The sequence below is a fragment of the Suillus fuscotomentosus genome (assembly GCF_016647785.1).
Source record: "Suillus fuscotomentosus strain FC203 chromosome Unknown F5891scaffold_81, whole genome shotgun sequence".
NCBI lineage: Eukaryota > Fungi > Basidiomycota > Agaricomycetes > Boletales > Suillaceae > Suillus > Suillus fuscotomentosus.
In genome coordinates this window covers 79679-210203 of record NW_024539593.1, presented here as the reverse complement: position 1 = coordinate 210203, position 130525 = coordinate 79679, and the positions used below count along the sequence as shown (strand labels likewise).

Genomic DNA, 130525 nt, shown 5'->3' with positions numbered 1-130525 from the left:
GGTTGAGCCACCGGGAGGGTCCAGATTCATTTTCTTGTATCTTCCCTCCGTGGTCCACGAGGAGGAGGTCCTCAGGCTGTATGAGCTTGAAGTGAATGCCCTGTTGCAATTTGGTGAATGATGATTTTTATATCGGGCACGATAATCAATCACCCAGGGGTTGACCCAGTAACAATCGGGTCTGATCGGGTCCTTTCGACAAAGCAATTAGAAATGTCATGCACAGCATCATGTCAGCGTCACTCTTACCCGGACAGTAATATGTCCAGCAACCCCTTCATCAAAACGGTACTTTCCTGCATTGATATGATAACGATGGGTGTTCCTGTGACGATGAAAACAAATGGAGCTCACCAAAGATACGATATGCTTGAGCCAGGCGAAATTTCAGGAACGCTCGGTGTTCGAGCGGGTCAGAAAACGTGGGAGGAGCCGGTATGGTGCTCATCCAGATATCAAGCTTGCTGGCGTCTTTCAATGGTGCGGCCATGGTAGTAGATGTGGGGTTTCAAACGGAGCTCTGCTACTGCTACTTATATCTGACCCTGCCAACAAGCGCTGGCAAGCTTCTTCATCGTTATCATCACGAGTTGCCCCAGATGAAGGCTCGTGACTAGCCTAGGCATTGATCGCAAGCCAGCTGATCGTGCTCACACACATACAATGTGATCTCCTCGGGCCGACCACGTAAAGTCAAGATACATAATCGACCCCTCTCTTTGAATGACACTCCCATCTGAGATTAATCCAAGTCTATGGTCGGGTGCTTGATAAATACATCCGAAGTAGCATAACCCTTGACGTCCGGAAGATTCTCTACCGACACTTGATGTGTCTGGGTTGTCTGCAAAAATTTGTTTGACGCGTGTTCAGAGATCGACTCGGAGACGCACCAAAACTTGACATTCATATGTACTATCGTCCTGTGGAGCCCATCTAATCTTGGAATTTGGTCCGAATCGTACCCAGTCCCAAAACTTTTGATCGACCGAATTTCGGATAGTACAAGTGTTAGTACCAAATTCTGTAGCGTTGTAGCAACAAGAAAGCTTGACCCCTGTATTCACCAGGGTATTTCCGTCTTAGGTGCAAGAGGACCGCCACCATAGAACTGCATTGGTATCAACGCGAGTCATTCCTTGTCACATCATCGATAACAAACTTACAACATATTCGAGGGTCTTAGAACACTTAGCGAAAACGCCCATTGTTCCAGAAAGACAAGCACAACTACCAAAGTGTTCGGTTTCGTCTTGAGCACAGAGTCCATGATGTTGTGCGAGTTGGGTACTACGAGGATCGCCAAGGGATCGAGGAAGGATGTAGGCGGGTAAACAGACACTGCTCAAGGCGGCGATAGGGGCGAGCGGCTGAAAATATATACCAAAGGTATGAAATGATGGCAAAGACGCAGCGCCGATGCGGATAGGAGTGGGCAGGATAACGAGGTCGAGGATAGATGCTAACGGTACTCTATCTTAGCATTGTTGCTGTGCGGATTATTTTACCGACTCACGCGTTAGGCACCAGTGGATGGCAGTCAAGTTACTTATTAGAATGGGTTTTGGGAAGCCAGTGCTGCCAGAGGAGTGCAGGTAGAATAATACATCGTTATCAGACGACGGCGGACCTAGGGAAGGGTACGGGACAATGGCCACGTTGGGAGTACCACTAACAAGTGAGTGGTACAGATGTTTCAGCGCCGGAATCTCGTCGATCTGCAGTTGGCTTGTTTGAGTGGCAGACATAAGACATGCTTCGACTCCGTCGATTAGGGAAGCGAGAGAGTGCCGAGTCGTGATCAAAAAAACGACGGCATTTTGTTTTCTGCATCATGCTCGTGCCTGCCGCCGCCGAATTACGAGGGGACATAAGGAATGGCTTGAAATGGCAGTAATCAGAAACCCATATCAAGTGCATGAATAAGTAGTCATTTTCAAGCGGCATCCCGAAGAAAATTCGGCAACAATGACTTAGATTGAACTTACTGGAAAAACGAACGCAAACGGCTACGGGTCTACATGAGTCGGTGTACGTAGTATGATGTCGGATGGCGACCGAGAGAGCTGTTTTAATGTATGAGATAGTCTACTGTATTAGGATGTGGAGATAATACCTTGTACATATAGATAAATGTCTGCCAAAATGCCTCGTGGATCACCCGGAGTGATAAATAATGGAAGGACAGACTCGATGTGACGCCGGTAGACGAAGAATTCATGCAGTGAGCCTGTGGCCCTGTGCAATGAAGCCGGAGCTACACTCCAGTTGGAAGCCTTGTGCTCGATATTTGACTACATTGGGATATCACCTAAGAAAACCGAAAGTGAAAAAGCAAGCAAGCGCGTGCTACATAGTAGTAGCAGATTTCGGCATCGTCTCTGCACTGAGACTCAGAGTCTGAGACGCCCAAAGTTTTGGATTCCCTCCTCCCCCACTTCGCGGGAAGTCGGGGAGTACACAAACACCAAGTCATCAGTAAACCGGTGAGACTCAGATATAGTCGATATTGTAAGCCCTTAATGCCTCTTTCCTCTACATAAACACTAGGCGGAACTTGAGCTTTTCGATATCGATGTGGCCTGCTGCGCTGTTCCTAGTAGAGGGTTGACGGTCCCGACGTTATCTGGACGGAGGGGCGGTATCACGGTGCTTAGCATGGAAGGTCCAGACACAGAAGGTGCCAGCGACGGTGAAGGTGTATGAGTTGCTTGAAAGAACATATTCCCGCTCGTAGACTTCGCACCCGCACTGGCATTCATTGGTGTCGGAAGAGAGTCGCCTGGAACTACAATCCCAAAGTCCGCGTTGTAGATAATCATATCATATCATACAAACGCTAAACGGTCACCTAGGGTGCAGGAACATACTCGAATCTCTTTCCTTCTTCGTGCTCCAAGAGCTGAAACTCGGGAATCCCATTAAACCAGCCCCCTATCTCAGATCCAATGGATTCCCGTGTGCTGGCCGCATCTACTGGATCAATAAGACGCGGTTTCAGTCCACGAGCGGCAGCGGCCTGGTCCACTACCATTTGGACCTTGCAGCACCTTTCCAAAGAGATGAAAAAGAAAACGGCAGACTCAATCGACTTGGTAGCAACGAGGATCCCGTGATTCTGCACGAAAAAGTCATGATAAGCAGGTGAGAACGTTCGATCGAGCTCTCGAAGATACCTGGAGGATCACAGCCTAGAATCTCGTAAGTATCGACACATGTAAATCAACACATCTGCAAACCTTTTTCGAACCCAGAGCATTCGCTATAGCCAGACCTTCCTCGCGATCATCGACGATGCCACGAAATTGGCTATACAGAGTATGATCCTATGAATTCATTTTCATTGAATGGGATATCTCTTTAAGAACGAATGAACACGAGATTACCTCATAAAACGCACAGCTGTCCTGAGTAAGGGGATCAAGGGGTATCCCAAGAGCGCTAAACGCCTTAGCATACGTAGTATGCGAATGCGCAGCGCAGATAGCATCTGGGCGAGCTTCATGAACCGCTGAATGGATCATGTACGCGGCCCGGTTGAGGAACCGGGAAGGTCCAGATTCATTTTCCTGTATCTTCCCTCCGTGGTCCACGAGAAGGAGGTCCTCAGGCTGTATGAGCTTGAAGTGAATGCCCTGTCACAGTTTGGTGAATGATGATTTTTATATCGGGCACGATAATCAATCACCCAGGGGTTGACCCAGTAACAATCTGGTCTGATCGGGTCCTTTCGATAAAAGCAATTAGGACTGGCACGCACACCGTTATAAGCGTCACTCTTACCCGAACAGTGATATGTCCAGCGACGCCTTCATCATAACCGTACTTTCCTGAATTGACATGATAAGGATGGGTACTTCTTGTTCCGATCAAAATAAGTGGAGCTCACCAAAAATACGATATGCTTGAGCCAAGCGGAATTTCAGGAACGCCCGATGTTCGAGCGGGTCAGAAAACGTGGGAGGAGCTGGTATGATAAAGTTCTTCCCAGCATCAAGCTTGCTGGCGTCTTTGAATGGTGCTGCCATAGTAGATGTGGGATTTCAAACGGAGTTCTTGTACTTATATTCGACCCTGCCAACGAGCACTGGCAAGCTTCTTCTTCTTCTTCGTCGTCGTCGTCATCATCAGAAAAGATCCGACTTCCCCCAGATGAAACAAACAGTACGGTACTAGCCCATAACTAGCCTAGTTGATCACAAGCCAGCTGGTCGTGCTTACACACATACAATGTGATCTCCTCGGGCCGGCCACGATACATAATCAACCCCTCCTTCGCAGTGAATCGCACTTCTATCTGGCATTAACCAAGTACATGAAAACACAAAATCGAAATAATAAAAAGACAAAAAAAAAAGTAAACACAAATACAAACACCAAGACTAAAGAGCCATCGTAACACCCAACAACGCAGGCCACAGAATAAACACCACTCGGAACTTGAGTTTCTCGATATCGATGCGGCCCGCCGCGCTGTTCCTAGAGGGTTGATCGATGGTCCCGACGTCGCCTGGACGGAGGGGCGGTATCACGCTGCCTGGCGTTGATGTTGAAGTTCCAGAGTCAGAAGGTGCCAGCGACGGTGACGGTGTGTGAGTCGCCTGAAAGAACAGATTCTGGCTCGTAGACCTCGAACTCGCACTAGCATTCGTCGGTGTCGGCAGAGAGTCGCCCTGAACCACGATCCCAAAGTCCGCGCTATAGATGACCATATCGTACGGTGTACTCGTGAGGTAATGCAGAGTGCTAAGTGCGGGAGCAGAGATCAGCATCCTCTCGTCATCGCACCTAGTCAATCATACATACAAATTCGAGCCATCCATGCAGCTGCACAAGACTCCTAGGTATATCGAACCGATAAGACTTGGCTCCAGGGCTCACGTTCGTAGCGAGCGTTGCGAGGTACGTCTGCACAAAACGTCAAGTCACCTCTCGCAGTATCTCCAAGAAAACTGGAACGCACGTCAGAATCGCAGTATAGCTGTATAGTGATGCCCCCCATGTTGTTCAGCGGCGGATACGTCCCATCATCTATCCAGTCCGTCAGAGCGGTCTGTCCAGCGTAGTAGACGGTGTTTTGGATAGGTTGGGTGGGGTACAATGACGCGGAGACTGGCGTGAGGAGGGCGAGTAGCAGTATCACAAAAAACATCGACACGCCGTTGAACATCCTGAAGTTTTCAAGTTGATGATGGAATCTGAACCCGGTACGGACAATAATTAAGTATATGACAGACCCGCTGATCAGTGCACTGGCGGCGAAAGAATGAGGGTTCCCGAGGGCGAATATGACAATATGGACAAGTGAACGTTCAACGCAGCTTAAGAACACAAAAGTCAACTTGGCGAAAAACGCGTCACATCACGTGTTTTTATTTTACAACGATGATAAGGTATACGATTTCGATCTATCGATCGCTAGTTGGAAAAACGTAGAAGTTGAAACATAACTATGCTCGTAGATGATGTATCTCTTGGTCTTGATCTATGAAAAAAAACACGCCACAGTATCCAGAAAGTGTACGAGGGAGGGGGATGAGGAAAAATGGTTCGCAATGTTAAGAGGTTCCGACCAGGTGCCCGACGAGACGAGAGAAAAAAGAAGGAAAGAAAACATAAATGAGAACGAGAACATTGTGAAAACGTTCAGAAAAGTACCGGCACAGCCATTATTAAAAAATGCATAAGAGGAAGAGAATGATAATGAGAACGAGAAATCAAGAATCACATCACATCACACGTTCCTTCTCGCGAACTGCACGAATCCAGATCTCTCCAGGACGACTATGAAGGCAAATGAGTTCACAAAAACCCACCAAAAAAAAAGAAAAGAAACTTACCTCTTCTCCCTTAAAATCCTATAAACGCACCTACTCCCCTTCTCCTTCTCAATCCTCATCTTTGACGTAAGGTTATCCGCACGAGGGGGGAACACACCAGGTCCGCAGCGCGCTTGAAAATCTGCAAGACCTTCGTTCGTGCCTTCAGCTTCGACGATCACAGTCCCGTACCAGCCAGGATCGATGAAAAAGCCTGCCACGTTCGGAATCGGGAGGCGCAAGTTTTGGCTGTGCGAGTAGGCGTGCGGGTGGTGCGCAGAGACCGGAGGTCGAATCGTGAATGAAGAACGGTGCAACCAGTGGACGACGCTGTGCAGCGTTCCGTGAGGGCTATTTGAAACGATGTTAACATGTGATAGACTGGTGAAGAGAGAGGACTCACGTCGCTGTCGTAGCCCTATCCTGTATCAACTGCAAGTTAGCAGCGAGCTCTTGGCCCCAAGGACTAACATCCAAATTAACGATAGGATTGCCGCCCGGATTCAAAATAGGATTAACGCCAGTCCGAATGACGCGGTGGAAATACGACGGAGAAAACGCCAGACTGTGGAAATAAGGAGACAGCTCTCCCATCGGCGAGTACTTGTAATCAAGGTCCTAGAACACGCCGTAAGCCAAACCCAATACGCATGCGATAAAAAGAGGACTCACCACAAGATAACTCCCATCCCAAACCATCCTCCCCAAATTCCCCTCGTCGCCTACAGCAACATCCCACACCACATCCCCAACCCTCAACATCTTCAACACACCAGCTCTCTTCAGCTCAGCTTCACACTCCACTACGCTCGAATCGGATAACCATTCTCCTTCAGGGGAAGGAACGAACACCCGCAAGAGCGGCGCACGGTGGAGTCGGACCAAAGGAGATTGGAACGTCCCCTTGGTCGAACCAGAAATCGAGGACGACTTGCCATGGGAATATAACGATGTCGGGGATGCCGTACGACTCGAAGAGCGCCGCGCTACATGCCCATCACGTGTAGCAGGCCTTGATGACACAGGACTGACATGTGACCTCGCAAACGCTCTCGCTGCACTCTCGGCCTGCGCCCTCAACCGTAACACAACCCTCGTATACGCACGAGTGGTCATAGCGAGCGACAGAATATCCGGGACCGTGAATTTGTGACGATCTCCTGGGGCCGCTGGGTTGGGGATACGGGGCTGGAGATACGCGTCTGCTAGTTGAGCATATTGGTGAGTGGGCATTGAGACGCCTCGCATGTAATCATTTAGGTCCTTTGATTTGCGTTAGTACATCACATCATATTGTGTGCGGAAGGGGGACTGACCTTCAAGGACAGCGCAAGCGGCTCTGCCCACTCGAAGCTCCACCTCTTATACCCAACAGTTCCCAAAAACTGCTCGAGCACATACTCTCTCAACACCCGACTTTCAAACACAGCCCTCACCTCCTTATTCGCCGCATACAGCGCACACCAATCACTAAACGTCAAATACTCGAGGAGATGCAGGAGAAGCGACGCGTCGGCGAGATGCGAAACGATAGGGTAGAACGAAGGAGGCTTCCTAGCGAGCTCTTCTTCCAATCGTTGCTTCTCTTCAGCTTCTTCCTTCAGTCGCTTTTCTTCTGCTTCCTTCTCCATTCGTTCCTCTTCTTTTCTTTGGCGCGCCTCTTCTTCCTTTCGTCGGGCCTCCTCCGCTTTTCGCAGCCGGACAGCTTCCTCTTCTTGAAGAAGTTCGGCTTCCTTGTTCATCACTTCTTGCTGAACGATCACGTCAGCGACGAGAGGAGGACGTGTCTTCTCGAGCCATTGTCCACGGCGCTGGGTCCGTGCGGATACATAGTCTTCAGGGGACTCGGGGGTTAAAGGCGATTTGGGCCTCGCCAGAAGAGGCGACTTGGGCCGTGAAGGCGTCACCGGCCTCGCCGTCCCCTCATCACTTCCGCAGGATTTAACAACCTGCACCCCCTCGGCCTTCTTGAATGGGTCTTCATCTAAGAACAACGCGTCCTCCGAGAACCCCTCCATCGATACTTTATTAGATAGTAATTTGGTCGGCACCGAAGGTCCAGGAGTAGAAGAGGAAGGAGTAGGAGGACGTGACTTCGTCAACACGCGAGGCTTGAGGCTTTCTTTACTCGTCATTCGGTTGAGTTTGCGCAATGATGGGGGAACAGTGTCTGATAAGACTCTGATACGGCTTTGAAGAGGTCCTGCATCTGATGATCGGTCTATTATGGCGTCTGATGAACGCCCAGATCCTACGTCCAATGAAATACGCCTCCCAGCTCCAGCCGCAGCCGGGCCCGAAGCTACAAAGCGTCCCTGTCCCTGCCCCTGTCCCTGTGCAGAAGTCGAAGCCGTAGTGATACGCTCCGATCCCCCGCGCACCAATCCCACACGCTCTGATGTCAAAGGCACCCCCGTAGGTGCATAGGTCAGAGGCACGGGTGCGCGCTCCATGGAAGGCACGGACACACCCAAAGGCACATTAACACCTCTCCCAAGTTCTAGAGTCCTATACTCCGCGGGAGGAGACGGGTAACCAAGCGTATCATGATCTGCACCACGCCGCGCTGATGATGCGGAGATGTGCGTGGCGTTCACAGAGTTGTTATGTTGGCTGATAGGTGCTTGCGGGTGTTGGCGTTGGTTGATAATCATAGGTGCTTGTGGGCGTTGGCTTCCAGCAAGAGGTACATTTTGTTGTAGAATGATGGATGAGCGCTTATTAGTCATTGCTGGGTTTTGATTGGGCGAGATATTTTCTCGTTGTCCGATGGGCGCCTGATCGTTGGCCATAGCAGCGAAAATCAACGGCCCTTTCCGGATTGGAGCGGCGCTGAGCTCTATCGAAGTTGACCGGTTCGAGTTGAGCTGAAGGGGTTGGGTGCCTTGGCGAGGGGGTATCGCGTAGTTGCTGGGAGGCGGGCGGGTGGTGGAAGGTGCGCGATGGGGAGTAGTATTGGGGGGACGAACGGTAGGATGGGGACGGGCAGTAGCGGTAGAAGATGACACTACTGACGACCGAGCAGTGGTAGAAGGCGGCGGGACCGCTGTCGCTTTGGAACGAGTAGTATTAGATGATCGAGTGGCAGTCTGTGTCATAACAGTCGTAGTCGTAGTTGGCATTAAGTTTCGTTGCAAATTTTTGTCTGGCAGCACGGGGGAACGTGCGGACGGAGGGACAGCAGACAACGGACGAGTGTGAGTCAAAGTCTTACTAGTAGTTCGGACGGTACTAATAGCAGCGGGTACGTTCGCGTCGGCAAGCTAACAAAATAGGTTAGTCGCTGGTGCCAATAAAAAAATTGAAAATGAAAGGAAATTATATTAGTACTCACGGAGGTGCCAAGGGATCTAGAAGGGGGGCTAACCGGCTTAATAAGGTTTGCCGCCAATCTTTGTGGTTGAACCGAAGTAGATTGTGATCGACCTTGAGGGCGCGTGACGTCAAGGTGCTAAAGAAGACCAACGTGTCAACGGCATTCGAAGAACGGAGATGAAGTGGATTTGGCGCAAGGCGGGAGTAATAGACTCGTGTGTCGACACTGAGGCAGAACGTGTGGGATTAAAAAAGACAGCTTACCTTGATAGCCGGAGCGATTGAGCTGGTGGACGTAAACGCGCTTGAAGAGGAGTTGGTGAAGCGAGTTGCATCCGTATGATTACTGCTACTGCTTGAGCTGGAGCCAGGTTTCGAAGGAGGAGGAGATATTTGAGTTTGAGTGAAGTGAGGTTGAGAAGCCGCCGGGGGATATGAAGAGACCTGATTTGCTTGTTGCGGGGGGTGGGTTGCGAATTTTGAGGGGTGCCTGGGTGCCATAGGGGAGAGGTGATCGTTGCGATCTTGTCGTGTGGAAACAGCACGGATTAGGTGTGCGTCGGGGTCTGTGAGACGGATGAATACACGATAATATGATTAAAGAAAGGACACACCGGCGAGTTTTACTTGAGGTAATAAACCGGGACCTGTGTACTTGCGGCGACCGACAGGTAATAGTAAGGGGGGCGGCTTTGGAGGTTCTGGTATCTTGTCGGGCAAAGGTTGATGGGGAGGTTCTGGTGAAGGTTCTGGTGGAGGTTCTGCCAGCACCTTCCAAGGATCCCATTCATCCTGTGGTGGCATTGTACAAGAATCCATTAGAGAAGAGGAGGTCGCGAATCTAGCAAAGAGAGGTGGTAGTGAAGGAGGAGGAGAATCGAGTGGAACGGGTTTTGACGGTGCCGGATGTTCTACATCAGCGTGCTTCCTAAACTTGCGCAACAAACCGGCCATTGCGAGGTGATGGAAGTACCAGTACAAGAAAAACAACGAGCGTGGTTTTAGTTAATAATAATATTAAAAGGAAAAGGTTTTTGAACGTGCCGAGTTAGAGAAACGACACAAGGAATAGCACTCATCTTAGTCACGTGATTATCCGTTTTAAATCCACAAGATCGTCAATCCAATTACCTCACTCTATTCCGCATCTTCTCTTCCCGGTCAAGCCGGTCATTCAAGAATTAACCAGGCAAATCGGTCAAGGACGTCCGACTCCAAGTTAACTGTCAAATGAATGTACAAACATTCTCCCGACATGGAATATAATATAAAATATTCAAATTCAAAAATGAAGGAGTCTTACGAACTCATCTCGAACTCGATCACATCATCTTCTATTCGAAAATCCCATTTTAGACCGACCCTTGGACTTTTCTCGTACTGGCAGGAATTCATTACCCTCACTCTCTCGATATCCGGACGAAATCTAATACTCCTTCAGTAACCAACTTGTCCGTGTTCCTAATAAACGCTGTGCATCCCCGTAATACATCATGGTAACAAATTTAGAAATCATTTCAAGCGGCACTTTGATCATCATACCACCGCATCCCTCGCATCATCATGTTTCCGGGAACAGCCCACAGCGTCCCTCAATCATACCATCATGATCCAACTTTATCATCAGTGAACACGAGATAGGAAACAGAAATGCCCACCGAGGAGGGGAAGCGAGCGAGCCCGAATCCGAGTCTATCACGTCGCAATGACGAGCTCTTTCTGCTATTACTAATATTACCATCCGTATGGCGTACGGACAGCGCCAAGAATCCAATATAAGAGTTTGGATTCTCTTCGCGATACATTGCGGATGCGATATCGACCCGTGAGTGAATCGACTGGTTGTACGACTGCTAATAGTCAAAGCGTTGCGTACCGGTCTTCCTACGATATCATATAGCCGGAACCCCCTAACGTGTTGATGGACTTGGGTGATGTTCCATGCAAGGACCCGAGTAAGGACTGCAATGCAGAACCTTGCGCCCAGGTATATATATCCAGCATCAAAGTTCAAACAGGCGTTCATCGATGCATCATTTACCAAGAGATACGCTCTTCCTCACCCCCACCATGACGCAAGACTATCAAGAAACAGAACCACTTGCTCGAGCTTAATTAAATTAATGTTGGTATCCCCGAATGGTACCACAATGAGTCAACAAACGTCCCGGACCCAAATTCGGAGTCAACATCGAACAAAAAGCTATGCTGATGCCGATACCAGTTGCGCCTTCCATTCTCTCTGCCTTCTCTAATAATAGTGATTCGCAGTGCCATGGTACCGGCGCGTTCTTGTTCGCGTTCTAGATTAATGCTATCGGATGACCTCGTTGGCGGATGGGGATGAGGATCGGTACCAGTACTACTAGTCTTCACGGGCATTCATGCCCGGAACTATAGTAGTATACACTAGCGTAGCCACTGGCAGTTCGCCGTGCTCGTATTCGCGAGCCCCAGTGCATGCAATGGAGCTCTACATATTGGATGTGGTGGTTTCGTATCAGTCCATACCGGCACCGGCATCAATCACGCCTTTTGCCAGAATGTGCCCTTGGATGCAGGGCAAAAATAGCGTAGGATACAGGGCAACAGGACTCTGGGATAGGCGAATCGTGTAAACGTCACGGATGACGAGCTTGGGAGACCAATAGACGAGCTCGGCAATGTCATTCAAGTTTGTTGTATTCGAGTTCTCAAAAGTTGATGCGCGCTAGTAAGAAGACGAAATCTTTGGTAATCGCTTCATGTCAGTAACCGCGGACTGAGAGTTTGGAAGAACGGTGGTGACGGTACAATAAGGTAGCGCCAGTGGATCACCACGTCCGACAGTTGCAACCATCCGTTTGAGTCGACTCGTGTGTCAAAGGTAAAGTCATCCTGCGACAGAAAGGGTATCAATCAGCCTCCCTTTCGCTATGGCATATCCTGTCGCGATATAAGAATAGACATTCTATCCGAAAATTTACCTACAACAAACGCACGTCCTGAACCAGATAAGTTCTCAGAGAACTTGGACCCTGGGCTCAACTGCCAGTGAAGTTTGGCCCTGATTGGCATAAGCCTCTCATCCTAACAGATACAAACAACGCCTTCGAAAATCTATTTGCAGGTGCCGCCATCTAGTCCTCGGGAGTCGGCTTGGAAGACAGGATAAGATCAGATGACGGAGCTTCCTTGTCGCACTGATCAATTTCACACATCAAGCGACAACAACACAAAAGAAATACAAACGCACTTTCCCAGGTCCGCCGACATGCGTCCGTATCGTGACTCGAACTGCGGCTAGCACGATACAAACATCTTACGTCCACCGACTTACAAATAACATTCCCTGACACCCGTGCGCTCCGTCTTTTGCAAGGAACGTTCGCCGCTGCGAAAAGGCACGCCTCGAGGACTCACGGCTGCTGATTCTCTTCCGACTTAAACCCACTTGTATAGGTTCCAATCTACTTAAGTATGTATTGTGATCGTCCATGTGATGCGCGTAAGGGGTATCCCTTACCTCATTCCGCACCGCGCCTCATCCTCCCGGACGCTCCACCACTCCGCGTTTGGCATCACACTTGCATCATGGCGACGTCACGGCCACCCAACTATCTCCCAACAAATCGGTCAACTCAATGCGGAGAAGCCCAGAGTCTGATTGAAGAAGTCTCGATGATGGCGGATACATACCATCTTCGCTCGAGAAGTTTTATCCATCCATCAGACCCGCCGACATATGTATATATATATGTTATTTGTCAAATCGGAGGTTTGCGAAAATGATAGATATGGGTATTCTCGTCAGCGTACATAATCATTCTACCAATTCGACAATTTGAACAAGTTCGGAATAATGTAATTTAGCTATCGATGATGATTAACTGGCCCCTTCCAAGCTGTGTTTGATCATCACTCCGGAACAACTCCAATTCCTCCGTTCCTGTCCCTCCAAGCCCCACCCAAAAGGCAGTTGCCGCCGCCATCATCACCATGAAGTAATTGTCTGATAGGAACATTCGATAATGTATCCAAGGGCATCGATAAACCATACTCTCAAATGAAACGTCTCGCAATATGGGCTTACGACGCGATGGCGGGGCATTCGTTCATTATCGCGTTAATGGTTGACTTACAATTACGCTATACTGAGTAGACGATCAACGATCTTCGCGACGCAACAAGGGCACCTACGTACGCATCGTCAAGACGTCTTACACATCGAAGCTTCATCTCGAGCTCGATCATATGATTCCTTCCCGGGATCGATGCGCGTTTGTATCATCATCGAGCGTCTTCTGCCCGAAGAAACCCTCTTTTGGATGCTTTGGGCTCGAGTTGAGCTTGGACGGTATGGCCACTTGGTGGTCTGGAACACCGGAACATCCTTCTCCGCCTTCATTGAAATGGGCCTCTTCTCTGGTACCTAAGTTTATGGGGAAGATCAAGGGATTGTACCTGGTCGAGTTTGGGTACTTGATGTCTATGCCTTAACGTTTATCCTGATAACCTTTCAGATCTAATGCGGACGCCGTCCTTTGTACAGTATCAGGTGCGATATTCCGCCTTCGCACAAGCATCTGGTGAGCACGCAATCTAATCAAGTTAGACAATATTGAACAGGGGATCGTCCGGACGAATAGGAATGCTCGAATTACTGGTTTATTGTTTCCGTTTTATTGATTGGGCTTCGATACCAACATGGGAAGTCTTTGGAGCCTGGGCTGTCGGACCTTGTTTTGATGACCTCCTTGTTCTACGGGCTCACGAGAGACATGCATGTGCATCGTTATCATGTGCTCGCAAAACGCACGGTACCTAACCACATAGTCACCTGAACATACAGCTGCCCACCTTGGAAGACAAGGACATTCTTCTCCATCCTCGTTGATCGCAATTGAGGTTTCTTCAGTCGATGCTTCTGCTTCTGCTTCGGATGAAAGTCTTATGTAGTACCTGGTCAGGTTTGGACGCAGCATGTCCAAGTATTAGATCTAACTGATAGCCTTTCAGATCAACTGCGGATGCCGTCCTAAATGCAAGGTCGGGATAACATAAAGAATGGAATTAATTAGCTTCGCCAGTACTTACTTGTCGATATCCCGCCTTCGCGCACGAAATCTAATCGAACTCGAGGCCTCGAGGGATCATCCCGATGAATGATAACATTCCATTTAATTGCTCGTTTCTTTGATCGCTGTACACCACACTTCGATACTAATTCGCAGCCCATGCTATCGGGTCGTTTCACATGTTCGGCATGCCCGAGAAACGTCTACGTCCATGTGCATCGTCACAATCATAAGCACCGACACATACGGAACAAATGCAGAGTCACCTACCAAGGGTACATATCATTGCATGGCTTCGATAATTCCTGGGCATCCATCGCCGTAAGTTTCTTCCAAGTTTCGGTCTCAGTCCCCCATGGCCAGGTTTGGATGCACGATATCCAAGCGCAAGCAATGGACTACTTATCCTAATAGCCTTTCAGATCTATTGCGGATGCTGTCATGTATACTTGGCTGGGTTCACCTAAGGGATGTAATTAATTAGCTTTAGTGTCGATATCCCGCCTTCGCGCACGAAATCTGACTGAGCTTGATAATAGCAGAGTAATCATCATGATGAGTGACCTATTATTGATTGCTCACCTATGTACTTCGATAATAACACAAGAAGTTCTCCCCAGCTATCATTCCAAGAAATTTACGCCCACGTGCATATGCATTGTCACAATCACGCGCACACACCGAAACACGCGTAACAAGCGCATAGTCAGCTCGCTTAGAAAGGTAGGTGAACCGCTACTCACAAAGAGACCCCGTTTCTGAAACGTTCTGTATGTACCATCATTTCCGGGCGCGCTGATCAGCTTACCAATGATGAAACGGTCATCTGCATGATCATAACCCTGTGAAACAAGATAGGAAACGCGACATCGCTATGTAACTGCAAGAAGAGGGACTACCCGAGCTTACCGCATCTTTGTCCAATCACCATTACGATCGGTTTTATCCTCGCATGCGCATATGGCTGATCACGCCTTCTTCCGATAATATAATAGGATTTTAAATCAAAGTTCTCTTCGCGATGCGGATAGACGTTGCGTCTTGGATCGACTCGCCGTTTATGCGGAAGAGATACCTCGATGGGCGTCGGGGAATCGGCCTCGTATGCATAATGGGCGTATTGATTTGATCTGCGAGTAACGTTGCAGTTCACCGCGATCGTGATTCTAGAATTGATGATGATGGGCTGCTTGAAGCTGGGCGATGGTTTCATATCAAGATCGGTATCAGCTGAGACTTGAGCTTTGCACGTGGTGAGAATGTGGGCGGATCGTTGTTTGCTTGTGTGCCACGGATGCAGAGCATCTTTAGATGAGCGCGATGGGTGTACTTGATGGTAGTAAGGAAGATTCAACAGTATCGGCGTATCAGATCGCAGTAGGATGACGGGAAGCAGTCGCATGCACACTGATCGAGTGATTCCATGAACCGAGGATTTGGAAGAACGGTGACAATCTGAGAGTCCGAGTTGAATGATAGAAGGTGAGGTGACGACTCACTGGGAAACACCAATCAGCCTCTTCCATCTTCCTTTTGTGATGTATCTGTTATGATTTGTGGAAGTTTTAAGTTGCAGGTTACTTAACACCTCGGCCAATCACAAAAGATGCATATGCATGCCACCAGCCAGTTTTAGTAGTAACGATGTCGGAAAAATTATGATTGACTTGGGTTGACCTAACATGAGTTTGGCCCTGATTGGCAAAGGCCTCTCATCCTAACACATACAAACAACGCCTTCAAAATTTGAAAGTAAGGATCTGCCACGCCAGGCGCTCCAAATCTAGATGGCAACATCACTCGGGAAACGCAGGCAAAGAGAAGAAGACGCACAAGCCCCATCACAATCACACGGGTAAGTCAATACGTTCACATCAAACACCAAAACAACGTAACATCGCGCTTCATCAGGTCCACACTATTCGTATCCAACCTCCCCTATGATGCAACATCCACCGACCTACAAACAACATTCTCAGATTTAGCACCCGTGCGATATGCTTTTGTCGTAACCAATAATGGAACTGGGGAGTCCAAGGGTTTTGGTTATGTATCTTTTTCTATCAAGGAGGATGCGCAGACTGCTTTTGATACCGTGTCGACTGAGGGGATCAAGATCAATGGGAGGAAGTTGAGGGTCAAGTGGGCGGATAAGAAGATGGTGGGTTTTGTTGTCGTTTATTCGTGGACGGGTTTCTTATGGGTGGTATAGGACAAGGGCAAATTCGAAAGCTCGAAGGAGCGCGTTGGAAAGGAGAAGAAGCGAGAAGTGCCAAAGCAGGTAGTGATAAAACAAGAGGCGAAAAAACACCAGCAAGAAGTGAAAAAGCAGGTGGTGGTAAAACAGGAGGCGAAAAAACACCAACAAGAAGTACAAAAGCAGGAGGACAAGGCGAAGCCTGAAGATGCCGATGAGAGTGACGCCGAATCAGATGATGTCGATGAGGATGATGTCAAGATGGTCGACGTTGAAGATAGTGAAGCTGAGCTGAGTGATGCTGAAGACGAAGAGGAGCAGTTAGGTCTTCATGAGGACGAGCACAGCGACAAGGACGAAGACGAAGACATCGAAGACGACGACGATAAAGAAGCCATAAGTGCCGAAAATCAACGACGTCCCGTGAAACCTCAGCTACCTCAAACGGACACAGGTACCACACTCTTCATCCGCAATATCCCTTTTATTGCTACAGAAGATGAACTACGGGTACTGTACGTGTACCTTCTCCCACCACCCCGTGTGTGCTCACTCTTCATGATGTAGATTCCGCACATTTGGGCCTCTACGGTATGCTCGAATTACCGTCGAACCAGGCACCGAACGTTCACGAGGCACTGGTTTCGTTTGCTTCTGGAATAAAGAGGTCGCCGACAAGGTGATCGAGCAAAGCGAAATCTTGCGCGCCGAAACCATGGGCCCGCAACAAGTACGTCTCACTCTCCAAAGTACGATGTGTCTCTGACACCTCTCAGCCAACAAAAAACCCATTTACCCTGCCATCAATATTAACGCCTGACCCATCTGCGGGTGTAGCCAAAAGTCTTGTACTTCATGGTCGCACTTTGGATGTTGTGAGAGCTGTCACGCGGGATCAAGCAGGTAAGCTGAAGGATGAAGGCGAGAAAAGACGAGAAAAGGCAGACAAGAGAAATCTTTACTTGTTGCGTGAGGGAGGTAAGGTTGATTTTGTTATCATCCCTGTTATCTTTGTAAATCAGAATTCTCCAGTCATCTTGCCTAATACGCCAGCGGCCAGCACCATACCACCTGTTGAACTGGAGAAGCGGACTAATTCATTCACTGCTCGCCGTACCATGTTGCGGACAAATCCTTCCTTATACGTATCGAAGACCCGACTCAGCGTTCGCCAGATACCCCTATTCGTTACTGAGCGGACTCTTAAACGCCTCGCTCTCCACGCCCTTCGTACATTCCAAGATGAAGTCAAAAAAGGAGAACGCCACGGTTTGACGCCCGAGGAGCTAGAAGAGGTCACCAAGGAATCCGATGAACCAGGCGACTCCAGCACGAGGCCGAAGGTTGGGAAACGATTGCAGGGAAGCAGAGTCAAGCAAGCCAAAATCGTGCGGCAACATGAACGGGTAGATCCTGTCACAGGAAAAGGCCGCAGCAAAGGTTATGGATTCATCGAGATGCCGCGGCATGCGGATGCGCTACGCGTTCTTCGGTGGGCCAACAACAATCCTGCTGTGGCACCACTTCTGAGCACCTGGTGGAAAGAAGAGCTTGGAGATCTCATCAAGCTGGAGAAGGGGAAGAAGGATCCTGATGAAGCTAGACTGAAGCGGATAAAGGATGAGCTAGAAGGCCAAGTGAAAATGCCCAAGGGTACGCTTGTAGTGGAATTCTCCATAGAAAACGTGCAGGTCGTCCAGCGAAGAGCGAATCAGAACAAGGAAAAACCGACAGTAAATGTATGTATGATTTCCGTCTATGATCACTATTTCTGACTCAGATTTAGACGCGAGTCACAAAAGACCACGGTGAGATATCTCAAGAACCACCTATGAAGAAACGACGCGTTGCGGCTGATGAAACACCAGCAAAGCCTGTGAAAGAAGAACATGCTAATGGTGGTCAGGGCATTGGCGCAGTTATTGGCAGAAAGAGGAAGGAGCGTAAAGCTGCCAAGAAGAGCGCAAAGTAGCCCTGAGTCAAGTGCTGTCTTGTTTTGTTCTTTACCTTTGGTCGTATCATATACCGCTCAAATGGACCACAGTTTCAAAGATATCGACTTTCATTGGCTGACTGACTAGAGACAGAATTTCTATATTTATATTCTGCAACATTTAAACAACGGAGACAGCTGTTACAGCTGATTCGCAAAAACAAGTTAAACTCGCGTCATCAAAGCATCCGAAGCAGAACCCCATAAGCATTAGGCTTGCGCTGACGCTCGTTGGTATACACTGACCTCAGCCTGCCGCCACACCAGCCATGCACACTCACTCTCCCTTCTAGATTTCGTATACCTGTTTTCACCAATGCGGACGCTTCGTTGCAATTTCCTCGGTGTTAAGACGACACTTGTATAGTACAGCTGACTCGGACTGCCAGCATTGCATCTCAAAATACAAACGATGGGCATCGCGGCAAGCATCGCAACTTCAGTATCGATGACATCACCTTTCTCACTGCTATCCTCCGCCGAAATCCCACCATGTACTGGATGAGCTACAACGCGGTGCGTATTTGTACATACACTTCTTTGCACCCTGCATACTAGCAGGCTACATCACAGCCAGAAGGGTATCTCCGCTCGGGCTCTGGAATGACTCGGAGATGAAGAACGACAGTGCCATCTTCATGAACCATATTGCCGAGATGGCTTCGAACCCTGGAATGCCGATGTTCGGTGACGAAGCTGCGAAAGATCAAAGGATCAATGCGTGGAACAAGGTTTGCTTCATTTACTGCCTAGTACCAGTCGAAGTGTACCGTTTCTTCTCAGTGACCTTATAGAGTGATTTATCGTGCTAGTCGTGGGGAAGTCAAGGTATTTGGGCTCGGAGACATGCATCGACATTTACAACAGAGACGGTCTCCTACTGAGGTATTTCTGTGTTGAGGGATTCAGAAGGTGAGGCCATTATTGAAAGCAAGTCCATCTAAAGACTATGTAGTTCAAGTCGCTCACGTGCTTACGGGGTCCTACTTCGGTCACATCCGAGACGCAAAAGTCTCCGCATAATTTTGCAATCAATGATGCTCTAGTACGAGCTGTTCTGGACTCCTGGGGAATAGTACTAGTGTACGAGAATAGGCCTAGGTACGGGTGCGGATAGCCGATAAGGTCTGTTTGAAGTGTTAATGTTTTCTAGCTGATTGGATATGAAACAACCCTTTCTACACGCCGTCATCGTCATCCTCCTCCACTCGTCACTCATCGATCATCACCAACTAGAGACTAAACATCAGTATGAGACTCGCTGCGTTTTTATCATTAGGAGATAGTTGTTGCTAGACGTATCTGTGACAGCGGGTTTCCAGCGTCTGAACTTGCGCAACCTGAATTTCTCACAGGTGACAGTAAGCAATACCATTTGACAGGAGCAGCATAATCCCAAAAGCTTGCATGATCCGTTATCGATATTTATTAATCAAACCACATGGGCCAAGTTATCAAAAGCTACATATTGAGAACCAAGGCCGTAGGAGAATAAGGTCTTACCACCGAACATCTATTCGCTGCACACCGCAACTCACTGTACTTATGTCTGACTCTAACGTATGGTTGATCACAGGTGAATATCCTCATTTCCTATGGTGCGCATCAAGCAGTAGCTTACGTCGATCATTATAGGTACATCATCAGGCTTTGGTCGCCGTTTAGTATCAATCGTTCTAGAACGCGGTGATCGCGTAGTCGCGACGGCCCGATCTCTCCAGAAAATTCAAGATTTTCCCCAATCTCCAAACCTACACCTCCTAGAGCTCGATGTGACTGCTGGAACGACTGCCATCAAGGAACGCGTAGATGAGGCGGCTAAGGTATGGGGCAGGATTGATGTGTTGGTGAACAATGCGGGTATTGGATTGCCAGGAATCCTCGAGGAATGCGGGTAGGACACAGACGTGTTTATTTCCCGTGCCTAATGCATGTCATCGGTTTCAGGGTGGATAGGCTGCAAAGACAATTCCGCCCTAATGTCTTCGGTGTGCTGGATGTCACGAATGCAGCATTGCCATACATGCGTGAAAGTAAGTTTCTGGAGATATGCATGTAACACACGCTTTGAGCTCTGCAGGGAAAAGTGGTACAGTAGTTATCATCGGGAGCCGTAGCGCCTGGAGGCCTGAAATTAGGGTGAGTGGCGTTGTCTATCGTTGATAGTGGCTGAACAATGTCTATTTCAGGGAATTGGTGAGTAATGCCTTTTAAGCTTTTCCCTGGGTGACCAACACTACGGCTGGCAGGCTCTTATGCCTCATCAAAGGCAGCTGTGCATGGTAAGTCGCGTTGGACCCATACACGTTACATCGTCCATGAACTGAAAAATACTTGCAGTAATGGGCGAAACACTTGCCGTGGAACTCGCATCGTTCAACATACGCGTCCTGATCGTCGCGCCTGGCGCCTTCCGCACAGAAAACATATACAGCAATAAATTTGACACGACGCATCCTATTCCTGATTATGATGAAACACGAGCTAAAGCACTGCTGAGGTATGAGACTGTCCCTGGCAAGCAGCCAGGAGACCCCGCGAAGGCGATGAAAATCGTCGTAGACGTCGTAAGAGGAGAAGGCGTTGCAGTTGGGAGGGAGTGGCCATTGTATCTTGTCTTGGGGGAGGATGCAGAGCAAGATGTCAGAAATAAATGTATGAAGGTGTTGAAGCACCTTGATGAATGGCAAGACGTAATCCGGGACGTGAATCTATAAACTGACAACTATGTAGCATTAGAGATATATGATGTAAATTTATTGCTCTTTTCGGGTCTTGAGCTTGAGGAGGCTTTATAAAAGGCGCATCATCATAAACCTGGTTCCACGCTTCATTTCCTCCTCGTGTATTAGGAACTCATGAACGACTGCAGTCTTCCTTCTCTATGACCTGGCTAGGTATTAGGAACTAGATTTTACGGACTACGCCAGACTATACTCGGATATGTCGGGGAAAACGTCAGCGATTCACTCTGTCATGCAGCTCGCGAGCACGCTCCCTATACGCATCATGACTACTTTAATTGATGAAATAAGTGTGAGCCATCTACTGATCGACCGCGATGCGAATATTCGGTTGCGTATATGCTGTAAAAAATGCATGACATACAATCGTGGTGTTTGATGTATTATCAATATGGTCATGTCAGGAGCTGGCCAGCGACGTTTTTTGCCTGGTGTGATCTCTGCACCACAACGAGATATCAGGATTGCAGCCGCCCATGACGTATGACAAATAAAACGCCTCCTATATTCATATTGCCCCCAATTTTGCAGTCCATGGTTGTTCAAATTAATCTGACATTAGGTGATGTCGTACCATTCGCTGCATCACGGGTCGGCAAGAACCCTCAGCTCTGTCTCAAAGGACAGACTCGGAGACCCCTATGGGCCATTGGCCCAAAGCAGGTCTCCAACGGGATCGTCTGGTGATTAGCCAAGCAAAGGGAACTTATGAAATCCTCTGCCTCTTCGAAAATCTCCCAACCTCTATGTCGCCCACCGTACGATCCAAGTGGTCGAATACAGACCCTAAAGCGTGAGCTAGGTCAGGATGACAGGGGCCGGATGCTATGCTCATCATGGCGTCAAATTTTCGTCTCAGTCCAGCAAGCTGGTCTGGCGAGAAATAAACCTCAGGCTATAACAGAAGTGAATCATTAGAGAATGAACACCAAACGCTATCTTGACGTACGATGCCTGGAGGTGGTCCTCCGTTCCCCTGTGGCTGCTCTAACATGGGTCCCACGCCATCTTCTTCTGGGCCCACGTCATCCCTTGGCATTATTTGAGGCATCTCAGTAATTCCGACTGGTACTGTCATCGGCGCTGTTGTGAACAAAGGCTGTTTCGGAATTGGCTTTGGTGTGGTCTCCATCTTGAATTCTCCCGACTGCGACTTGCGAAACGACGCAGGGAAACTTGGGTGCGCTTCAGCATGTGTCATACGAATACGAAGAAGAAGCTCGTTATCGTCCATCGTTGTTATACGTAGCCAGCCACCACAATGATAACGAGTGATGCGAGAACGTGACTTGGCGCGATCGGCATCTTGGTTTCGCGACTTTGATTGCTCTCCTTCAAGCTGGGCACAGAAGTATGTGACGACCGTCGACTTTCCACCGCGCTTTGTTTTCTTTTGACTGTATGAAAGACGTCTTGTAAGAACTGCTCCAGTGCATGCATGACGTAGACAACGCACTTCCAGTGATATTCCGATGCTTCTGCCAGGAAATCTCTAATCTTGTTCGTCCTATTATACAAATGTTCCCCAGCTGCAAACATCCCCGGCGGTAGATTCACCATAGTGTCAAAGTCGAATGGGCGGCCTTTGTTCAATGTGACGAGTTTCAAGAAGTCATCCAAGCTCATCGCCGCGGTGGCAATCTGCCCACATCCAGATGAATCAACAGTGGCAGCGGACTTCCGTGCTACTTGTTTGTCCATACAGCCGATGCATACTTTGAGGTGGCCTGTACCAGTACGTCGGGGTGGGTATGAGTCGACGGGACCCATATAGGCACAGCGAGTGCATTTCTGAAGTATGGTTGAAGAGGCGGATGAGGAAGGACCCGGAGCCATCTCTGTTGGGATCTCGAATGTAGTAGGAGCCATTGAAGAGGGTGTCGGTGTGGATGACAAGCCCAGCACAGGAGCGGGAGAACCTGCGAAGTCGCCCTATAAATTGGGAATAAAATTGCTCAAATGCATCTGCCCATACCTTTTGCTTCCATCTTATACTATCTCGGAAGATCTTAACGCAGTCCGTGATATTCTTGAATTACGGTGGTAAGGTTTCTGTCAGGTTTCTGTGGGTGCACTTCGCGACAATCCCACAGATCACGTGCACATCTCAATATGGGAAAATATGACGGACTCTTTGTATTTCATCATATGATCACACACCATGTAACCTTAGGATCTCATGAAATCAACAACTTTGAGAGCTGGGACGAAGTAACGGAGCCCAGGGATTAAGACCTGAAGGATCAACTTATCGAGACCTGGTTTAAACTGCGCCACGTTCGCGAGCCCCCCGGGCGATGTAATCTTTCCCTCGTGACAATCACATCACTGTCACTCTGCACCAACGCGCGCTCTCATGCATGCCGACTGTCCTTCTTTTGTACAACATCGTCTCTCTGTCAGCCCGCAGATGCAGCTGGTTGCTGCCCACCAAAAGAATCTGTGAAATTGAAATTGTTCACTTTGATCACGACAATTGTTTTCTCTCGCATTCCTGCTAGGCAACATGATCATGGCAGTCTGATGAGCACAATACTCAAATCAGAAATTGTTTACGCACTTTGGGGTCCCCCTTGTTTGATGTTGCACTCACGGGGCCTATTAGCTCAAACGTTTCGGAGGACATTGATACGCTTTGCTTCAAGAGAGCATCAATGCCTTCCAAACATATTTATGGCTGAGAACACTTCATGTTGGGAGTCCTTGTACTCTTAAATCATAGCTGAGACGAACCTTCGGCCGCCCTCAGTTGTGGACATACGTAAAATATAACCGATAACACCTAATAGGGGAGCGCCTGTGTGCACTTTACCACCCACTAGAAATGCTGATTTGAAGATGACATAGAAGGCTGGTTGAGAACGGCAGGGCCTGAGCTCGGGCGATCACCCTGGAAATGCACATATGCAAGAAAGCACTCGTCACTTTGTCAATGGGTTAGACAGGTGTCTTGATCGTACAGCGCGCTTGCCTTTGAGTATTCATGGTGCCCGAGTTCCGATATTCTGCAAAACGCCTGAAATAACGCTGGCACCACAAATGGAACCCTGCACTCCCTCTCTACTTCACTGAGCATACGCTCAGCACGGAGACGTTGTGTCCTTTCCTGCTGCAACTCGATTTCAAGCAGTATCAGTCGCGCCTCCATATCTACAAGAAATCAAATGAGTCAGCTACGTGCATACCGAACTGCTGGTGTACGAGACCATGGGGTGAAGGCGTTGTTTCTTCACTCTTTGGTTGGGGAACACCAAGACGCATAAGATCTTCCGATATCCCTTTCTCAGAATGTTTTAAGGTGGTTAGCTGACCGCGGACCTTCGAAAGCTCAAGCGATAGCCTATTGATAGCCTCTCTATCTCTTGGTGGGCGGGGACCGCTAGGGGTGGAGCTGTTGCTTATGCCGGGTGATCCTGGAAGGGGTCTGATGTGATATGGAGGGATGCGTAATGGCTGTTGAGGGGTGATTGTGAGCCCCGCGCGGGATGTCGGGTATCTGGACCGATGAGTTTTGTCGCCCACTTGAGTGGGTTGGTATTCCTCAGTTGAAAGGCCGTTTAGAGTATGATTCCCCTCCGCTGTACTGTTCTGAATGGGGAGGTGCTGCTCGGTTCGAATTCTCTTCAATAAAGGATTCGAGGAGGGCTCATTATTACCATCTGACCCAAAAGGTGGTGATGAAACACCTTGCTCATTGACGAACTTGGAAATGTTTAGTGTATAGGAATGGCAGATATATCACAGTACTCACATCGAATCGAGATCTCTTCCTTTGAACTACTTCCGTGGTGAATTGTGAATCAGAACGGTCTGATGTAGAAGATAACGGTGGACTCATTCCTTCTGTCCACGGCAGCTCTATTGTATGTTTCGGTCCCAACGGTGACAAATTTGTTCCGCGTGTTCCCGTAAAATCAATGGACGGTAGTCTATGATGGACCTTCAATACATGTCGTTTGTATGAGGACACTCTCACATTTCAACAGCCACCGATTCGCTTTACAGATGAGATCGCGTCTGAGTTTTATTCATGTACATGTGCTTCTGTAAAAGTGCTTACATAGAGAGCTCCTCTTTGACCGCGTTCAGCTCTGGATTCCCCTTGGAAATGGTCACCCATCTTGGGTACAAAGTGCCCTAAGAGCGGATCGACCGTAGTTCACGGTACAAGACAATACTTGAGACATACCTCAACCACAGGGACTGACGCATGAGTGGGGTGAGGCCATGCCAATAAAAACGCAGCACCTTCCTGATGGATGTTTTCGCCTTTTGGACGATGTGCTCTAAGAACATTGAGATCTGCTAGAAGGACATGAAGGGCCTCCGTTTTATTCGTCATCCCAGATATCAGTCGCGCGCCCTTAGCTCCGCCGTACTTGAGCGTAACTTGAATGGTCTCGTAGTTCTTGAAGGAATTCATGAAGGAGATGATAAATGACAATTATCACGGGAGTTCAGACGCTTCAAGTTTGCTGGTTGCTGCCGCACGTGAGCAGGCGGATGTTATATAAGCAAATTAAAATACACCAAGTAAGATAGGCGTCACTCTTTTCCAACACGTCTTACATAATCGTAACGCCGCGTACGCGCCAATTCCCGACGACTGCCAACCAATCCTATTCGTTGATCGCATGTGAACTCATTTCCTCCTCGCAATGATTACCCCTACTGTGCGGTGTAAGCCAGACGACCGGTACTAAATGCCTTTCGTCTCTCACTATGAATTGTTTAGCGCATAGCAGTAGTCCAGACCATCTCGCATACTGTAATTGAGAAGCCGAGACGTAATATACATGATAAGTCTGAAGCACACCAGTTGGCCAGACGAAAAACACAGTCAAAATCTCTGTATCCCAATTGAAAGGTAAAGAAACAATCAAGACAAAAGAGGACTTGAACACATACTTTAAAGGTCGGAGACACCAAGCCGAAACAGACATAACGTACAAGCGAAAACTCATCATTTGAACCAGGGAAAAGAATCAGACCATACCCTGGGTCTTTAAAATCGAGCACTCCTTTGCTTCTTCATTCAGGGAAGGCACCATGTCAGTCATCGGCCAACTGCATGTCCTGCACGCCGAACTCGCCACCTGTCATATCCCATATATTCACGCTTCTCTTCCGGACTTCGGACCCTGAGATCCGGTCCGGTCCGATGTATAGATCCGCTTCCGATCCGATTTACGATAAGCTTTCTAATTCATTTCCTGTTTCATATAACGTTAAACACAGCCTATTCGGTATTTCCTCTTCCCGGTGTTTCGGTTATGCTTATTACCGGTATGATTACTGATCCGTTAACCTATGTCTCATTTCCGACTCGCGTTTGATAACCTTTGCACATGCTTCGTACATAGCCTCGGACCCTTGCTTACTGATACTTCCGTTATCCTCATAGTATATAAACTCGTGTATATGTCCTGTAGTACCTCAGTTCGAATATCATCTTAGTTTGTCCTCTTTCTGTCCTCCGGACTTGAGTTCTCCTTACTCTTGTCACTCTCCGAGACTTCGGATAGATTCCGATAGTCTATATCCTCGGCTCTACCTTCGGGTAGTCTTTACTCTGTTAGTTTCTAGTTCGGATACGTCCGGATTAGCCTTATACGCGTTTCCGATATCCGGAAGACTTCCGGATATACTACGAGACCCGTCCGGACCTTCGGACGCGTTATCGTTAGTACTTTGAAATAAGGGACAGTACTTGGGAAAGGGGCACAGCGTACGAGCTGAGGCCGAAGTCCTTCGGATCCGATCTTACGAGAGTACGACCTTAACAGTATATTCGAACTCACACCTTTCCAAGTACACTTACTCATATCATGGCTCCTACTAAAGTAAACCAAGCCGCTTTGCACGCTGTCGGACTTTCGTCCACCCGACGCGATCCGACATCCGTAGTTAACGCCTTCACCAGTTTCTCTCAGCGCCGTGTATCACGCGGTCCTGCTCAAAGTATTTCGCAACTCATGAATCGTCCGCATCCGGAAACCCCTATGCGCACTCCTGCCGGAGGTGATCCGGATGACGAAGGACCTCCGGACGATGAAGATACTCCTGGTGGAAACCCTCCGGATGACTTCGGAGGTGATCCGGATGATGAACCGGATGACAACGATGATGAATTTGACGGGTTAAACCCACAAGACCGTGTCATGCTTCGGCTTTCTCAAGCCATCGACAATCTCGCACGCAACAATCGTCGTCCGACCTCGTCCGAAGATTCTAAAGTCAAGATCCGTGAGCCCGATACTTTCGATGGCACTGAGCCTCGGAAGCTTCGTGCATTCTTCGTCCAATGCGAGCTCCACTTCCAAAGCAAACCCAAAGCCTTCCGTTCCGGACGGGCAAAAGTCAACTTCGCCCAATCCTACCTTAAGGGTATGGCACTCGAGTGGTTCGAACTGGATCTCCTAGCCGACGAGGACGATGATCGTCCGGATTGGATGGATGATTACTCCGCGTTCATGCTTGAACTCCAAACCAATTTCGGACCGCACGATCCGTCCGGAGATGCGGAAATGCAATTGGAGCAACTTCATATGCGTGACGGACAACGCATTAATAAATATGTTGTTGAATTTCAGCGTCTTGCTTCACAAGTCCGTGGCTGGGGTGACGGTGCCCTAAGACGCCAATTCTATAACGGACTTCCGGCTCGTATCAAAGACGAAATCAGTCGCATGGGTAAACCTTCCACCCTTTCCGAATACAAGATCCTTGCCCAGACTATCGACGCTCGATACTGGGAACGGAAGGGAGAAGTCGCCCGCGAAACTAAACCCACCACCTCCATTCCTCCTAAGCAAACCACGTCCAATCGGACGAATTCCAACTCGTCCGGACCTTCGAGGTACAAATCCGACAAACCCGCTACTTCCGCATCATCCTCCGTTTCTAAACCTCCGGACCTTACCTCCAAGTTAGGAAAGGACGGGAAGCTCACGTCCGAAGAACGTAAGAGACGGATGGATAACAAACTCTGTCTATTCTGCGGTGGACCCGGCCATTCGGCTCAGGAATGCACCAAGTCTACTTCGCGCGCTGCCAAAGGCCGCGCTGCAGTAGTAACTCCGGAAGACAAACCGGAGGCTTCGGATGAAGCAAAAAAATAGTCCGCAACCCTCCCGACTCCGCACGGGATGAGGGTTGCGTTGACTCTACCCGTGCAACGGAGCTACGTCTCAATGCTGTTTCTCTTTCCGATCCGAACTCTCTTTGTCCATACGTTTCTATTCCTACTTTTCCTGATATTTCTGATTTTCCTTCACTAATTGATTGTGGTTCCTCTCACTGTTTTATAGACTCTGATTTCATCCGAAAAAATAAAATTCCTACATATCCGATATCTCCGCTTTCTCTCCGTTTGTTTGATGGTACTTGTAATAATATGATTTCCGAAGCTATAGATTTGCCTATCTGTTTTCCGTCCGGTGTAGTTACCTCCGATACGTTTTACGTTACTCCGTTGGATTCTTCTTGTTTTATCGTTCTTGGATATAGCTGGCTCACCCTACACAATCCGTTGATTGACTGGGTTTCGGGCAGCATCGATTTCCGAACGACTTCTCATGGAATGCCTTCGACACCTCCGACGTCGCTTCCGTCTCCGGATCCGCATCCTCCGATGGAAGATTTACCTCCTCCGACTACATCCGGAACCTCCGCTGATAAAACCATCCCCAACATTTCCTTGATCAATGCGGTTGCCTTTTGCCGGGCCTGCAAATTGGAAGGATCGGAACAGTTCAGCATCTACCTTCGTCCGACCGGTGTAGACCTCCGGTCCGCTTCCCTTTCATCCGATTCTCCGGACCTGTCCGGAATTCCTCCGGAATATCACGAATTCTCGGATGTGTTCGATAAGGGCAAAGCTAGCCAACTTCCTCCTCATCGTCCCTATGATCTCAAAATCGAGTTAGAGGAAGGAACTAGTCCGCCCCTCGGAACCATTTATTCTCTATCTGCAGTTGAGCTTGCAGCCCTCCGGAAGTTTCTTGATGAAAATATTTCCTCCGGACTCCTCCGTTCCTCATCCTCTTCTCACGGAGCTCCTGTCCTGTTTGTCAAGAAAAAGGATGGCTCCCTTCGCCTCTGTGTAGATTTCCGTGGACTTAACCAGATTACCAAGAAAGACCGATATCCGTTACCTCTCATTACCGACCTCCTAGACTCTCCGAGCCGCGCTAAAGTCTATACCAAAATCGACCTCCGATCCGCTTATCATCTCGTCCGGATAGCGGACGGAGACGAATGGAAGACCGCGTTCCGAACGCGTTATGGCTCATATGAATGGTTGGTAATGCCGGAAGGTCTCACTAACGCTCCGGCTGCATTCCAACGCTTTGTCAATAGCGTGTTTGCTGATATGCTGGATGTATGCGTTATCGTATATCTGGACGACATCCTCATCTATTCCCAAGACCTTGCATCCCATAAGGAACATGTCCGAGAAGTCCTTCTCCGTCTCCGAAAACATCGACTCTATGCTAAACCCGAAAAATGCGCGTTCCATACCACATCCGTTGAATACCTTGGTTACATCCTATCTCCGGACGGCTTGACCATGTCGTCCGAGAAGATCCAGTCCATCGTTGACTGGCCGGAACCTCGGAAAGTTAAGGATATTCAATCCTTCCTCGGATTCGCAAATTTCTATCGTCGATTCATTTTCAATTACTCGGACATCGTAGTTCCGCTCACCCGTCTTACCCGCAAGGGGGTTACTTGGGATTTTTCCGATGATTGTCGGAAGTCTTTTGAAACACTCAAGAAAGCTTTCACGTCCGCTCCGGTGCTTACGCACTGGATTCCGAATGTTCCGATAGTCGTAGAAACCGACGCCTCTGACTACGCTATAGCCGGAATACTTTCCATAGTATGTCCGGACTCAGAGCTTCGTCCGGTGGCATTTTATTCTCGGACGCTTACCGCTCCGGAACTCAACTACGACACTCACGATAAGGAACTTCTAGCCATCCATGAAGCTTTTCGGACGTGGCGACATTACCTTGAAGGCTCTGCCGAGCCGATAGACGTTGTCACGGACCATAAGAACCTTGAGTATTTCTCTACCACAAAACTCCTCTCTCGCCGTCAGGCCCGCTGGTCGGAATTCCTCCATCAGTTTAACCTAGTCATCCGTTTCCGTCCCGGAAAACTCGGAGCTAAACCGGATTCCCTTACTAGACGCTGGGACGTCTATCCCAAAGAGGGGGATAAGGACTACGCTTGAGTTAACCCTCACAATTTCCGTCCGGTATTCACTTCGGAACAGTTAGCTTCGTCCCTCCGAGCCTCAACTCTAGTAACTCCGGTTCTTAGGGCAGCCGTTCTGATTGATATCGACCAGCTCCGGAAAGACATCCTGACCGCACTTCCTAATGACCCTATCGCATCCGAACATCTTCCGGAACCTTCGGATCCGAGATGGACGGTGGACGATAGTGGTTTCCTCCGCTGCGACAACCGTATATATGTTCCGGAATCTAATAATCTCCGTCTTCGCGTCCTCCAGAATACTCATGATCATCCGTTGTCCGGACACTTCGGACAGAACCGGACGCTAGATATCATCCGACGCGAGTACACTTGGCCAGGAATCCGTACCTATGTCAAAGACTACGTCAAGTCTTGTACTTCCTGCGGCCGAGCTAAGGTTCCGAGACACAAACCTTACGGATTGCTCAAGCAGTTACCCATACCGGAAAAGCCTTGGAATTCTATATCCATGGATTTCATCGAGCACCTTCCGGACTCATCCGGCTTTACAGCCATCCTCGTCGTAATCGACCGTCTATCCAAACAAGCTATATTCATCCCTACCCACGACACCATTACCTCTCCGGATCTCGCTCGTCTATTCGTCCTCCACGTGTTTTCCAAGCACGGAGTTCCATCCCATGTCACTTCGGACCGAGGAACAGAATTCGTATCGCATTTCTTCCGGTCCTTAGGAAAAGCATTAGATATGGTCCTTCACTTCACGTCCGGATATCATCCGGAAGGAGACGGACAAACCGAACGAGCGAACCAAACCCTTGAACAATACCTCCGGATATACTGCAACTATCAGCAGGATAACTGGTCGGAACTACTTCCCTTGGCAGAATTCGCTTATAACAACGCTCCGAGTGCTACTACCGGAGTATCACCCTTCTTCGCCAATAAGGGATATCATCCGAACCTATCCGTTCATCCGGAACGTGACCTCTCATCCGCCCGCGCACGAGACTATGCAGTAGACCTTGACGAACTCCATCAGTTCCTCCGAGAAGAAATGGCCCACGCACAAGAAAGATATCAAGGACCTGCGGACGCCAAACGGAAACCTGCTCCGGATATGAAAATCGGAGATCCGGTCTTCGTCAAAGCAAAATACTTCCGATCCACCCGTCCGTCCAAGAAACTCTCGGAAAAGAACTTAGGTCCGTTCGAAATCATAGCTCGTCCGGGTACGCATTCTTTCACCATCCGACTTCCGGATTCCATGCGCTCCGTACACCCAGTTTTCCATGTCTCGCAATTAGAACCAGCCACACTCAATACCATTCCTAATCGTATCCAATCGCCTCCACCTCCGGTCGAAGTCGACGGAGAACCCGAATATGAGATATCCGAAGTTTTGGACTCAAAATTAGACCGTCGGAGAAGACAATGTCAACTCCTATACCTCGTCCGATGGTCCGGATATGAAGGAACGGACGAGGAGACTTCATGGTTACTTGCTACGGAGCTCGGTAACGCATCCGAACTAGTTTCGGACTTCCACGCTGCATATCCGAACAAACCCGGTCCTATTCAACTTTGAAGTACATAGTGTGCATACGAAATACAAGTACATTTAGAGAAGAAGCATAAACGGACCAGAAATTCCTACATCTCCATAGACCCATCCGCCTCTCCGGATCCGCCTGCATCACTTCCGGACGCCCTTTCCATCACCTCATCTTCCTCCTCCGGACCCGGAGACGTCCGAAATCCCTTCCGAATATGTCCGAACAACATGGCTTGAAATTCCCTCTGTTGCTGAAGGAACAGCTCAATTCCGGAGCTCATCCGGTCCGCTGCAGCCCTGCTGCCTTCCGCCGCCTGAATACTTCTCTCCAAAAGGGTGTTAGTCCTAGCCAGCTCCGCCACTATACTGTTGGCTGCGGCCACCCAAGCCTGATCATCGTATTCCGTCTCCATCTCCTCCGGATCTTCAGGAGTCGGACTCTTCTGACGTTTCTTACCTTTACCTTTCGGAGATGGAGATCCGGCAGCATGCTTCCTCTTCTTGCCCTTGGGCACCTTGACAGTTCCGGGTCGTCCGGGGCACGTAGCCTTGTCCTTCCGGCAGATATCGCAAGACTTGACCTATCCGGACGTCAAAACACTCGGATCCGAAAAAAAAAACACGGATTAACTCACCAGAGCATTGCTCTCCGCATCCGTCCAAAGGCAAGTCCGGCCTCTGTCGCTGCAACGCTTGCAGGATCCGTCCTTGTCAGCGGAAATGGCACGAGACTTTTCATCCGTCAGGCAAAGCCATCATAACCATCCGAAACTCACCATTTCCTCTACTATCTCCCTGCGCCGTTTGTTTTCTGCCTCCACCCGAATTTCGGACTCTCGAATCCTCTTAAGATCCTCCTGAATCTTCCGTTCCTCTTCACGCTTCCGCTCCGCCTCCTGACGCTTCTGAATCTCCTCCTCCTCCTTCCGAGCCGCAGCTTCAGCGTCCGCTAGTTGCTGTTGAAGCTCCAGCAGTTTCTGCTTAGCAGTCTTCTGAGATCCGGAGGTGTTGCCAGACATTTTCGATAGAGCGTTATAGAGAGTAAAAAGTGGGAAAGGAAGAATCATCCTGGGACGTCCGCCCTTGAGTATACCTGTCCGATTCCGAACTCAGACGCTTCTCCATCATCTCGCGATAATCTCGTCCGGTCCGGACCGATGGTTCTTGTGCCTCTAGGGATCGGCCCTAAGGGGGGGATACTGTCATATCCCATATATTCACGCTTCTCTTCCGGACTTCGGACCCTGAGATCCGGTCCGGTCCGATGTATAGATCCGCTTCCGATCCGATTTACGATAAGCTTTCTAATTCATTTCCTGTTTCATATAACGTTAAACACAGCCTATTCGGTATTTCCTCTTCCCGGTGTTTCGGTTATGCTTATTACCGGTATGATTACTGATCCGTTAACCTATGTCTCATTTCCGACTCGCGTTTGATAACCTTTGCACATGCTTCATACATAGCCTCGGACCCTTGCTTACTGATACTTCCGTTATCCTCATAGTATATAAACTCGTGTATATGTCCTGTAGTACCTCAGTTCGAATATCATCTTAGTTTGTCCTCTTTCTGTCCTCCGGACTTGAGTTCTCCTTACTCTTGTCACTCTCCGAGACTTCGGATAGATTCCGATAGTCTATATCCTCGGCTCTACCTTCGGGTAGTCTTTACTCTGTTAGTTTCTAGTTCGGATACGTCCGGATTAGCCTTATACGCGTTTCCGATATCCGGAAGACTTCCGGATATACTACGAGACCCGTCCGGACCTTCGGACGCGTTATCGTTAGTACTTTGAAATAAGGGACAGTACTTGGGAAAGGGGCACAGCGTACGAGCTGAGGCCGAAGTCCTTCGGATCCGATCTTACGAGAGTACGACCTTAACACCACCGTATTCACCGTCTGTGTCGTCATCGACGGATTCGCATCCGGCAGTTACCTTTTTGTGTTGCAGGGTGTCCTCACAGTCGTCAGTGGCCTTGCGTTTGCCCTTCTTGTCTGACGCGGACTTCTGGAAGGCGCTTGCGGTAATAGACGCATCCGGGAGCACTTTCATCGACTTCAGCATGACTTGGTATCTCCTGGAGCCAACTTTGTCCTCTGGCAATGCATTGTCGCGCTTGCTGGGACCAATCGTCCACCTAGCCAATGCGTCGTCAACGTAGATCACATGCAAATCAATGTTAAGGCTTACAACTTAAGTTGACACTCGACCATCACCACATCACCTGTGGCGAGCTTGGTGCGATACTCATGTGGCTTGATCAGCAACCCCTGGCCGTTTCGCACCGCAGGTGAGACAACCACAGTGTTCCTCAAGTTGTTCTGCGCCATCAAGCCTGCATAGCGGCCGAGGGGGTCTGGCAGACGCGCCAAACTGTCTTCACCTGCGGCTGTGCTGATTCAGTCACAATGTCGACATCCACAAACCTAGACGTACCATCGTTTGTGGACGAGGAACCATCTCCTCCTCCACCTGGAGATCCTCCAGCCATGGCGGCTGCCCTAGCCTTGGCTGACACGTTCACACATCAGCATGGTCTAAAGCTTATGTGACAATTTGTGACCACTTACAGGGACTTTGCATCATGTCTCCATCTGAATATGATTGACCATTAGTGCTTGTGCCACGACACATCAAACAAGCCACTCACTGCCTATGTCGGAATGATTCAGGCGAGGCACGGAAGATCGAGAAGGATCCGGTATATTCTGGATCAAGGGGTCCGTGGTAAGCACCACAGAGAACCTTTCGTTCTCACCTTCCCCGAAACTTCGCCAGAAAGGCGAGTCTCTCGGATGCAAGGCATTGGCGGTGTAGAGACTTGTGCGTCTCATGGTCTGATATGGCGCTTTACACTAGGAAGTACATAGCACGAACTTGTAGCGTCACTCTGTGCACTACCCACAGCTATCTCTATATGACGCGCAGCTTTCCTGCGCAATGCGCGCACCATTCCCGCGCTTCGCGATGTATACGCGCGCGCGCATTCCCGCGCTTGCGCGCCCTTTAGCGCCAGCCATCCAGATGCATCCATCCACTGTCCACCATGTTCTCTAGTGCGTATATTTCTATTTCTCTCATTGCATATTATTCCATCTTTATTTTTATCATGGACTCTCACATATATATATTTTTACATACCTACTCGGTAGCGCTTCGGCTCCGCATGACTGCGCTTAGGCGCGCTATATAAGCGCCAGCAGTACAAACTGACTTTTACCTCCCAATTACTAGTTATCACCTACTTACTACTTAGCAGAATATAGTAGAAGTCTATTTGTCTATACTTCGCATCTCCCTTCTCTTTTCTTGCATTATATTATCACTTGAGTCTAGTCTTTATCATTTTCCGCATACACGCGCGCGCTTTCCCGCGCTTCGCGCTAATACGCGCGCGTGTTCCTGCGCCTTGCGCGCACCTGTGCTTTCTCGCGCTTTGCTGAAGCGCGTACCTCTAGATCTTGGCTGCACTCGCTTCCCCTTTAGGGTCGAACGCACTTGTCTCCTCAAGTAACGCAGGCTAGGCAACGCACGACCTTCAACTATTATAGATACAGCTAGGAGCATTATTTGTTCCTCTCTGTATTGTTGTTTCTACAGCGGGCAGGACTGTTGAAGCGAGTGAGCGAGGAAGTGATAAGCAATGGATCGAAAATACACCTACGGGCATTTCTGGCGTCATCCGCTTCCCCATGCAACACGTTTAACATGTCAAGGGTCGCAGAGCTGCATTTTATGGCCTCCTCTGGATACGTATCCATGGCCTTGACGTCGAGCGGACGAACCTCGAACTGTGCGTGCATCTTTTTCAGCACGTTCAGGTCCAGCTGAGGGATGTTCGACGTTACATCAGGCACATTTGGAAAGTACTCACACCTGTATGCGGCAAGTTGAAGTATGGCCTGGTATGATCGAACTGACCATCAAAGTCGAGGGTCGCGGGAAATTTGAAAGTGAATAACTCCCCTGAGTGGTTGACCCAATACTCGGTGTTGTCGCCCATGCCTCTCAAGGGCCGTGGGTTGTTTGCGTTCGGCACGCAGGTCACTGTACTCTTGTTCACGGCCGCAGGGGAGGTCGCTAAGACATATAAAGACCTCCACAAGGGGCTCACAGCATGATTGTCGAAGTCGTCTTGAGACGCAAAGGATTCTTCGAGGGATGGCAATGCAAGGTGGTCGGGGTTACTGGCAGAAGAAGACATGTCGAGTTGTATAGCAAATGTGCGCAAGATCAGGACGAAGTAGAACACAGTATGTTCAGTGAACCGACTCACCATTTGTATCTCTCCCAAACACCGAGCATGTGATTGAAAAACTGGTCGGACACCATGATCACTTTCTCGTCGGAACATGGACGCCCTCGCGTCTACGATCGAAGGCACCTGCCAACAAAATCTGAGACCTGGTAACAACCCGAGTCCAGACTATCCGACAGCTGAGCGCATGAGTTCTGTTATCAGTTAACTGGCTAGTCTCACCTCGATCTGCTTTCACATTCAATACCATGGAGACCACAATCGGCAGCCTAATGTTGTCTGAGAACTGATGAGTCGCCACAAGCATGATGGTAGACTTCCAGTGAATGTCAATCTTTGTCGAGCTCATTCATTCTCTATCCTTACATAATCAGCTTAAGTCAGCCAGAGTTTCGACATCATTGCATTGTGTCTGGACTCTGGACGCTGTCTTGCTCTTGCGCCATGCGATCTCGCACCAATCTCACTGAATCGCTGTATGCCCGTATCTGCCAATCAAGATCTGAAACGTTTGTGTCACAATCGGTGCCTTCCGACCAACCTGTCTCATGTTTAATTTGAATTCGATATGCAATTCTCTTTGCTGATCTCGATACCGGGCCAAGATGTGTAATTGAACGCGATTCATGCACCCGTCGTGTCCGCACAAGACATCAAGCCCATCAATACCAAACTGACGAGTTCGATCACACCTGACACGACCAGGTATTGTTCCATTTATCGACGCAGTAAGACTGACTTAGAGATATGTATCGTGTCTACACACTATGTCCCTATTGTACATCTGCAGGCCAATGTCATCGTCATACACTCGGCATCCGACGGTCGAGTACATCCTTAAGTCCAAAACTCGGCATCTCCAATTGCCCTGTAGCATGCTCAGCCAGGATCATATCGCATATCGATGCACGAACTGACCTTCTCATAAGTGCATTGATGGCACTGATGTCTCGTTTATTGCAGTCCAAAATCTTATGCTTATTTCCATGCACGTGTTTGACCACTAACACGTTTCCAGTCACGTCTGCATCGTTGTTGGCGATATTGGCGATGTGTCAGATAAGAGCGTTGGGGGCAGCATACACCAACGGATCTTCACGGAAGAAAGTGAAGGCATGGGCCAGAGGGGCAGAGTCAGGCTCGGGAATGACATTGTAAGTCTTGCAATTGCGGCCTGCACCTATCACATGCTTGTTGTGACCAAGGAAATCGACCCAGTGCAGGATCTGGAGATGCGAAATATGGGCGAGAGAGGCAAGCCCGTCACGCAGGGGGATGGGCACGATTTGCGGGGAGTGAGCCGCAGTGGCATAGAGGACACCCAGGTATGTCTCCTTGTAATTCTACCGATGAACAGTCAGTACTTATGTCGATGCCAAAAGTGCAAGCGACAAACGGGCGTGTGTTGCTCGATAATCTCCTTCTGTCTCTCAATACTGACGAGGTCGTGCGGGATCGGTGTAGGAGGCAAATCGGACGTGTTCCCATTAGCGATGCTGTTGTAAGGACATTCTGGGTTCGTGCAACGTTCTGACAGGCGCCACATCACATTTGAACGATAGGCCAAGCATTTCATCGGAAATCTGTGATCCCATTCAAACATCAGTGCATTGCGTCCTGCATCCGCCACATTACGCCACAGAGCAGGGCATAAGAGACCACATGGACCCTCCATGAAGGAAGTGCAGCTCTTGACCTCCCAGCCTTCTTGCGAGATACAACCAATGGTTGGTCCTGGCACAGGGCACAATATCGCACTGTTGGTCACAGCGATATCCTTTGAGGTCCACAATGGATAGAATACGGTCATGCCTCCTGCAGTCATCAATGTCATGTCTGCAGTGGTATGCGAGGCCATGATGACTTTGAAGACACCCTCCCCCATGGCCTCCGACACGGTGATCTTTAACCCACCACGCTGGAATTCGCAATGGTCGCGGACGACCTTGGTGTAGGCATGGTTTATGTGTGTGTTGGCCACTCTGTCGTAGTGTAGGGTGTCTATGATGAAAGCCGCAAGCAAGAGGCCAAAGTCAGAGGGAACTACGATGTTAAGGTTCGTTGCACGGCGACCGTCATCCTGCCACATTCGCATGGTGCAGGAGCCATTGATCACTGCTGATGTGGTGTGCAGCATAAAACGAAACTTGGCTATGTGTTCCTCCACGAATGGCCGCAAAATTCTGTCGAACTGGCTGATGATACAATCTATTCCGACATGTTTGACCTCACGATTTGTCCCTTGCAGGGCCAGCACATCAGTTATGAGCGGGAGGCATTGGTATACCATTTGCACGAGTGGGGCTTGATGGATGACTGTAAGTCTCTCGCATTAGTCACTTAGTTCATATATCGTGCGGCCCACGTACATTGTTTCACTGGATCGTTCATGGCTGGTGCAAAACTCATGTTGGTCGTGGCTCGAGACTGGGTTGTGTGACAAATAGATTTGGTCAGCGAATTCAGAGCCTTGTCGTGTCTCAGCACCGAATCCACCCTCACTGAAGAATCACACATGATTTTCTTCAAGCAAAGATTTCCAATTTGAAACATGGAGAACATCAGATGGTCATTACAATGCGACAGAAAACTGAGTATTAGGCTCCTACAGTCCTCTAGCAATGTCCAGGCAATCCTGTTGAACACTAAGCCTCCAGGTATTTACAGCTTCCGCCGCAACTCTCTTGGCTAGCTCGATGTCTCCGGCATATATGGCATGTATCACCCAGTCATGTGCAACTGAGTGCGCTATAGCTGTTTGTAAATGATTATCAACTTGTTGACATGTGGGCGGCAGGATGTACGTACCCTTGAAGATCGCAGGTGTATTAGTCAATTCTGTGGTGAGCAAAACAAGGCTGGGCAAATGCGTGTAAGCATCAGCTTCTAAGTCCATCTGCAGATCTGAGGCAGGGCGGATGTGAAAGACAGGCGGTGATCTACTTTGTCGTTCGACTGCAAAATGTCAGTCCATGTCACGAACAGACCATGCAGAGGTCGTACTGAATATCCAAGCGCCGTTGCCTTCGAAAATGGCAGACAGCATCCGTAAATCCATTTCTCTTGATCCTTCAATGAGTTATACAACAAGAGGGATGACGGAGAGCAACAACCAACAGGCTTGAGTGGTGAACGTTTGAACCTTCATAGCAAGATTGCGAGGCTCAGTTTGCGTCTCTTCGATCACACATGTCAAATGAATGGCAGGTGGAACCACGGGGCGGCAGCTTACATACTCAGAATCAGGAAAATGAAATGCCAAGTTTGACTAGGTAACCAATACGGGACAGACAAGGCCAGCGAACTCTGATAGGCTGGGCGTAAATCCATTTATCTGGATGCTCGAACAATTGGTACGACAGGATGGTCGATCACGGTGAGCATCATGATTGCAGGCTCAACACCGTCATACTCATTCCTGTCACACTCGGTGTCGAAGTTTGACTGACAAGCCGGCATGAGACAGTCAATGACTCCGAGTTCCGTTCGAATGACCTATATATGCAGATACATTGAAGATGGCCAACGTCGAACTTCCAAACCGTCGCGGTGGCAGTAGTAAGTGTCTCACTCAAGTGCTGTGATCGTCCAGTTAATTTGGCTTCAAGGGTCCAGACCGTATCTCCATGAAAATCTATGCAGAATGACCTGTCAGTCGGTTAGATATATCCAGAATGCATCAATCGGACAATGCTGATCGATCTCGTGGATTTTTCAATCTGAGCAGACGATCGGATCTAACTTGGACACTCTACTTTGTCTAAGACTACCTCCCGTGTTCCAGGTTTGCGTGTCGTCCATTGGCCCAATCCCAAGGCATGAACCAAGCTGACGAGACCTGCGTCCAGAGTTGATTACAGTAGAAGAAGCATTGATACACAATGGAGATGAATGGCGTGAAGTTGGGATGACTCTATGAGTCTAAGCTGCGCGAATGCCTTGAGCGAGCATGCCAGAATAGGTAAACAGAGATGATGAGATAAAAAGATTGCGCAAAGGACGATGAAAAAGATGACACCAAGGCCAACGAGCAAAGAGAACCCATGCGACACTGCAGGGACGGGCCTACCTGGTGCCTCGCCAGCACATGCTACTATGTCTGGTAGTGATTCCAAGCAACAGTAGACCTCAAGGAGAAGCATCAGATCCGATGACCGTAAGCCTTTCACTCAATTGCTTCTAGATCTATCAACCATGGCCAAAGCAGGCGATATTGATCGATCACGTGTCTTCGTTTGAGGCCTTCAATCATATCCAGCTCGATTCTGCTCCGCTCAGACCATCTTCGATGCATAGCACTAGCCATGAAATAGATTCTCTCGTCAGCACTGTATCCAATTCTATGTCGCACGTAGGCTGTGATCTTCCAGGGCTGTATCTTGTCCTCCATGAGTTCCCCAAACCTGTAGGACCTTTCAATTAACAGAGAAGACAGAACCAAGTGACACACCAGCAATGCGTTTCTCGACCTATCGGAACTGCACCTGTGTCATGACAACCACTACAGAATTTCCTATCGTCGAACTGTCAGACATCGCCCGCAACATGCAGAATCACACAAGGTTGAAAGGTTAGTGTGTCAACCATGCTGCACAGCTGCAAGTCGATCTGATCACACCGTTGCCAATACACACAGAGTTCATCGCTTTCCTTGTCCGAGAGGGCATCATCTATTTCTTTTTCGACAGTGCAGAAGAAGGCTATGCTATGGCAGATCTATTTAACAATGAGTAGATCCTTGCATATCAATATTTTTTCGTGTTGTGTCATGCTCGTTCTGGGTCTCACTCTTTCAATTCATGTATACATTTCGTATGTTGAATTCATGTACACATTTCGTACGTACATAGTAATGCAGAGCTCAGCGCGCCATCATACAAGTGTTAGCTGTGGACATCCTCTCCGCATTCAACGCAGCATATCATTCCTGCCTCGTGTGCCAACAACTCGGCGAGCTCCTCGCTTTCTGTGCAAACTGTGACCACGCCTGGGTCATGTGCTATAGACCATATGACAGCTGTGAATATGAGTACAGGTGACGTGCCGAATGATGATGGACGTACCTGCAAACATGGTGGGATGCATGCATACATGCTCGCTGACCACTAAGACCCTGATAGCCGGCTCATGAGCCCCAGGGCGCGAGGGCGAGTCTTTGATATTGACACATGGCACGATGTGAAACTGCGGTGGACCATGATAATATCTCTCTACTGCTCCAACATCACATGTGATGCACTGACTGAGGTGTGTATATGGTACATACCGAATATGATTGCCCCCGCGCCGTTGAAAAGATTGATGACTTCCAGTAGTGCTGTAGACATTGTGATCGTGTTGATGTGAGCGCTATGTGATTGGTGAGGTGGGGCGTGGCCTGGACAAGGAAACTTTAAATAGGGACAAGAGTGTTGGTTCAAAAATGCGCCGGTGTCGCATGTAACTCATCTTGGACTGAGGCACGCCCGCGATCAAAAATATGACAGAGTGATGCAGAGTTCTCAAACATGCCCGCGTTTCAATTGACTAACCACAATTCATTCAAGACATGAGTACTACAACCGATCGCGACTGGTGCATACACACATGAACGAGCATAGGCAAACACATGCGAGCGACGGACATCGATCAAACGCAGGGTGGAGTATGATGCGGCATGACGGATTCTGTGATCTCGAATACCTCTATTGCATGCTATGCGAACATAATCAGAGAGATCCATTCAATCGTGAGTCTGACGTACCCTCCATGTAGCCATGTCAAATTCAAAGACTATCTGATGGCGGTTGGGGGTCACTTGAGGTTCTTGTCCTGTTGATAACACATGAGCTGCTGGCAATATATTAGATACGATCTATGTCTGATGGAAATGGATGCACAGATGATGGGCTCCCCATTGGCATTCAGGTGGTACGCACATACACCCTCGTAAAAGAGGCAAGACAAGTGAAAGAGATTCTCGACCGATTGCCCAAAATCGTCAGGGTTGATAATGAGACGGAAGAGATTGATGGACCCATTGGCTTCAATGATTCTCAGCATTTCATTCTGCGACCCATGGTCAGTGAAGGTGTTAAGTCTCAACCAAATCTCACCTTTTCAGCCGCATCTGTCGAGCCACCCCCTTTGATGTTCGCATCATTTTGGCGAGGTTCAGTAAGGACAGAGGCGCCTGCACCATGCACCGTCGAACTTAACGGCCCATACCTGTCCTCCTGTCAATGGTAACATGATATATATGATGGCTACTTACATGAAGCTCGGGATCGTCACCCGCCTACTTCTCGCCAGTGCTCGTTGTCCGATGTCTTCCCAACCCAAAGAAGGGCTCCAGGTTCTGCCATCTCTCGCAGGGTTCACATGAGGCACTAATTTTGCCATGAAGTCCTCAACAGTGAATTCTAGAACGTCCCTTTCATCCATAGTGTGAGCGGACCAGTTAGCGGTGTCTGGTAGAAAATGCACGTACCGACATAGATCATGGCCATCCACATATGTGACATACGATCACCCCTGAAAAAAAAAAAGTTGTCTGCGGGTTGCATCCGAGCCCCTGTGAACAAAACGGCATGCACCTGGATCAAGAACCAATCAGACGCCCAGAATATACATGTCGATCACTCTGAGACACATACCCTTGGCACATACTGCACATGCTTCAACCTATCGCTGCCAGACATATAGGCAAATGGCAGGTCGGTCTGGACAACATCAGGCTGCAGTCGATACGGTGACAATCGTGTACACTCACACGCTTATTGTCGCAAACTGTATACATATATGCTTTCTGCTTCGTGACGTGACTGAGGGGGTGTCAGGTGACAAATAGGAGTCCCGTTCCCATTCTGACCATTGTACGTCCACTGTGTGTGAGACGGCTGTTTATCAAGTAGGCGAGCAGTAAAGTGGAACCCTTCCAAACTAATGACACCTCGCAGATTATAAGTTGCATCATTGTGACTGGTAGGTAACTTGATGACTTCCGAGGGCAGTAGATGCGGAATTACGCCAGGCATGTCCTCGAATACCAAGACCGGCGGAGGTGAATGAATACATACAATGGGGGCGAGTGAATGAGCACGACAATTCGGGCAAGTCATAGTATTCCACAGCCACTTGTTGCTGTGAATGATCGATTGCAAAAAGGTCACAACCCACGTTTGGACCAGAATTGCTGGAGGGTCCAGAGGGAGATTGACAGTGCCTGCGAGTGTTGTCCAGATGCGCGAGGTGCATGTAGACGGTAAGACATCCGCAGAATGAATCATTGTTGATTCCCAAACATTGCATCCACTCAAGCACATCATGGTGACATATGGTCTGCATACCGCATCTGAGGTTATGTGCTCGAGGATGGCACTGGCCGAAGTCCCTACTTGACCATATCGAGGGAAGGTCAGGTGTAGTCGGGTCAACGCGTCGCGGAAAGCATCGCGATGCATATTAAATGCCTCATGGGTACAATCGTGATGATGTGAAGCCATCAACGACGTGTAAGCTTTCCAAAGTACGGCAGTTAGTGATGTCAATTTGCTCCAAGATGCCTGCCAGTCGACATCCTCCGATGCATAGATCCCATATAAGATCATAAAGACACAGTCATACGCACAAGACCAATTAGTCGCATCCCACGAGCATCCTGCACGGAAGCGGTCGTGTGGGTCCAGACTATGGTGTGTTGCACCTTCTCTCATACGGTCTTCCATCAACTCGCCTCCACTGACTCCTCTCTGTATTTTACAACAGTGTTCATCGTCATATTCTCCAGGCATGGGCTCATCTGGTGCGTTGGCTCTTCTACGTTTTCTGGAAGTGCGAGATGGCTGCTGAGTCGAAGGTGCATAAACAGGTATGGGCTGCATCGACTTTTCAGCTTTGGCATCGGGCACCACGATGTATCCCCCTGGTCGGAGACCATATCGTACGTACGTGTTGTGTTCAATGGCTTCAAAGTGTCGAACCTCGCAAATAAGGTCGGCAGGGAGAGGTTTGTTGAGTTGTTCCAAGGTTACAGGTCGCAACACACATAACCCTTCACATGTCCGAGCCCACGAGGCTGCGACATAGGCGCTGAAACCTCCCTCATGTAAGTTGACGAGGACACTCGGAAGTGTCTTTCCCTGGGCAGAGTGCCCTGTGACAGCGAAGGCTGGCTGTATAGGCAGCTGGTGGCGAGTGATCCGTAGCTTGTGTTCATTACCCTGATCGTCCTGCAGCAATGTGGTAAATGTCCATGTCATGGGAACAACCGGAAAAAAATGGGGTGGCAAACCGCTGAGCTGAACCTTTGATGCAGGGAATTCTACAATTGCACACTTCATGTACGTCAGTTCGGAATCACAGGCTGCTGTGACAAGGTGACGGACAATGCCCTGTGAACCATTGGTAATGCCCAAATACGTGGAAATGTTTCTCACACGAAGTATCACGGGCATGCCGACATATAATGGAATGACTCCAGGTAATGCATTTGAAGACTTGACATTGTTGAAATTCAGATGCATGAGTTTCTGCCGGTCTCCGAGAGTTAGTTCGTGGTGAGCACAACGATCTATCGCATAACTAGACACCATTCCATGTGGTCCGCAGGACACCTCAGCCTTGTGCGCGTTCAGCGTCTCTTGAAGGTTGTTTGTGGCCACAATCGCGGCTGCAGAAATGTTCTGCGGAGTACCCATGTCTACGCCCAACAAGTTGTCACACGACCTTATGACCCGACTGTTGAATAACTCCATGTCATTGTACGTGCATTCTCTCACTCTGAGGCGGCTGACAGCCTGACCATATGCAGGATCTGTCTTCATGCGTTGCTGCTCTGTGAGGGTGACTACAGTGTTGATCGTCTTCCATGCAAGACGCCCCAAGCGTTTTTGTACCTCGTCATCTGTCTGGCCTGCATAACGAGATATGGGTGTGTATAGAGCACTTCCACCAACTGGCGGATACTGAAAGAAATCTCCAGACAAGATCAGCACGATGCCACCAAACCACAAATCAGGATGTTCCTTGGTGAATCGGAGGGCATGGTCCAGTTGTGCTAATAACTGTAATCCCAGAAGTGATGTCTCGTCGACCAACAAATAAGCTACGTTTTTCCACTCCTCGCGTAGTTGAGTCTTTTGTTGATTGCTCACAATGACAGAATAATCTTGCATGCAGTCTCCAAATGCGCGGTTCCCCTTGCCCTTGTTGGTCGCTTTGATTTGGATACCAAGCCCTTTATGAATGGTCATCCCGTCAATGAGTGCTGCAGCCGATCCTGTAGGAGCCAGAAATCATATAATGTGTCCATAACCATAATACTCCATAACCGCTCGCACCGCCTTGACCACATGTGTCTTTCCCGTACCACCAGGCCCGGTCATCAACATAGTGAGTGGCTCTGTCGTGTCCGTCCGTTTGTCTATGAACTTGTGTACGAAGTGTTCTGCAATGATACGAAAAGTGTGCCATTGTTTCTCGTTGAGCTGAAATTCCTCTCCAATCTCTTGGACAATGCTATCCGGGGTCAACTGCTCACAGGGCTGACATGCATTTTCGGTCGGTGGAGGTGGGTTTGAGTGATGAACTGCAGGATCGAAGTTGGAAGTCTCCCTCACGGTTGCATGTTCCACTTGATGCTCGGGATTGAGTGCATTGTGACGCGTCTCTGCGATGACAGTCTCTTGCTTGCGAATCTCGTTCAACCACTTCCGCAGTTGCTGTGGAGTGCAATCAGGACATGCTTGGTCGTTTCTGCAAGTCAACGCGGCGTGCGAATTGTGACAATCAGTTAGTTCTTCGTCCCCAGGAGGAGATGGTCTGACATCAGCAAGCCATCGAGATTGTTTGAGAAGAAGGATCAGCTGGTTTATCTTGAACTCTTCTTGGGCACTCCGGCACACCTTAAATGGGTCTACCGGCACAATGTCCACATTGTCGTCTATTTGAGCGGATAATGGGGCGGTACCCTTCTTCGGTGTCACACTGGTGAGTTGTGCTTGTTTATGCAAGCGGTCCGTGTCTTGCTCGTCCTCACATTCATGGACAGCATCCCAGTGCTTCATGATCTCTGAACTGCGCTCTGAAAATGTATAACTCTCAAAAAGCTGTGTCACAGATGCCCCCGGCGGAACAAGAGGTGCTGTGCTGCTGAACGGTTCAAAGTGAGCCAGGGCAAATAGAGCCCACTTTTTAGGATCTGTGCTGCGAGGTATACTCATGCCAACCACTCTAGGAACATATTCATGTATGCCCTCGCCCTGTGCCTTGTTAGTATGCTCTAAGAGTTCATGCGTCTGGGAGAGTGGGTGTTCAGCTTGGAGTGCATGCCGACATAAGACTCCCATACGACTTTCAGGCGTGTTCTTGACATCCTTACTTTTGGTCTTGGTTTGCAACCGGACACAGCGACAGAAATCGTAAAAACACATCTCAGCCAGGGAAGATGCACGAAACAGGTAATGATGTATTTGGTTGCATTCTACGATTTGTCCATCTTCATTGGTAGCAACCTGAACGCGGACATCTTCGGAATCCTCCTGAGCTCCCAGATCTTCAATTGTCTCATCCGGTTCTTCAAAAGGCTCGTCGCCGTCGTCGGAGACATCCTCGGTGTCTGTCCCTACTGGATGTGGAGAAACGTTGGCAGCTTGCATACATTCTTTAACATAGGAAATCAACAGCGACGAGAGCATTGGGACAGTGATATGGGATGGGATCCCATCGCCGAGCCCACGTATATATTGAGCCGCTTGTTGTGCATGGATTTGCTGCTGCCGAGTGAACTGGGACAAGCATTTATGAAGCAACATTTTGGCAGCTGCGATGGGAGATTCCTCTACATGATTGTTTGGAATCCGGGCGACAGCACGAGACAGAAGGGACAGCATCTCATAGGTTTTAGTGTCCATCTTCGTGATATAGTCCGAAATATAAAACATGGCAGCTTTCGCACTTTTGCCAGACAGGATGCACCTCAGGTCATGATTGTGGCGACAGAATACAAGAATGCTGGGATTGAAATAGTTGACAGTCCCATCTATACACTTGAAAACGACCGAATTTGTGGCAGCCTCAAAAACTGACTCGTCTACTATCTCATGAGGGAACAAGAATCGACATCTATCGTACTTGTGACAAACCGATTGACATGTATGCCATTGCAAGGCTTCACCACATTGTTTTGTTTGAGTGACGAACATAGACCGCCATTCTTTCTCGACGTCGACAACAGCGTCATCATTCAGGATCTCAACAGGTGGCTGGGGAGGTCGCTCCACATGAGGGTCAAACTTAGGATCGATTTCAACCTCAATGTCTGGCAAATGATGGTGAATGATATCTTCAAAGAATTCAAAAAAGCGTCGTTGAAAGGATTCATCGCAAAGCTTCAGATGAAGGTCTGAAGGATTGGTTCCTCCTTCAAGCCATATGAGATAATGTCCGTGAAGAGAGCCTCTTTCAGTGTATTCAGATGATCTGTAAAAAGCTCGCATGCGGCCGAAGACCCCACCTTTGAGAGACGATCGTTGCTTGTCAAAGTGCCACCCCAGAAGATGCTCAAAACAGGTACGCCACATGAATTCATAGAAGTCGGCTGCAGCCACAGGGTCTTGAGCCAAGCGCAAAGCACGTTCACGCCCACACACCAGGGTTGGGAACTGTTGGGAGAGATTGACGGTGTTGTCGCCGTACATGACCTGAAACACAGGATTGTGCGCAGCACTAGGATTAAAGGTAAAAAACAGGTGAGGCAAACCAAAATAACTAAAATAGCTTCGTATCTCATTTCGAACGTAAATCTTCGATGCATGCGAACCTGGAATGTGGGCCGATATTGTGTTCACCTGCTGCAACAAATCCATGGGACGTTTCTCCTGAACAGACATATCCGACACCTTGTGTTTGCGCTCCAATTTTGTGGCTAAGCTCTCCAGAACAGCAGGAGATACTTCGGTTAATTTACGTCCGATCGAGTTGAAACTTGATTTGCGAACTGTGAAGAAGGTATGTAAATGGGCAGCACATCATTGAAGGATATTCAATACAACAAATAAGTACGAATGATGATACCTGAACGCATGATCTGGAAGATTCAGATAGTACTGAGCCTGGTGTTCGAAAGAAAGTGGGGTGTCCCTTTCCTTGTCCTCGAAACCTCCTATCCCGCAAGGAAAAAGAGTGGGAAACATTCCTGGCAAAAGGTCTGGATTTTTATACTTGGGGATCGCATTGAGGCCTCGATGAACAACTAGATCAGGATGTTGACCGGCCCTTGAGTGTAAGTTTTGAAGTGCGGCTGCGGTGCAAGCTCTCCCACTGATTTTGTCGCACTCAGGACCAGACACACCCATCTTTTCAAGCATGACGACGGGTGATAGAGACGCGCCCCGCAATTCTTTTCCTTCGACAGATGAGAGAGTCTCTCCTAGCATATCGGCTGGATGATCAAAAAAACCTGCAGTTTCTTCCTCAAACACTTTATGCACATTCAGTTCGTGGTCCTCGATTACGCCATCCAACAGCCCTGGCAGCAGATCGTCCTCAGGGTACATCAGTGCAATGGTGGAGTCCAAACGTATCGTAGAGTATAACCGATTGTGGTGCTTCAACCATACCAAGAAGCCCCAGATTTTGCTGCGACGGACACGGAAAACGGTTCCAAGAACGTTAGGATTGAATTTCCCGGGACCTACAAAGACAACACTCAGAAGGCCATTGATGTCCGCGGGAGTGCGAGGCAAGACTGACGCAGTAGAAACAACATTCATTTCGTGAGCGCACATGTTGCCGTGATAAGCCTTTGGCTGTGCAGGATCCGATGATTGGAACAATCGAGTGACGTGGGCAGTGAGGCAGTATACAGCACAGACTTTCTCCTCAATCCAGGTGAGGTCTCAAAACTGATCTGGAAGGTCCCCACGGTATAAGTTGTTTCAAAGGGCAAGACGGGGTACCTTATCGTGTTTCCGCAGTGCTGCCTGACATGAGCTACAGATGTTCAAGCTGACGGTGTCATGTTCTACGGATATGACACCCGCGTGGTCTAACATCAGGCCGTCAATGAGTGGGCTGCCGAACGTGAAACGAGGGGACAAAGTTTGCACAATACATTTCTGAATGATGAACTTATCAGTCAGACGAAGAGTATCGAGATGGAGTTCACAAGCACGAGATTCGTCAATGACAATGCGCCTGCAATCGCTTTGATACTGGGCACAGACAGCGCAAACTGGGGGGACAGTCCACCGAGAAGCTCTCATATATGCATCCTGGCACTGAGCCACAGTACAGTGACTCAAAAAAGTGTCCCAATGTTTGTAGCTTTTCATGTAATTGCTATATCATGTGTCGAGACGTGGGAATATGACTAAGCTTTAGGGAGATGTCGGAAAGGTCTGCATCTCAGCTTCATTTCAGTTCCATATACCGTGGGAAACTAATGACATTATGTGAAGATATGAGTATTTTAATTTGATGACTCATTGGGACACTTTTTTGACTTTGAGTTTTACTAATGTAATCTCTATAATTCTAGTACTGTGTGTGACCTCCTTCTGCTCCAATCACTTCTGCCACTCTTCTAAACATATTCTCTATCAATTTTGGGTATTTCTCTTTGGTGATTCCATCATACTCTGCTATAACACTGTCTCATAGTTGGAATAGCCCCTATAGTGAATCTTGATATGCTACAAGTCATTTCTTGAGTGATTCTCAGGGGTATTCAATATGGTTGATGTCTTGGGTCTATGTTGAACATGATAGAATAGTAATATTATGGTCTTTAAGTTATTTGGTAGCCAATCTAGAAGGTTGCTCTATAAGACTTAAGATCTCTTAATCACTATATTCTAATTGGAAAGACTGCTGATGCTAATAAAGTGATTAAATTGATTATTTCCATCATTCCTATGACTATCTCTACTCAAATAGTCAGACAGACTCTCAAGACAGCCCATCTTAAAGCTATAATCAAGAAAAACAGATTCCTCTATCTCCAACCTATAAAAATAAAAGACAAGATGCTACTTTCAAGTACAAATATCAGACTGCTAATAGCTGAAAGAGGTTTATCTAGTTAGATAAGGTTAAAATCAATAGGATGAAATCATATGGCAAGGAATTTATATTAAAATAGATAAGACAATCATTAAGATAAAGAAAAGTTAAATAAACACCTTAAGTTTCAAGACAAAACTTGATGGTATAGGACTATATGAGATAAAATGGAGTGGGAATCTTCTATGAAGCAAAGGGGAGGATGAATACAGAGTAGTAAATACTCATTTGACAGGAGTGTCTGCTAAGAAGCATGCAGAAGTTATGAGTTAATGAAGAAGATACTGTTTTGTGATAAGACAATGACCCTAAGTATACCTCTAAATAAGCCACCAATAGCTTGCAAACCATGATATTACTATTCTATCATGTTCAACATAGACCCAAGACATCAACCATATTGAATACCCCTGAGAATCACTCAAGAAATTACTTGTAGCATATCAAGATTCACTGTAGGGGCTATTCCAACTATGAGACAGTGTTACAGCAGAGTATGATGGAATCACCAAAGAGAAATATCCAAAATTGATAGAGAATATGTTTAGAAGAGTGGCAGAAGTGATTGGAGCAGAAGGAGGTCACACACAGTACTAGAATTATAGAGATTACATTAGTAAAACTCAAAGTCAAAAAAGTGTCCCAATGAGTCATCAAATTAAAATACTCATATCTTCACATAATGTCATTAGTTTCCCACGGTATATGGAACCGAAATGAAGCTGAGATGCAGACCTTTCCGACATCTCCTTATAGCTTAGTCATATTCCCACGTCTCGACACATGATATAGCAATTACATGAAAAGCTACAAACATTGGGACACTTTTTTGAGCCACTGTATGTTTAGGAACGAGAACTGGCCATTGGTTCCTCTGTTCGATGGCCTGCTCGACTGCAGCTGATACGCGCAACACTTTTTGTTCTCGGCGGACAAACTTGAGGCGCTCGGACAGCGTCAACGGATCAGATGCCAACGCCTGAACCACCGCGGACCCGTATTCAAACTCTAATATACAGGTGATCAATTCTGAAGCGTGGGCTGGAAATATATTGGTGAATGGACTGTATGCAAGCCAGATGTCACATAAGACAGGATGGCCTACGAGTTGCAGGTATAAAACATGAGCGCGGATGTGGCAGACCAAGCTATTCGAAGTTTTGGGATGAGAACGACGATACACCACAGGTCGACAGGGTAAAGGCGATTCGTGAACATAGTCACGCAGGGAGGCAAGCGGGATATTGCATAGATGGCGAACAAGAAGGTCAGTAGACAACAATGTCCAAGGCAGCATGCTATCGCCAACAGAATGATAGACATAAGTGGGAGGAGCTGGGCGACGAAGCACAGCTGCCACCTCTGGGCCATAAATGTTTTCAACAAAGGCAGAGAGCAGTGGCAGAAATTGATGATCACATTCAAGCGGAAGCATGACCGAAGCAAAATCACTCAATACTTCGGGCATAGACCTCGCAATGAGATTTGCGTGCAAGTCGAGGAAATGGTGGGTAATAGCGGCAACGAAGTTTGGCTTGGTGCGATGGACGACACGCAAACCTGGAACACGCGAGATACTCTCAGACAATGTAGCGAAAAGTATAGCGTCCAAGCGAGATTTGATTGTATCCTCAGAATAAAACATCCAAGGGGGATATTGGACCAACGTGTGAGTGAAAGAAAAAACTTGGTTAGAACTAAGGGAGAGTTTGTGCATGATGGCACAGTGGTGATAACCTGCACTCTCGAAAACACCAAGCGGCAGCGAGAGAGATACATCAGAGGACGTGACAACGATGTGGACACCATCGAATGGCACGCATCCCGTGAATGGGTTTCTGCACACCAAGCAGCAGCGGCAATGGGACACGAGAGACTTCAGCAGCCAGGCACAGAAGGTCTGAGCAGTAGCAAAAACAGCGGGATGATATTGGGGATAGTAAAGTGCATCGTAATATTTGGGATAATCAGAGATAGCATGAACAGTTGGAGGGGGACAGATGTCCTTGTCCACCACACAAGAGACGCACGAAGGCGCCTTGTTCAAGAATGTCCTAGTAAACAGAAAGTGAATGGGCGAACAACAGGAAGATGAATTACTTACATGGCGGTGAGGAGACATAGTAGAGAGCATCGAGGGAGAGGCCTTTTAAAGCCAACCGCAAAGGTTTCAGATGACAGAATGTTATGACCACGATGCGTATGCAAGCACATGGCAAATATGACAGTGACAGATGCACGTGAACGCAAGCTGACATAATGTTTCCCACAGTGATTTTGGTAGAGAAAAATATATTTGCTGTCGACAAAACCCAGACTTGTCATCGGGAATCATAACCCTAACCCTAAACGCGGCCAAACCTTTGACTTGAAAATTTTCAAAAGTTGAGACTGCCACAAGAAGGATTAGTGACGAGTGACGAGTGATTAGTACATGCTACATGCAGTAACACTATATTCTAGTGCATTAAGCCTTTCTAAGTGTCTCCTTAACCTCGAGAATCATGGAGGGAGGTAGAGTGCGATGTCCATGGTACTGACGGTTAGCCCAAGCTGCCTCGCCACCAGTAAGACCTTGCGCATACGTGGAAATGAAGCGTGCGGATCGATTCGCATATCTGCGTTGTGTACATCATCAATAGTGCACATAATACAATGGCCAATGAAAATAAATACCTTTGAATTTGAAGTAATGGTACATCATCAAGGCAGTCAATGACATTTTTCTCCATTGCATCCATATCGCATGTGCGCTGACTCGTTTGGTATCGAAATTTTGCCGCGCCCCAGTATTGTTCAATAAAATTTAGTTCACAATGAAATTTTGGATAGAAATCGCAAATATGGCCGCGGGAAGTGATGTATTCTTCGAGGTGAGATCTTTGTGAAGTGAAATCTGGTTGGGAAAACAATAGTCGCCGGCAACAACAGTCTGTGCGGTTAAGCTCGCACTTGAATCCCTCACACTGTGCATTGAGTCCAGCTGCGGGCCAGAGATTCCGCTCTCGAATGATTGTTTCCATGCCTTTGAACCAGCCAGGCATAGTTGGGTGATTGTCGCTATAATAAAAATCCTGTGATTGATTGTTGAATGTGCCGTTCTGCATGCGTGGCCCATCTTTGTGGTGCGTCCAGTTCTGGCGAGGTCTTTTGGCATTTTCCAAGCTGACAAGGCATCTGGTGCTCGTTTTTGGTGACTTGGTGCATTGTTGAACATGAACAAGCCTGTCGCAAACCCATTGGTTTTGGTGTCGAAGATATCAATGGAGTGCTCCACTTGCTTGAGCAGATCTACTGCGGAAAAGTACCCATCACGATTTTTTCCCGCCTTGAAAATAACCCACACCTCACTAATTTGTATGCAGTCAGCATTAATTCATGCAATGCTGTGAATTGCAATACTCACTCATCACCATGCCACAAACGGCCCCATTCAGATGTTAACATATCTGAAATCATTAATGATGGTCCCTCGCCCTTGGGTTGAGGAGTGGCCTTCTCACTTGAGTGAGACCACCCTGTTTTGCGATGGTCGTTGGCATAAAACGTTGATTCGTCATGTGTTACAAGAATGAGACGAAATTGGCCAGCTTGAGCAACAGGGAAGCCCTTTGGTGTGTACTGAATCTTGCCATCATTATCATAGATAAACATTCTCTTCTTGTACTCCTGCCATCGTTGAATGAACTGATTGCGATACTCAACAACATCAGGACGTTCATGCCCATCAATGTACATGCCATTCCGCTTTCGTCTGTAATGCCAACCGAGTTTGCGCAGCCACCGCTGCACTGTCCGCTTTGATATTACCTTGGCCTTGGCACCAAGTCTCTCCTGCACTTTTGGTGTGGCAACATAGTCCACAATATCTTGTGCTCGGATGTGGCCCTCCCGTTGCTGAACTTCAGACAGGTGAAGTTGAATATCTTGTGCAAAATATTCATCCTCAAGAATTGATGAGTGGTATTGACCATATCGATGGAGCGGGAGCTTCTCATTACGGAGAAACTGATGAATCCAGGTCTGTATGTTGCATGCATGATTGATACCTTGGCCTAGTGATTTCGATGCCACGAGGAATGCTTCATGCCAACCATATGACAGCTCTGGATCAAGGTAGAGGTTCAAAGCACCAAGCATTGCTGTGATACGAGAGCGGAAAACCACATCAAGCTTCTTGTCTTTGCTGCTTACTGCAATTTTCGCATGGGCACGACGTAAAGCAGGGAAGTCTTTGTAATCCATAGCATTGAGAACTGAATCTGTGAAGGTCTCTGGACTGTCATCACAGGGTGGCTGTCCATTCCGTATGTCTTCCAGCATTTTCTGAATTCGTTCATCCTTTTCGCTAGATAATATTTCAACAGGTGACAATTGAGATGAGTTCTTTCCCATGAATGAATCTGATTCTGATTCAGAAGATTCTTCTTCTTCCTCTCAAACAGGGTCTGGCTATTTTTAAATGATTTACTCATGCACGACAACAATGAACCATGACATCAGAACTCACCTCATGATCAAATGGAGATTCCATAACAATGTCTTTGACTTGGACACCCACCACTTCTGGCTTCTTTTTAATCCAGCTGCTGATAAAAGCCTGATTTGTTTCTGCAATCCTTTTCCTTTCCAGAGCATGATGTCATAGGGTCCGAGTTGAGTTTCCGGAGTAATGCTTTGGCCTCCTGGTATCTTTTGACCTCTGTCTTTCTCCTTTGACAGCAGTATCCTGTGCTCGAAAGAGGATTTCTGAGAATGTGAGAAGTGCGGCTTCATCATTTACATTTTCCCCTTCTTCCACACTGAACCCTATATCATCCTCAGAATCACTGCAGCTCGAGTCCGACTCCTCCTCAGAGTCAGAGACATCTTCAATTGTGGTTTTGTGGGACCTGGAAAGTGCAGACTGAATATTCCTGAGATGAGCCTTATTAGCTTTAGATGTTGCACCCATTGCAAGATGCTTTTTGTGGGTAATATCACTGATTTTTGCTGCCTTCTCCTCCTCGTCCTGCCCAGGCACACATCACGTGATGTATTATATAAGCAGCCAAATGTTGATGAGTCGAGAACTTCAAAATTATTCCCTGGCATCTCATGGCCTTGTAAACCACTTTCTGACTTGATAGAACAAAAAAAATTGGACAATGAAAATCTCATTCAGTTTTGAATATTTTTTATTTCTGCTTCCTGGCAGTTCAAACTATACTGCTGTTAAATATTTCCTAGGATCCAATAACATCAGAAATAAATATATGTGCCCATAATTTGAGCAACGGCAAGGCTCTCAATTTGCTGATGTAAGTGGTGCTGGATAAGAGTGATGCCTATCTTACTGTCCTAAACCTTTTCACACTCAGGCCATACTGTAAGAATGATACATTAAGTACTTACTGTGGTAGGGCAATCCGGATACAACAATTGCTATAGTACATAGGTATCTGCTGTTTGTAGGATTGATACATTAGTGGAGGATCCTGGTCCAGTACTGAACCCACGGTTCTCTGGACCTGGTGCCTGGCCTTCATTTGATGGCATCATGCTTCTTCAGGCTTCCTCGTGCTTCTTTGTACTTCTCCTCGATAACTGGGCCTGGATATTCCCTTTTTGCCGCCAAAGTTCTGTCATGCCCGATCATGCCAGCCCGTCTTCCTGTTTACTCACGCCACTTCTCAGTTGACGTCTTGTTCTGTCATTTTCTCTCTGCGGTTGACACTACCAGGTCATTTGTCTTATTCAAAAATTTGTCTCAGTGCGGTTCGGCCTCGCTGGAGAAGTTAGTGCGCGTGCTTTATTTGATTTTATAAGCATATGTAATGACGCTTGTTCGTCCCTTCCATCTTTTTATTCTCGTTGTGCTCAAAAATATTTGCAGCCAAAATTCTTATAGCTTCTCTTCCTCGAGACGGCGAGTAATCAAGTTCATCCTCAACCGAAAGATTAGTGAGTCATACTCAGTTTGCTTCTGATTGTGTCTTTTTTATTATATTGTAGCTGGGGTCACGTTAACCCGATAGGCCCTCATGCCTGCTATGATGAGGGAAAACATGTTGCGGAAACTCTCACATATGGCTTCAATCATCAGGATGGTGTGGATGTTTGGGTTGCACATATCTTTAACACTTACGGTTAGTCTTACACTCTTTGCTGTGTTCTATTACTTAACTATCACCCCTTAGGTCCCCAGAGTTCATTTTAATCACTGATCTAAGGTTGATCCCACAGTAAACCCTCATGATGCCTGTGTGGTGTCCAACTTCATCGTCCAAGTCCTGTGCAGCAAGGATATGACTGTTTATGGTGATGGCACGCAGACTCATTCCTTCCAGTACATCCACAATCTTGTTGATAGCCTGATTGAAGCATGCTAAACTGAACTTTCTAGCATCTCGGGCCTCACTCAGGCCCAGGCATTTTGAGAGATATAAAATTTCGTCTCACAAATCACATGATCTGTGGAAGGATTCCTACCACCGGGCCATCGCTACGGCATCATCTCCCTTCGTTGATATCTTGGCTTGAATGTATCTGCCTCAGCACACTACTAAATGGATCTGGTTGTTTTCACTTCTGCACTCTCTGACACCTGCACCCTCACTCGTCTGGACCGCTGCTCATGCCAACGGCCTGACACACTCTCACATATGATCATACCATCTGGGTCCACTGTGCTTTTACATCTTCCTCTCCATCTCCCCCACTTACAGCTCTCGACATCAAGTTCTCCGTCCAGAAAGACCGTCCCAGAGTTCTGCTTGGTTTCATCCTATTCCTTGAGACTCTTCCTTCCCTGCGCACTCTGATCCTGCAAAACCACAAACTAGCCCTCTCATTATCGCCAATTGCTCTTCCAGCTCTGTGCAATTTCTGCCCTATTCTCTGCCATCACTTCTCTTAGTTCTGGCTGTTGTATTGTTGAACTCGACATCCATGACGAGGCTGCGCTTATGCCGCTTTACAAAGTGTTTGCAGCAGTGCACTCTGATTTGTCAATGGTGCAAGAGCTCTCGCTGTTTGTAGGGGACTGGGATGATGAGCTTATGCTGGTCATCGTCGTACATTTTCCTAGGGGGAGGGCCAAGCAAGGTGCGCTATATTTCTCTCATTTTTGACGATGCTGATACTCATTTTCAGGACACCATCATTGGGATGGGTTCTTGTACACCACACCTGGTATCCATACACATCTTCTGCCACGTGATATCTTGCATTGTCGTGAGCGATGTATCTTCCGTTTGATGGGAGTCTGTGGGATTACAGCATTTTTCATCCTAGGACAAAAAATGCCATAATGGGATGTTCTAGAGGCACCCATGGAGGCTTATGAGCACAAGCTGTGACTAAGCTCATTTCTCTCTGTCATAGCTATGGCTGCTCTGTATGATCAACCAGTTGAATTTAACCGTATGTGTGTTAGCTCATGAGGTCATTGTTTTTGCTTATATCATTCTAGGTATTGCTCATCTCACTCTCACAAATTTCAAGACATCAAATTGATTTATTGCAGTACAAACAGATTATCGTTGTGGAACATGTGTAAGGAATATATATGCTAAACTATGTGAATTACAAGATTAATGGAGACACTACCTATTTATGTGCAGCCTTTGAACAACTCACAAATGGCGCACCAATATTGTTAGCTTCTGCAGCATGTTTTGACTGAAATCGTTGATGTTTGCCCTGACCATCTTGAAGATCCATGGGCATAGTTTCACCAGTGACGTGGGATCTAGTGCCAGCAATAGTCTTCTGTCATTTCATGGGGATGTCCGACTGCTCTCCTCAAGGCTTGCGTGCATGCTTCCCAGTACTGACTGGAGCAATGGGCGAAGCCTCCACAGCAGGTGGTATTTGATTGTGATGCATGCAAGAAGAGGATCCACCAGATGCTGGAGTTTGGGCGGGAAGTGTGCCTGATGGGATGTGGCTAGTGGAAGAATGCGCCAGGTTGGGTGGTGGAGTAGAGGCAGGAAATGTGAAGGTGGGCTTGAATGGGTAATAAGGAATGCCCGGAGATGCTGGAGTGGGTTCAATTGGGTAATAAGGATTGGAGGGAGCTACTACTTGATAGATTGCGTTGTGAGCTTGTGGTGGCATGGGAAGGGTGGGAAGTGATGTGTTGTCACCCATATTCATTGGGGACAGGGAATCATCAGTGCTGGAGAAGAAATAAAAGGCATCATTGTCTTGTGAGAGAGACTCGGACAGAAGGTCTGATGTAAGCAATAGATTGGATTCGGAAGTCAAGACTGCAATGTTTGCAGGGGTAGGTGTCGATGTATTAGAGACTACTATATCTGGATTGGAGGAAGGTTCAGGAGTAATGACCAAAGTGGATGACATTGTAGAACCAGGCAGCAAGCCTTTTCCTCTCGACAGCACGGCTGCCTCAGCTATTAAGAGAGGTGTTAGTACTATGTATTGTGGCACTACTGAGCTCAGTTGCAGGTGACTTACAAAAGATGCGTTCAACAAACTGTGTATAAGGTATCATAATATTCTCTGAAAAATGTGGGTATGCTTGGCTGAACCGATTGCCCATCTTTGTTGTTCCAACATGGAAACTACTGATATCAAGTATCCCGCCCATACTGGGATATGGTCCGCCCATAAGGACTGTGAATACCCAATCTGTCATCTCATGTAACTCCTTGAAGAATTGTGTCAGAATCGTTGCGATTTTGGTGATGTAGCTGGGCATGCTGTATGTAAGGGAACATGATTTACAGAAACAAAGAAGGTAACTTATGCCTCCTTATTGTGAGTTTGTTTCTTTGCTTCCTCTATTTCCGCACGCTTTGCCTCTTTCATTGCCTCGACAGCAGCAAGAACCTCCACCTTCACTTCTTCAGACTCCTTGTTGAAGGCCTCTTGTAGATGCTGCTTAACGACTTTGAGAGCAGTCTTCTTGGCCGGCTCAGTGGATGGCACATTTCTGAGTTCTTCTTGCTCCTTTTTGACAGCATCTTTGACTTTTCCATAGTGGGTTTTCGAGTACATTTCATATGGTTTCAAAACACGAGAAGGTTTTTGCTTTGAGCCCGTCAAGATGCGCATCATCATTTTGTTGACTGTGGCAGTACCCTGGGCATTAGCCTGCCGACCTGCTTTTGAACCACCCAGATCATTATGGAATTTTTGCATAAGGCGCTGTTAACATGATTTCAGTTGGCAATGCATTTAATATTCAGTAAGTCTATACATACCTGTTGACGCAATGCCCATGCGGTTGCCACTTCAGTAGACTGTTCTTCAGTCAAATCAACATCAAGTGGAATGTCTTTGAAGACCACCGCGCTGAAGGTACAACAATTCAGATGGTGAGTCTGAACAATATGTTGGGTCTTGCAGAACCTAGCTGCTATTCGACCCTAAAGGGTTTCTGGACTAGGCTTAAGGCTCAGAGAAGAGGAAATATAATAGAAAACTGCTGAGCACTCAGACTCATACTGGTAAACTGGTGAAAAGATTGCTTGATTATGTATGTAAGCTACAAAAGTGCCAACATAAGGTAAGGTAAAAACAGTCTCTACAAGCCCAGCCAGAAATGAATCCCTACAGCGCGCTCTGGGAACTTGGTTCCCCATGCCTCAAAAAATGGACTCCAGAGAGGCTCGTAATTTTTGTTTGCTTTGCACTCTAAAAACCGATCATGGTATGTCGCCATGAACTCAATCTGCTCAGCTGAATATTTAGTTGGTGGTGCCACGAGAGAGATACTTTTGTTGCAAGTGCGAGTGAAATTTTGAGTGTATAATTGGGAACCACGTGAATGGTTTTGGTCTGACTACATTACAAGGGACTGATTCAGTGGATATATTGGTGGCTTTGGTAGGACCTTTATCTCTGTCAGTTGATTCAAGTGTTAATGAGTTGACATTCATGCTACCTGTGACAGAACAGGAATCTAGTTGGAACATGAGTCTTCAGTTGACAGATTTAAATCACTACTAGCCTAACAAACATTGTTATGGTACTTCATACTATGTATGAGTTTCGATCCTACCACTGGACTCTGAGTTGTCGTTTCGAAGGTTCCTTGCTTCTTTTTCAACCAACTTGAAGATCACCACTGCTACCACCAAGTCTCTAGTCAACATGCCCTGCCCAATCATTCACAAAACACCTGAGGCAAGATTAGCGGCTGCACGTGAAAAGCGTAGGAGCTATTATGCTAGGTATGTCTTAGATTAATTAAATGTTCCCAATGGTTCCTGATCAATTATGGTGCAGAAACAGAGACAGAATTTTAAAGAGCCGGAGAGAGCTTCATAACTCTAACAGCAAGGAAGCACGGGAAGCACGAAAATTCACAAGAGACCTGTCGAAGGCTGTTGCAAGAGCCTTGCATCATAGTGATGAAGATGACGCTGAGTCTGATGCTGGCAATGAGGATTCCCAGGACTCAGACAATGACGAAAGTACTAAACCATCTGTTCCTTTATACATAGTTTAAAATGAAATCAAAGATGAATTAATACCATATAGATATGACCTTCCAGAATGCTTACACACTGTCAAAGAAATCAAGGATGAAATGTTAGTGAAGATCAGCGACCCTTGCACTTTCGTCCATGGCATCTTATGTGCCTATGTGAAGAATCTGCCAGACGATTCGTCAACCAAAGCCGATATCTCCATCATTGAAACACTGTAGACACAACAATATTGTGAGGAGCAAATGATGCTCCTGACTGTATCTAAAAAATGTTGTAAGGTCGTGCGTTGCCTAGTCTGCGTTACTTGAGGAGACAAGTGTGTTTGACCCTAAAGGCGAAGCGAGTGCAGCCAAGATCTAGAAGTACGTGCTGAAGCGAGGCGTGGGAATGCGCGCGCGTATTGCGCGAAGCGTGGGAAAGTGCGCGTGTGTATGCGGAAATGAGAGACTAAGCTTTAAGTGATGATATAAAGCAAGATAAGAGATGTGAGATGCGATGTGCTAATGAATAGATTTCTACTGCAACTTTCTAGGTATTATGTATGTAAGTAAAGTTGGGTGAAAAGGTAAGTGAAAGGTAGGAAAAGTAAGTAAGTAATAGTATGTACTGCTGGTGCTTATATAGTGCGCCTAAGCGTGGTCATGCGGAGCCGAAGCGCTACCAAGTAGGTATGTAAAGATATATATGAGTGAGAGTCCATGATAAAAATAAAGATGGAACAATATGCAAATGAGAGAAATAGAAATATACGCACTAGAGGGCTTGGTGGACAGTGGATGGATGCTTCTGGATGGCTGGCGCTATAGGGTGCTCAAGCACAGGAATGGTGCGCGCATGGTGTGCGTTGCGTGAGAAAGCTGCGCCTCATATAGGAATAACTGCAGATAGTACACAGAGTGGTGCTGCAAGTTCGTGCTATGTACTCCCTATTAGATTAATACAATCGCGCGGGTCTGTAACAAACGGACTCTCTCAGTCGTTGCGCGCGAAGGCAAACGTCTTTGTGATATTCACCTGTAACAAACGGACTCTCTACTCGAAGTAAGTAAAGGTGAATATGTGAAAATGTAAGTATCTCACCTCAGTCGTTGCACATGAAGGCAAACATCTGAGGTGCAAGGCCGAATTCATAGCTAGCTAAATACCTCGCAGGCTCTTGTGCGAGTGAATTGAGTATGTGAGACTGTAACAATAAGAAAGTATGGCACTGGCCCAAGAGATCAATGGTGTCTTATAAGTACAATAGAAAGGATGATAACAAGATCGCATAAATGTGAAACATACGTGTCACTGGACATTGTGAACGAAAATAACAAGGGAATACTGCATCTCGGCTGCGAGCACACTTGCTCATTTCCAACACTCCCTAGTGAAAAGTGCCATATCACACCATGAGAGGCATGAGTCTCTACAATGCCAATGGCCAATGTCCAACAATTACTCAATCGTGCTGTTCCCGCACAAGACCAGATACTCAATTTTTGTGGAATCTCACCTGAATGGCATGCAGCAGACTCTGTAACCCGTTTCCTGAGGACTGTTCTCGTGTATCTAGAGGACATTCAATTTGTGGTGCTTTATGGAGGAATTCCTGACCTCACACTTGCTCATTCTATAGGCGAGTTGATGTACCAGAAAGGCCTAAAGGTTTGACTGGAGTATCTACCATAAATCTGCGCCTTCAATTTACTTGTAATATATCAAAAGTGCTTACGTTATCTCAATTGAAACATCATTGGGTGGTGTATGGTGTGACACATAATACAATCAACAGTCACATGTCACATGTCATTCTGAGCATCATATGAGTGTCCAAGCACCCCAGCACCCCATTATCCAGCACACCTCAAGCAAACTGTTTGTGTCAGGGAATGGTACCCACAATAATCATGTCTTGTCACCTTACTGGAATCAATATTGTTGACACATGTTCATGGTACGGTACGAAGTAAGCATGTGATCTATTCAAAGCTGATGAACTCTTATATGTAACTTTCAGAATGATTCACCATGTTGACAGTTCACACACTGGGCTGCTATTGTACTCTGCCATGACACAGACCACTAAAAAACCAAAGCTGCATTCAAGTTTTGAGTGTTTCATTCAACTGTCCTTAACATCAACGCCGGCAGTCCAACAAATTCGGGAATATACATTCAATGATGGGCGTACTGCTCTACAAACTGCTTATCTTTCGCACAGCGAGGCCACACTCAAGAGTGAAGCATCTGAAAGTGGTTCACTATGTGCACTGCACACCATTCAAGATTGCCCAGACTATGATGAATGGGCAGAAATATCTCCATGTTATGATCTTCCACTCATTATGGGCGATGATCTTCCAGATAAGCGAAAACAGCACCCTGCAGTAAGTGATATAATTGATCTGAACTAGTAGCATACTCAAATTTTTGTAGGATAACCCGCTCCTTGCCTGGCTGCCAGAACATCAGTCCTTCCTTGATGAGACAATTTTCTTGGAGGGTCGTGCTTAGGAAGCCCAGCGAACACACTGCCGCTGCAGCAATCATGATAATGGTCCCAAGTACTGCTGTAGGGACTGCTTTGGGATGGAGATGACCTGCCATTATTGTATCATCAAACACCATCAATGCAGCCCATTGCATAATATTGAGGTATGTGTTCCCTAGATATACAATATGCATAGTGCTAACACCGCACAGGAGTGGAATGGCTCATTTTTTCAATGCATCAAACTCAAGACCCTTGGTTTGTACATTCAGCTGGGCCACACTCCCAGTGACCGCTGTTTCAATCCATGTCCCTCAAAGGCCAACAATTTTGTTGTTATCGACATTAATGGTATTCATGAGGTTGCATTGGATTTTTGTGGCTGCAATACTGCACAAGTGCACTACAAACAGCTGTTACAAGTGCAATGGTATCCCGCAACTATGACAGATCCACAAACAGCTGCAACATTCAATGTGCTTGAGCACTTTCACCTTCTATCATACGAATCTAAGATTTCTGCCTATGAATTTTTCCATGGTTTAGCCAGGCACACTGACAATACCAGATTGTCGCCCATCAGGGTAAGTCTTAAATTTAAATGCTAACCAAACAGTTACTCAAACTTCAGCCATGCAGGATCGTTATTCTGCATTCATGTGGATGGTCCATGAATGGTGGAACCTTCGACAACTCAGGTGTGGTGGGCGAGGTCATGACCCTGGTGGCATTGCAGAAACGAAAGCCAGTGAGCTTGTGGTGCTGTGTCCGGCATGCCCACATCCAGGCAAAAATTTGCCTAGCAATTGGGAGCATTCACCTCCAGGAACGAGGTAAGTTTGATGGTTGAAGGAGGATGTTTAGCTCACCCGGGTTAACAGATGGCTGTATGCCCTTTTCATCACTATAGATGCGAATTTTCATCTCAAATGGAAGGCTGTCTCCTCTGACCAAATGGATCCTGGTTTGAATGCAGGATGGGCCTACTTCATGGAGGAGCGCACATACAAGAGTTACTTATCTGAGCAAGCTGGCGAAAGACAAGAGGTATGTTGTATATAGTCTACTATTTCATAGGACAATGCACTCAATGTTCCCTTAGTGCAGTACTTGTGTCAGTCATAATGCTGTTAATATGGCCGATACAAAATCCTCACGAGGCCTGGCAGCAACTGGCATAGGAACTGTCGACTGTGCTCGACATGAATTCAAGTTGCCAAATGGGGTAGGTGATCTACAGAAGGGCGAAAGATATGTCTTCTGCATTTTTTCTATTCAGTTACTTGACATGTTATCAGGTACCTCAATATGGATTACCTTGTCTTCTCAGCGCTGGTCGGATTCACAGTAACAATGCTCAATATTTCATACAATATCGCATGCCAATGGTCAAAGAAGCTGTGGAACAGAATGGATCACATGCTGACTCACCTTCACATACCACATGATAACATGCTGGTTCAATATTTTGTGCCAAAGTTTCACATTGCAGCCCACATTGCAGCCTGTCAAGTCAATTTCTCATGGAACCTCACTAAGTGGGTGGGTAGGACAGACGGGGAGGCGCCAGAACGGGGTTGGGCAAATGCTAATCGCATTGCATCGAGCACGAAGGAGATGGGGCCAGGAACACGACATGATATGTCGGAAAAAGTTATTTTTGCTTGGCATACCTTATAAGGCATTGCAAGCCCTCAATTGATCGAGCCCATTTGAAGCACTTGGAAGTGGACCCGAAAATCTTGCAAGTGAGGCTCAATTGACACTTGCAGGCTGATTGCAACCTCATTTAGGGACAGATTGGGACATATTTTTGCAAAAGTTACATTTACAGCCCCTTGTAAGCCGCTTGCGACACAATTGCAAGTCCCTTCCAATTGACTTGGAAAAATTTCGGGTGACCTTGCAACCCCTCAATTGGCCTCAAGAGGGGTCCCTTGCAAGGCACCTTTGGAAATTTCCGACATACATTGGATGATCACTTTGGTGATTGGAATTGGAAGAAGACAACAACGCTTGGTGAGTTTTTTGCTATCGACAATTATATTCCTGTCTGATACTACCTTGACTTAAAGGTCGTACATTGAAGCGCAAGATGGAAGAGGCCACGAAATGGGAGCGGGAACATTGTGCTGCATTGTGCAACCTGGAGGCAACTGTCCAGCCTGCACTGCTGGAAGAGTGGGAGTTGGAAGTTCAGACATGGGAGGAGGACAACACTTGTCAAATTGAGAGCAAGGTTGCTCGTAAGTCACTGCCCATTCATTCTGTCAATTTTTCTGATGGGTCAACATATAGCTATCACACAGGCTGCAGTAAGGTTGCAGCTCACAGAATCAGAAGCACAAGATTTGCAGGCAGGGATAAATCACTCACTCGACATCGATGTCTCCCCCAGTGTGCTTATTAGCGGTGGCATTGAATTAGAAGACATGCAGTACGTGAAGTGTCTCTTTTGCATTATGTTCATCATTCACATATTATGACAGACAACGACTCAAACACAACATTGCAAACCTCTCACTTCATCCCACAGACAAACAGAGAGAGGCCATCATCCACAGGACTAGCGCATTACAGAGACGTATCAATGCTTGGACATGCTATCAACAACTCTACATGCCCGTTGTCTCAATGCTACATTCATTGGCTGACATGAGTGTGAGTGCTCCACAAGCAGCACTCAGGCCTCAAGATTTCCCACTCTATCTTCCATCGGCTCTCAACTATCTCAACTGTGATCGACATTTGATGGAGTATGAGTGGGAACTTCAGTGGGCACAAGCTCATGATGCCCTCAACAAACTCTGTTCCCATCTTCATCTACGCTCGCACATGTACAAATTTAAGGACAAGCACTTACGTGGTCAAGCAGCATCCACCCGTGCCCAGAATTTGATCGCAAGTGTCAAGGTAAAGAAAGATGCAGCAGTGGACAAATACAAATGTGCACACCAAGCACTGGAGTCGCTAAGCTCTCAGGTGGATTAGATGGGCTGGAAGGAAAGACTTCGACCTCTCAGACACGAGGATGCTCAACCGATGGGCGATTTTGCAGCTGGCCATTCTCAGAACACTGGTACCATATCATGGATCTGGCTGGTATCAGACGGTGACACTAGTCACTCTGAGAAAGAGCGTGTTCAAGACTGTAAGTTTTTTAAATGGATGGCATGATCTCTGGCTCAGTTTTATTTAGGTGTCCGCATTGAGTGGTGTAAGGCACGCGCTCGTGCAGCTCGATGGTTTGAAGAAGTGGAGTTACTAGCTGAAGAAATGAGACAAGTACTGACCTTTCTGGAGTGGCAAGGCAGCTAGTAGCAAGAGCACGCAGTCCTATGCCCATTAGAGAAGATAACCCAACAAGAGGGCTTACGTGCATATGCATACCATCAAGCCACCCTCCGTTTTGCAATGCGAAATTCATTCCAAGCTCGTTGGAACTTCATTCCTCAACTCAATCTTGTGGTCTCAGAGTCCGTGGTAGATGATGATGGTGGTCCTTCAATTGATGCACCTCCTGTGGTCATAGAGTTTGAAGAGTAGCACAGTCAGGTTACTCTATGTACTAGATAGAGTCGGAATAGGCACATTAATGACACGATCTTGCGATCCCGATGACACTCCAGACTTGGCATGATGATCTGAGATGGATCTCGCGATCTCATCAGCGGAAAGGTATTATAACAAGGGAATGCATAGCACTACTATACATGGACATGGCCAAGCAATGTAGTAGGGTCATAGGGAACCTATAGTCTACAATATAGTGATGTATCACATTATCTGTGGCCCTCAGCAATTATTGTATCTCAAATCATTTGTAGTTATAGGTAGTGATACATCAAATGTACAGGTACAGGTGTGAATTCTGGGCATATTCTAGGGGAAAATGTCGCTATAATGATAACAAAGTCTGTAACTTTTGGCAAATTACCAGATGAGAGAGTCTGGCAGAAAACGTGGTGATATTCTCGTGTATTTTCACACTTTATCCACATTTTACCCTTTTCATAATCTACCAGTTTGTGCTGTGAATATAATATGGCACATCTGACTTCAATTATACTTGTTCGAAATTTCAAGTGGACTTCGTAAAATTCAATGATTGAGATCACGTGGCCAAAATCAGTGAACTTGGTAAAATTCATCAATGAAGATCATGAGGCAAAATCAGACAGTCCAGTATCTACTAGTATATAGATTGATATGCAAGGAATAATCTGCATCAAGGTAGGTGGTGGCAGGAGGCAGGCAGGTGCATGAGGTGGGTGCACGGATTAGTGCTGCTGTGGTCCAGTTCAGTCCAGTTCAGAGGGCCTTGGATGAGAACCCAGAACCGGACCATGGTCTGGTTCGACAAAATCGTCAAACCCAGAACTGGACCATCAGGAACGGTTCTTAAGGGTCCAGTTCAGTTTTTTTGTGGTCTGAACGTGAACTGAACCATATATTTTTCAAAGCGCCAAAAAAAAACATTCACAATACATCTACATGACATTGGGTAGCTAGTCTAACTACATACCAGCCGCATGCTCCTCTGCCTCTATTGCTGCTGACATATGTCCATTCTTATAGGCTGCCTTCATCAATTGTAGTGCAGAGAATGTGGATGGTGCGAGTGCATTGCGGCGCAGAGTCGATGTGATCCCCGCACTGGAGAAAGCGCGTTGTCTTGTTACTTAAGGGTCTTATATGAAAGTTGTGTATAATGACAACACAATTATACATGGTGAAGACTTCTTGCCAGTCCTTAAGTCCAGGGTCTCCTACTTTTCTACTTCGTGGGAGGTAACATGGTGAGTTCTGGGGAGGATTTAATTTGTTGTCCTCTTCTTGTGTAGTCTTATATGAAGTGTTGTAGAATGTTCTGTGTTCTGGATAATTCATTAGGTTTGTTTCAGCCTAGTAGGTCGTGTTTCAACCTATGAAAGTCTGTTTCAACTTTGTTGTCCTTAGATATGTGTCTCACTTTCCGTTGAAAGAGAGAGTTTTATGAATACACGTAAAGCTTAGAATGAGAGCTGTTCAATGGTTATATAGTCATGTGATGAATCAGCTTATTACTAAGTACATTACAAACACAGTGTAATCTTACAAAGAATTTACAAACCATGACAAACCATGAGTGAACATGTTGAGTCATGTTAAATGTTGTTACAAAGCATGACCAATCATGACTAAACATGTTGAGTCAGCTTAAATAATGTTACAAACCAGAATATTTCCCAGTCACATGATGTGATGACAAATAAAATCTGATGGCTGAAAGAAGCCAAATAAAAATAAACAGTCAGAAATAAATAGAGATACAAAACTTGGTGGCTGAAAGAAGCCAAATAACAATAAACAATGAGAAATAAACAGAAGGTCACATGCTTGATACAAATACAAGTTAAAGATAAGTCTGAAAAGTGAGAAATAAAATACAAGACAATGAATCAAAGGAAAAATGGAGAAGTAACTCAGTGACAGAGGGCTAGATAGTCTCTCATATCTTCCTTATCACTCTCTATATATCTGACATGGTATGAATCACATACCATGCATGACAGCGTTCAGATGGAACTGCACTGCCTTGAATGGGCAGGTAATCATGCGCAACACGAGCTAGTGTTGGATACTGCAGCGAATGTAACTGATCAAGAATGTAAGCGGGGAACCAATGAATTCAAGGGCTGACTTACACCCCACCACACCACAACATCATCCGTCTCCTCCAATGGTGAAGTAAGGTAGGAGGAGAGCTCTTGATGAGGATCCCGCGTGCGATATCCGTTAACTTGGTGCGATGCGGGATGTCTTTTTCAGTCAGGGATGGACGTGCATACTGCAATAAACATCGAAATGCTGGCTTATCAATTAATTGTATTGCCTGGCGTGATGTAAATAAATCTCAAATGAATATAAATATATAAAAATCGACATACCTCATCTTCCATGACAATGAGTTCCATGATATATTCAAGTAGCCCTTCCTTGGTGAACGCGGGTGGTTTGCAAACAAGCTTGCCATCGAGAGTCATTTGTGTTTGTGTTTGCATCATGGTGACATCTTCTCCAGGTGGAATTGCACAAGAGTGCATTGTGATGCCTGCGGCATCACAATGCTGGACTAGGGGTCCCAAGGGAGCAGGGCCAGGGACAAGGCAGCACTTAGGCTTAGTCAAGGTCCGGAGGCAGCATTCAGGCTTAGTCAAGGTTCAGATGAAGCTTAGTCAGCAGTAGAGCACATGTTCGGAGCGGGTTGTAGTGTCATCATCATCATTCTGCCACACATTGCCTCGAGTCACTTAGTCCTAGTTCATCGTGGTGAACAGAGCAAATTCAGCTCAACTCAAGTTCATTTCAGCTATCAGCATTAGCCGCAGCCTCAGCCACAGTACCCACTCCTAATCGACCAATTAGAAAATGTGGAACCTTCGAAGCAGAACCATCAATAGCCTTTCAGAAAAGCCAAACAGATAAAAGACAACCTAATTATGTCGTGTTACGTCCAAAAGACCAAGCTAGATGGCAGGTGTTCCCAGAACACCTGCATACATCACAAAAAGGGCTGTGTCTCCCTTTGCTTATTTTATGTGGATTCCCATCGGAAACTGATGTCTAACGGCTTAAGACCCAGATCAAAATCAGGCCTCGCAGTAACAAACGTCCACCAAAAAATCAACTGGTCGAACTGGTCACCAGACATATCTGCAGATTCTTCTCCCTTAGACACGCCAGAACGTCCTCTTAGCCCAACCTTGCATGAGCCCGAAGAACAGAACTATAGCCAATTCTTCGAAACTGAAGTCCCCGAACTAGACGTCCCCATTCTAGACTTCGAGCTACCGCTCTACATTCAGATATCAACACCCCGCAAGAAAACAGATCCCCTCACTCCTCTCAGCCCTCTCACAGAACTAACAGACTACGATATCGACTCCTTCTTTGAACTAGCAAAAACCAAAGCCATTATGCCAACAGAAGCACCTCAAATCTTCTACAGCGATGGACGCACTTCAGAAAACCCAGCCGATTTTTTAAAGTCATTCAACAGGGCCATGAGACAACAATCCATCGTGACAAACACAGACAAGTTAGACGCTTTCGGTGATTACCTCAGCATGGGATCAGAGGCAGAAGTGTGGTTCAAAGCACTCCTGCAAACATCGCAGAAACCGGGATGGCCAGCATTTGTGGCAGAGTTCGAATCACGATGGCCACCAATAGTCATAGCAGAGAAAACCAAGGCAGAGTAAGAGAAAGAGCTACTAGAGCACCTGTTACCAGACGCAGTGGTTGGAACCAAAACCACTGTCTATGACAAAGAGTGCTGGACGCACGTGGCATGGGCAGCCAAAGCACTCCAACTCGCAACGAGCGCAGGCATAGCATCAAACACTTCGATGATTTGGCAAGTACATGGATGTTTGCCAAGCGTCATCAAGGACCTACTGAAAGATGAAGAATACAAGGATTGGGCAGTGTTCACGAAAGAAGTTACGGATCTGAAAAGTACCCGTCTTCTGGAAAAGAAGGATCAGCATATGAAACGAGAACGGGAAGTTGCATCTTTACGCGCAGACTTAGCTCGCATCCAACAGCGCACCCCAACTTCAAACCCCATCACCTCCCTTCAGAACCAGTTCGCTCGAATGTCGGTTAATACACAGCAAGGAACCCAAGCAGCTTCAAACCCACCCACCTACACCAGAGCCCCAGCGCAACAAGTCAAACGTAACTCGCAAGCAACATATAGTCGTCAGCCAGCTCAACCACAACAACCATTAGCTATCACGGAAGATGTCAGAACAGCAGTATGACAAACAATCTCCAGCCTCGCTCACCACCCAGACATTAATGCCGGATGAGCGGCCTACTCGACTCAGATGAGCCAGTGGAGCATGAGGTGGGGAGAGAATACTCACGTCACACCAGAGTCAGGCCACCCAGTAAAGCCAGGCACCGCAGCAATATGCTCAGGCAAATGTTTTAGTTGTGGGACCCACAGGCACAGCAGCAAGAACTCTGTACTACCAATGGACGACCCTGCAAGACTCCCTAGGAAGGAGTCCATTTGGAGAGCACTCGCTCACAAATGTCTAGGCGCAGTCAATCGAACATCAGTGGTCCAAATCTCACTAGTGTATGATCTTGCAACATCTTTCGTAGTAGAAGAAGAAGAGGGAAAAGGGAACGGGTCGGCATAGAAAAGGGTATCATGCCGACCCGAAGCAGGATAGAGACCCAAGACAAAGAGAAGGTCCTCGTACGCATGGAGGCATCGTGCGAGGACAGAATGTTGGAACCAAGCCCCCAGTCCCCCCTTGAACCTTTAGCTATATCTACTAGCGCACCTGTACCATCCGCTACAAGCACAGCAAGCATTGTTGACCTGTATGCAGCGTGACATATTCTACTCAACAAAGCTCAAGTGGAAACTGGAGAAGTGGTCCCATTCTTACATCAAATCAAATTAGAAGGACCAAAAGGGGAACTGGTTCAGGTTCAAGCATTATTCGACGATGGCGCTATGGTAGCCGCAATGTGTTCATCAATATTCGCAAAAGTTAAACACAGGCTAGACAATGTCCTCCCATCCGCAAAAAGACTTTGTATGGCCAACGGAACAATAATCAACTCCGAAGCCAGGTGGTCAGGAATGATCGAACTCAATGGTGTTCGTGCAGAAGGACAATTCGAAGTCTTCGATAGTGCAGGAGGATGGGCATTTCTATTCGGTAAACCAACACTGATAGCATTCAACGCCGTCCACGACTATACCACAGACTCAATCACGGTATCAGACGCAATACGATCAACAGTACTGCAGAACGCAATACTGTCTCCAAGCGCACTGAACCAAACGGAGGAAGACAGCAGCCTGACAATGGACATCAAGCAACGAGAAATAGCAACGGGGGGTACTATCCAATCACCCCCCTCAAGGCAAGTTTTACTGAAGTCCCAGAACTTCACATTGAAGAAAACTGACCACGTACCTGAGAAATTGCACACCCCAATCGCAAAACCATCAGAAATGCCAATGGGTCAATGGAAACCCCCAGTACTCAATCTCAAATGCCAGGACCGGAAAGACTTGAGGCAGATATGGAAGAGAGTAGAGAGCACAACAATCAGAACGAAGGAGCCGCAGGAGAACCTAGTGACAGCACCGAAGTCAATCAACGTCATAACACCAGCAGACACCTTATAATCGACAGATCAACTATTGGGCGACTTACCAGAACCAGACGCACCATCAGCAAACCCCTCAATTCACACCAGACAAACAAATCTGTTCAACCCCACAAGAGTTGCAGAGATAATGCACCAAGTCACTCTCGGAAACGACCTCTCGGAAGACAAACAGACGGAGTTAGAAGAGTTTGTAAAAGAAAATGCAGACACATTCGCGCTATCTTTAAGTGAAGTCACACCGATCCCAGGAGCACAAGTCAACCTGAACGTCCCAGAAACCGCTAAGTTTAATCTTCGTATACATCAACGCCCACTCACCCCAGAACAATCCAGATTCTACAATGAAAGGGCAGATGAAATGCTGAAAGCAGGCTTAATAGAGAAGGCCCCACCAGAACTCATTAAGTGCATAGCTACTATGGTAATCGCTCAGAAAGCGCACGAAATGGGAGGCCTACCATGGGACGAACTGAAAAGACAGGTAAATGAGCAGTGCGACACGGCAGGGATGAATCCAGCATTCAAACTCCCGGAGCAGGAAGTGCAACCCCAAAACCCCAAGGACATGATCAGTACGAAACCAAGGAAGTGGCGAATATGCCAAAACTTCGCTCAACTCAACAAAGTCACAGAAATAGCCCCAATGCCGCAAGGCGACATCCTGGCTAAGCAACAATGTCTCAGTGGTCATCGTTACCTTTCAGTATTCGACTTCGCCTCTGTATTCTATGTGATTGAAGTCCCAGAACAATGGCACCCATACCTAACTTTCTATGTCGAAGGCCGAGGGTACTTCTGGTATAAGCGTATGCCAATGGGTATCACGGGAGCGCCCACTATATTCTGCGATACCCTAGCAGAAAGGTTGTATGAATTTCTCGTTTCTTATTATATGGAACTTTTTATGGACGATGGAGCATGCGCAGCTAACACTTTTCAGGAAATGATGGTCAAGTTAAGAGCTATATTCGCTAAGTTCAGAGAATGTAAACTCTCGATAGCGCCAAGCAAAAAACGCTTTTGCGTCTCGGAGACAGAGTTCGCAGGAGGAACAGTCGGAAGAGACAGTGTCAAACCAGACCTAACCAAACTCACAGCAATCGTTGACTGGCCACAGCCGGACAATGCGCTAAGTCTAGTTTCTTTTCTTGGGCTTACAGGCTTCTACAGAACTCTTATACAGGCATATGCGAAACACGAGGGACTGCTTCGAAATCTCCTACTAAAAGTCCCACTCGACAGCTTACAGAACAAAACAGCATATCAAAGAACAATGTCCAACTTCAAATTAGCACCGCATTGGAAGGAGGAACAGACCCGCGCCTTTTTAGATCTTAAAACTGCAATCACCTCAAGACCAATACTCCAAGCTCCGCGCTACGATGGCTCACCATTTGTGGTAACATCAGACGGGTGCATAGAGGGATTCACGGCAGTTTTATCCCAAAGAGTCTGGACAGAGTCACCAATGGGAAAATGGAACGAACGAATGCACCCCATCGCTTTTGCATCAAAAAGAACATCCACAACGGAGAAAAAGTATAAATCGTACTTACTTGAATTTGCAGCACTCAAATTCGGACTGGATAAGTTCTCGAGCGTCGTATGGGGATTCCCAGTCGAAATTGAAACCAACTGTAACACCTTAAAAGATACATTACTCAATTCAAGTCTCAACGCGGCACATGCACGTTGGCGGGAAAGTATATTGGCTTACAATATAGTGGACATACGACATGTACCCGGGAAGTTAAATGTCATAGCAGACGGTCTTAGTCACAAATGGGAAGGCACAGCACCAACACCTGGAGACGGAAGTGAGTGGACGGTAAGTGAGAACTGGGAGGCACACACAGGACTCGTAAACGACATAATGCATATCACGGAAGCTAACCCCACAGCTGAAAAACTCCAAGCATGCTTTGCAAACGAGCTTGTATTCCAAGAGGTAATAGAGGCCATCTTCAATCTTGATGAAGACAAGAACCTTCGAGAAAAGAAGAGAGCATGCCACAGAGCCTCCCAGTACGTTGTAGAGAACGGAAAACTCTGGAGACTCAAAGGGAGCACGTCAACTCGGGCAAGGGCTAAAGTAGAGTGTATAACCAAAGAGGAAGCCGAAGAACTAGCAACTCAAGTCCATGCGGAAGGCGGCCATTGGGGCCGTGACGCAATCAAGATTGCACTCTTAGACCAAATCTGTAGCCCAAAGCTCGACGTGTCAGTCCTAACAGCCATCAAAAACTGCGCTAAGTGTAAAAATTTCAGTCCAACGCATTTACACTCACTGCTAGATCCCATAACCAGACGTCACCCCTTCGAACTATTAGTAGGGGATTACCTTACCATGCCCAAAGGAAAAGGCGGTTATAGCATGCTCGGTGTTTACCTAGACATGTTCTCGCAACATGTCTGGGTGTTCAAGTACAAAACAGCTGGCAGTGCCAAAACCACCATTGATAGTCTAGCGTCCATCTCCAGCGCCTTCATAGCACCAGAGACATTCATGGCAGACAGCGGGAAACACTTCAATAACAACGCGGTGAGAGATTTTTGCACGTCCAGAGGATGTAAATTACATACAGTTGCAGCATATTCACCATGGGTGAACAGATTGGTGGAAGGAACCAACAAGCTCTTGTTACACATCTTGAAGCGCCTATGTGCACCAGACCTGGGGGAGGACGAGACACAACCAGCATCTTGGGATAAACTCCCAAACTCCTGGCCAGAGCACCTAGACAATGCAGTTCATTCCCTGAACCACCGCTTACTCCCCGCACTCAAATTCTCACCTAAAGAGCTCCTACTAGGTCTAGTAGTCAACACGCCACCAACACCCATAGAAGAAAGCACATCGGTTCTTAGGAGCGCAAGCGCCATTACTCAGATCGCGTACGCTGAGCAACAGCGCTTAGACGGGTATGAAGAGACTGTACGTCATGCCATCAGACGGAAATCAGCCTTCGACAAAAAAGTACTGCAACGCACCCGGGGAAGTAATCTTTCATCCTGGTCAATTAGTCCAAGTTTACCGCAACAACCTAGATTACACGTTCAAGGCAGAACGCAAGCTTATTCCAAGATGGTCAATCCCTCGAAGAATCCAATCAAGAATATTAAACTCTTACAAACTCATCACTCTCGAAGGCAACCCCTTACCAGGAGAGTTCAGCGCCAGACGCCTACGCTTATTTACCCCACGCAAAGGCACCCAACTCACAGCAAACCAGAGAGAGCACGAAAAAGAACTCCAGGAAGGCGCAAACACGCAAGAGAGAGCAGGTGAAGAGACAAATGAAGAAGAAGAGGATGAAGACAAGAACCTGGAGGAAGAGGAGTGGCTAGTAGAGTCAGAGAACGGAAGTAGCGGCAACGAGGGTGGCGCTGGTTGTTTTTTAGAGGGGCCCATGGACTAGGGGTCCCAAGGGAGCAGGGCCAGGGACAAGGCAGCATTCAGGCTTAGTCAAGGTTCAGACGAAGCTTAGTCAGCAGTAGAGCACATGTTCGGAGCGGGTTGTAGTGTCATCATCATCATTCTGCCACACATTGCCTCGAGTCACTTAGTCCTAGTTCAACGCTCCTTGTAGACTTGAAAATGGGACTTTTTGTGATGGACAATGTGTGTGCGCAGTGTCGAAGTGCCTCCGCGAAATGTGTGATTCTGTACTGGTTCACCAGCATCCCTTGTTTGAAAGTTATCAAAAGAAATATCAAAAACAATATGGACAACTTACTTGCACAAGGTACAGACCCACCCATCAGGTAAGTGGGTAAATATAGTCCTAATGTCCACCATACGTTCGCTTTTTGAAAGCTAGATACAGGCATTAGTCAAGACTAAGGAAGACAATAAAATGAGGTACGTACAGTCAAAGTGGCGCCCCCATTCTCGGACTTAGTTTCATCGGCTTCATCGTCGTCCTCTGGTTGGGGGATCAGCTCATCAGCAGATGACTCTCCTAGATCAGGCATAGAAGGTATATCTTCATCTTCAGAGTCAAGAGGAGATAGGATTCGCATGGCGACTGCAACTTTCTTAGGTGCTGGATGGTCCGTAGCGCTTGATAAAGCACGCTTCCTTGTGCCCAAAAACGAAGACAGCCCACAGGCATTGTCAGCATCATGAATACAAGCTGATGGTTTTGAGGGCTGGCCAGAGCGCCAAGAACCAGCTGTGACTGTTGCTGGGGTGTGTCCAGCCTTGAGCAGAACGGAAAAGGCATCTTTTGTGGATGTAGTTGAAGATGATGGCTGGGCGGAAGGTGGGACCTGGGGCAATGGTACTTCGTCGTCAGGATCATTGAAGAAGGTGATATCGGAAGCATCCTTGAGGGAGCTGTCAGCATTAAGAGCACAGCAGTCTTCAGACATCGTCAGGCAAATAACTCACAATTTCATTGTCGGCACCTCATTTTATGCATGGAGCAAACCCAAACATCCCAGAGCAACGATATCCAAGGAGATCCATTAGAGTTAACAGCCGGTGGAGGATCATGATGGTCCAGGAAGCGTATAGACTGGAACAAGTAGATATCTGTGATATAGTTAAATGTATGTCAGTCGGTGAGAGTCTTGAGAGTTGATTGATTAGTACTAACCTTCAAAAAGGCTAAAGGTAGCCTAATTAACCAATAGTGCAAATCCAGAAGACAACACTTTGACGTCATCATAGTTGAAGTCGAAGTCGACAATGGGTTCGGGGTTCGGAAATGGTTCAGGAAGGTCGAACCAGAACTGGACCGTTTGGGAAGATCTAGAACCGAGAACCGTTTTCCGGTCCGGTTCTGGCTGGCGAACCACGGAGAACTGGACCAAAAGTCCGGTTCGAACCATGGTTCTGGACCGGACCGCGGCAGCACTAGCACGGATGTTGAAACCGCGCAGCAACAGCGGCGGGAGGCGGGCAGGTGCATTGGTAAAATTCATCGATGGAGATCACATAGGCAAAATCATACAGTCCAGTATCTACTAGTATATAGATTGATATGCAAGGAATAATCTGCGTCACGGTAGGTGGCGGCAGGAGGCGGGCAGGTGCATGAGGCGGGCGCACGGATGACCAATCTATTGAAATCGCGCAGCAACAGCGGCGGGAGGCGGGCAGTGATGCATTAATGCATCGAACAAATGCATCAACTGTGCGCGGATGATGCATCAAACGAATGCATCAATATGGCGCTGGTTCTATGGCGCTGGATCTGTTCAACTATTCTTCACACACAAAACTCATACACACGCACAGACGCGACACACACACAAACGAGACGCACACACATAATCACTCCTTCGCATACATACTCTTGTATCGTAGAAAAATTAGTACTGCACTACTAGATCTGACATGATTCAATAATCAAATTATATTGCAGACAAGGTCCCCAATGAAGAACTGTAGAGTCCAAGGGGCAAACAAAATGCACCGAAGCCGCCAGCATTGGCAGCAAAGCCTCGAATCTTTTCAAGGTCTGGCCGGTGGACGAGACGGAGCGATGATAAATGAGTAGGTCTCAGAGCGATGATGAAGGTTTCTATAAGCGCAAAGCAAGTAGAGTCCAAGGGCAAACAAAACGCACCGAAGTCACCAGCATTGAGAGCAAAGCCTCGAAACTTTTTAAGGACCGGCTGGTGAACAGTGCGCAAAGATGCAGGTGACGTGGCGGGCGCTTGTTGTGGTGCCACAGTTGATGGTCTCAATATCGAGCGACATCGAGAAGTAGGAGAGCATGAGAGATGGGGCGCGGCATAAGAGAACAAGTGGGAGAGAGTTAGCACGAGAGAACAGGTATGAGAGAGCAAGCATGAACGGGTGCAAGAGAGCGAGCACAAACAAAAGAGTTAGGGCGAGCATGAGAATGGGTGCGAGGGACCAGACATATAGGTCTGTAGACATTGATTAGTTCACGAGAGAACGGGTAGGCGCAATAGATAGTAACTGCAGGAGTGCAAGATGCTTTGCAGTAAGAATATAGAAAAATGATAAAAAGTCAAAACGCACCTTGAGTCTCAATGTCACCAGCATGGGTCCCTTTCAACTCCCTGGCAAAAACAAAGGACTTGGAGAAAATCGAGCGTACATAGATTTTGTTGAGAAAGTTCCATCTTGGTTCCGTCACCGCTGGCGCTCTAGATGGTACTGTATGCACAAAAATAGCAGGGACAGCAGTAGGAGACCCGCTTTCAGCATTTCATCCCTGGGCGTTGGTGTGAGCCTCTTGACTACTACACATTGACATCCCGAGGTACTGAAGAACTGCAGTGACTTATAGAAAAAAATAGCAAAGCCTCATCAGGCGGGCCGCGGCACAACGCTTATGTAATACATAAGATTGATGCGTAGTTCAGCCAATAATGAGCACTGCCGCATTATTGCCTATGAGGAGCCGTCCATTATCGAGCACTCATGATACTGCACTGACAATACTGCATGTTCCATCGACTGGTATGCGAAGGAGTGATTATGTGTGTGCGTCTCGTTTGTGTGTGTGTCGCGTGTGTGCGTGTGTGAGTTTTGTGTGTGAAGAATAGTTGAACAGATCCAGCGCCATACATCAACCGTGCATGGATGATGCATCAAACGAATACATCTGGCAGTGATGCATTGATGCATCGAACGAATGCATCTGCATTGCCCTATATTGCTGTGATGCATCAGTGTTTGCAGGCCTACAGTTGCAGCACAAATGCATCACCACTAACGTTACAATTACAGCATTTTATTGCATCACTAAGACCAGGACGCCTGATCAAGTGCAGTAGAAGCTCATCTACACTCTATATTTATGATGTTTACCATATACATAGTCGTGTAATGTTCTAGATCGGTTCATATATTCACGTCCCGGATTACGTCCTGCCATTCATCAAGATGCTTCAACATCATCATGCATTTATTTCTAACATCCTTCTCTGCATCTTCTCCCAAGACGAGATACAACGGCCACTCCCTCCCAGCTGCAACGCCTTCTCCTCTTACGACGTCTGCGACGAGTTTCATCGCCTTCATGGGGTCTCCTGGTTGCCTGCCAGGGATAGCCTCATACATCACCTGTGTCTCCGCTCGCGTTTTATCATAATCAGGTATGGGATTCGTCCACGTGTCAAATTTATTCCTGTATATGTTTTCTGTGCGGAAGGCGCCAGGCTCGACGATGAGGATGCGTATGTTGAACGGTGCGAGTTCTAGGGCAAGTGTTTCGCTCATTGCTACAAGATTCTTCAGATGATGTGACGTGTATTGATTTAACGCGACTTACCCTGCACTGCTGCCTTTGATGCGGCATAAACGCCTGCCAGTCGTGACGTTGGTCACCCGCGGAACATCTTCAAAGACGCAACTCACCAAGTCCCTGAAACAGACATTGTCCAACCACTCTCAATCATAGATGATGCTACTCACCTTGACCTCAGGCCTCCAGGCGCTGCGACTTCCTATAATAACTACTGTACCACTCTTCCCTGCAGAGCTTAAAGCACGTGTTGCAAGCAAACCCGTGGAAACTTACTTTCACGCATATATGGTAATGCTGCATTCGTGACGTCCAGCACACCCAAGACATTAGGGCGGAATTGTCTTGTTAGGAAGTCCACCCTGAAACCGATCGCATACATTAGGCACGGGAAAAAAACATATCTATATCCCTACCCGCATTCCTCAAGGATTCCCAGCAGCCCAATACCCGCATTGTTCACCAACACGTCAATCCTGCCCCAGACCTTAGCCGCCTCATCTACGCGTTCCTTGATGACGGTCGTTCCGGAAGTCACATCAAGCTCTAGAAGGTGTAGGTTTGGAGATTGGGGAAAATCTTGGATTTTCTGGAGAGATCGGGCCGTCGCGATCACGCGATCACCGCGTTCTAGAACGATTGATACTAAACGGCGACCAAAACCTGATGATGTACCTAGATGATTGGCGTAAGCTGCTGCTATCTCTTGTAAATGAGGATACTCACCTGTGATTAACCATACTTTAGGGTCAGACATAAGTGCTCTTACGAATGAAGAGCCTGAAGTTCGGACTAGGAACGAGAAAGGGAGTCAGTCTTGGATTTGTAATGCTGCTAGATGATTTCGACAGGGATTGATGGACCAAGAGAGATGAGTTGTTCACGGTAGTAAGGACATACTTTTATATCCAAGTGAGTGGCTGTAGCGGTATAATGGAAACACCTTAGACGGTATAGTAGCGCGTCAAGCCGGTACATATGGAAGTCTATAGCCGGTGGTACAAAGGGAGTTCCGTGGCAAGCGAAGTGACGTTCCTTACAGATCAGAAGACTAGATTAGCTATCATGACCATACCTAAGAACGGAAAAGGGACGAGGTGTGGTTATAGTCAGAAAGTGTACGTAGGACAAGAGAATTTACCTCGGTCTTGGGTCAAAAGATTACTCAATGGGAGAGGAATTGATACGGTTGAGACGGAGGGGAACGTGTATGATAAAGGCGTATAACGAGAAGCGAGTCAAAGTCTTCGATTCGCTTCTCGTTACACGGTCACGTAGTGATTTCCCGGCCCGGCTGGGCTCGAAAGCCGCACCTTTGGCCTGGCTTCAGATGACTTAGGCTTGCCAAAGATACAGGCCGGGCAAAAGCCGCCAGTGACGCCGGCTTTGTCCTGGCTCTGGCCTGAGCGCTTGAGCCACGGCCTGAGTACTGTAAATGCAAAATCACAGGTATGGGTCAATATATGAACTTGAAGAGCTGGATGGAACACATCGGCATTTGTGAATGGGTAAGGACATGTGCAGGCAGACAGAGACAAATGCATGACAAGGTGCCAACGAACGCAAAGCGCCGACACACATGAACAAGTATGAATGAGCGCTGAGCCACAAAGAAGTGCAGATGAATGCAGACGAATTGTGTGATAACAGATATGGACAAACGCAGACATGCGCAAACAAATGTGTGCGACCGAACAAATATGACGAGCCACAAAGGAAGGTGGTCGATGGTGCAATACCTAGTTCAGAGCCAATCAGTACCGTTGCTTTTGAGACAAAATTTCATACCACTGGAGCAATATATATAAATGTTAGAATTTATGTACTAGGATGCTGAAGTTGTGGCTTCGAGCAATTGTGACTAGGTATATGAGTACTTCAAATTTTGGACAACTTACGAGTAATTAATCAGATATAGACTATATACCGAATTTGGTGCAGAATATGCCAAGGCAGTCGGGGACTTGGTGCGCATGTATCGCTACGATTGGTATTGAGATGACGGTAAAGGTGTACGTGACAAAATAGGAAATCCTTGATTGGCTGCGGCTTTACCAGTCGGACCTTGAAATAATACGCACCGGCAATGCGAGCCGTCCACTCCGAATTCACGCGACAACAACATCCTTCCTCCACCATCGACATGCAGGTCCTCGCTAAGACCGCCCGCGCCAGCGCGCCGCGCTTCTGCATGCGCTCGTTCGCCTCGTCAGCGGGAAGATGCCAGGCCACTCCTATCGAGAAGCCTGTACTAAACAAGGAATTCAAAATTTATCGCTGGGTAAGTACTATGCAATTCATCAAAACATAGGGAATTGATGATGTCTGTGTTATAGAACCCAGATGAACCTGCCAACAAACCTACTCTCCAGTCTTTTACCATTGATCTTAATCAAACTGGGCCCATGGTACGTTCACTCCTACATACTTCTCACTGTAATGTTTGAACTCGCCCTTGGCTTTCTTTTGTAATAGATTCTTGATGCGCTCATCAAAATTAAGAACGAAATCGACCCTACGCTCACCTTCCGTCGTTCATGCAGAGAGGGTATCTGTGGTTCTTGCGCGATGAATATCGACGGTCAAAATACCCTCGCCTGTCTTTGTCGTATAGACAGAAACTCGAGTAAGAATTCCAAGATCTATCCCCTTCCTCACAGTAAGTTCTTCGCTGTGGTTCCCCCCTATAATCCTCATTGCATGCTCGTGTTTGCAGTGTATATCGTGAAAGACCTGGTTCCCGACCTGACGCTGTTCTACAAGCAGTACAAGTCCATTAAACCCTACCTCCAGAACGATAACTTGCCTCAGCAGGGCGAGTTCTTGCAATCGCAGGAGGACCGCAAGAAGCTCGATGGAATGTATGAGTGTATTCTATGTGCATGCTGTACGACAAGTTGTCCATCGTATTGGTGGAACCAGGATGAATACTTGGGCCCTGCGACGCTAATGCAAGCATACCGCTGGATCGCCGACTCTCGTGTACGTGATCTTTTTTCGTGAGATATGTCGTGAGATCTTATTCGCGTATTTGGTGACAGGATTCATATGGTGCCCAGAGAAAGGAGCAACTCCAGAACGAGATGAGCATGTACCGCTGTCACACAATTTTCAATTGTACGTTGCGTCAGTCACTTCGTGCGTATTACAAATATTCATAGCTCCCTTTAGGCGCACGTACCTGCCCGAAGGGTCTTAACCCTGCAGAAGCCATCGCGAAGATCAAGCTCGAGCTTGCCGCTGACTAATAGCTTCGCATGGACGGTGGGACGGAGCTTGTGTGAACAGGTCGTCACCTGCGGCCGTTGCTCATGATTCCGAGTGAAATCCCATCATGATATTGGTACTACCTTTGTCTTCGTTCGTCGATGCAAATAAAGAGAATGTATCTTGTCGATTGTTCACGCTTGACAACGCGGTATATAGTTGACCATGCGCAAAAGGATCAGTTCTGAGATCCAGGACTGTGCGAATGAGCGTGAGATCTCGGCAGCCATTGAAAGTGATTGCTTAAGCTTTTTTCAAAGGAAATCATTTTCGATTCACTATCGAACTCGAGCGGCACGGATGCATAGAAAACGTGATACATGGAATACGTACGGTAAGTTTCGAGATTGTTGAGCAGTTGAAGGGAGCAGTGCATCGTTGCGTTGTATGGCCCATATGCAATTTATTTTGAGATCTAGTCGATGGGGAGAAATTCCGGGCGCAGTAAGTATCGCCAAGTAGTCTGGTGTTTTTTTCAAGTGCGTCAATTGGTGCGATCCTTAGACGAATGCTGTATTAGCCCCAAAGGTAAAAACGATAACGGCTGAGTCCGAGTCACCATCAGGCAGAGCAATGTATTAATCGTTGTATTTCCAATAACGTTTTGCTCTCATGGAGGTGGTACCGTATCCATGTACAGCTGACAGTGCTGTGAAAGTGGAAGAGTGCTTCAAGGTCCCAATCCATTATAATTAACAACCTCGACCCCATCTAGAATAGCCCGTGGTATTATTCCTTCAAAGTTCGAGATGATCAAAATAAAAAACATTCTCCTCAAGCACTTCAACTTCGTTTGTCGACGGCGGGTGAACTTCCCAGCCTCTACTACGCCAATTATGATGCTGTATTGTCGAAGGTTTGCACGAGTGTTTCAAGTGTGTCAACTAAGGTATTTCACTGTCGCGCGGATCGTATAGTGCTGAGATCAGGGGATGTGCACTTTACTTCGCCTGCATGCCCTACAATTGAGAGTATCGTCATGGTACACCTTGAGTGGGTGAATTTCGGAATAGGTTGAAACAACAATGCAAGGGAGCATCCTCCGGCCTGGCATACATAATCTCACTTTAGGGGCATCGGTATTTATTATTCATGTTGTATTTTTTGCCTTGTCATAGCCGCGTCAACGGCGCATCACATGCATCACAACCGATGCAGGATCCACGAATGACCGGAAGGGATAGGTTCTAATATCATTCGCCAAGCATATACATTTTGCAAAACCTTTACATGATAATATAATCATTTTGCTACCGTCACCAGCATCCACGCACCTCAACGAAATCATCCGAACACCATATCACCTCGGACAAACAATGCGCTTCTATTTTCTCACCTTTATTGTTGCGTTGACAGCGTCCATATTGTCTGTCACAGCAAGGGGACGAAACTGCAGCCCACCTGGAAATATTTGCGTAACGGATAGTAACTGCTGCGAAAAAACTGATACCTGCGATGGTGGCGTGTGCGGGCTTGAGATGAGTCTCCTCCACCCTGAGAACAGGCCGTAGCGACACACCAGTGAGTGTTTCCGCATTCATATTGGCGACGTTGTTGATCGAGCAATATGTAGAACGCTGCTGATTGAGAAATGAATAGAGGTGGGTGAAAGGAGTACATGTATGAGGTATCTGCACACTGTTTGGTCTTGGCGTAAATATGACACCGCGGCCGCGGCAGACTGGCCAGCGATAAATCAAATGCGTGTTAGCTAAAAGACGCGCAGTTTGATTGGGTCAAAAGTTAAAAATTTCACCGCTTTTATTTATCCACTCGACAAGATTGAAGACATGCAGTTGCTCATACATTTTTCTGTGTACGTCTTGTTTAACCGTCTAGTTGGAGCTCACAAGACAGTCAAGACCTGTGATATAAATCATCAACTTATCTGGCTTCGGGCCGATATAGCCTGACCTTCGGTTACAGACATGCCAAGGATTAATGTCATGCCACATTTAGAGACCTGTTCTCGATCGAGAATGACCACGAAACACATCAGTTTGCTGTCAACAGCATGAATCAGCAACATATGGCTCACGAAGACTTACCTTGGACTTGCACCCTTCCCACCTCAACTCTCCGAATTTTACAATCAGTACAACCTCATCTCGGCCCCCTTCACCAAAACACAACAAGAAAACACACACCTCAGTCATGGCGCCTGCAGAGCACCATGAAAGGGAATCGGGATTGAGTGATGAGGCAGCGAGAGGGTTAACATTTACTCACCGGAACCAAGTCTTCAAAATCCTCGCTGAAGATATGTGAAGGAGGTGATCGCAGGATTGTTCTGCTTCCTGTTGGTCATATGACCCGCGTGGTCCATACTTAGCGCCTCGTTGTTTCGCGTCGAGTGTTTGCAGTGCAGTTGTTGCTGCAAATAGTTGGTCATCCGTTGTCTCTGTATCAGCCAGTAAAATGATGGCAACAGTACCCACATCGAATCGAGATCTCTTCCCTTGAACTACTTCCGTGGTGAACTGTGAATAGAAAAGGTCTGACGTAGAAGACAACGATGGACTCATTCCTTCTGTCCACGGCAGCTCTATTGTATGTTTCGGCCCCAATGGTGACAAATTTGTTCCGCATGTTCCCATGAAATCAATGGACGGTAGTCTATGATAGACCTTCAATAGATGTCGTTTGTATGAGGACACTCTCACACTTCAACAGTCACCAATTCACTTTACAGATGAGATCGCGCCTGAGTTTTATTCGTGTTCATGTGCTTCTGTAAAAGTGCTTACATAGAGAGCTGGGCCTCTTTGACCGCGTTCAGCTTTGGATTCCCCGTAAATATGGCTACTCGTCTTGGGTACAAACTGCCCTAAGAGCGGATCAACCGTAGTTCACGGTACAAGACAATACTTGAAACATACCTCAACCACAGGGACTGGCGCATGAATGGGGTGAAGCCATGATAATATTCATCATCCCAGATATCAGTCGCGCGCCCTTAGCTCCGCCGTACTTGAATGGTCTCGTAGTTCTTGAAGGAATTCATGAAGGAGATGATAAATAACAATTATTACGGGAGTTCAGAGTACATAGGCCGCTTTGCTGGTTGCTGCCGCACGTGAGCAGGCGGATGTTATATAAGCAACTGTCCTAAACTTTTTCACATTTGATCATTCTGCCTAAACCTCATCGCAACAATCATGCTACCAATACTCTAGACTTCACCGGTCACCATTCAGCACTTCAAAGTTCAGACCTACATCTCTCAATACATAACCAATCAACTATTGAGATATTCATTCTAAATAAATATATCTTGTCAACCATGTGCAGCAACAGAAAAAGTGAAGGTGACAAATTCAGACTCGGACAGCGGCCTACTCTGAACTTCCTTGTAATACAGTACTTCTGTCCAATAGGTGAGGTTTGCCGGAAATTGCAGTATAAAGAGGTGACGAAAATATATTCGTTGAATTTCCAGGCGCGAAGCTGGAAACATCAAAATCCAAAGCAAAAAGAACCAAGTGCAGTAAACAAGCTCATCTATACTCAATTTTTACTATATACATAGTCGTGTAATGTAGTAGATCGGTTCATAGATTCACGTCCCGGATTACGTCCTGCCATTCATCAAGATGCTTCAACATCACCATGCATTTATTTCTAATATCTTGCTCTGCATCTTCTCCCAAGACCAGGTACAACGGCCACTTCCTCCCAGCTGCAACGCCTTCTCCTCTTACGACGTCTGCGACGAATTTCATCGCCTTCATGGGGTCTCCTGGTTGCCTGCCATGGATAGCCTTATACCTCACCTGTGTCTCCACTCGCGTTTCATCATAATCAGGTATGGGATTCGTCCACGTGTCAACTTTATTGCTGTATATGTTTTCCGTGCGGAAGGCGCCAGGCTCGACGATCAGGACGCGTATGTTGAACTGTGCGAGTTCTACGGCGAGTGTTTCGCTCATTGCTACAAGATTCTTCAGATGATGTGACGTGTATTGATTTAACGAGACTTACCCTGCACCGCTGCCTTTGATGAGGCATAAGCGCCTGCCAGTCGTGGCATTGGTCACCCACGGAACATCTTAAAAGACGCAACTCACCAATTCCCTGAGACAGACGTTGTTCAACCACTCTCAACCATAGATGATGCTACTCACCTTGTTCTCTGGCTTCCAGGCGCTGCGACTTCCTATAATAACTACTGTACCACTCTTCCCTGCAGAGCTAAAAGCGTGTGTTGCATGCAAACACGTGGAAACTTACTTTCACGCATATATGGTAATGCTGCATTCGTGACGTCCAGCACACCACAGACATTAGGGCGAAATTGTCTTGTCAGGAAGTCCACCCTGAAACCGATCGCATACATTAGGCACGGGAAAAGAACATGGATGTCGGTGTCCTACCCGCATTCCTCAAGGATTCCCAGCAGCACGATACCCGCATTGTTCACCAACACGTCAATCCTGCCCCAGACCTTAGCCGCCTCATCTACGCGTTCCTTGATGACAGTCGTTCCGGAAGTCACGTCGAGCTCTAGGAGGTGTAGGTTTGGAGATTGAGGAAAGTCTTGGATTTTCTGCAGAGATCGGGCCGCCGCGACCACGCGATCACCGCGTTCTAGAACGATTGATACTAAACGGCGACCAAAACCTGATGATGTACCTAGATGATTGGCGTCAGCTACTGCTATCTCTGTATTTGATACGCACCATATGAGATGAGATTCCTCACCTGTGATTAGCCATACTTTAGGGTCAGACATAAGTGCTCTTACTAGTAAAGAGCCTGAGGTTCGGACTAGGAACGAGAAAGGTACTGAGTCTTGGATCTGTAATGCTGCTAAATGAGTTCGACAGGGATTGATGGACCAAGAGAGACGGGCTGTTCACTGTGGATACTGGAAGTAAGGACATGCTTTTATATCTAAGTGAGTGCCAGCTATGGCGGTATAACGGAAACACCATAGACGGTACTATAGTAGCACTTCGAACCGGTACAAAGGGAAGTGTGAATGGGTAAGGATATGTGCGGATAGATAAATGAATGCAGACGAATTGTGTGACAACAGATAGTAGTATGGCCAAACGCAGATACGCGCAAATGAATATTGCGACCGAACAAGTACGAACGAGCCACAAAGGAGGTGGGTGCAATATTATCAGCTACCACAACTTCGGACAACCACTCGTTCAGACGGTCACACAATGCAACAGAGTAGGTGTATTACAAGTGTACAATGATATGTGGCCAAGCCATCAGGGAAAACTCCCGATTTTGCCAAGCGCCCATAATTGTGTTGCAACTGATGAGACCACTCACAATCGTCACAATCGCCTACGAGCGGTTGCCCTTTGTCAACCCATGTTATAACACGGTTGCAATCTAACTGCAATACTCATGTAATAGTTGTACAGATATGTGAATTTCAACGGAATAGTACTGGTACATATTTCGTCATTTTTGCAATTCACTTGCCATTGTTTGCAATTGACATACCATAATATTGTCATGAAATTGGAAAGTCACTTGAGCTCGAGGCTTACAAAAGTCATAAAATGGCGGCAGAATATGATTCAAAGTAGAGTTGAGTGAGATATTGCAAAGTGTCCGAACCAATGGTTGTGCCGATAGTACCTAGTTCAGAGCCAATCAGTACCGTTGTTTTTGGACAGAATTTCATACCACTGGAGCAATATAAATGTTAGAATTTATATACTACGTAGGACGCTGACGTTATGGCTTCGAGCAATATTGTAGCTGATCTAGTCGATGGGGAGAAATCCCGGGCGCAGCAAACATCATTAAGTAGTCTGGTGTTTTTTCAAGTGCGTCAATTGGTGCGATCCTAGATAAAAGCTATATTAGCCCCAAAAGTAAAAACGACAACGGCTGAATCCGAGTCACCATCAGCCAGAGCAATGTAATCGTTGTATTTCCAATAACGTTTTGCTCTCATGGAGGTACTGTATCCATGTACGGCTGACAGTGCTGTGAAAGTGGAAGAGTAACTTGCAGGTGCAAAGAAGGGCACCTAAATGGATTGCAAATACCCAGCGCAGCATGACGGGGCGGACACAATCGATACCGAGCCAGCAGTCATCTGCGTATATATGTTAGATAATAGCTTGCGGTGTAACGGAAAGAGATCAAAAAAGTAGTCTTGAAACGGATGGGACGGCGGAAAAGCAGTCCCCGCTTACATGACAGAGGGATGGACCACCTAACAAGGATGGCCAAGCAGCTAAGGGCGGGATATAGCAGGACCTGCTTGTCATTCATCCGTCCCCCCTGCTAGTTTCGTTCCGTCCGAAGAGTACGACACCAACTTACTAAGGTGTCCACTCGCAGTGGTCCGATGACGATATTACCCATCCTCCTCTGCTAGACACATGCCATTTGGTCGTATGACGGTCTCACTGTCCGGTGAAAAGACCACGCTCCGGGCATCGCTTTCATGTCCCTTGAACAGGACGGGCTCTTCCTTGTGGGAACTTCACAGACCAGGATACCTCCATTCAACGCTCCACTCGAAATCCAACGCCCATCGCGTGACACTGCAACCCTCAAAACTCGGACATCGTGGCCCAACAAGGGCTCCCAATTTTGTTCTCCATGCCAAAATTACACTTACGAAGACTCCTGTCGCCAGAGCAAGTGATGAGGAGACGTGTACCATGGATGAAGGCTATGCAATTCACCCGTTCTTCATGGCCTTTGAGCATCACTTTAGCCTGAGAATTGTCCTTCCGGCGTATAGGATATACGCACTTGGGGAGATTTGTTGTTGATTTTGTGGTTGGTTGACTGAAGCTCAGTGGCCTTATCAAGATAAGAGAGGTTGCCCTGATTCTCGAGTTTGTCTCGAAAGCTGATAGCGAAATTCTTGATAGACATGTGTCGATCAGGATGTGCAGGGGAACGGAGCTCCAGCGCAACCCAACAGAACTCGATAGCCTCATCGAGGTCAGAGAGGACAATCTGCTGCTCGAATCTGACTCGAAGAGTGACAGCGAGATTGTCAAGAGACACGAGTGGATCAAGATGGCAAGGAGGGCGGAGCTCGAGTGCAGCACAATGGAGCTCAATATCCTCGAGGTTCGAGAGGACGCTCTGCTGCTCGAATCTGCCATGAAGGCTATTGGCAAGGTCATCGAGAGCTGTGGCTCGATGTGAATGACCTGGAAGACATTCCTGTAAAGTCGCTCGACATCGTCGTCGTATGCCATGTTATTGTATTGTGAGATCCACTGCAAATTTACACAAAGGACGTGAAGATCGCAGTGACAGTGAAGGAGATGAGTGGAACTTCCAACGCGGTGCTAGAAAAGACAAGATTGCAACTGCAGCGGGCCGACTCGTGATGAGTACCAAGTTAAGGCAGGCACGGGATGGATACGCACGTGCGAGTCCGACGACACTCCAGAAACCCCACCTTTTATTCGTCGATCGTCGTACACCAGTATAATAAATGTTTAATGTACACCGAGCCAGTTCGATGGCCCGTCATTTTGACTCGGGTGCAGAATTCCCATCTCCTCGGGTTTCCCTTCCGAATCAAGTAGTGGAGCAAGATATTTCAGGGGTGATGCTCCCAACCTTCGCAGCCCAAATTCGCCGGTTCTTAATACTGCAGGACACAAAGTGAGTTTTGCGCAAGTTTCTTATGTGCCATGTATGATCATGTATCCCACGCTAAGGAAGACCTTTGCGGTATATGATCATCATGACACACAAAGTTGGGTGGATAGTATCTGAAGTGTGCATGCGCATGGAGCAAGGGTTCGAGTGCTTTAATGAGAAGCGTCTTTCTTCTATTAGTCTGCCCAAGGGAGATAGGTAGATGAAATGCATCATATGTATAAACTTGATGGCTGCCCCAGCTAGAGGATGCCGCAGCAAAGGTAGCATTTTTCCTCATCTGACCAGGAGGGTGCGGAGTAGCGCCCGCAGTCAGCGGTTGACGGAACTCGGTAACTTATACCCTTTACGCATGGACCATGGGCGATAGCTGGCTTCACCCCAGCGGCAGCGGCGATGATGGCGAGGTAAGCGAACTGAATTTTTATGGTATCTAGTGCGTCATTGTCAGTGATGATCGATGACTATCAGCCCCGACAAACCACCCACCCTCAAAGTTTGGGTGTGATCTACGCGAAGGTGCTGATAATGGCACGTCAAGGAAGAGCTCCATGTGAGATGAACGCAACGTTCAAGTCGCTCAAGTCTGATTACTTACTGTAAATGAAGCGATTTTGTTTGGGGATCTGAAACTTATCACGTTTGTCAATTTATATGCCACTAGAAGCCCTCAGTACTTCAAGTTGTTGCCAGGTGCAGTCACCGTCCGACAACCACGGCGATGACCGCAAGAACCTGGCAGCTACAATATGTAGCCCCGATACGTCCTTGCCGCTGTTTCCAACATTAACAGAGGGGCAGAAACGGCGAACTTTGATATGCTATGCAAGCAGCAACGCACGAGCAATTCAGCCGGCAGCATGCAAGTTTCGAAAGCGAAATCAAAGGCGGCCAAGGAGTAGTGGGAAGGACACGGGCTCAAAGCAGAGTACTTGAGGAAGGAAGCACCACGGCATTCGATATTCAACACTCAGGGGTCCAGCATAGAGCCACAAGATTGCGCAATAGGTGCGGGCCTGATCATATAGCCATTGATAACCTGTGACGGTGCCTCAGAAACACATGGGGCAAGGGATACTCACATTTCGATGAATCGCTAGACGGACTTGATATATAAACACTGGCGGTATGACGGCAAAGCGAACCGTCACAGGGTAGAAAGAGCGGTAGGGCAGAAGGTATCTGCTGCACTGGTCATTAGAAGATGGGACGGTAACCGAAGCTGAGTTGCATGACAGAAAGAGGATCATCATATTATCGAGCAAAATTTCCCCATCCACGAATTACGGCATGACGGGGCGAACAAGTGCGGAAATAAAAATCCGGATTATAAGGGTAGGACAATATTGGGTGACTATCCGTAGGCAAAATAATGCGGAATAGATTATAACGGACTTTGAAAGATATTAGCAAAATTTAATATGTACAGAAAACACAACCGTAACGCATCTGGATTAAAATAATTCGGTCAAAACTGCAATGGACGACCTGCTACTACAGTACCACAATCTGGTGAACGACGGAGAAGAGATGGGTTTTCTCGACGACGAAGAAGACGCGAGGATGCTAGCAGCTACCCTCGTCGCTGGAATAGAGCTAGCTCGACTTGATCGTGTCGAAACCCGGAACCCTAAGCGATTGTACCTTTGTCGTGCCCACTTACTTCCTGACCCACATCGAAAACTTCAGCTGAAAACTTCGCCAGGGACCTCAGGGATGGGACTGCGTATATTGGAAAATGTTTGGATCAGGTGGCGACCTTCGCCATGCTGAACATGTGTCAGGCGGACCTCAAGTCTTGGATTAGTCAGCAGATAGCTTAGGCGTAGTGGCCCAAAACGGATTTAATCCGTCGTTTATAATCCGGATTAATCTGTAAGGGGGGGGCCCCCCCTTCTAGATTTAGAGTTTGTAAGAGCCTCAAAATAATATGTTTTGAACATCCGACGCAAATGAACAGCGGCATCGCGGCACGACTTCCTTATATGGTCTTTTTTATTCTATCTTATTTTATTCCGCATTATTTCAGCCTACGGATAGTCACCCATTGATGATTTTGGGTGTGCAGAGCCAGTAGACTCGGTGCACAGTTTGTGAGGGTCAGATCCAGTGTGAGTGCGGGTTAACATGCTTAGGAGAACGGCGATCGAGCCTTGGTGACAACGATAACTATGATGCAACAGTGCTGCCTCAAGACCTTATAGCACTCCGACGACGACGGATTTACAACACTTTAAACCTGTGGTCATAGAAATCAGCTTCAAACTTTCTGAGAGCGGCAATTTGGTCACAAACCAAAACGCATGATGGTTAGGCAGAGCCCAGGCTTGTCCGCCGGATTGGCTCAGGTTCGCAGAAAAATTCAAGGCGGGTCTTGAAACCTATCTTGGATAGTCGATGGTGTCGGAAGGTCATATTGTAAACATCTTACTAAGTTGTCATGACTCGTCGATGAGCCCTGCGGTAACACACTTGGCTGAGAAATGAGTATTAAAACAATTAATATGACTCACGAAGATAAGATTATTGGCACAAGCATCTAGTGCCTTCGGAGGTGTGAAAAAGAGTATGCGCCGTTGAAATTTTTGTTCGTTTGTAATCGCTGTGGACCCACGCAGGTTTATTTGTTTGTATTTATGGCGGCACGCTGATTTCACACCGGCGCAGATATCCTAGGATCGAAATATTCCGCAACGGTGAATGCTGAGCGCAGCTGAGTACTCAGTACTCAGTACGTGAGGTTGAGGCAAAATCCGTACGGGAAACAAGCATTGAAGAAACGGACGAACCTCACGTACAAGAGTGTGACGCTCCATTAGCGCTGCAATTCTCGCCCAGCCAACCTCGTCCGGCACTCCCTGCCGATGAACTTGAATAGCGTTTCGTGGCAGTACTTCGTAGGGTCCTTCGCTGCACTTCCGTACGCTTTTCCAGGGCTACATCGAGGGAATTGGCGAACAAAGATAACTCGTTACTGTAGGTATTACCTTGTAAAGGTTGCTCAATTCCGAAAGTTCGACTTCACTTGGGATCCGAGCACCGCTAAGCGTCGCCAAACCTATCCTAAACGAGACTCGGACCCAAACTGGGCGCAATTCCGAGGTTCTCCAACCCATGCGCGCCAGCATCGTCTCCACGTATCACACGTGGTGTGATGAGCAGTAGGTACTAGGCAGCTTTGTCGTTAAACTCCGCTCGCGAATCACCTAGTTCTAGTGTCACTAAGCTGACTTGGATGCATTGAAATACTTCAGATTCCGAAAGGATAACAGGGCACCTACGACTCAGAAGAAATCCAATAACAAATGAAAGCGGCCAGCTGAAATTTTCAAATTCTGATCTATCGATATGAAGATAGACTGACACACAATCGATGATACGCCTGATATCTAAACATGCCTTCTCTTTGATATTTTCTCATACACTTGTTCTGCATACAAGCCCGATTTTAAATAGCAGTTGCACTGTGTACAATGCGCCGTGAGTCAACACGATGAGATTTTATGTGAAACAAGTGTTACTAACCATTGGCGAGCCCCTGCGTACAAAAAGGCTAAGGGCTTACTACTTTACGCGGCAGCCTCCTTACAACATGGTTATGCGGCCTGCATGCATTGCATGGCAAGTTTGAAATGTTCGGTGCAAACCAACAAGGCTTAAGCGCTTACGACTCTACCCCTGGTAGTTTCCCAAGGTTCTCCGGTATTAAATAGTAAGTTTGAAATGTTCTGCGCGACACAAGACTTACCTCCTCTCTCTTGACCTTGTCCTGCATAGATCACATGGTGAGTGCAGCACATTCGGTGCCAAAAAAACAAGGCTGACTGGCTCTGCGCCGACAAGGGCCATCAGGCCGAGGAGTATACGAACGCAGCAGAGAGGCGGATGAACATGATGATGAGTTGATTTCATTTAGGGGGATTGTTGGCAACTTGATTGTTGATGCTGTCTGTTTTATACTCCACAGAAGAGGATGTCAAGCCGTGTCTTGGACATGCTGGCACAATCCGACTGCTGCGATGACCACTTTCTGAATTTCTGGCCAGCCTAGGCAACATTTGGGTTAGACCCGATAACATACAGTTCGAATTCGATACAACATAAAAACCAATCGATCATCGATCATCCTCCACCATTGTAATTAACTACCTCAACTTCATCTATAATACCAGTGGTATTATTCCTTCAGATTGTTCAACCCGATCCAACTCGTCAAATTTCCATCAGCACTTCAATTTCGTCGATGGCATCAGGCGAGACACACTCTAGACCAGCAAGAAGGTCACCTGCATCACGAGGCTCGGTCGAGAACGGAGGTGCCGGCACGAACCAGGCTTCATGAGGTTATTCTTGCCAAAATTTGGAGCTGAAATACTTGCGATTCTGCAGGGATAACAATAACGGGGCACCTACGACCCAAAAAATTCCAATGGCCAATAAAAACGGCCAAATGAACTTTTCAATTTGTGATTATCGATAGGAAGATAGGCGTGAATATACTGTGTTCTCCGTTTTTTGTTTATCGCTAGGATGCGCGAGGGAACGGCAGTTGTCGACGAGTTTTGTTGTCAAGGTTGGCCAGAAAGTGGGTCGTGGCAGGAATCCTTGTTTGCCACGATGCCCTCTACTCACTCGGTATAAACTGCCGCAATCCCATCACGAACCTTGCACCAATTCACTACTGAATAGCATTAGATCCCATTGACCCGGGTCACGTACGCATTGACAGCTAGCTCCCTCAGCTGACCGCTGAAAAGTTTCGTCCCGATTGTGCCGGCATGTCCAAAACACGGTTTGACCCTGGCCGCTTCTGTGGAGTATAAAAAGACAGTATCAACAATTCAATTGCCATCAACCTCCCCAAGCTAAGCGAAATCAACTCATCATCGTGTTTATCCGCCTCTCTACTGTTTTGTTATGCTCCTTGGCCTGACGGCCATTGTCAACGCGGCAGTGCTCGTAAGCCCTGTTTTGTTTGGCACCAAGTGTGTCCCACTCACCGTGTGATGTATGCAGGACAAGGTCAAGAGAGAGGTAAGCCTTGCTTTGCGCCGAACGTTTCAAACTTACCATATAATGCATACATGCCGACGAAACTATATCCTCCAAGCTTTTTTTTAAAAAAAATCCAATTCATGTCCTATGGAGTGTAACTCTGAGGACAGTACTATCTAGTCTTAGGGACCCCCAGTGTCCCCGACGCATCTCTAGGCACGCGAATGCCCTGGTGTGAAGCGTACTCCACCAGTCCGCCGTTCGCGCCGGCCGTTTTAGACGCGCCGCCTTTCGAAGGTGAGATGACTTTAAGTATACAGTATCGGTGTTCTGTACCAACAGGTATCAAAGATATAACACGTACTCAACCGCGAGTGCGGTTAGGTACAGGAGTCAGTAGGTAATGATTGGAATAAGGAGGGTACGGCCCATAGTTGACGGATGGGGTAGGATTCCAGATCGAACCTGTGAAGACTTGGATGGTGTTGCTGACTCCATGTGGGTGAGTGAGTGAGTGCGGGGGTGTAGAAGTGTGGGGTATGGGAGTGTGAGGGGTCCTCTAAGCTTGAGGCCATGCACCCTTAAGTCTTGTTGTAGGCAGAGACTCCCAAATGGTCGGTAACGCTTTTTCACATCAAATCTCATCGTGTTGACTCGTAGCGCATCGTATACAGTGCGACTGCTATGTAAAATAGGGCCTGTATGCAGAACAAGTTTATGAGAAATGTCGAATAGGATACAAGTAGCGCTCACAAAGATATAAGGCAAATGTAAATACCAGGTGTGTGATCGATTGTGTGTTTGATCTGTGCGTCTGTCAATCAAACTTGCGTAAGTCCGACAGGGACAGGTACTTGCATGCATAAAACTAAGTGCTCAAATATTTGCTGGTGGATGTGCAAGATATGCCCGGTCCCAGATGATGTTGGCGCCTAATCCAGTGGCTAATTTGAAATTATTTGGGCTGAATGCGGCAATGCACACATAACCGCTATGAGGAAGTATGGTGAAGACAACGCAAGTATCTGGGTCCTATAAAACAACTATTTTAGCACCTGACTAGCTGGCGAACCCCCTTCCGTCGGGGGAGAGGTACGTCGAGTTCACGGCGGATGGGTGCCACACAGGTGGGTTGGGCGCGTACTTCCTCTCGATGTTCTAGAGGATAATTCGGACATTCTTATCCCAATCCGCTGCTGACGAGATCGTTATCAGGGAGCAAGGAATTTTCAGTGACCTATATAAATGGCCCTTGTCGCTCAGAATCTATAAGGACTTGGCAGTACATACTCGTGCGTTGTGGTACACACATCGTACGGTCCGGAGGCTAATTTTAGCATGGCGCATCATTGGGGCACTTCTGCACCAAATAAGGAGTACTGTGGGATGCCGACGAGGACCTGGATGCAGCAAATGCAACGATGATCTGTGAAGGGGGGAGGGCGATGTCAACTGCGAGCATTCCAAGACTGCGCATCCATTAACCGGTCACAGACTACACACGACACCGATCGCTCTTGCTCAACACGATCGGACCTGATGGCAAGTAGATGTGACGATCGCCCAATGTATTGAACTTTGGAATGACTCCAATAAAGTGCATTGGATCTATAAACTGTACGATTACATGATAGCACACCTTTGGTCTTCTTTATCCTCTGCGATCGTCTCGGACCCTAGTAACGCTGGCTAGCGAGGTATGCTCCAAGATTGGTGACTAACAGGCCTGCGTCTTGAGCTGTTTGAGGATAAATGTATGTAACGACGAGGATAGCTTGTTTCGTTTGCGCTAGTACAGCACCATCGGTCTTATGGCCGTGAGCATGCATCGTAGAAACATATCGTGAAGACCCACCTGTTTCTTGCCCTGAACCACAATAAGATCCGGATCATCTCCGTAGGTATCCGACGATAAGAAGATGTATTTCTGATTAGCGATACGGAAGCCAGAGGCCTGAACTGCAGCTTTGTTCGTGAACGCAGCAGTGATCGCCTTCTGCTCCTCTGGGGAGATCTATGCAAGATCGCGTCAGAGCTGCACAGACATGACTACTTTCAATATGACTTACCGTGATGTCTGAGGATTTAGCCCATACACCTCCAGCTTTTCCCAAGATCGCGGCCTGAGTTACTTTCTTGGTGCCGACGAGGTTGTTGTCTACGTATGCTGTGGATGCATGAGACCAAGAGCTTGTCTGGCGATGCAGCTCAGACTTACCTTGCCAGGACATATTATGAGGGACTGAAATCGAGACAACGAAAAAGGTCGCGAATTGAAACTGGGAGACAAGAAAGAGTCTGGCGCAGTACGGAGATCGCCATGATATCGGCGTTGGAAAGCAGACCGCATCAAAGTCCAGTCGGAAGTTACCTAATAAGCAAGTGGACCACCGGGCCAACCCGCCACGTGCCACGGACGACTTAGTATTAGTAATCAAGCGAAGATGGTTAATATGGTCGACGGTACGTACCGTCCGTAGTATTACGTAGGTCTGAAATTTAACTTTGACGTTGAATTTTGGTTAGTACTTACCCTAAACTTCCTGTGCTCATGCCCTTGGACCTTGCAGGCAGCGAGACAAGCGCTCGCTTATCTTTTCAACTTGACTGCAAAGTTCAACCACGAGCCATCTACCGACTTCGAATATAATCGCAATCAATCGTCCATTCTAGTGCGCAAGCATCCTGTGATATATTTGTTGCTCGATCGTTTCAACATCACCGGTCATCACCATTTAAATCCCTTTGATTTCAAACGAAGTTACATTTTAGAAATTGACTCCTCAATTAGCGTCGTATGTTGCCCCCTCTGAGATAGCCATCGCCATTACAATTTCTAATTGCACCGTTGAACTGAACTAGTACTACTTCCCCGACTTCACCTATTCCGACTCCCATTTTGTGTCGCATTCTATCGTCAACCTCTATTGTGAGATTGATGTAAATATCTCCTTCCCTTATCGCCTTTCTCGTTCTCTGACTCGACCGACAGTTCCTGGCGAGCTTCTAGCAATGGCCAAAGGAACCTGGGAGAAGCTGTCCCAGGTCACTGTCCTGGGTGCTGAATATGACTCCCCTGAATGCCAGCCCCATCCAAAATGTTTGAAAGAGACCCGAGTGAACCTTCTCGAATTGATCTACGGATTGTTGGACAAGCGAGAGACGAGCCAGATCATTTGGCTGCATGGCACGGCAGGCGTCGGGAAGTCTGCCATGGCTTTCACTGTGGCCGAGAAGATGAAAGGTCTGATGATGACAGAGATGACGAAAATCGAAACAAGGCTCGCGGGAACATTCTTTTTCGAGCGCAAGCACACGAAACGCAGCACAACCGGTCATTTCTTTGCCACACTTGCTTACCAGCTTGCGAGCAATTTTCCTAGCGTCAAGAACGACGTGAACAAAGCTATCTGCGAGAATCCTGTGGTTCTAGACTCCAGCAAGTCTCTTTGCGACCAGATGATGGCGTTATTTCGCCGACCTCTCTGGCACCTGCAATCCAGTCTGTGCGAGTGTCCGCCTCTGGTGTTTGTTGTCGATGCGCTTGATGAATGCCAACCTGAAATGGTCGCCGATCTGATCTCCCTCCTCCGGGAAGCTCTTCGTGATCCTGAACTTCCCGTGTTCCACATTCTGCTCACCAGTCGCTTTGAAGAACGCATCCGTAAAGCCATTCAAAAAGAAGAGATGCGCATGCTGGTGCATGAGATACCAGTGAACACTTCTGGGGAGGGCGTTGCTGGCACCATTTCATTAGACGGCGAAGATGTGGACAATGACATCTGTACATTCTTCCAGCATTCCTTCACGGAGTTGCAAAATTGCCATCCTGATTTCCCTCAGCCCACTGCGGATAATCTTATGCAGCTGGTGAACCGAGCTGGCAGACGTTTCATCGTGGCATCTACAATGATGAAGTTTGTCGATGATGGGTACAATGACCCCAGGATCACCTTGAGCTTATGCTCGATCTAACCACCAAATTGCTACCTGGGACAGAAGTGTACAACCTGTACAACCTCATCCTCTCCACCTGTTCAAACCCCAATCGGGCATACCAACACTTGTCTATTGTTGCTGCCCTCGCAGACCCTCTGCCAATCTCACAGATTTCGAAGCTCCTTGGTCCTGGTCAAGGCAACGATGTTGCGACCACACTGAAACAGTTACGTTCTTTCATGAATATTCCCGCTGACAGCGGCCAATCTGTGAATATCTACCACTCGTCCATTCGGGACTATGCTTCAAACTTCTCAAACTGCAATCTCCTTGGATCGCAACCCATCCTACCACATTCCCTGCTTGCTGATTCCTCTTTCCGTTTGATGGTTTGAGACATTCCAGAACACACTGCTCTCGTGGATGCGCTCTTAGAATTAAAGTCGCAGAATCAGGCTATGCAACCCCATGACCCCTGAAACTTGCAACAATTGTCAGCCTTCATCGTCGAGCCACCAGAGCCGCTGCAAGTTCTCATGGGCCTGTTATGGCATCAGGGAGCTTGTGGGTTGGGTTTGCGATCCTGGCTAGGGACTTTGGACGGATGTGCGTGGCTGCAGACCCAATGTGGGGAAGACTATTTGCAGACACAGGAGGGGCATGACTGGCTGCAGACCCACACAGGAAAGACTTGGTTACGGACCAAGAGGGGGCAAGGGTGGCTGTGGACTCAAAGGCAGTGACAAGTCAATGGATACCCTAGTGAGTACATGCGGAGACTTGTAGTGGAGAAGCCTTACTGGAGACCATCAGTGGGCAACACTGGCTGGAGATAAAGACTGGGCAAGAGTGGTTGCTGACCCAGGAAGGGGGAGAGTGGCTGCAGACCCAGACTAGAGGAGAGTGGCTGCAGAGCCGACACGGGGAAGAGTGGCTTCAGACCTCAACTGGACGAGTGTGGTTGGAACAGACTTTGAGAGGCCAAAAATGGCTGCAGACCGAGAGAGGACGAGAGTGGTAACAAACTCAGAGCATGAGAAAGTGGCTGACACTGAGAGGGATGGAGTGGCTGAAGACACCGAATGGGTGGGAGTGGCAGCAGACATCGAGTGGGAGGGAGTGGCTGGAGACACCGAGTGGGACGGAGTGGCTGGAGACACCGAGCAGGAGGGAGTGGCTGGAGACACCAAGCGGGAGGGAGTGGCTGCATACACCAAAAACAAGGCAGTGGCTGCAGGCACCGAGTGGGAGGATGTGGCTGCAGGCACCGAGAGGGAGGATATGGCTGGAGGCACTGAGCGGGTGGGAGTGGTTGAAGACACCAAACGGGAGGGAGTGGCTGGAGGCACCGAGTGGGTGGGAAGTGGCCAAAGACATTGAACAGGAGGGAGTGGCTGCAGACACTGAGCAGGAGGGAGTGGCTGCAGACACCAAATGGGTGGGAGGGGCTGGAGACACCAAGTACGAGGGAGTGGCTAGAGACACCGAGCAGGAGGGAGTGGTTGGAAACACTGATCGGGAGGGAGTGGCCGAGGACACAGAATGGGAGAGAGTGGTTGGAGACACAGAACGGGTGGAAGTGGCTGGAGACACCGAGCGGGAGGGAGTGGCTTGAGATCCAGAATGAACACAACCGCCTGCAGACCCTAAATAAACTGCAAAATCCAATCGGGCATACATGGCTACACACCTTTCATGGGCAAGAGTGGCTCTTGACCCAGAATGGGCAAGAGTGGTTACTGATGCAGAGTGCGCAAGAGTGGCTCCTGACCCCAGGAGGGCGAGAATGGCTGCATAATACTCCGGGCGGACAAGAGTGGCTGCGGACCCCAGGTGGGCTGCAGACTGAACATGGCCAAGAATGGCTATGGACAAAGAGTGGACAAGAGTGGCTGCTGACCCTGAGCGGGTGAGAGTGGCTGCAGACCATGGGGGGACGAGAGTGGCTGCAGACCGAGAGAGGACGAGAGTGGTTATGGACCCCCCATGGTCAAGCATGGCAGTCGACCCCTGCAGCGTCTGTCTGGGTGACAATGGAAGACTTCTCAAGCACATTGGAAGTAATCAGCGAGTGCGCAATCACCCTACGATTGCCTTCCTCACAAGCTTTTCAAGCAATCCAGGAGTTTAAGAGCTTACCAGATTTCTTGATGTTTCCTGCATTTCCTGGTATTAAGGCCCCAGGATCACCCCACTTCCACATCCCTACAAGATTGTCTAGATATCGAGGTAATGTATGCTATGACTGCATTCACAACTTTTGCCAACGAAGCACAGGATCGAAGTCGATCATCCTCTGATGCCCTGAAGTATGCATGTTAAAACTGGATCTTCCATCTCTTGCGAGCTCTTAGTATAATGGACGACAAGCTCAACTGTGCATTCAAGGTCTTCTGGGATCGCCACCTCCTCTCCTGGCTTGAAAGGCAGTGGTGCTTGAAGGGCTTGCAGGATCATCTTAGTCCCAGGTCTGAAACTGTTGATTTTATGCACTGGATGTCATGCTGTCTTGTCATCTCACATTGATATTTTTCTTTCCCATCGCTTGTGTATTTTCAGAATTTGTCATGTTGAAGATTGAGTTGTCACGAAGGTTGAGTGCTGAGTACTGAGTGGGGGCGCCGCCCGCCCCTTCTCCTTGTTATCTCGCATTGATATTCTTATTTCACGAATTTGAAATGTTGAATATTGAATGTTGGTGTTCCCAGTTGCAAAATTCCATCGTGAACTTGTATTAAATGACATGAAAAGAAGTCGACGAAACTCTCCTACATACTCCCTTCCCGAACAGGTTCGTCTACAAGACGCTTCTGAAGGTTGCAAGGTCAGTTAAAGGTAAGATGTCGACAAAACGATGGGGCTCGCTTTGACATGTGAAACAGGAAGGGGAGATGAAGGGCTGACTGCTCTCCTTCGTCTTTCGGGGATTAAGGATCGATAGTGAGCAAGAATGGACCACAGCCACTGAAGTCGAGACTTGCACCTGGCCTTTAGCAAACTCTTGTGCCCATGACAAGGACGGCAACAATAGGTAGAGAACCGCTGGTGCTGTGGTCAAATTGAGAGCAAAGTGAGATGAAAAATCTGAAACGAATGAACTTGGAAAAATCCATTCCCTGGAGGAACATTGACAAAGGTAGCGCATTCATTTTTGTTGCGCTTTTTGGTCCCGTGTATGGAATATCTGAAGGACTAGAAATTAGACCACTGCCTCAAGGGATTTCGGCTAATTCAAACGCCCACCATTGACCATGTTAGCGATTGAAGACATGAAAAGGACGATGTCAATGAACTCGGGGGGTGCATTTGGAAAGAAATACTGGCCCCACTCAACTCGACCTAGGTAGGTCTCCCGGTTTGCAACTTCTTCAGAATGCAGAGCTAAGTAGCAGATATTGGAAAGCGATAGGATCTCGCCAAGACAGTCCACGTTGTCCCCACCAGGCAATTGGATGACAAAAGGATATACAGCGCCTCACCGTGCAATATGTTTTCTCTGGATGTCGAACTCACTGGCAGATACTGGAAAACAATAGTCTCGCCAAAACGGTCCAGGCAATTGGACGACGAGAGGGTACGCAGCGCCTCACTCTGCGATAAATTGTTGTACAGCATGTCATACGACGCAAGCGCTGAGTGCACATGTTCCGCAATGCGGGATATAGTCAAAAGTGCATAAAAGTGTCCATTACAAGGCTATCACTTGGTGAAAGACCGGATTATTTTGGCGGAAATATGCAAAAAGAAGATAGATCCAATAAACGCCAACGAGAGTATGAGGACGACATATGGGTCTCTAACATGGGAACAAAATCAGCTTGATTGAATGTTACGTTTATAGCAACATGACACGTACACTCGCAGCCCTGGTGAGTCGTCAGTGTAAAGTTTCAGCATTGTCCCCGAAGAGCCGCCAGCTCCTGCTGCACGCGTTGAATTCGGTTTCACCTGCGTGTTTGCAGCCCTCCGCCTTTGACAAGTTTCAGTCAGAAATGTGTGCAAACCACAAACAGGCTATGAGACATACCGAACCTGCGCACCTGGCGGTCTTGCAACGGTACCGACCTTGGGGCTAACAGCGTGGGTTGAGCTTTCTGAATCAGACTAAGTGATTAACAGGTGAGTATCGAAATAATATAGCTAGGTTGCTCGTTACGCACCATGCTGTTGACGGTGAGCTTTGAAGACTGGAGACACGTTGGTGGAGGAATTGAAGTGCAAGTTCGTGGGAATATTATTTAGGTCCTTCCTAATCCACCACTACTTCCGCTCCAGCGTCATTTGAGCGTCACTGACTTTTGTCCAATCTCCCTTCGTACCCTGGCTGGTTCCTAACATGTCACTGGTAAGTTCCAATCCTATGAGTCTATGTGACGCATATAGACAGGACTATCACTCTAGATAAATGCCATCGTTTCCCGAGGACCCACAATCCTTGCTGAACACCAAGCTCCGGGCCAGCGAGACTTCTCACATGGTGCATTGTTTCCTGTCTCATCATGCGCTTCTTAACATAGTGGCATACATAGCTACACAGACAATTCTTTCCAAGATCCCGCCGAACAACAGCAAGTTAACATATGTGTGGGAACAATACCTCTTTCATTACATCTCCGAGGACGGCTTCACTTTTCTGGTCATGGCAGATGACTCTGTGGGGAGGTGAGATTTCTGAAGGACGTTCATCTGTTTTTTTGTTAAATATCACCGTAGGAAGATGCCATTCGCTTTCCTAGCGGACCTGCAGCGCAAAGTATGTTGTCACAGTACAATTTACCCCTTGTTCTGATTCACATCGCAAGTTTACCGAGCTCCCATCTTCCTCGTCTGTTGTACTAAGCTCTACCCCCGCATACGGACTTCAAGGCACCTTCTCTCCCACCATCGCCTCTCTCATGCACACGTACAATACTGCTCCTCCAACGGACGAAGTCGCCCGTGCTCAAGCGGAGCTGAACCAGGTCAAAGATATCATGGTCCAAAATGTCGAGCAGATCCTCAGCCGCGGGGAGCGTATTGAGCTTCTCATCGATAAGACTGACAACATGGCCACGCAGGCCACCGCATTCCGGCGCGGCGCCAGGACGGTGAGGCGGCAGATGTGGTGGAAGAATAGCAAGATATTGGCATTGAGCGTCTTGGTTGCGCTACTCTTATTGTATATCATTGTTGCTCAGTTCTGTGGGGCTAGCCTGCAGTGTGGCGCACAGTCTTGAGCGTCTCCATGGTCCGGATTGCTTATTTATTTGTACCACATAATATCCATATGTACTCCCTAGACTTATCAACGCTCATATTCAATGTTTGTTATATTTAGGCACTTCAGACCCGACATATGTAACACCTTAACAATATCTCTCGCCAAGGTTGCTTGCCCGCAAATTTTTACGCGTAGAGACGATGGAGATAAGTGGATCAGTACTAAATATAGTGAGTGGGGGATCGACACATCCAAGACGTTTTCATTTTTCTTCAGGAAGAAACTACATAAACGTCCGTAAAGAATCTACTATGTAACTGCATATGCGTGCACAATAAGTAAAATACAAGTCTGGCATAACTCGGGACACCAACGATGAGAATACAGCATGTACGCCTCGGTCAGAACAACACCACAAAACCATTATAAACACAATATTGGCTACACACTGTTGACGGGGGAGTTTATTCGGACTCCCCCGTATAAATAGTAGTCCCATCGACAGCAATGGGAAATCAAAAATCCAGAAGTGACAGTTGGTTAATAAATCGAGGAAGTCATAAGATTCATCAGTCTGCTCCAGCGGTGACCGGGTTAGACAACTTTGTCCTGCCTGTACGTCGTTCGCGATGGTAGGGGTAAACATCGGGTGGCACATTCGTAGCATCCTTGAGGTGCTGCCACTCTGGTTCCCGTTCTCGCTCGCGATCACGTTCCCGACCGCGTTCACGCTCCATTCGTTCGCGTTCCTGCTCTCGTTGTCTTTCCCTCTCCCGCCTCTCCTGCCTCTCTTTCTCCTGTTGCATCGCAACACTACTAGCATGGACCAGCGTCTTTGGCATGACTGTAGCCGGGAATCCCTCTTCAAGACCAGGCGTAGGAGTCACAGATTGACTTGCAGTGGAGTTTCTCCGCAACGGTGTATGCACACGCGTACTAGAATTCGTCTGCCTAGGGATCCCATTGGACGATGGCGGTGCTGGATATGGTGGGGGGAACGACGGTTCATCGCCATAAGACATCGGGATCTTGAGGGAGGATGATGGCATAGGGCTGTCAAGGATATCATGGAGCTGAGCGCGCAGGCGTTCACGATCTTTGTCTCGAAAGTCATCGACCGCCATGATCTGGCGCGGTGCGACCTGGTCTTTCACCTTTGGCTCGTACATATCTCCTGCGCGCATCTCGTAATCTCTGCTAGCACCATCATATGAATCTCGTGAATGAGTGTCTTTCAACCGAGGTCCATACAAGCGGTCCGAGGAGTAGCGGCGTGAGGGGGAGGAAGTGCGACTAGATATATGTAATGTGGATGGGTCCCGTGATAGTCTGCGAGATGGTGTATGAGTACCGCTGTGTGCTAAAGCGATTGAACGCTCAGCGGAGTGATGACGTGAAGAAGATCCATCACGACTCGACATGACAATGTCATCGCGAGGGCGAGATCGGGACAATCCAGACCAGTTATCCGGATTGGCCGTAGAGGCAGACGAAGAGACGGAAGCATCGGCCAACTGACGAGACAACGAGGACCGAGGAATGGGAATAAGCTGAGACGTGGAATCACCCATCGTTTGATCTTCGTCTGCGTCAGGCCTTAATTCCAATTCCTTTTTGCCGCAGGTCTTCTTTAAGTCAATCTCATCTTCGTCCACCAATGCGCGGAACGATTGGATTGCAGAAGGCCAAGTTCCGATTACCTGGGCGAGAGGAGACAAGTGGAACTCCTCTTCCTCGATGGCTTTCGCTTTCGCTTTGGCCTTCGCTCTTGCTTTGATGCTCAAAGGATCGTCCTCGATCAACTTCTCAGGATGCTTCGGCTCTGGCATTGCATGAAGATACCGGACCTCGACTGGCCGTTGGAAGTCAGGTAACGGGTTAAATGCAATTCTAGCACGCTTGAGCTCTTCCCGGAGAACTGTGTTCTCACGCATTGTAGCTTGCACCTGTGGCTGTCAGTAAAACAACACTCGCAGGACATTACAAAACACTGACTTTGCTAAATGATACTGATAAGTCCATAAAATAAATGGACCAGAATACGATAGGCTCACCTGCTCCAATACGAATTCGATTCATCATAGTGTTCCCTCAAACTTTTCTCTACAGCAAGAGCAGTATCTTTCTCATCCTGTCGAATACGTTGCAGCTCCTCGTACTTGACTTGCAAATTCACGATCTCTGCTGTAAGACGCGAGCGTAATTCCTCAAGAGCAATTTTTGCCTCGCAGGTCCTCTCAACTTCAGCCACCTTTTCCCGTCTCATTTCCTCAAGAGCAGTTTCCACCACCCGGTTTTTCTCAATCTCAACCGCCTTGTCCTTTCTCATTTCCGCGAGATGCCGTTGAGACTCGGCGAGGTTCCAAAGAAGCAGCGCGCTCACTTTCACAGGGTTCTGCTGATCACAAAAAAAAATAAGATTTAACTGGGACGTCTTAACATGACGGCATCATGAACGTACCTGGTCAGCTGACTGTGACTTGTAGTACGTTCGACATTTCTCGATTACCCGGCGGAGTTCAGGAAGCTTGGCACCTTCTCTGACGACACGGGCGATATCTTCCTGAAGGATGCGGGCTTCGTTGTCAGGAGGCGGAGAAGATTCAGGGTTTTCAGGGACCTCTTCTATGGTGGCGGTCGTAATCATAGGCGACTGCATATCAATGTGAAGCTTGCGGACGTCCTGAGGGGAGAATCGAGTCCGACAAAGGGGACATATGTGGCGCAAAAGATGATCGAGACACCTTCGAATGGGTAAGTTAGATGAAAACAATACACGATCAATGAATCGAGTACTTACTTTTGGCAGAATGTGTGCCCACAAGAGATCGAGTGCGGTGAATTGCCGCCATTCGTATAGCCCTCCATACAGACATCACAGGTCGAGGATTTGTTGAGTACCAACATGGTTGAAAGACGATGGAGGGATTTCCTTGAGGATCGGGAAAGGAGCGAATTAAGCTTATAGCAGCTTGATCGCCTACTCTAGCAAGGAGGTATCGCAGGAAGGAAGGAAAGAAGGGACTTGTTAAGGACCCACTCGGGTATATGGGGGAAGGAAGGGATTTAAGCCAGCAAAGGCTTAAAGGCCAGACCTAACGTGCGTGGCGGGGTGGGTGGTGTAATGTTGTGCAGGGGAGGAGCGAACATTCATAACGTTGAAGAGATTATAAGAAGACACGAGGCAACTAAGCGACGTGAGATAGAACTTCGCTACTTCCTTGAGGGTCCTAGACAAACCTAAGTGAAATGATCACATACTAAGTTGGCACGATCAATCACCTGGATGGAGCTTCCGATCTGAGTTCCAACCACCACGATAAGAACTTCATGACCCGAGTCTTACCTTTAATGAAGCTTAGCAGGGAACGCTGAAGGGAATCAGTGCCACTCGCCGGGATCGAGAGTTTATACCGAATTGGCCGAATTAGATTCCGGCAGAACTACGCGTGGATAAAGCAGTGAACAACCCCTCTCTTACCGCACGTTCAATTTCGGCTGCCTGGCATGGAGAAGGGGTGCCTATGAACAATCATTTGGTTCGGCAGCACTGATCTCATAGAACCGGCCCGACACGGATAGGTTGACGATCCTCGTGGGTTCGGCGTTGCATAATAATAAGTTCGCTGCTTGAACGTTTCGTCAAGTGCCGCAAAGAACGTACAGCTCAACGTATTTTGTCCGAGTTGTTGTGTTATATGCGTGCCTCCCAGGTGGTATGTAGCACTGAACAAAAAAATTTACCCTTGCCCGTCGGTAATGGGCTGAGCGTCGCTGACTCAGCACGCGGTGTTAACGTGTCATGCCTTGCACTACGTAGTACGGCAATACCGAAATTAAATTCGATTCTTAAACATATCTTGCAAGGCTAGTTCTGACCTTGGACACTCTCGTTCTTCTGGATTGCCGCTATGTTCCTTCTGGATTGCCGCTACATTCCTTCTGGAATACCGGTACGTTCCATCTGGATTACCATTCGTAACTGGGAGTCACCGATGGATAGCTGGGACATATCACATCCGGTAATCTCAAATCATTCTGGAGTGTAAGTTTCTGACATTTTTTGGTGGTGTTGCTCGAGGTTAAGGGTGATGTACTGAGGTGCTCGACGACGACATGGTGTTACGATGTCGAAGCGACATGGGCGTCTGCCACATTGTCAAAGGGCGCTCCGAATTGATTCTGAACACGTATTTATACTATCCACAGGTTTCCTGCCAAAGATATACTGGATTTAGATCTCCTTTACCTCAAGGCAGCTCTATCTTCCATTCTGAGAAGTCATCCAGTGGAGAACGATACCTCGCTGACGCGCACCAATGCCCTTGACATCAACCATGATGCATGACGCTCCATTTCCCCCTACACTCATCTCTGGAGATCCCCTTTGATTCTGAAACGAACCGCTGCCTTGGGTTGTCACCTCAAAAATGCCCGTATCCTTCGCCTTCGCCACCTTGGCCATGTTATCGGTCCCAATTTGTCCTATGGGTATGTTTTTCTCCAGTGTGTCCTTCATTTGGGCATCCAATCTACCGGCATCGGCTCCTTGTGCTGCGCGGGATGCTCTTTGTCCACCTTTCTAAGCAGACAGGTCACCATTCTATCTTGTTTTCACTCTCCGTCTCCGCAGTCAAGTCATGACCTTAGAGAAATATTTCTGAAGTTGTACGGCTTGCGCGGTTCGGCCCCACGTTCATACCATCTCCTAAGTACGTGCCAAAGTCCCGGACTATCTGCAACCCCCTGAGTTAGTGCTTCGTTCTCAAGATGGTAAGAATACTTTGGAGTCAAAAACACACCCCATGCCATCATACTTCGGAAGTATATCGATCTGCACTATCGATAGGCACATGTCCCATCGCAGTTATTTGGGTCCAATCATGCGTTTTTTCCTGTGCTTTATCTCCTTGGTATGGCTTTGCATTCTCAGCTTATTTCAAGCGCTTTGTTTATTCTCGACTTGGATCAGCCCCAGATCACTAATAGTATTCCACGTCCCACTCTAGATCTTCCAAGCAGCCGAGTTGGGCGCACTGCGATGTCTTCGGTGCACGGTACGGATGTTATTCAACACCGATGGATGTAGATGGCGAGTCAGTTGCACCGACTGGAGTCTGGACGCAGATGGTTGCACTGCTGTTCCGATATAGCATGTTTTAATATCTAGATACAGCCCCCAGATAGGGAACAATTATAAGTGCTATCTCATTATTAATATTAATGTTAATGACTGGGGAAGTTTCCGTGATTCGGACCAGACGTACGTACAGAATGACCAGCGTCTGAATCTTCACTTGCATTAGCACACACGTGTACTATAAGGTGCCTCGTGCCTCTGCCCGTTGAAATCTCCGCTGTTTATCAGAGATCCGCGCCACCGAACGCAAAACTCAGTACCTACTAGTACCAGCGCTATACCAAAAGTTTGACGATCAAAAAACTCGCAACTCCGAATTTCCACCATCACTGCTTCTGATGAAATCAACGGCAACACCGTAGATAACAACAACCTTGCAACGTACACGTACGCTATATGTCATGTCAGCGTGGGGAAAATAAGCTTGGCACACGCATCATGATCTATCAGCCTGCGCTACGCTCATCCCACATCCTTGGCCACGCACATCACACGCGTAGGAAGCCTTGCGCTTTTACTTGATCCGCAGCATAAAGTACTGAAGACTACATATTAGAAGGGAATAGAAGGGGCGCTATCTCAGCGATTAATATTAATTGTATCGAGTCGATGGAAGGTTCCATATGTGCAGGCACATCAGGGCGTAATCTAGAGTCCATGTCAGCGCCCTTGCAACTGCACTGATTCATACACACTTCGCGAGAGCCTCGTGCCCACCAGAATATTAAGTGACCATTGTTTTGGCCATCGCCGCTGCAGCGCGCTGCTTGTCGTGTGGTCTATGTCAATAATCCCTTGATCCACCCCACAGCTAACGCAAACCCAACACAAAAGAGCCTGTTGTCTCATGCCATGATCTCGAACCCCAGTATCATAGCACCGATCCATCCCATCAAAGCCGAATTCGACCCGCTCATCATCTAAAGAAATGCAGATTGCGGTACTTGAATGTCAGTTACGATAGATCACGACGTACACCAAATGACAGAAACGTTTAATAATACAAACAATACGAGAAAAGGAGATAGATGGCAAACAACAAACGCATGACAGGTAGCGTCTCTCTTATGTAAATTGAGTGCGGTGAGAACAAAAACTCGGCGACGAAAAACAAACGGGGAAAAGAAGGATAATCCAGATTCCAGATAAAAAGAACCATACGTATACTAATCAGAAGCACCAGTCATGTGCGATTAGCCCACATATGCACAATGCTAGGCCCACCAACGACTGGGGTAGGAGCGACGATCTGTGGACCATTCCCTGTATTTGAAAAAGGACCATGCGCCCTACTTGTGACAGAACCATGCCCGGTGTTTGTAGACGGACCATGCCCGGTACTTGTAAAAGAACCACTCCCAGCGCCTATGAAAGGACGCACGGCATGATCGTGCACTGAAAGCGAAGCATCAAAATGGAGCGATAGCGCGTTGGTATTCGTATATGAAGAACTGCCACTGGGAACGCGCGGTGTCGTCCCTTCTTCGTATTCCCTCGGTTGTGAGGTATGTCGACGATGATAGGCGCGCTGGGTGCGAGAGGATTGGGTGCGAGAGAGGCGATTTGGAGTGTGGGAGGTGTGATATGAGGTAGGACTAGGTGGAAAAGAAGTCCGACTCGCAGCATACGAAGATTGCGCACGATACCTCCGCTCCTCATCACGCACTGCATAACCCGCATCCCCTCCATCTTCAAGAATAAGACCCAATGCATCCGGTCCAGCGGTAGACATTGGTATGACGGGCGCCACGCTGATATCTCCTCCATCTTCATCTGTGTTATCTTCGTCTGATTCTAGGCGACCTATTATAGACTCGCCGGCAACGCTCCCCTGCCCACGCACGCCCCCATTGTGCAGCCCCAGAAGGCCTAGGTGATCCATGCTGCCTTCCCGTGAGGTGGACATGGTTCCCCATGTAGTGACGCTTCCTGGGCTGTCCATGTCCAGTGTTGTATCTAGGGAAGGGATAAGTGGTCGGGGTCTAGGCATGCGGATTTGCGCGTCGGTGGGACGGGACGGTGCACCGTCGTTGGGACGGACAGAACCAGCTGCACTGTCATTCAAACGTGCAGATCCTGCTGCTACATTCCCATTCGACGTCGATGACCCAACATCGAAACCAAGAACCTGGCCAACACTTTGCACCGCCGCTCGACGTCCTACACCAATATCAGGCGGTGGCGTACCAAGCAAAGGCACATCCGAAAGACCTCTGGAAGCATTCTCCGCTCGGGTCGCCTGACCAACGTCTTGCACCGTCGCTCGACGTCGCATACCATTCTCAGGCAGTGGCGATCCAAGAAAAGGTACGTTCAGATAACCCCTAGATATGTTATCCACTCGAGCTGTGTCAGTTACAGCCCGTTTGGGAACGGGTCGTACTCGAGGTACAGGCGTCGTATGATCTTCTCCTGATGAACCAGCCAAGCCCAGAACATCCATGACTGATTCTGGCGATTGCATCTCTAACAACGGAAAGGCCCTTTCGTTGCCACCAGCCGACGACATGTACGGAGCATTCATCAGCTGGTACCCTGATTCGTATCCTGAGCCATAGCCTGAGACGTAAGCTGCGGCAGAGGCTAGCCGCGTGGACAGATCATTCGTTACGTCTGTGCTGATACTGATACTGCTCTTCTCTTTGCGTCGTAGCTCTCTCTCATCATCAGATCGCCGATCCTCAACGACGAGGGGACGTGTCGCCCAGGTAGGAGAAGAATTGACGCGGACAGTGCCTGGAGGGATGTGCGCTCCGCGGGTCGTGATGTTTATTTTTGACTGAGACTCGGGTGCGCGGCTGTGTATGGATGATACACGGGGCCGTCGCGTGTCGTCTGTCCAGTGTTCTTCTACCCGAGGAGCCTCGGGAGGTCTGATATTGGATATGGGTGGGGGCTTAGGGGGATGAAAAATTGGCTTATGGGACGAGTTTGCTCCCTTGGATCCTGAGGCGTGGGCTTCGCCATTGACTTGAGTGGCGTTATCCCGCGGGGGTGGTGCGGGGTATGGAACGGCACCGCCTAAGAGAGGATCGAGACCTCCACCGGGCCTTGCAAAGGTTGGGAACCGATCGATTGGCAAGGGCTCTGGAGGTGGGGGGAGGGGGTTGCTGGTGTTGCGATATCGGGGTTGCGGGTTTCTAAGGTTTTCTAACTCGACATGTAATTGGGACAGCTATAAGGACACGAGGTAAGTCCAATGCAGATGCCGCTGAACCAAATGATCACCTCTCTATATAGAGAAGTCATTTAGAAGATATTCATTACCTTACTACTGATGACTCACAGAGCATGTTCATTCTCAATTTCTTGAATCCTGGAAAGTAGACTTTCTTCCACTGCACGAGATGTTTTGGAGTCGTGGTCTGCATTTCGCTTGTTGTTCCGAAGTTGACTTCGGAGGCGACGATATTCTGCTTTTTCACGTTCGCTCTGATCTTGAAGAGCTTTGTATCGCTGAAGGGAAGACACGGCAGCCCGAAGAGCCATATGCTAAAAATGTCGCATGTGAGAAAATGGAAAGAAATTGTATTTGCAACGAGGACCGCCATACGTCGTCTTTGCAATGACGAAAAGACTCACAGAGCTGGGGTCGTCTGGTTGAGACTGCAGCCATTCCTGTACTTCGGTGACTACTTCAACGACATCTGCCTCAGGTGTCTCTTCACCTGAAACCAGAGCTATGCGCTGGAGGAGGAGACTGGCATGAGCATCGATAGCGTCCTGTGCAGCATTATCTAGTTCGGGTGGATTCGCAAGGTGGAGTTTCTTGATACGATCTGACTGGAAAGGCTTGCGGCAAAGTGGACATGCACTTGGTGATAAAGAGCGAAGGCACCTGGGATTGAAGAGTCGGATATGAGAGGAGAGACATGAATATTGGAGGCCGCAAGCTGGCCGGGAGTATGAACGCACGTGAGACAGAAGATGTGACCGCAAGCGATTGCATGTGGAGAATTGGCGGGGTCTGAAGAGATAGAGTAGAGATCGAGGCAGACATCACACCAACTTGCAGGATGGACAACAAGCATACCTAGTTCATAACAAAAGCAAAAGTTGTCTACCACATGTCTAGGTGTCGTGCAATAACAGTGCTATGATGACTCAGCGAGTAGCTTAAATTAAAGCGCTGAATCATCATAGCGGTGCTAGGCGGGGCCCCTGTCATACCACACTGAGACCTACCAGGCAGTACTCGATCTTAGGCATTCGTTTTTCATCTTTACACCCAGTAGCTTTGAGGGCCAAAATATTGCACTTCAAAAGTGAGTCAACTCTCAATCTGCCAGTGGTTTCCATCCAACGGTTCCAAGTATTCGAAGCTTGCTCATGAGTACAATTCTGATATAAGCATAAGTACCTGCGAGAGACAAACGAGGGACTACCGTAAACATTAGTGACGGTCGAGTATGAGTGCGAGTATCTCACCTCAGTTTGAGTATAATGTAAGGATGGGAGACTATCATATACCTGTCTGCGTTAGCGACGATGTAAAATACGAGACCGTTATTGTACGTGTGCAACAAGTGAGTGTGAAAGTAAACCAAGATAAGAGTAATAGCGAGACTTGCATGTTACCTCCAACACCGTGACTTAGCTCTTCTTCCACTTGATCTGCCCAAGCGTCTTTGGCTATGTCGTTGTTGAAGAACGTTGAAGGTCCATAGCGTCTCCAATGCTTCTGCAGCTAGCGCGACACCTTTGGCTATCAGACGAGCCCTAGCAGCTCTGTATTCGACGGTCGTGAAATCTGGCAAGACTGCATCGTCGGGGTTATTAGCATAGAAACAAGTACTGAATTAATGAGCAGAGAAAGAAAGCTAGGGCTAGTGTCTGGACGAGAAAAAAGAGCATTACTGTCACACCGCTAACTCACACGTAGACTGACTTCTCCGTTAGCCTCGTTCCTCAGCTAACTCAGGAAAACTGTGCTGGGGAAGAATGTGGGAAATGCTGAGATCCGTACAAAGTGCGTGAGAAGACGTCCAAGCGTCGCTAACACTTATGTGTGTACTACATTTTTGCTTATGTCTGATGCATCAAGTAACGTTAACTGAGTCCTGATTGGAAACCCTGTTCGTTGCAGGGTCAAATTATTTGGCAGAATACCTGTGAGCTCCTTTGCACACGTGTTGGTTGAAAATCACATAAGAGGCTTGCCAAGTTTCATATCTCAGACCCTGCAGTTTCACCCGAACTATGACCTTCCACGTCGGTCTCACTGATTCACACGAGTTTTCTCCCGTGAACATGAACTACCCAGCCGCCCACATCCATATGCTGCCAGTGGAACTTCTACAGCACATATTCTTGCTTGTCGTCAATGACGTTCCAGACTGTCCTAGTGTCTTCTCCTATGGGGATACAACCATCTCCCCCAATGTTGGCAGCCCTCCCCTAGTCTTCACCCGCGTGTGTCATTTTTGGCGAGTCATATCACTTTCAACGACAGCGATCTGGTCGCGCATGCAGGTCTCCCTTCCGGGGCGAGTCGAACCGTTGAAACCATTCCTTCCATCTTTCCTTCAGTCGTGGCTTGCACGCTCTGGAAATCAGCCCCTTACCCTCCGCATCGTGTCCGGAGAGCTCCCTGTACGCACCACACGCCGCTGCATGCGACAGCCGTGTCAAGAACCCTCACAAGCAGATTCTCAACTGCTCGAAATCCTTCTTTCTGAGAGCAAGCGTTGGGAAGCCGTGGCCCTGGCGTTTTCAGACGACCTGAACCGTAACTTCGACACACCCGAGTTGAAATCCTTGCAGTGCTGCTGGTCAGAACTCAGCAGTTTCAATGCACCAAACCTCACCCATCTACACATCACTTATCGCTGGTCTCTTACTATGCGATTTAGACACATTCCCACCTGTGACAACGTGCGTCATCTTTGGGTCCAGAATGCTTCGGCCCGCATCATACGTTCTACTTTCCTCATGTTCCCTCGTATGGAGTCCATCAAGGTCGATCTAATCTTATCAGATATCGGCCATCCACACAATTCAACTACCCACTCTTGCCTCGAATCGATCACTTTCCCTATCCCCTCGGATCCTTTTCAACAACGTGAAGTTCTCAAGATATTTGACGAACTTCATCTTCCCATGTTGCGCAAATTGACGTTTGTGGCAGATCCAGAAGAGTCGGAAGTTTCCTGTATTGTGGCAGCGCTGGAAATTGCATCTTGCAACGTACAGGTGATAGATTTTCAGACAACCACATCGTTGAGCGAAATTGATGTGGATGTCATTGAGCCGTTGTTTTCACTTGCGAGGGAAGTTACAGTTCGTGGGGAGGTGCTCTGCCGTCCTGTCAGGTAATGCTGTGTCCCCCGTTGGTTACATAGATATTGCACATATATATTACAGTAGCGAATCTCGGTATATAATATCATATTTATGTTAGAGTTGAGGTATTACAAGATATAGGTCAGCGTACAAATTTTGTCCGTCCCGAAAGTTGTTGATATCAAAAGTTCTCGGACCGGCCATAACATGTGATAACATAAAGCGGTGGGAAACTTTGCAGGGAACTAGTACCAAACTACACCAAGCGGACAAAGGGTTTGAGGTAATCAGGCAAGGGAGGAGGAGAGCTGAAACGAAAGCGGGAAGGGGGGAAAACGCCGCGAGAGATGCCATCTGCCAGGTTATCGCAAGACCTCACCCATTTAACAGAGATCCGAATACCATGTTCGAGGGCAAACGAGGAGAGACGTTGCAGAATGTCATTTTGGACCACGTTACGAGATCGACCAGCCTTAAGGGCTTGAACACCACCCTGGTGGTCAGAATGCAACTGCACACGCACGTCACGAAGACCCGAGCGGACAAGGGCGCGAAGACCGAGGTCGATCGCTACCATTTCTGCCCATCCGATGTCTCGACCATTTGCCCTCCAACCGTCCAACAATTCCCAAGCGAGCCAGCGGGAATCAGCGAGGAAACCGATACCAAATGAAGTAGAGGCATCGACAAAAATAGATAACGGGGGAGGGTCGGGAATCAGCGGACGGGGCGGGGTACTTTCTAGTCGAGTGTGAATGACTTGTCGAAGATAATCTATATTTGATATACTGGAACAGGGCTGTGGCTCTGGAGACAAGGTCATCATCTTCAAGTAGATAAATGACTTTTTTAGGGCTTACGTCGTATCTGTCCATCTGGGGTATCACCCAACTTGGAGAACATAATTTCGAAGGCCTCTTCTGCCTCATTGCAGCGCACAGCGCCAAGAAGCGCCGCATTCTTCAATTCGTACCCTACGTAAGAAGAAGGATTGAGTTTAATGACCTATACAATTGGTAGAATAAGCACAGTTGCTAGAGAAATGATAACTATCGTCCTCACCCTGTTCGCATCGTGAAGAGCCACTACGAAGAGGTTGCGTTCCAAATTTGCTTTACTGCGGCGCACAAAGAGTGACTCGCATGAAGAGTCCAGCTCGATCCCCGCTGAATACAATTCAATAGCCGTTTCATAATTTTTTGCAGCAACAGCTTCGTCTCCCTTTGCGACACAGCGCGCAGTGCAATCATTCTTGAATGCTAAACGATACCAGAGTAAGTGTCGATGCTCAAGTCATCTAAGACCCAAAAGTGCTCACCAGTAGACCACTCGAGGTCGCTGTCTTTCACATCCTCATCGATCATGGACATCATATATTGGTGGGATTGGACAGCTTCGATCACTCGATCAGCGCAGAGGTATGCTTCGCACCGTATTTTGTTGACGGTTTGCCATGACGTGTCCAAGTCCCAGCCGAAGAGCTGTCCGGCATATCAGCAATCAGTAAAATGGGCTCTGTGGTCTCATGGCGCACCACCGTGAATATCTTCAATCTAGGTTCAAAAAGTGCTCTGCTCGAGAACAAGTCCGTCATACTGGGAACACTACGGTCGAGTTGATCGGCGGCTTCGCTGTACCGCCCATCCTGGAAAGCAATTACTGCAAGCTGCACACGTAGATACGACTGATAGGTATGGTCGAGAGTGAGAAAAATTCGAGGTTTGACACAAAGCTCACATTCACAACGTTGCACGGAATTGGATCTGAGTGTTGAGAAGCGGTCGTGAGGTCTTCAACTCGCCGCACTGCCTCATCGTAGCGACCGGCATAGAAAAGCGCAATAGCCTGGACAAAATGATATCGAAGCTTGGTGACAAACTGACTGTTAGAATAGTGACTACAGTACCTTGATCAACAGTAAAAGATTGATGATATTCGGATCACTATTGGAAAACACAAAAGCGGAATCGAAAGCTTCCATCGCGTCCCAGAGCTGCTTGTTGCCGCAAAGGGCGATGCCCTTGGAAATGTAACCCAATAATGAGGGCTGTATAGCAATAGACTATGCGACAAAGCTGAGTAACTTATCGTCGACGACATTATGAGAGACAGAATATCTGACCCTAACTGCGTCTTGAAGTGCATCGTCCCACTCGGACTTTCGTGCCCTTACAATTGAGCGATTACCATACGTATCGCGTCTGTTGTCATCTTCGTCAAAATCAATCTCATGAGTCAGGAGGTCTTCGATGATATGAAGGTCCCCGGAATTTCGGACCGTCTTCTTTATAGCGAAGATCTACATAAAGTAAGTTCACGTTCGGTCAAAAGTGAACGAAGACAAATAGCTCACGTCAAATAACGGGTCCTGGTCGTCATCGTCGTGGGTGTCGGAGTCACTTGTACCATCCTGATAAACAGAGGGCTCTCTGTGATTGCCATTATAGCTGTTATGCTCATTTTCGCTGTCGCAATCACTCTGTGAGTCAGTACACAAAAAATTGTTATGGATGAATAGAAAGGCAGAACAACAACGAGCAAGAACATACCTGCGTTTCGCTGCTGCGGAGTTCAAGTTGTTCTCCTTGTACTTCTTCGTACTCTGTTGTGCTTCCCTCCACTTCGTCATGCTCCAGGATGTCCCTAACAGACCAAAGCTGAAGATTCCCATCATCGGCTCCACTCACAAGCAGTTCTGCATCGGGAGAAATTGCGACAGAGTGAACTTTTTTGGCGTGCTTAAGTGAATGTCCTATCTGCTTATGCGTCTTTGTGCACCATAGCCGCACAGTGCTGTCGTCCGATGCCGTGGCAATGAAGGAGCTATCTGAAGAGATGGCAAGACAGGTGATCCAGCGAGTGTGACCGATGCATGGTTGACCGATCTTTTCTCCACTAGACGAGTCCCAGAACTTGGCTGTATTGTCGGATGATCCAGAGACAAGCTGGTTACCGTCAGGCGACCACACAACGCTTCGAACTGACCATTGGCCAGCGTTGATCTTGAGCAAACATTCGGCGTTAACGGTGCGCCACACCCGGATGGTATGGTCAGATGATCCGGATGCTAATTTTAGCCCATCCGGGCTAAATGACACACTCCACACGCGTACGGTTTTACGATGATCGAGTGTTGCAAGGACTGCGCCAGTCTCTGCATCCCATACAACAACCGTCGAATCATGTGAACCGCTTGCAATCCTCCATCCATCCGGGGAGAAGCACACAGAATTCACCTTCTCTGTATGCTTCACCAGCGGATTGAGCAACATCTGTTTGCTCTCGGTGTCCCAGATGATGACGGTGGTATCATCTCCACCACTCACAATTCGGCTGTCGTCTGAAGATATGGCGACTGATCGCACCCGGTCCGTGTGCCCCTTGAATGGCTCTCCTACCATTTCTCCTGTCTGCCGCACATCTAAAATTCGCAGGGTTTTATCATGTGAACCAGTGACGACCCGTCGACAGTCATTAAAGAATGCCACTGCCCACACTTTGTTCTTGCGCCGTCGCACCGCTTTTATTGGCGCAGGCTGCCCTTTCAAAGTATCTCTTGCTGTATCAGGTACCCCTGACATATTGTGTGACCTAGACAGAGAGACGGACAGTTAGAGTAAATTCAAGTTGCCAAAGAGCGTACGTTTGGGTTATCGTTGTGTTGTGGTTTCTGTGTACAGTGAGTTCTTGGATTTTTTTCCGAGCCGCGACTCATGTCCTAGGTGCTTATGTAGAATTCTTGGGTGGGCCCATACCACGCTGCTGCAGCATGGATCTCATATCGCTTCTTCCGAATCATCACCCAGTCTGGTATGATCTCCAATTTATTTCCCATTGCAATTACTTCAAAATAGGATACATCAATGTGGTAAATTTATCCGAGTGTATCGGGCAGTGATGGTTCTCGGTATATCATGTTATTCTGTGGTAGAGCTCGAGCAAGATAGTCAATGTAAATTCCTCCGGTTCCTGACAAAAAGTCAGTACATGTCTGTGTTCGCACCGAATTGGGCACACGAGTGAGTACTGTCTCTGTTCGTAATATGCAGATATGCGAATAATGAATTGAATAGATGTAGCACTGTTGATCCAATCAAGCCAAGGGACATACAAAACCTCAAGATACTTATCGGGCACCATTCAACAATCATTTTAGGTGCGGAACTTTAGAACTAGCCAATCGTTGTGCTGCTAATTACAGTCACATAGCATCCATTCGAACCATCGAAACTGGAATCAACTTTCAAGGAAATACTACTTATACTAGTATAAATAAAAGATCAAGCGGACTTCGAAGACCATCGTTTTTTTCCATCACGTCTAGCTGCTCGCTGCCTGTATTCAAAATCCTGAGCGGGTCAAAGTCTGAGCTCCTCGACGGTGTTTCCGTCAAGCTCGATCGGAGCTCACTTGAAGACGTTCTTTCTGCTCGTTTCTATTATATAGCTTCCGCCCTACTTGGCAATGGACCAGATGCCAGCATTGAATGTATTGTGACATCATGAATGCCAGTTCCACTATGTGCATCTATTTGACAGCATGTTTTCCGCTTTACTTTCCATTGTTCCTCGCCTTGTGAAGGTACAAAGTCAGCTGCTCGGACATGATGATGATGATGATGATTTGAGCGATAGCACTTCAACAGAGAGATGCTCAGGTTTATCTACGCGACAGGTAAATCTTTAGGCTCGGTCGGTCATCGCATCACATCCTGGTGAGCTGACTGCTGGAGTGATTAGTTGTCAGGCACTAGTACTGTGTCCCCCATTGGTGATACGATAGATATTGCACATATATGTTACAGTAGCGAATCTCGGTACATAATATCGTATTTATGTTAGAGTTGAGGTATTACAAAATTGGTCAGCGTACAAATTTTGTACGTCCCGAAAGTTGTTGATATCAAAAGTTCTCGGACCGGCCATAACATGTGATAGCGTAAAACGGTGGGAAACTTTGCAGGGAACTACCAAACTACACCAAGCGCACAAAGGATCTGAGGTAATCAGGCAAGGGAGGAGGAGAACTGAAACGAAAGCAAGAAGCGGGAAAAATGCCACGAGAGATGCCATCTGCCATGTTATCGCAAGACCTCACCCATTCAACAGAAATCCGAATGCCATGCTCGAGGGCAAATGACGAGAGACATTGCAGAATATCATTTTGGACCACATTGCGAGATCGACCAACCTGAAGGGCTTTGACACCACCCTGGTGGTCAGAATGGAACTGCACGTGCACATCACGAAGACCCGAGCGGACAAGGGCGCGAAGACCGAGGTCGATTGCTACCATTTCTGCCCATCCGATGTCTCGACCATCTGCCCTCCAGCCGTCCAACAATTCCCAAGCGAGCCAGCGGGAATCAGCGAGGAAACCGATACCAAATGAAGTAGAGGCATCTACAAAAACAGATAACGGGGGAGGGTCGGGAATCAGTAGACGAAGTGGGGCACTTTCTAGTCGAGTGTGAATGACTTGTCGAATACGATGATCTATGTCTGATATACTGGTACACTGCTGCAGCTCTGAAGAAAAGGTCATCATCTTCAAGTTGACAGATAAGTTCTTCAGGACTTACGTCGTATCTGTGCATCTGGGGTATCGTCCCACTTGGAGAACATGATTTCGAAGACCTCTTCAGCTTCATTGCAGCGCACAGCGCCAAGAAGCGCTGCATTCTTTATTTTGTACCCTATGTGAGAAGAAGGATTGAGTTTAATTACCTATGCAATTGGCAGAATAAGTACAACTGCTAGAGAAATAATGACTGACATCCTCACACTGTTCGCGTCGTGAAGAGCCATCACGAAGAAGTTGCGTTCCAAATTTGCTTCACTGCGGCGCATCAAGAGTGACTCGCACCAAGAGTCCAGCTCGATCCCCGCTGAATATAGTTCAATAGCCGTTTCATAATTTTTTGCAGCAACAGCCTCGTCTCCTTTTGCGATACAGCGCGCAGTGCAATCATCCTTGAATGCTAAACGATACCAGAATAAGTGTCGATGCTCAAGTCATCTGAGACTCAAAAGCGCTGACCAGTAGACCATTCGAGGTTGCCGTCCTTCACATCCTCATCGATCATAGACATCATATGTTGGTGGGATTGGACAGCTTCGATCACTCGATCAGCGCAGAGGTATGCTTTGCATCGCATTTGGTTGACGCTTTGCCATGACGTGTCTAAGTCCCATCCGAAGAGCTGTCCGGCATATCATCAATCAGTGGGAATGAGCTCTGTGATCTCACGGCGCACCACCGTGAATATCTTCAATCTAGGTTCAAAAAGTGCTCTGCTCGAGAACAATTCCGTTAAACTGGGAATACTACAATCGAGTTGATTGGCGGCTTCGCTGTACCGCCCATCCTGGAAAGCAGTGGTTGCAAGCTGCACATGTAGATACGACTAACAGGTTTGGTCGAGAGTGAGAGAAATTTCAGGTTTGATACAAAGCTCACATTGGCAACGCTACACGGAATTGGATCTGAGTGTTGAGAAGCGGTTGTGAGGTCTTGAACCCGTCGCATTGCCTCATCGTGGCGACCGGCATAGAAAAGCGCAATAGCCTGGATAAAATGACATCGAAGTCTTGGTGCGACAAGCATGACTGTTAGAACAGTGACTACAGTACCTTGATCAGTAGTAAAAGATTGAGGATATTGGGATCGCTATTGGAAAATACAAAAGCGGAATCGAAAGCTTCCATCGCGTCCCAGAGCTGCTTGTTGCCGCAAAGGGCGATGCCCTTGGAAACGTAGCCCAGTAATGAGGGCTGGATAGCAATAGACTATGCGACAACACTGAGTGACCTATCGTCGACGGCATCACGAGAGACGGAATGTCTGACCTTGACTGCGTCTTGAAGTGCATCGTCCCACTCGAACTTTCGCGCCCTTACAATTGAGCGATTAGCATACGTATCGCATCTGTTGTCATCTTCGTCGAACTCGATTTCATGGGTCAAGAGGTCTTCGATGATATGAAGGTCCCAAGAATTGCGGACTGTCTTCCTTATAGCGAAGATCTACACAGAGCAAGCTCACGTTCGGTCAAAAGTGAACGAAGACAAATAGCTCACATCAAATAATAAGTCTTGGTCGTCACTAATACTGCTAAGGGCGTCGTGGAAGTCAGAGGAGTCGCATGTACTGTCCTGATCAACAGAGGGCTCTTTGTGATTGATGTTATCGCAGATATGCTCATTTTTGCTGTCACAACAACTCTGTGAGTCAGCACGTAAAAACATGTTATGAATAGAAAGGCACAACAATAACGTGCAAGAACGTGCCTGCGTTTCGCTTCTGCAGAGTTGCTCTCCCTGTATTTCCTCGTCCTCTGTCGTGCTTTCCTCTACTTTACCATGCTCCAGTATGTCCCTAACAGACCAAAGCAGAAGATCTCCATGATCGGCTCCACTCCGAGTCACAAGCAGTTCTGCATCGGGAGAAATCGCAACAAAGTGAACTTTTTTGGCATGTTCAAGTACATGTCCTATCTGCTTATGTGTCTTTGTGCACCATAGCCGCACAGTGCTGTCGCCTGATGCTGTGGCGATGAAGGAGTTATCTGAAGAGATGGCAAGACAGGTGATCCAGCGAGTGTGACCGATACACGGTTGACCGATCTTTTCTCCACTAGACGAATCCCAGAACTTGGCTGTATTGTTGGATGCTACAGATACAAGCTGGTTGCCGTCGGGCGACCACACAACACTTCGAACTGTCCATTGCAAGCCAGCGTTGATCTTGAGCAAACATTCGGCGTTAACGGTGCGCCACACCCGGATGGTATGGTCAGATGATCCGGATGCTAATTTTAGCCCATCCGGGCTAAATGACACGCTCCACACGTGTACGCCGGTTTTGCCACCATTACGATGATCGAGTGTTGCAAGGACTGCGCCAGTCTCCGCATTCCATACAACAACCGTTGAATCATGCGAACCGCTTGCGACTCTCCTTCCATCCGGGGAGAAGCACACAGAGTTCACCTTCTCTGTGTGCTTCACCAGCGGATTGAATACCATCTGTTTGCTCTCGGTATCCCAGATGATGACGGTGGCATCATCTCCACCACTCGCAATTCGGCCGTCATCTGGAGATATGGCGACTGATCGCACACGGTCCGTATGCCCCTTGAATGGCTCTCCTACCATTTCTCCTATCTGCCGCACATCTAAAATTCGCAGGGTTTTATCATGCGAACTGGTGACGACCCGTCGACCATCATTGAAGAATGCAACCGCCCACACTTTGTTCTTGCGCCGTCGCGTTGCCCGCGTTGGCGCTGGCTGCCCTTGAAAAGTATCTCTTGCTGTATCAGATACTCCCGACATATTGTGTGACCTAGACAGATAGGTCCGGGTCAGCTAGAATGAATTCAAGTCAAAAAGGATCGTACGTTTGGGTTATCGTTGTATTGTAGAACTCGTGTATAGTAAGTTGTTGGATTCTTTTCTGAGTCGCAACTCACGTCCCAGGTGCTTATGTAGGGTTCTTGATGGGTCCATCCCACGCTGCTGCTGCATGGATCTCACGTCGCTTCTTCCATCATCACCCAGTGTGATATCTAATTAATTATACATTGCAATTACTGCAAAACAGGATACATCAATGTGATGAACTCGTTTGAGTCTACCGGGCAGTGATGATTTTCAGTCTACCGTACCATTATGTACTAGTAGGCCTCAAGGAAGATGGTCAGTGTGATATCTGAACGTGCACACCGAATACGCACCATGATGGAACGTGAGTACTGTCTCTGTTCGTTGTATGCAAATCTGGGTGATACATTGAATAGATGTAGCAAGTTCTGTTGATCCAAGGGACATCCCAAACCTAGTAAAGGTACTTATCGGGCACCATTCAACAATCGTTTCAGGTGCCGAGCTTTAGAACTGGTCGATCACCGTGCTGAAAATTACAGTCCCATACCATCCATCCGAACTATCGAGACTGAAGTCAACTTTCGAGGAAATATATTATGCTGCTGAATCTGCACAAATATTATTTGTGCCCCCCCGAAATTGAATTTGTGTGACACCCCGAAAAAGGAAATTGTGTCGCCCCAAAAACTATTGTGTGTCGCCCCGAAAACTACAACATGTGTCGCCCCAAAATTATATCATGTCGCCCCGAAAACAAAAGACTCATGCCGAAAAAAAAAGTATGAAAAATTCAGAAAAGTACTTTATTGAAGGCAAATTTGAGTGACAATTGTAGACTAGTATGTATACTACTGGATGACTACCTGAATATGATCCATAATTTCACTCTTCTTCCTCTACAAGTCGAGTAACCATTTCCTTTGTTGTAGCAGTAGCTCAGTGGACATGCGAAGTCAACTATCATATATTGGTATGTACCTGTTGTAGCAGTAGCTACAGGTAGTGTCAGTAAGTAGGCTAGTGATGTCTCAGCTCCAAGCTGCATTTTTCAGAAAATGAGCATAACATGCTGAATAAAATTCCTGAATTCATGAAAATATTTATGGACATAGATTGAGCCAAAAGCCGGGAGGCATCTAAGGGGAATTGGTACTGTGATGCATCATTGTCTTGCTATAAAGCAGCTCAGCAAATGGCTTGAATTTTGAGCCATTTTCTGAGCTGCTTCATAGCAAGACAATGATGTATCACAGTACAAATTCCCCTTAGATGCCTCCCGGCTTTTGGCCCAATCTATGTCCATAAATATTTTCATGAATTTAGGAATTTTATTCAGCATGTTATGCTCATTTTCTGAAAAATGCAGCTTGGAGCTGAGACATCACTATAAGTAGGAACTATGTACGAAGGTAGTACTAACCTCAGTGGACGTGCGAAGTCAACTGAGGAAGGTTACGAGGTGTGGGAACAAATGGTATTTGTAGGTAGGTAGATATGAAATGGTACCGAGTGTCCATAGTAGCGAGGATTGATATAACAACACTCCCCCTCAAGCCAAGCGCAGGCCGAGGGTGGAGGCAAAATGTTTGACCTTTAAGCTGGGAAGAGGCTTTGTAAGGGTATCAGCAGTCATAACGTCCGTAGGGCAATAAACTAATAGAATTGAGCCTTTCTCAACAGAAAAACGAATGAAATGGTACCTAATGTCAATATGTTTTGTCTGGGCGTGGAACGCCCCAGACTTCGCGACTGCGATGGCCGATTGGTTGTCGCAATGGAGAGTGATGGGATGAGTTAACAGACGGAATACTTCACTGATGAAGTGGCACAACCAGACTGCCTCCTTTGTGGTGTGGGTGGCCGCAACGTACTCGGCTTCTGTGGTGGAGAGGGTGACGAGCTCATGCTTCTTCGAGCTCCATGACACTGCCCTGCCATCTAGGATGAATGCATACCCGGATATCGCGTGGCGATGCTCTTGGGATGCGCCGTCTGTTGGAAGGAAGATGTTGGAAGAAGGACTTGCCTTCTGCATTCAGACTGATTAACATTGATTTTAGGTGTGAGGCGCAACCTCGCCACTTTGTGTCATATGGACACACTTCTTATCGCATGGCTTCTCTTGACGCTTCTCTTGACGTATTCAATCTCTGTTCTTCTTCATCCCCATAAGTATCCTGTCTCCTCGTTACTTGCGTACCTCAGTTGTTGATTACCAACACTGAGGTATGCACTCTTGTTTTCTTGTGCTTAGTCTCGTACTCACTCAAACTGTCTTAGTGTACGTTCTACAGGTTATGAGCCCTGCATCCTAAGCGACACAGAAACCAGAAACGTACGGACTCCCTCTCATTGGAACAACTCAAAATCTTTCTCTTCATCTGCTCAAATTCACTCTGATGTGTCGCACCAATAATGGGAAAGTATGACCACATACCGGAGCTGACGGGAGCAGAGAATTACATTCCCTGGGAGACACAGGTGCAGCTCGTCTTGACAAACAATGACCTCTGGTGTCATGTCACTGAAAACGCAGGCCCAGGTGACATTCTTGGAGCAGCTTCGGGCCTGCCTGTAGCAGCTGTTCCAGCAACTCCCACCGATGCTGAGAAGGCAGCCATACGAGCTTGGCTCATTAATGATTCCAAGGACCGCTCCTTGGACCCATACCAAGTGGCACCCCGAGTAGGACCCCGGAAATCAGCACTCAACGCGTGCGCTCAACAGCACCGAAGACGTCAAAGGTGTTCGAGCGCACCTTCTAGGTCTCCATCAAAACCTCACTATCACCTATCAACACCCAGCCTACCCTCGTCCGCTGTGCTCATATGCCCGGAAACCGCAGAAGCATCAGCATAGGCACGGGAAGTGCGCCCACACCCCGAACAAACTCTCCTACATACAGCCTCAATACCTGCAGAACTACCAGAGCACCAACCATGCAAGGAACCATAGAAGCCACTCCGAACATAGTCAAAGATATTGAAAGTGGGAAAGAATTCCTTAGATCCAAATTATTATGCCACATCAACCAACCACTTACGTTAACTCACATTATATCTGTTCTATTCCAGATTACGCAAATGTTGAGCTCAACACCCGCTCTGGTGATATCCGCAACACGTGCAGTTGCGTTCGTACTGAAAGAACACGTAGCCTGCGACATTGCCGAAACAGCAGCGAAACAGATCTCCGAATCACTCTCTGCATGCCTGGTGGAACACGTAGTGGCAGTGATCTCGCCTCAAGTAGCTCTAGTACACTCCGCATCTCAAGCCATTGCAGAATAATTGGAGGAGACCAAAACGCTACATAACCTAATAGCCCGCGAATGTATGGAGAAGGAAGATGGCATCAGAACAGCAGCGGACCACATAGAAGAAGCGGCAGATTCACTCTACTCCTCTCTTGAACTATGCCAAAGCGACCTGAAAACACTAACTCCTTCTTTAGATGCAGCACATGACAAGATCAACTCCCTATATACCAAGATCTCCAATCTGCCCACACCACAAGCCGTTCCATCCCAGCCCTCATACAGTGCCATAGCAGCTAACCACCTCCCTCCTACAGTAGATCAAGTGCTAGGGCACGTGGCCATCAAAGCATGCCAAGTACTGCTAGATCCGACACTGGGTGAAACCCTCTTCCCCCTGAACTCCTCCAACTACACCATAGTGGGTAAACTCAAAGAAGTGCTGATCAAGGCAAGGGACGACACGACACCTCCAGGCAGCATCAGGGCGGTTACTACTCTCCGCAACGAAGGTATCGTTGTAGAAATGGAGATGGAAGCACTAGCAAGCTGGATTAAGAGCCCTGAAGGCAAAGCAGCTCTGGAGAATAATCTGGAAAAACCCGTATCGTTCCAACAACATCATTATCCATTAGTACTTGAATTCTTACCTATTCATCTCCAGATCAAACACGAAGACTTCTTACGATCGATCGAACAAGAGAACCACCTACCACCTTCTTCAATCATTCAAATTCTTTCCTCAAGCAATCTCACCTGCCGCTTCCTTACTTATGAAAAATATCTTTGCGACTACTTACCGGAGTTCTCGAAATGCTGCGTGCCCCAAGACACGGCCATCACCTTCAGATATATTTCAATATCACAAGATGTCCCCTCTCGGTTCCCCTCCTGTAACCCGCCGCACTCCTTATTCTACGAAGGCAATACTATTCCAACAGCAACAACGAAGATGTACTAACCACGACTTGGATGTGTCTCATAGCGGTGTGTTTACTACATTATGCTATAGAAAAGCTTCCCTTCCTCACACAGGACCATGCAACAGTGTCATCCATCCCGGCCATCAGTTTCTTCGTTTCTTTGCTAGCAAAGTCTACCTCATCAGGCGCATGGGATTTCGACGCATCTCCTAAGCGTACTACACAGAATGAAGCGAACGGCTTGGTACTCGCAGGTTGAGGCGAATATTGGGGACTCCCAGGTAAGTACATAGTATATGACATACTCTGCATAACTCATGCTGTAGACGCTGAGTGATTTCAGTCTTCGTTGCTTTTACCTTTGCTTTGCTTTGTTCCAAGTCACACACATTACCAACTTCTTTAGATTGATTCAAGCTTGTATGTCCATGTAGGTCTGGCATTTAGTAGTAGCTACCTATTCCATTTCATGATTTTTATCTACATCAGGAAAAACCTCCCATTTTAACTTAGACAAAATTAGAACAATTGTTCTAACTTAAACAAAATTTGAATAATTTGACTTAAGCTCGCTACGCTAGTAAAATTTGACCTAAGCTCTCTAATTTTTCAAAACTTGTACATAACTAGCACAAAGTCACAAAAGTATGCCAGGGATTAGCGCGGGTAATTGTATCAAGAGCTCTACCTATCTTCGAACAGCTTTTGACGAGTTGCACACGTATGCATTCAAACTAAACGAAAAACATGTACTAGTGACTACAAATTAAATAATACCAACTGGCCCAAGACTTGACAGTGCCGTGTCATAGGCACGATATAGCGAGCAACAAATTACAAGTTCAACATTTGCGTGTATTTGTATTTGTTTGACTCACGTGACTTTTAGTTTCAACATTCGAACATTCAACATTGAACACATCATCCTTCCCTCTTCTACCACATCCTTCCTTCTTCTATGTTGCCCACTGTCCGTAGTTGGTGAGTATGTTGATCCTCATTCGAGCAACGACCATGCTGATCCAAGTCGTCAGCCACCATTCACAGTTCGTGAGTATGTCGATCCTCGTTCGAGCAACGGCCATACTGATCCAAGTCGTCGGCCACCATTCGCAGTTCGTGAGTATGTCGATCTTCATTTGAGCAACGGCCATGCTGATCCAAGTCTTTGCCCACCATTCACAGTTTGTGAGTGTGTCGATCTTCATTCGAGCGATGGCCATGCTGATCCATCAAATCTACCTTGCACTATATCAAAATGAGATGGCATTAGTATAGCTGTATATATATTATATATATTCATGCATATGTTACATACAAGATGCACATCAAAATGATATTCTTTCATACACATGTTGCACAAATATAATATCATGGGATTCTAATCTAGAGATTAGATATGTCATAATGAGTTTTATTGGTCAGCTCTACCTGGTCATATCTATGTGTGACATTATGTCAATAATATTCAAGGCTGGTATCACACTGCTGTCTGCTTGCAAAACACGCATCAAGGCGATGATCTTCTGGCATGTTCTTGTCATATGTTGGATATGTGCATCACTACGACAATAATATCCAAGGCTGGTATCACACTGCTGTCTGCTTGCAAAACACGCATCAAGGCGATGATCTTCTGGCATGTTCTTGTCATATGTTGGATATGTGCATCACTACGACAATAATATCTAAGGCTGGTATCACACTGCTGTCTGCTTGCAAAACACGCATTGAGGTGATGCTGTTCTGACATGGTCATATCATATGTTGGATATGTGCATCACTACGACAATAATATCCAAGGCTGGTATCACACTGCTGTCTGCTTGCCAAACACGCATCGAGGCGATGCTGTTCTGGCATAGTCATATCATATGTTGGATATGTGCATCACTATGACAATAATATCTAAGGCTGGTATCACACTGCTGTCTGCTTGCAAAACACGCATCAAGGCGATGATTTTCTGGCATAGTCTTATCA

The 130525-nt window shown here is 47.5% G+C and overlaps 46 protein-coding genes across 46 annotated transcripts in view; 13 read left to right on the top strand and 33 right to left on the bottom strand.

The window, feature by feature from the left end:
* F5891DRAFT_1281686 (class II aldolase/adducin domain-containing protein) overlaps positions 1-515 on the bottom strand; it is a gene marked incomplete at its 3' end in the record, with an annotated part of 1201 nt that extends 686 nt beyond the window's left edge. Inside the window, exons 1-4 of the mRNA XM_041370493.1 lie at positions 355-515; positions 250-296; positions 154-192; positions 1-100 (exon numbers count right to left, since the gene is read on the bottom strand). The exon at positions 1-100 is cut by the window's left edge and continues 149 nt beyond it. Coding sequence (XP_041219966.1) covers positions 1-100; positions 154-192; positions 250-296; positions 355-490 — 322 coding nt within the window. The 5' untranslated portion in view covers positions 491-515. The remainder of the gene's footprint in view (positions 101-153; positions 193-249; positions 297-354) is intronic.
* Positions 516-742: 227 nt separating this feature from the next.
* Positions 743-1878, bottom strand: F5891DRAFT_1176122 (uncharacterized protein; the record flags this gene model as incomplete). The annotated part of the gene is made up of 5 exons (XM_041365750.1): positions 1517-1878; positions 1167-1341; positions 1068-1111; positions 894-1024; positions 743-844 (listed from the first exon to the last, which is right to left on the bottom strand). The coding sequence occupies exons 1-5, from the start codon at positions 1746-1748 to the stop codon at positions 743-745; spliced, it is 684 nt and encodes a 227-aa protein (XP_041219965.1). The 5' UTR covers positions 1749-1878.
* An 854-nt stretch (positions 1879-2732) lies between these two features.
* On the bottom strand, positions 2733-4147 carry F5891DRAFT_731148 (class II aldolase/adducin domain-containing protein). Its single transcript, XM_041373007.1, has 7 exons — positions 3890-4147; positions 3784-3830; positions 3689-3727; positions 3387-3635; positions 3240-3326; positions 3177-3191; positions 2733-3118 (listed from the first exon to the last, which is right to left on the bottom strand). Exons 1-7 carry the CDS (start codon positions 4026-4028, stop codon positions 2852-2854), a joined length of 843 nt encoding a protein of 280 aa, XP_041219964.1. The 5' UTR covers positions 4029-4147; the 3' UTR covers positions 2733-2851.
* Positions 4148-4257: 110 nt separating this feature from the next.
* Positions 4258-5309, bottom strand: F5891DRAFT_1063143 (uncharacterized protein). Its single transcript, XM_041362992.1, has 3 exons — positions 4964-5309; positions 4807-4908; positions 4258-4775 (listed from the first exon to the last, which is right to left on the bottom strand). The coding sequence occupies exons 1-3, from the start codon at positions 5168-5170 to the stop codon at positions 4383-4385; spliced, it is 702 nt and encodes a 233-aa protein (XP_041219963.1). The 5' UTR covers positions 5171-5309; the 3' UTR covers positions 4258-4382.
* A 420-nt stretch (positions 5310-5729) lies between these two features.
* F5891DRAFT_961698 (uncharacterized protein) lies at positions 5730-7067 on the bottom strand (the record flags this gene model as incomplete). Its single annotated transcript, XM_041375826.1, has 4 exons — positions 5730-5784; positions 5841-6170; positions 6223-6437; positions 6492-7067. The coding sequence occupies 4 exons, from the start codon at positions 7065-7067 to the stop codon at positions 5730-5732; spliced, it is 1176 nt and encodes a 391-aa protein (XP_041219962.1).
* A 3569-nt stretch (positions 7068-10636) lies between these two features.
* On the bottom strand, positions 10637-11339 carry F5891DRAFT_731118 (uncharacterized protein). Its single transcript, XM_041373006.1, has one exon. It carries the CDS (start codon positions 11158-11160, stop codon positions 10696-10698), a length of 465 nt encoding a protein of 154 aa, XP_041219961.1. The 5' UTR covers positions 11161-11339; the 3' UTR covers positions 10637-10695.
* A 4569-nt stretch (positions 11340-15908) lies between these two features.
* Positions 15909-18499, top strand: F5891DRAFT_1063127 (uncharacterized protein). Its single transcript, XM_041362991.1, has 7 exons — positions 15909-16046; positions 16103-16352; positions 16404-16903; positions 16956-17118; positions 17165-17366; positions 17421-18127; positions 18175-18499. Exons 1-7 carry the CDS (start codon positions 15979-15981, stop codon positions 18358-18360), a joined length of 2076 nt encoding a protein of 691 aa, XP_041219960.1. The 5' UTR covers positions 15909-15978; the 3' UTR covers positions 18361-18499.
* Positions 18500-19385: 886 nt separating this feature from the next.
* On the top strand, positions 19386-21197 carry F5891DRAFT_1063124 (uncharacterized protein). Its single transcript, XM_041362990.1, has 8 exons — positions 19386-19482; positions 19535-19957; positions 20017-20275; positions 20329-20414; positions 20462-20520; positions 20571-20577; positions 20631-20663; positions 20722-21197. Exons 2-8 carry the CDS (start codon positions 19789-19791, stop codon positions 21096-21098), a joined length of 990 nt encoding a protein of 329 aa, XP_041219959.1. The 5' UTR covers positions 19386-19482; positions 19535-19788; the 3' UTR covers positions 21099-21197.
* A 224-nt stretch (positions 21198-21421) lies between these two features.
* Positions 21422-23166, bottom strand: F5891DRAFT_1063120 (uncharacterized protein). The gene is made up of 4 exons (XM_041362989.1): positions 23101-23166; positions 22582-23044; positions 22075-22522; positions 21422-22020 (listed from the first exon to the last, which is right to left on the bottom strand). The coding sequence occupies exons 1-4, from the start codon at positions 23111-23113 to the stop codon at positions 21832-21834; spliced, it is 1113 nt and encodes a 370-aa protein (XP_041219958.1). The 5' UTR covers positions 23114-23166; the 3' UTR covers positions 21422-21831.
* Positions 23167-24054: 888 nt separating this feature from the next.
* F5891DRAFT_985121 (uncharacterized protein) lies at positions 24055-25548 on the bottom strand (the record flags this gene model as incomplete). Its single annotated transcript, XM_041377541.1, has 6 exons — positions 24055-24275; positions 24311-24827; positions 24877-25054; positions 25102-25122; positions 25186-25262; positions 25315-25548. The coding sequence occupies 6 exons, from the start codon at positions 25546-25548 to the stop codon at positions 24055-24057; spliced, it is 1248 nt and encodes a 415-aa protein (XP_041219957.1).
* An 8226-nt stretch (positions 25549-33774) lies between these two features.
* F5891DRAFT_1195361 (uncharacterized protein) lies at positions 33775-34720 on the bottom strand (the record flags this gene model as incomplete). Its single annotated transcript, XM_041368109.1, has 6 exons — positions 33775-34051; positions 34105-34303; positions 34351-34425; positions 34485-34508; positions 34565-34622; positions 34673-34720. The coding sequence occupies 6 exons, from the start codon at positions 34718-34720 to the stop codon at positions 33775-33777; spliced, it is 681 nt and encodes a 226-aa protein (XP_041219956.1).
* Positions 34721-35452: 732 nt separating this feature from the next.
* Positions 35453-36118, bottom strand: F5891DRAFT_1195360 (uncharacterized protein; the record flags this gene model as incomplete). The annotated part of the gene is made up of 3 exons (XM_041368108.1): positions 35453-35523; positions 35579-35741; positions 35789-36118. 3 exons carry the CDS (start codon positions 36116-36118, stop codon positions 35453-35455), a joined length of 564 nt encoding a protein of 187 aa, XP_041219955.1.
* A 4545-nt stretch (positions 36119-40663) lies between these two features.
* Positions 40664-40906, top strand: F5891DRAFT_1195358 (uncharacterized protein; the record flags this gene model as incomplete). Its single annotated transcript, XM_041368107.1, has 2 exons — positions 40664-40742; positions 40809-40906. 2 exons carry the CDS (start codon positions 40664-40666, stop codon positions 40904-40906), a joined length of 177 nt encoding a protein of 58 aa, XP_041219954.1.
* Positions 40907-41011: 105 nt separating this feature from the next.
* Positions 41012-41499, bottom strand: F5891DRAFT_1281675 (uncharacterized protein; the record flags this gene model as incomplete). The annotated part of the gene is made up of 3 exons (XM_041370492.1): positions 41012-41189; positions 41236-41385; positions 41439-41499. 3 exons carry the CDS (start codon positions 41497-41499, stop codon positions 41056-41058), a joined length of 345 nt encoding a protein of 114 aa, XP_041219953.1. The 3' UTR covers positions 41012-41055.
* A 197-nt stretch (positions 41500-41696) lies between these two features.
* Positions 41697-42665, bottom strand: F5891DRAFT_1116155 (Nse4 C-terminal-domain-containing protein). Its single transcript, XM_041363792.1, has 6 exons — positions 42642-42665; positions 42426-42584; positions 42268-42379; positions 42052-42220; positions 41916-42001; positions 41697-41866 (listed from the first exon to the last, which is right to left on the bottom strand). Exons 2-6 carry the CDS (start codon positions 42551-42553, stop codon positions 41801-41803), a joined length of 561 nt encoding a protein of 186 aa, XP_041219952.1. The 5' UTR covers positions 42554-42584; positions 42642-42665; the 3' UTR covers positions 41697-41800.
* A 1525-nt stretch (positions 42666-44190) lies between these two features.
* On the bottom strand, positions 44191-44676 carry F5891DRAFT_961688 (uncharacterized protein; the record flags this gene model as incomplete). The annotated part of the gene is made up of 2 exons (XM_041375824.1): positions 44191-44487; positions 44539-44676. Coding segments are annotated over 2 exons (435 nt in total), but the record flags the coding sequence as incomplete, so codon positions are not given.
* A 207-nt stretch (positions 44677-44883) lies between these two features.
* F5891DRAFT_893426 (uncharacterized protein) lies at positions 44884-45159 on the bottom strand (the record flags this gene model as incomplete). The annotated part of the gene is made up of 1 exon (XM_041373330.1): positions 44884-45159. A coding segment is annotated over one exon (276 nt), but the record flags the coding sequence as incomplete, so codon positions are not given.
* Positions 45160-47028: 1869 nt separating this feature from the next.
* F5891DRAFT_961632 (uncharacterized protein) lies at positions 47029-47355 on the bottom strand (the record flags this gene model as incomplete). Its single annotated transcript, XM_041375822.1, has 1 exon — positions 47029-47355. A coding segment is annotated over one exon (327 nt), but the record flags the coding sequence as incomplete, so codon positions are not given.
* A 641-nt stretch (positions 47356-47996) lies between these two features.
* Positions 47997-49267, bottom strand: F5891DRAFT_1130989 (uncharacterized protein; the record flags this gene model as incomplete). The annotated part of the gene is made up of 4 exons (XM_041364599.1): positions 47997-48030; positions 48677-49049; positions 49104-49159; positions 49242-49267. 4 exons carry the CDS (start codon positions 49265-49267, stop codon positions 47997-47999), a joined length of 489 nt encoding a protein of 162 aa, XP_041219948.1.
* A 1705-nt stretch (positions 49268-50972) lies between these two features.
* Positions 50973-52429, bottom strand: F5891DRAFT_1195355 (uncharacterized protein; the record flags this gene model as incomplete). The annotated part of the gene is made up of 2 exons (XM_041368106.1): positions 50973-52269; positions 52320-52429. The coding sequence occupies 2 exons, from the start codon at positions 52427-52429 to the stop codon at positions 50973-50975; spliced, it is 1407 nt and encodes a 468-aa protein (XP_041219947.1).
* Positions 52430-54212: 1783 nt separating this feature from the next.
* Positions 54213-55753, bottom strand: F5891DRAFT_985117 (uncharacterized protein; the record flags this gene model as incomplete). The annotated part of the gene is made up of 7 exons (XM_041377540.1): positions 54213-54238; positions 54265-54563; positions 54726-54964; positions 54999-55226; positions 55552-55581; positions 55610-55639; positions 55679-55753. 7 exons carry the CDS (start codon positions 55751-55753, stop codon positions 54213-54215), a joined length of 927 nt encoding a protein of 308 aa, XP_041219946.1.
* A 98-nt stretch (positions 55754-55851) lies between these two features.
* Positions 55852-57712, top strand: F5891DRAFT_1256116 (uncharacterized protein; the record flags this gene model as incomplete). The annotated part of the gene is made up of 8 exons (XM_041370007.1): positions 55852-55995; positions 56106-56158; positions 56210-56343; positions 56441-56543; positions 57114-57301; positions 57350-57430; positions 57581-57619; positions 57669-57712. The coding sequence occupies 8 exons, from the start codon at positions 55852-55854 to the stop codon at positions 57710-57712; spliced, it is 786 nt and encodes a 261-aa protein (XP_041219945.1).
* Positions 57713-58000: 288 nt separating this feature from the next.
* On the bottom strand, positions 58001-58919 carry F5891DRAFT_1195351 (uncharacterized protein; the record flags this gene model as incomplete). Its single annotated transcript, XM_041368105.1, has 2 exons — positions 58001-58611; positions 58676-58919. The coding sequence occupies 2 exons, from the start codon at positions 58917-58919 to the stop codon at positions 58001-58003; spliced, it is 855 nt and encodes a 284-aa protein (XP_041219944.1).
* A 1397-nt stretch (positions 58920-60316) lies between these two features.
* Positions 60317-60674, top strand: F5891DRAFT_985114 (uncharacterized protein; the record flags this gene model as incomplete). Its single annotated transcript, XM_041377539.1, has 2 exons — positions 60317-60396; positions 60452-60674. 2 exons carry the CDS (start codon positions 60317-60319, stop codon positions 60672-60674), a joined length of 303 nt encoding a protein of 100 aa, XP_041219943.1.
* A 1396-nt stretch (positions 60675-62070) lies between these two features.
* F5891DRAFT_1195349 (uncharacterized protein) lies at positions 62071-63153 on the top strand (the record flags this gene model as incomplete). Its single annotated transcript, XM_041368104.1, has 3 exons — positions 62071-62304; positions 62718-63026; positions 63076-63153. 3 exons carry the CDS (start codon positions 62071-62073, stop codon positions 63151-63153), a joined length of 621 nt encoding a protein of 206 aa, XP_041219942.1.
* A 165-nt stretch (positions 63154-63318) lies between these two features.
* On the top strand, positions 63319-66676 carry F5891DRAFT_1130988 (uncharacterized protein; the record flags this gene model as incomplete). Its single annotated transcript, XM_041364598.1, has 12 exons — positions 63319-63714; positions 63770-63963; positions 64012-64177; positions 64233-64408; positions 64429-64773; positions 65061-65149; positions 65206-65376; positions 65429-65567; positions 65620-66112; positions 66134-66281; positions 66330-66415; positions 66452-66676. The coding sequence occupies 12 exons, from the start codon at positions 63319-63321 to the stop codon at positions 66674-66676; spliced, it is 2628 nt and encodes an 875-aa protein (XP_041219941.1).
* A 9214-nt stretch (positions 66677-75890) lies between these two features.
* Positions 75891-76690, bottom strand: F5891DRAFT_1195344 (uncharacterized protein; the record flags this gene model as incomplete). The annotated part of the gene is made up of 3 exons (XM_041368103.1): positions 75891-76002; positions 76054-76133; positions 76187-76690. The coding sequence occupies 3 exons, from the start codon at positions 76688-76690 to the stop codon at positions 75891-75893; spliced, it is 696 nt and encodes a 231-aa protein (XP_041219940.1).
* A 249-nt stretch (positions 76691-76939) lies between these two features.
* Positions 76940-77245, bottom strand: F5891DRAFT_1195343 (uncharacterized protein; the record flags this gene model as incomplete). Its single annotated transcript, XM_041368102.1, has 1 exon — positions 76940-77245. One exon carries the CDS (start codon positions 77243-77245, stop codon positions 76940-76942), a length of 306 nt encoding a protein of 101 aa, XP_041219939.1.
* Positions 77246-77677: 432 nt separating this feature from the next.
* F5891DRAFT_1176113 (uncharacterized protein) lies at positions 77678-78866 on the bottom strand (the record flags this gene model as incomplete). The annotated part of the gene is made up of 4 exons (XM_041365749.1): positions 78454-78866; positions 78315-78355; positions 77893-77982; positions 77678-77847 (listed from the first exon to the last, which is right to left on the bottom strand). Exons 1-4 carry the CDS (start codon positions 78501-78503, stop codon positions 77678-77680), a joined length of 351 nt encoding a protein of 116 aa, XP_041219938.1. The 5' UTR covers positions 78504-78866.
* Positions 78867-79129: 263 nt separating this feature from the next.
* Positions 79130-80302, bottom strand: F5891DRAFT_1256111 (uncharacterized protein; the record flags this gene model as incomplete). The annotated part of the gene is made up of 7 exons (XM_041370006.1): positions 79130-79522; positions 79573-79605; positions 79659-79665; positions 79716-79774; positions 79822-79907; positions 79962-80220; positions 80272-80302. The coding sequence occupies 7 exons, from the start codon at positions 80300-80302 to the stop codon at positions 79143-79145; spliced, it is 855 nt and encodes a 284-aa protein (XP_041219937.1). The 3' UTR covers positions 79130-79142.
* A 1246-nt stretch (positions 80303-81548) lies between these two features.
* F5891DRAFT_1152525 (iron-sulphar subunit protein of succinate dehydrogenase) lies at positions 81549-82989 on the top strand. Its single transcript, XM_041365169.1, has 5 exons — positions 81549-81826; positions 81882-81953; positions 82021-82527; positions 82587-82662; positions 82717-82989. Exons 1-5 carry the CDS (start codon positions 81632-81634, stop codon positions 82791-82793), a joined length of 927 nt encoding a protein of 308 aa, XP_041219936.1. The 5' UTR covers positions 81549-81631; the 3' UTR covers positions 82794-82989.
* A 966-nt stretch (positions 82990-83955) lies between these two features.
* On the bottom strand, positions 83956-85896 carry F5891DRAFT_1176110 (uncharacterized protein; the record flags this gene model as incomplete). The annotated part of the gene is made up of 9 exons (XM_041365748.1): positions 85692-85896; positions 85560-85639; positions 85042-85496; positions 84727-84815; positions 84663-84676; positions 84263-84392; positions 84149-84213; positions 84087-84116; positions 83956-84036 (listed from the first exon to the last, which is right to left on the bottom strand). Exons 3-9 carry the CDS (start codon positions 85407-85409, stop codon positions 83956-83958), a joined length of 777 nt encoding a protein of 258 aa, XP_041219935.1. The 5' UTR covers positions 85410-85496; positions 85560-85639; positions 85692-85896.
* A 58-nt stretch (positions 85897-85954) lies between these two features.
* F5891DRAFT_1256097 (uncharacterized protein) lies at positions 85955-87544 on the bottom strand (the record flags this gene model as incomplete). Its single annotated transcript, XM_041370005.1, has 7 exons — positions 85955-86743; positions 86794-86826; positions 86880-86886; positions 86937-86995; positions 87043-87128; positions 87186-87444; positions 87514-87544. The coding sequence occupies 7 exons, from the start codon at positions 87542-87544 to the stop codon at positions 86364-86366; spliced, it is 855 nt and encodes a 284-aa protein (XP_041219934.1). The 3' UTR covers positions 85955-86363.
* A 2045-nt stretch (positions 87545-89589) lies between these two features.
* On the bottom strand, positions 89590-89994 carry F5891DRAFT_897727 (uncharacterized protein; the record flags this gene model as incomplete). The annotated part of the gene is made up of 1 exon (XM_041373396.1): positions 89590-89994. A coding segment is annotated over one exon (405 nt), but the record flags the coding sequence as incomplete, so codon positions are not given.
* A 1905-nt stretch (positions 89995-91899) lies between these two features.
* F5891DRAFT_1195338 (uncharacterized protein) lies at positions 91900-92243 on the top strand (the record flags this gene model as incomplete). Its single annotated transcript, XM_041368101.1, has 2 exons — positions 91900-92160; positions 92205-92243. The coding sequence occupies 2 exons, from the start codon at positions 91900-91902 to the stop codon at positions 92241-92243; spliced, it is 300 nt and encodes a 99-aa protein (XP_041219932.1).
* A 4848-nt stretch (positions 92244-97091) lies between these two features.
* F5891DRAFT_1195337 (profilin) lies at positions 97092-97646 on the bottom strand (the record flags this gene model as incomplete). The annotated part of the gene is made up of 4 exons (XM_041368100.1): positions 97092-97223; positions 97271-97429; positions 97485-97582; positions 97634-97646. 4 exons carry the CDS (start codon positions 97644-97646, stop codon positions 97092-97094), a joined length of 402 nt encoding a protein of 133 aa, XP_041219931.1.
* A 781-nt stretch (positions 97647-98427) lies between these two features.
* Positions 98428-99749, top strand: F5891DRAFT_961643 (uncharacterized protein; the record flags this gene model as incomplete). The annotated part of the gene is made up of 3 exons (XM_041375823.1): positions 98428-99079; positions 99131-99336; positions 99375-99749. The coding sequence occupies 3 exons, from the start codon at positions 98428-98430 to the stop codon at positions 99747-99749; spliced, it is 1233 nt and encodes a 410-aa protein (XP_041219930.1).
* A 592-nt stretch (positions 99750-100341) lies between these two features.
* On the top strand, positions 100342-101267 carry F5891DRAFT_1195335 (uncharacterized protein; the record flags this gene model as incomplete). Its single annotated transcript, XM_041368099.1, has 2 exons — positions 100342-100706; positions 100766-101267. 2 exons carry the CDS (start codon positions 100342-100344, stop codon positions 101265-101267), a joined length of 867 nt encoding a protein of 288 aa, XP_041219929.1.
* A 1776-nt stretch (positions 101268-103043) lies between these two features.
* Positions 103044-103580, bottom strand: F5891DRAFT_730607 (Pre protein translocase Sec Sec61-beta subunit). The gene is made up of 4 exons (XM_041373004.1): positions 103515-103580; positions 103382-103458; positions 103211-103324; positions 103044-103150 (listed from the first exon to the last, which is right to left on the bottom strand). The coding sequence occupies exons 1-4, from the start codon at positions 103515-103517 to the stop codon at positions 103054-103056; spliced, it is 291 nt and encodes a 96-aa protein (XP_041219928.1). The 5' UTR covers positions 103518-103580; the 3' UTR covers positions 103044-103053.
* A 29-nt stretch (positions 103581-103609) lies between these two features.
* On the top strand, positions 103610-104745 carry F5891DRAFT_1063032 (VAMP synaptobrevin-like protein). Its single transcript, XM_041362988.1, has 5 exons — positions 103610-103699; positions 103756-103831; positions 103884-104016; positions 104068-104107; positions 104157-104745. Exons 1-5 carry the CDS (start codon positions 103691-103693, stop codon positions 104568-104570), a joined length of 672 nt encoding a protein of 223 aa, XP_041219927.1. The 5' UTR covers positions 103610-103690; the 3' UTR covers positions 104571-104745.
* Positions 104746-104997: 252 nt separating this feature from the next.
* Positions 104998-107548, bottom strand: F5891DRAFT_730536 (uncharacterized protein). The gene is made up of 5 exons (XM_041373003.1): positions 107355-107548; positions 107016-107298; positions 106609-106952; positions 106550-106553; positions 104998-106500 (listed from the first exon to the last, which is right to left on the bottom strand). Exons 1-5 carry the CDS (start codon positions 107459-107461, stop codon positions 105124-105126), a joined length of 2115 nt encoding a protein of 704 aa, XP_041219926.1. The 5' UTR covers positions 107462-107548; the 3' UTR covers positions 104998-105123.
* Positions 107549-110877: 3329 nt separating this feature from the next.
* F5891DRAFT_961693 (uncharacterized protein) lies at positions 110878-111426 on the bottom strand (the record flags this gene model as incomplete). Its single annotated transcript, XM_041375825.1, has 2 exons — positions 110878-110957; positions 111048-111426. 2 exons carry the CDS (start codon positions 111424-111426, stop codon positions 110878-110880), a joined length of 459 nt encoding a protein of 152 aa, XP_041219925.1.
* Positions 111427-112761: 1335 nt separating this feature from the next.
* On the bottom strand, positions 112762-113847 carry F5891DRAFT_1063010 (uncharacterized protein). Its single transcript, XM_041362987.1, has 3 exons — positions 113610-113847; positions 113277-113532; positions 112762-113186 (listed from the first exon to the last, which is right to left on the bottom strand). Exons 1-3 carry the CDS (start codon positions 113723-113725, stop codon positions 112977-112979), a joined length of 582 nt encoding a protein of 193 aa, XP_041219924.1. The 5' UTR covers positions 113726-113847; the 3' UTR covers positions 112762-112976.
* An 870-nt stretch (positions 113848-114717) lies between these two features.
* F5891DRAFT_1281663 (uncharacterized protein) lies at positions 114718-115433 on the top strand (the record flags this gene model as incomplete). Its single annotated transcript, XM_041370491.1, has 2 exons — positions 114718-114825; positions 114881-115433. A coding segment is annotated over exon 2 (540 nt), but the record flags the coding sequence as incomplete, so codon positions are not given.
* Positions 115434-117510: 2077 nt separating this feature from the next.
* F5891DRAFT_1063007 (WD40-repeat-containing domain protein) lies at positions 117511-119248 on the bottom strand (the record flags this gene model as incomplete). Its single annotated transcript, XM_041362986.1, has 5 exons — positions 117511-117821; positions 117883-118038; positions 118099-118275; positions 118330-118455; positions 118526-119248. 5 exons carry the CDS (start codon positions 119246-119248, stop codon positions 117633-117635), a joined length of 1371 nt encoding a protein of 456 aa, XP_041219922.1. The 3' UTR covers positions 117511-117632.
* Positions 119249-122118: 2870 nt separating this feature from the next.
* Positions 122119-124062, bottom strand: F5891DRAFT_1062997 (WD40-repeat-containing domain protein). Its single transcript, XM_041362985.1, has 6 exons — positions 123266-124062; positions 123056-123199; positions 122825-123001; positions 122609-122764; positions 122233-122543; positions 122119-122178 (listed from the first exon to the last, which is right to left on the bottom strand). Exons 1-5 carry the CDS (start codon positions 124001-124003, stop codon positions 122289-122291), a joined length of 1470 nt encoding a protein of 489 aa, XP_041219921.1. The 5' UTR covers positions 124004-124062; the 3' UTR covers positions 122119-122178; positions 122233-122288.
* Between the last annotated feature and the right edge of the window lie 6463 nt (positions 124063-130525).

Excerpts from the sequence above, each read along its gene's own strand:
- F5891DRAFT_1116155 (XM_041363792.1), bottom strand. The coding sequence starts at position 42,553 with ATGGCAAAATTAGTGCCTCATGTGAACCCTGCGAGAGATGGCAGAACC. Across the intron at positions 42,221-42,267 it reads CGACAGATGCGGCTGAAAAG|AATGAAATGCTGAGAATCAT; the intron begins GTGAGATTTGGT and ends CATGGGTCGCAG. Across the intron at positions 42,002-42,051 it reads CAATGGGGAGCCCATCATCT|CTCATGTGTTATCAACAGGA; the intron begins GTGCATCCATTT and ends TATTGCCAGCAG.
- F5891DRAFT_1063120 (XM_041362989.1), bottom strand. Across the intron at positions 22,523-22,581 it reads GCATCGGAATATCACTGGAA|TCAAAAGAAAACAAAGCGCG; the intron begins GTGCGTTGTCTA and ends TCTTTCATACAG. Across the intron at positions 22,021-22,074 it reads GAGGACCACCTCCAGGCATC|CCTGAGGTTTATTTCTCGCC; the intron begins GTACGTCAAGAT and ends CTTCTGTTATAG.
- F5891DRAFT_730536 (XM_041373003.1), bottom strand. The coding sequence starts at position 107,461 with ATGTTGGTACTCAACAAATCCTCGACCTGTGATGTCTGTATGGAGGGC. Across the intron at positions 107,299-107,354 it reads GGGCACACATTCTGCCAAAA|GTGTCTCGATCATCTTTTGC; the intron begins GTAAGTACTCGA and ends ACCCATTCGAAG. Across the intron at positions 106,953-107,015 it reads AGTCACAGTCAGCTGACCAG|CAGAACCCTGTGAAAGTGAG; the intron begins GTACGTTCATGA and ends TTTTGTGATCAG.
- F5891DRAFT_1063127 (XM_041362991.1), top strand. The coding sequence starts at position 15,979 with ATGGCAACATCACTCGGGAAACGCAGGCAAAGAGAAGAAGACGCACAA. Across the intron at positions 16,047-16,102 it reads GCCCCATCACAATCACACGG|GTCCACACTATTCGTATCCA; the intron begins GTAAGTCAATAC and ends GCGCTTCATCAG. Across the intron at positions 17,119-17,164 it reads AAACCATGGGCCCGCAACAA|CCAACAAAAAACCCATTTAC; the intron begins GTACGTCTCACT and ends GACACCTCTCAG.
- F5891DRAFT_1063143 (XM_041362992.1), bottom strand. The coding sequence starts at position 5,170 with ATGTTCAACGGCGTGTCGATGTTTTTTGTGATACTGCTACTCGCCCTC. Across the intron at positions 4,909-4,963 it reads AGCTATACTGCGATTCTGAC|ACGTACCTCGCAACGCTCGC; the intron begins GTGCGTTCCAGT and ends CGTTTTGTGCAG. Across the intron at positions 4,776-4,806 it reads TGCATGGATGGCTCGAATTT|AGGATGCTGATCTCTGCTCC; the intron begins GTATGTATGATT and ends TGCGATGACGAG.
- F5891DRAFT_1152525 (XM_041365169.1), top strand. The coding sequence starts at position 81,632 with ATGCGAGCCGTCCACTCCGAATTCACGCGACAACAACATCCTTCCTCC. Across the intron at positions 82,528-82,586 it reads GCTGGATCGCCGACTCTCGT|GATTCATATGGTGCCCAGAG; the intron begins GTACGTGATCTT and ends ATTTGGTGACAG. Across the intron at positions 82,663-82,716 it reads CTGTCACACAATTTTCAATT|GCGCACGTACCTGCCCGAAG; the intron begins GTACGTTGCGTC and ends AGCTCCCTTTAG.
- F5891DRAFT_731118 (XM_041373006.1), bottom strand. The coding sequence starts at position 11,160 with ATGAACGCCTGTTTGAACTTTGATGCTGGATATATATACCTGGGCGCA.
- F5891DRAFT_1062997 (XM_041362985.1), bottom strand. The coding sequence starts at position 124,003 with ATGGTATTCAATCCGCTGGTGAAGCACACAGAGAAGGTGAACTCTGTG. Across the intron at positions 123,002-123,055 it reads ACCAAGACTTATTATTTGAT|ATCTTCGCTATAAGGAAGAC; the intron begins GTGAGCTATTTG and ends TGCTCTGTGTAG. Across the intron at positions 122,765-122,824 it reads CACTTCAAGACGCAGTCAAG|TCTATTGCTATCCAGCCCTC; the intron begins GTCAGACATTCC and ends GTTGTCGCATAG.
- F5891DRAFT_731148 (XM_041373007.1), bottom strand. The coding sequence starts at position 4,028 with ATGGCAGCACCATTCAAAGACGCCAGCAAGCTTGATGCTGGGAAGAAC. Across the intron at positions 3,728-3,783 it reads CTGGACATATCACTGTTCGG|GACCCGATCAGACCAGATTG; the intron begins GTAAGAGTGACG and ends TTTTATCGAAAG. Across the intron at positions 3,636-3,688 it reads GTTACTGGGTCAACCCCTGG|GGCATTCACTTCAAGCTCAT; the intron begins GTGATTGATTAT and ends AAACTGTGACAG.
- F5891DRAFT_1063032 (XM_041362988.1), top strand. Across the intron at positions 104,017-104,067 it reads GCAGATGACTCTGTGGGGAG|GAAGATGCCATTCGCTTTCC; the intron begins GTGAGATTTCTG and ends ATATCACCGTAG. Across the intron at positions 104,108-104,156 it reads TAGCGGACCTGCAGCGCAAA|TTTACCGAGCTCCCATCTTC; the intron begins GTATGTTGTCAC and ends TCACATCGCAAG.
- F5891DRAFT_1063010 (XM_041362987.1), bottom strand. The coding sequence starts at position 113,725 with ATGCTTGTTGTCCATCCTGCAAGTTGGTGTGATGTCTGCCTCGATCTC. Across the intron at positions 113,533-113,609 it reads GGTCACATCTTCTGTCTCAC|GTGCCTTCGCTCTTTATCAC; the intron begins GTGCGTTCATAC and ends CTTCAATCCCAG. Across the intron at positions 113,187-113,276 it reads AACCAGACGACCCCAGCTCT|CATATGGCTCTTCGGGCTGC; the intron begins GTGAGTCTTTTC and ends CGACATTTTTAG.
- F5891DRAFT_1063124 (XM_041362990.1), top strand. The coding sequence starts at position 19,789 with ATGATCCGTTATCGATATTTATTAATCAAACCACATGGGCCAAGTTAT. Across the intron at positions 20,276-20,328 it reads GGAATCCTCGAGGAATGCGG|GGTGGATAGGCTGCAAAGAC; the intron begins GTAGGACACAGA and ends CATCGGTTTCAG. Across the intron at positions 20,664-20,721 it reads ATCAAAGGCAGCTGTGCATG|TAATGGGCGAAACACTTGCC; the intron begins GTAAGTCGCGTT and ends AAATACTTGCAG.
- F5891DRAFT_730607 (XM_041373004.1), bottom strand. Across the intron at positions 103,325-103,381 it reads CCGCCAGGTGCGCAGGTTCG|GCGGAGGGCTGCAAACACGC; the intron begins GTATGTCTCATA and ends AACTTGTCAAAG. Across the intron at positions 103,151-103,210 it reads GACTCACCAGGGCTGCGAGT|AGACCCATATGTCGTCCTCA; the intron begins GTACGTGTCATG and ends TTCCCATGTTAG.